This window comes from Heloderma suspectum, chromosome 6, assembly GCF_057233095.1.
Source record: "Heloderma suspectum isolate Gila_16-S chromosome 6, 16-S_ref, whole genome shotgun sequence".
Taxonomy (NCBI): domain Eukaryota; kingdom Metazoa; phylum Chordata; class Lepidosauria; order Squamata; family Helodermatidae; genus Heloderma; species Heloderma suspectum.
The window spans coordinates 6,525,630-6,669,192 of record NC_139463.1 but is presented as its reverse complement, the minus strand read 5'-3'; the positions used below and the strand labels follow the sequence as shown (position 1 = coordinate 6,669,192).

At 46.5% G+C, this 143,563-nt stretch overlaps 3 protein-coding genes across 3 annotated transcripts in view; 2 read left to right on the top strand and 1 right to left on the bottom strand.

Annotated features, from left to right (window-relative positions):
- The window catches only part of LOC146340423 (uncharacterized), a 25,818-nt gene extending 3,146 nt beyond the window's left edge, over positions 1 to 22,672 (top strand). Inside the window, exons 2-11 of the mRNA XM_084807209.1 lie at positions 131 to 252; positions 1,922 to 1,967; positions 3,186 to 3,223; positions 3,320 to 3,957; positions 11,380 to 11,485; positions 12,932 to 13,078; positions 14,837 to 14,897; positions 17,413 to 17,579; positions 18,973 to 19,074; positions 20,635 to 22,672. Coding sequence (XP_084663335.1) covers positions 131 to 252; positions 1,922 to 1,967; positions 3,186 to 3,223; positions 3,320 to 3,957; positions 11,380 to 11,485; positions 12,932 to 13,078; positions 14,837 to 14,897; positions 17,413 to 17,579; positions 18,973 to 19,074; positions 20,635 to 20,757 — 1,550 coding nt within the window. The 3' untranslated portion in view covers positions 20,758 to 22,672. The remainder of the gene's footprint in view (positions 1 to 130; positions 253 to 1,921; positions 1,968 to 3,185; positions 3,224 to 3,319; positions 3,958 to 11,379; positions 11,486 to 12,931; positions 13,079 to 14,836; positions 14,898 to 17,412; positions 17,580 to 18,972; positions 19,075 to 20,634) is intronic.
- Positions 22,673 to 34,527: 11,855 nt separating this feature from the next.
- LOC146340422 (uncharacterized) lies at positions 34,528 to 120,847 on the top strand. The gene is made up of 49 exons (XM_084807229.1): positions 34,528 to 34,596; positions 35,105 to 35,222; positions 37,266 to 37,354; positions 43,447 to 43,536; positions 45,319 to 45,520; positions 45,637 to 45,784; positions 46,299 to 46,371; positions 48,114 to 48,289; positions 52,015 to 52,141; positions 53,150 to 53,332; positions 56,147 to 56,267; positions 57,013 to 57,188; positions 58,254 to 58,329; positions 58,670 to 58,838; positions 60,503 to 60,671; positions 62,092 to 62,280; positions 62,399 to 62,549; positions 64,356 to 64,483; positions 67,577 to 67,714; positions 72,804 to 73,024; positions 73,654 to 73,811; positions 74,912 to 75,139; positions 76,231 to 76,563; positions 78,033 to 78,431; positions 81,251 to 81,421; positions 83,781 to 83,938; positions 84,049 to 84,189; positions 84,733 to 84,871; positions 85,868 to 86,058; positions 88,579 to 88,704; positions 89,115 to 89,316; positions 94,418 to 94,577; positions 95,282 to 95,396; positions 96,896 to 97,165; positions 99,449 to 99,589; positions 99,898 to 100,163; positions 100,559 to 100,787; positions 101,724 to 101,891; positions 103,914 to 104,048; positions 104,867 to 105,046; positions 105,725 to 105,941; positions 107,108 to 107,191; positions 107,389 to 107,511; positions 109,786 to 109,934; positions 112,502 to 112,588; positions 113,612 to 113,758; positions 116,003 to 116,194; positions 119,324 to 119,448; positions 120,601 to 120,847. The coding sequence occupies exons 1-49, from the start codon at positions 34,528 to 34,530 to the stop codon at positions 120,845 to 120,847; spliced, it is 8,094 nt and encodes a 2,697-aa protein (XP_084663355.1).
- A 5,603-nt stretch (positions 120,848 to 126,450) lies between these two features.
- Positions 126,451 to 132,372, bottom strand: BTG4 (BTG anti-proliferation factor 4). The gene is made up of 4 exons (XM_084807208.1): positions 132,200 to 132,372; positions 130,612 to 130,749; positions 128,275 to 128,476; positions 126,451 to 126,636 (listed from the first exon to the last, which is right to left on the bottom strand). The coding sequence occupies exons 1-4, from the start codon at positions 132,370 to 132,372 to the stop codon at positions 126,451 to 126,453; spliced, it is 699 nt and encodes a 232-aa protein (XP_084663334.1).
- Between the last annotated feature and the right edge of the window lie 11,191 nt (positions 132,373 to 143,563).

Here is a 143,563-nt window from a genome sequence, read left to right as displayed (position 1 = left end):
CTTAAGCTCTCTCGAAGCTTTGCCTCCACCAAAGCATGACAGGCTGTCGTTCCTACAACGTGCCACTTCATGTACAGCACGGAACTTGTAACTTTTGTCTTAAGAGTCATCATCTTTTGACTTTTCCCAGGTTTGGCATTGACCACCGGTGCCCTGCACAAGCAATATGTGGGCGTGAGGGTCAAAATGCCAGTGCGTGAACTGCTGAGGAAAATACGACTCTCCAAAGGGATAGATTCCAGCGACAACAAGGTCAGATGCGCTCCCTGTTCCTGAGAGTGGAGAGGGTGGAGGGTGGGCTGTTGCCAGTGTGGGATGCTCGCTGCCCCTTTTCTGGTTTGTTCACATAGGGCAGGGGGTTTGAATCTCTTTTAGCCTGAGAGCCACACTCTATTTCAGAGACGCTTTCAGGGGGCCGAATTCCACACAAAAGGGACGGGGCCAAAAAATACCAGTGTATTTCAGCTTAAAGCTCTTCCTGCCAGAGAGGCATTTCAATGTTTTAGAGTAAGGGGAGAAACCGCACAGAAGCCAGGAAACCACCAAACAACTGGTGGTTGAGGGAGAAAGGGGGTGGGGCCAGGGAAGGGGCATGGCCATCTGGAGAACCCAGGCAGGTTGGATTTGGTCCCCAAGCCTGATGTTCTGCACCCCCAACATAGGATGTGGGTCAACCCGATACATTGTGATGCTGAACTGGAAAATCCAAATGGCACAGCCACTACCTTCCATTAATTAATGGCATATTCTTCCCGTTTACTCCTGTCCCATTTCTGTCTCCTCCCTCTATTGGTTCCCCTGGATCAAATGTTAGATTCTAAGCCCTTTGTAAAGCACCACACACACTGAGAGCACTAAATAAATAAATAGCATGAGCGATCCATGGGAGCGTTCTCCTGTGCATGCTGTCATTGAAACTGGGTTGTGTTTCTCTTTGTTCAGATCTGTCTGTCTCCCACTTTGCCACCCTTTGGTTTAACAAATAATCAGCTATATTTTTCTCTAAAAGTGCCCCAGACACCATACATTAAAGGTGCAACCCTATGCATGTTTGGACAGAAAAAAGTCCTACAACTTTCAGCATGCCCCAGCCAGCCATGCTGGCTGGGGAATGCTGGGAGTTGTGGGACATTTTATGTTTAAACATGCATAGGGTTGTGCCCTTATTTAATGGGTTGCTATGATACTCTTCAAATTAAGAACCTTTAAGGGCACAATCCTATGCATGTTTAGACAGAAAAAGTCTTATTAGGGCATGCTGAGAGTTGTAGGATTATTTTCTGGCCAAATTTGCATAGGATTGCACCTTTATAGTGTGTGCGAGTGAGATTAGAATCCACTACTTGAAGTGTGAACCCCCAATACTGAGATATTATCCCAGTAGCACTTTTAAAAATGCTTTTATTCCTTTTGATAAATTACTGCTCTTTGTTCTTTAAAGTCTGAGGGCCGCTAGTTCATGTAACACACTTTTCCAGCACAGGGGAAAAAATGTATATTTTGTATGGAAATCTACCCCTCTACTGAGATTCCCAACCTAGAAATGTGGGTTTCTGGGCTTTTTCCTTGAAGGAGCAAAGCTGGCCACAACTGCTTTTTAGGAAGGCATTACCTTGAGAGTTCACAAATATTTCCCTGTTACTTGTCCAGCCACACTGACTTTTTAAAGTGATGTCTGTTTTGCACTGGTCAAGAGGGACACTGCAGTCCATGTTTAGACCCATGTCTGGATCCCAGTCTTTCCCAATCTGGCACCCTCCAGATGTGCTAGAATACAAATCTCATCATCACAATCACCCAAGCTGTCTGGGGATGGTGGGGGTTGTAGTCTAATCCATCTGGAGGGTGCCAGGTTGGGAAAGCCTGATCTATCTAATAGAAGATAATGTCCCAGATACACTGTTTTATTTCCTTTCCTTAGGAAACATCTGTAAATGCAGGTACCAAAATGGCTTCAGGAAGAACAGGTAAAGAACTACTGCTTGGAGTGCAAGCAACTTTGAGCAATGTATGATCTGGGAGTCATACCATAGTATCATCTGCAAGACTACAAGCATTCCTGGGCTGTGCCTCTTCTTTGGCACGCTTGTAGCTCAGTTGGTAGAGCCCCTGCTTTGCATGCAGAAGGTCTCATGTTTGATCCCTGGCATCTCCAGATAGGGCTGGAAAAATGCCTGTCTGAAGCCTTGGAGAGCCACTGCTGCTCCATCTCCCCACTGTTTACTCTGTACCCTGGGGCCATCATCTCTTAGCCAGGGAGCTCCTAGAAGAGTCATAGTCCTGCTGCCCAAGAAGATGCAGGAGAATGAGATTGAACCTGCAGTGAGGGAAGGGCTCTCGCTCAGTGGTAGAGCACCTGTTTCGTATGCAGAAGGTCCCTGGTTTGATCCCCGGCATCTCCAGGTAGGGCAAGGAAAGAATCCTGCCTGAAACCCTGGAGAGCCATTGCTGCCAGTCAGTGTCAACAATACTGGCCTAGATGGACCCATGGTCTGAGTCAGTGTAAGGCAGCTTCCTATGTTCCTAAAATATTGCTATCCTAAGCAAGTGCTTAATACAACTGCTACTAGCGCAGACACACATGGAAAAATGAAAACAGGCATCGCAACCTGGTGCCCTCCAGATGCGTTGGCTGGAAATGCTAGGAGTTATAGTCCAGCACATCTGGAGGGTACCAGGTTGGAGGTGGCTGGTGTCAAATGGATAAAGCACCCTTCCCCAACTTGGTGCTCTGCAGATGTTTTGAACCACAGTTCCCAGCATTCCTGATCATTGGCCATGCTGGCTCAGGCTGATGGGAGCTAAAGTCCAATATATCTAGAGGGGTGGTAATATGGATTTCCTAGGCGTGCTGTGCTAATTTAAAATCCTTAATAAGAATGAGAGAACCCTGGTGTTGATTAAGACCTAAACAAAGAATCAAACTTGCTGATAAATCCCAGTGCAGCAGTTTCACATGGGAGTCTCCCTTTGGAGTTCTGTTCTCAAAGAATGCTTTCTGTAAGCAGCCAGGTGCCCCGGGGAAATTGAAATGATTGTTACCGCGCGTCACTCCTTAAATGCTGTACAATGGCTCCTGCTTGGATCTCTCACATGTGCAGTCATGCTTATGCATCCTATATACAAATACTTGCGTTAATCACTTTGGTTACAGAATACTTTTTCTTTTCCTTCTTCCCATACAGAAAAAAAAAGAGCTTACTCAGAAAAGCGAAACAAACAAGTATGTGGGGCACTTTCTGTCTTCTGTAGCCAGCATTTCCCAAATCACATGGCAGACCTCACACATTCTTTTCTTTTCTTTCTTTCCTTTCTAAAGAGCAGGCATCATACTCAGGCTGCCTTAAAAAGTGTCGAGGACCTGGACATCCTGGTTGAAGTACTTGAAGAAGACCTGAATAAGAGCCGCTCCAAGCTAGGGTTGCCATTGTCTATACCATGCCATCAGGATGCATCTGCAGAATTTCAGCCTCCTTGCTGGGAAGCTGATAGTGGCCTACAACCAGAAAGCAGCTGGGAATCTGTCAGGGTTCAGCCACGTTCTCCATTCCCCAGTTCAGGCACATTAGCATATCCACATGCAGAAAATTTCAGCGGGTTCAACTGCAGAACGCTACAACAATGTTTGGATCCTAGCGACACATTCCAACATTTGTGTGAGGAAGAAAGATACCGGAACGGCGCTGTTGTGCATTCTATGGCAAGTTTCCAAGGCTTTCCCAGAGACATTATCAGGCCTCAGTGCCACAATCCATCAGGGCATGCCACACCAGAACCTTTGGAAGATGCCACGGCCACCATGTATGTTGGGGGACGGCCAAAGCCAACTGCCAGGTCTTTTGTGAGGCAGGACTCTTCTGCCACTTCTTTCTTCCAGTTCCAGCTCTGCTGCGAGGAGAGTTGGCTGAGGAGCATTTCGGTGGACAGGTTGCTTGCGCCAGATAAAAATGGGAACAGGTGTGTCTTCAGTGGTTCTCTTCTGTTCCTGATAATACTACGAAGGAAAAAATCTGCCCCCTTTGTAACTCTTCCCTGCTACTAAGGTCTTGGATCACCCAAGGGTTATATCACACCCTGATTACTGCAATCTGCTTTTCCCCGGCCTTTCTTTCACTCCATCATGATTCACATATATTGTTTAGTACCATCAGCATCCGTTGTGTTTTATAGAGTGGTGTGTGCAGTCAAATGCCAGTAGTTACAGAGAACATAGAAGGAGGGAGAGGAGAAGCAAGAGTAAGGAAATGAATGTGAGCAACTTCCAGAGCCATTGCTAGGTAAAATAAATGGTTGGAGGGCCAGGCCCATGGGACACAAATTGGCATAAAATTTGCATTGCCCCATCCAAGTCAGTCACTTGCTCCTCCCATCACATGGTAGCAGGAAGGGAAGAAAGAGGTCCCTTTCTTAAAAAAAAACTTTTTACAGACATCATTGAACCAAAGGTTCGGCACACTCAACAACCTCCATACAAAGTTTTTTGGGGAAGGGGAAAGTTGGGGGGGGAGTTCAGAAAAGGGAACCATTTGTTGATTTACAATATTTGTATACTGCTCCATATCTAAAACCATTTCAGAACAGTGAACACAAAAGATAAAACAGTAAAAGAACAAAAAGATTAAAACACATTAAAATTATGCTTTTTTTAAAAGAACATAATTTTTAAAAATTCTTCCATTCTTCCCCCTCCCCCAGCCCTTCTGCCCCCTCATCAGTAGTGGGAGCAGGTGCTGGTGGCTGTGGCTGTGGTGGTAAGGAACCTCCCAAATGACCCCAGCCAGACAGCAGTAGCGGCCAGGCAAGGCTTGGCACAAGTAAAGGAAGCATTTTATCGGCGTGCAGCTGCAGTGCGGACTGGCCATTTTAAATCGCAACATTTCCCCTTGTGTGAGTGATAGTGAGCTGAACCAATGAGATGCTGCTTTGGGGACATACAACCAATAGGAACCCAGGAGCACTGAGAAGACAGGCCTCCAACTGTTCCGGTGCCCTCACTGGCTGCTCACCCCACAAAGTTAGCGAGGTGATTGGTTCAGCTCGCTGCGTCTCATACTAGGGAACATACGGCGTTTTGGAATGGCATGCGGCTGCAGGCAGGACTGGCCAATGCAGTGCTTTCCTTGACTGCCGGCCCAGCCATGCCCAGCCACTATTGCAGCTGTCTGCCTCAGGGTCATTTGGCACCCTCGATTTCTTCGTGCCCCAGGCAACCACCCACTTTGCCTCTCCCTAGAAACGGCCCTGTAGCAATGCCCCTGGCAAGTACAGTGACATGTACACAGGCTTCGAAATACCAAGACTGGCAGTTGTGCCCTTCGTGCATGTGCTGATGCCTTCAGAGGCAGAGTTGGTGGTAACGCATCAGAGGGCTTTCTCAGTGGTGACACCCTGTATGTGGGATGCCCTGCCCCAAGATACTAGGTCAGGGGTAGGTGACTAGTTGTCGCCTACCCCTGGGTTAGGGCATCTTCCTCTTTATCTGAGTTCTGCTGTCAACTGAAGCCACTTCTCTTTAAACAAGCGTTTGACTCCCGGGTTGCTTACTTTCATTTATTGGTTCTTAGTCTTGGCTTTATGTGTGTGTCTCTTTGCTGCTGCTTTTACCTTGCCCTTAGATATATATTTACAACATTTCCACAGAACTAGGGACTGCTGATTCACAGGAATTAAAATGGAAGTGACAACCTTTTATGAGTCACTTCAGCAGAACAAGTTGTGTTTAAACAGCAAATATTTGTTCCTCAGATGTAAAATAACAGGAATCTCCTCTTTCAGAGATCAGCTGGAGTGAAAGTAAGGCCAGGACTGAAAAGGGAGCCTCTGACCAGGATTGCATGACATGAGAGTGGTTAATAAGCTGTGATAACTTGTTAACCACCCTTGGTCACGTGCCACCCAATTTACTTAATTACCCTCGCCGGGCATGACTTGTGACGTCTGAACCTGGCGAGGGTGGGTGGCTGGGGTGGTTAACAACCACCCAGAATGCATGGCTTGTTGTAGGATTGCTGGCTGGCTTGTTAACAATCCCAGCCACCTACCCTCACGACAAGCCACGCCTGGTTAGGGTAGGTAGGTAAACGGGGTGGTATATGACCCGCACACATGGGGTTGGTTAACAAGCCACTGTGGCTTATTAACCACCCTTGTGTCATGTGAAATGGAATTGCTTTGGTCCAGTGTTCTGCTGGGGGAGTGGCAGAGCTTGGGAAGGGGTACAGGGTTCCCCTCCCAGCCCTGTTCATTTCACTGGATGAAGCCAAGCCACATGCTCATTCCCTTGCACATATACAGAAGCTGTCTCCTTTGAACTGAACTGGAAGCCCACACAAGACGCAAGCCCTGGGGATGTGCTGGAGTGCATGCACAGCCCTGGGCTGAGGTGGTGGCGTGCGACCCAATCCTGTACATGTTCACTCAGAAGGAAGGCCCAGTGTCTTCACCAGTGGAGTAGTGGTAAATCTTGAAGTGCAGGTGTTTGTCATGAGAGTCCCCATAGTCACGGCCCCAGCGAGAGTCCAATCATGCAGGCAGCTGTACTGCTTCATATCAGCAAACCAGTTCTAGCCATTTTCATCTCCACCAGATAGAGATGGAAACCCTAGGCCTGTCATAAAGGGAGTGGGTCCTACCTGCCCATTCCACATCAAAGGTAAAAAAAGGTAAAGGTGTCCCCAACCAGTCGTGTCCGACTCTAGGGTGTGGTGCTCATCTCCATTTCTAAGCCGAAGAGCCAGCGCTGTCCGAAGACGCTTCCGTGGTCATGTGGCCGACTGAACACCGAGGTGCACGGAACGCTGTTACCTTTCCCGCCGAAGCGGTACCTATTTATCTACTTGCAATTTCTTGCTTTCAAACTGCTAGGTTGGCAGGAGCTGGGACTGAAGACAGGAGTTCACCCCGTCACGCGGCACTCGGGTCTCGAACTGCTGTCCTGCCGACCTTCCGGTCCGCAGTTCAACGTCAGGGAATAATATATTGCTGCTGGGAAAACTCATTCCTGCCTTGCCAGCTGCTGTGTGGATTGCAGCTATGCTTAGAGGGAGCAGGGAATTCGGGAGAGGGGGATTGTGGGGTGGCTGCTGAAGCACTTGGACAGCTCCTTCAGAGTTCTCGCTAAAACCTGGCACAGATTCACCACCCCAGTGACATTGGTGCCATCAGCTTCCACTGGTCTCTGATAATAAAAAAGTTGGCACCGCACCCGTGGGAGGCCTGGCTCCACTACACTACTGATCGTCACTAGTTAGTGAGTTTAGGGTTGCTGCCTAAGTCTTTTATCTACACGACAGATACCAAAGCTGTTTGAAACTGGTTTAATGGCCAAAGAATTCTGGGAGATGTAGTCTGGAACTGCTGGGAACGCTTCAACCCAGACCTGAATTAACTTCCCTGTTCAGTTTTTCCCCTTCTTTCCAATTGTCTCCAGTGATTTTCTATAAGAGCAGAACTGCTAGCTGAGACCAAGGGTCCACCTAGTCTAGTATTCTGTTCTCACAGTGGCCAACCAGCTGCCTATGGACATGAGGGCAATAGCCCCAGTGGGGCTGATGACTCCAATGTCAGTTGGCAGTAAATCCACTCCAGGTTTCAGTCAGAACCAGTTAGAACTCTAAAATTTAGAGGTTTTTAGGGTTCTGACTGAAACCCTGAGCAGATTCACCACCCTACTGACATTGGAGCCACCAGCCTCCATCGCACACCCTCTCGTGTTTCCTGGTGGGGTGTGTGCAACTGCTGTTCTGAGGTAGACTAGCTCTGAACATGGAGGTTTCATGTAGCCACTAAGTCTAGTAGTCAAACATTACAGTCTGGCCAACACAGCTGCCCATAAGAAAAAATCCAAAATCCTTACACTGTAATATCTTTAGTAGGCCAACTTAAAGATCACAAACAATGTGCCGGTTTTTGAAATCTCCAGATCTCTTCATCAGGGAAGATATTACAAATGGCAGGTTTGCGGGGAGGGAATAAGAGTGGGGTGCAGGAGACTGACTGGATGTTGTAGTCAGGATGGCTACATAGTCAGAACCTTAAGATGATTTGGAGGAGGAGGGTTTGCAGACCTTCAAATGGTCCTGTCGGCTGATGTGAGGGTTTCAGTGCCCCTAAGACCACTGAGAAGAAGAAAGTTGTGGACAATTGTAGATCCCTCCATTTTTGGAAATATAAAATCTAGCTGTTAACACAAAACTATCCTAGCTGTTTAGATAGGAGGGAATACAGGAGGGAAGTTATGACTGGGTAGGTGTAACTGAGACTTTGTGGGATGACTCTCATGACTGGAATACAGCAATTGAAGGATATAACTTGTTCAAAAAGAACAGAAGGAACAGAAAGGGAGGTGGGGTTGCACTGTATGTGAAAAATTCATATCTTTGCACAGAAATACAGGAGGTTGAGCTTGGTAGGCCCATTGAGAGCATCTGGGTTAAAATAAATGGAGCAAAAAATAAAAGGAACCTGGTGGTCAGAGTCTACTACCGGCCACCCAATCAAGGAGAAGATGAGGCTGAAACTTTTGAAAAGCAAATAACCAATGTTTCAAGGAAGCATGATGCAGTAGTAATGGGGGACTTCAATTTCCCCCATATTTGTTGGGAGACAAATTCTGCAAAACATGGTCCCCCCAGGAAATTCCTGACTTGTGTGGCGGATAACTTCCTCCTACAGAAAGTAGAGGAAGGAACTAGAGGATTGGCTATCCTTGACTTGATCCTAACCAACAGAGATGACTTAGTGGATAAAGTAGCAGTTACAGGAACTCTGGAGGAAAGAGACCATGCTATACTTGAGTTCTTGGTTCTAAAGGAAGCAAAAGCCGAGTGTAGCCAAACGCGTACCCTGGATTTTAGGAAAGCTGATTTTAATAAACTCAGAACAATGATCAGTAAGGTCCCATGGCAAGTGACGCTAATGAGAAAAGGAGTCCAAGATGGGTGGGAGTTTTAAAAAAGGAAATTCTCAAGGCACAATTACAAATAACTCCAACAAGAAAAAAAGGTGGAAGAAAACAGAGAAGCTTAGAGATGACCTGAAAACAAAAAAAGGCACACATATGGGAAGTGGAAGTAAGGCCAAGCAACAAAGGAAGAGTACAGGCAGGTAGCACAGAATTGCAGGGATGGCGTCAGGAAGGCTAAAGCTGAGAACGAGCTGAGGTTAGCGAGGGATGCTAAAAGCATCAAAAAGGCTTTCTTCAGCCTCGTGCATAGTAAAAGACAGAGGAAAGAAATGGTGGTTCAGCTATTAAATAAGGATGGCAAAATGATAACAGATGACAAAAAAAAGGCAGAGGTGCTGAATTCCTACTTTGGCTCAGTCTTCTCCCAAAAGAGGGTCCATGACCCCCATGGCAAAGGCAAAGTACAGGCTGAAGGGGCAGGATTGCAGCTTGAGATCGATAGACATATGGTCAAGGAACACCTCATTACTTCGAATGAGTTCAAATCTCCACGGCCAAAAGAACTGCATCCTAGCGTAATAAAGGAACTAGCAAAAGAACTCTCAGAACCACTGTCTATTCTGTTTGAGCAATCATGGAGGACGGGTGAAGTGCCAGATGACTGGAGGAGGGCTAATGTTGTCCCTATCTTCAAAAAGGGTAAAAAGGAGGAACCTGGGAACTACAGACCAGTCCGCCTGACATCAATCCCTGGGAAAATTCTGGAGCAGATGATAAAGCAATCCATCTGGAAGCACCTTGACAACAATGCAGTGATTACTCAAAGCCAACATGGATTTGTCAAGAACAAATCCTGCCAGACAAATCTTATCTCATTTTTTTTATCAAGTAACCTCCCTTGTGGACTGTGGGAATGCTGTGGACATCATATACCTCGACTTCAGCAAAGCTTTCAACAAAGTGCCCCATGATCTCCTGATGAGCAAACTAGCTCAAGGTGGGCTAGATGAAACAACAATCCAGTGGATCCACAGTTGGCTACATCGGACTCCAAGAGTGCTTATCAATGGGATCTTCTCCAACTGGGGAAAGGTAATGAGTGGGGTACCGCAGGGCTCAGTCCTGGGCCCAGTGCTCTTCAACATTTTTATTAATGACTTGGAGGAAGAGGTGTGGGGAATGCTGATCAGATTTGCAGATGACACAAAATTGGGCGGGATAGCTAATACTTTTGAAGACTGAAACAAAATTCAAAGTGATCTTGATAGTCTGGAGCACTGGGCAGAAAACAACAGAATGGAATTGAATAGGGATAAATGCCAAGTTCTGCACCTAGGAAAAAGAAACCAAATGCACAGTTACAAGATGGGGGATACATGGTTCACCAACACTACAAGCGAGAAGGATCTTGGAATTGTTGTCAATCACAAGCTGAATATAGCCAACAATGTGATGTGGGTGCAAAAAAGGCCAATGCTCTTTTGGGCTGCATTAATAGAAGCATAGCTTCCAAATCCCAGGAAGTACTAGTTCCCCCCCAGTCAGCACTGGTTAGGCCTCATTTGGAGTACTGTGTCCAGTTCTGGGCACCACACTTTAAGATGGATGCAGACAAGCTGGAGAGGGTTCAGAGGAGGGCAACAAAGATGATCAGTGGACTGGAAACAAAACCCTATGAAGAGACACTGAAAGAACTGGGCATGTTTAGCCTTGAGAAGACTGAGGGGAGACAGGATAGTGCTCTTCAAGTATGTGAAAGGTTGTCACAGAGAGGAAGGCCAGGATCTCTTCTTGATCATCCCGGAGTGCAGGACACGGAATAAAGGGCTCCAGTGACAGGAAGCCAGATTCCAGCTGAACATCAGGAGAAACATCCTGACTGTTACAGCAGTACGACAATGGAAGCACTTACCTAGGAAGGTAGTGGGCTCTCCCACACTGGAGGCATTCAAGGCGAGGCTGGACAGGCACCTGTCAGGGATGCTCTGACTTGGATTCCTGCATTGAGCAGGGGGTTGGACTCGATGGCCTTGTAGGCCCCTTCCAACCCTACTATTCTATTATTCTATAGAGGCCAGAGGCAGAGCTGTTCAGAGTAGATAGAGGCAGCATGTGTCTGTATACCAGCTGCTGGGGAATGTGAGCAGGAGGGGGCTATTGCCCTCATGTCCAGCTTGTGGGCTTCCCATTGGGGCATCTGGCTGGCCACTCTGGGAGGAAAACTCCACTTGATGGGCCTTTGGTCTGCTCCAGAGTACAGGGCTTTTTAGGTGCTTAACTTCTTCCATGGGGCCAATACATTGTATTGGTTGTGGTTAATGTAATGTAGTGATGAAACCATGCATGTATACAAGTGTTTTGCATTTGCTTAAAAGTGACCAAACCACACTTCTGATTTCACGCTGTTTTTGCTTCCTTGCTGTCTTAGAAGTATCCTTCCTCTTTATATTACCTCCTCTCCTTTTTTCTTCCAGGCTCCTGCATGAGGCCGTTATGCAAGGGAAAAGGGCATTGACTTATGCACTGGCATGGAGGTTTGCATATCGGAACAGAATTGATGAGGAAGATGCAGCAAAACAGGCATGAACACCCAGCAAGGTTGAATTCCAACCAGGGCGCACCAGGGCTGAGGCTCCAACCCCCCTTTTTTTAAAGTACTAAGCCTCATTAGTGTGTGTGTGCATGTGTGTGTGTGTGTACACACACACACATATATACACACACTTATATACACATACAGAGAGAGAGAGAGAAAGAGAGAGACTGAGTTTACCAAGCTCATACTTTCCTAAAATAAATTATAATGCTTGCATGCCTTGCTTGGATGTGATTATCGTTCTTGCTTATCCCCTGCCCCCTCCATTTGGTTCTTTTGTGAGTGGCTAATCCCACCTACATTCAGTTCTTTAATTTTTCACATCAGTTTCCTTGGGCAGCTCTCACTTTCATCCCTGAGGACTTTTAAAAATAGCTTCTCAGTGTGAACCAGGAAGTGATCTATCCAGACAATGAGATGGTTCTTTCTACCATACAATGTGTGTCTTTCTGTCTTCCTCTTCTAGCCACTCCATTCTATTCCCCACTCTTTGAGAGGTTTTTTCCTCTCAGGAGCTCAACATTCCATGATGCCACCGAGTTATTCTGGGGCGGGGGGGGGGTTGCAGGGTGAGGGGTGGGTTGCCTCCTCAGAAGTCTTTTTTCCTGCAGATTGTTTGGCACTCTGAAAGCCTGGGGCTTACCTGGACTCTGCCAATACGTCTCTCTTGTGCAGGGGTGGTGCGATTTTGGCTACATAAGCGTGAGCACGGGAAAACTCAAACTGGTATTAATATATATTATGACAGACCAGGTTTCAACAGAAAACAGTTTGGAGGACAGTTGACAACAGTATGAAAACACAAAAGCAATCCACATGAAATAGAAAAATGATGCCATTAAGCTAATAAAACCAAAACTTGAAAATACCGCAAGGATCTCTACTAATCCCCGAACTTCAGGTTGGATAAAGGTGTTTTCACTTGTCCGTGGAAGGAACAAAGGAATCTGCCTTATACTGAGTCAGACGCTTGCTCCCTCTACGCCAGTACTGGCAGCGCTGACTGGCAGCAGGAGTTTTTCCTGCCCTACCTGCAGATGCCGGGGATCAAACCTGGGGCCTTCTGCATGCAAAGCAGGGGCCTACCCCTGAGCCACGGGCCTTCCGTAGACTAGGGGAAAACATATTCAGACTTACCAGGGGAGAGTATTCTACAACCCCAAAGCCACCATAGAAAGGATCTGCTCTTTGGAGAGGACAGTTTGCTCTCCCTGGGGATGACAGGAGGTTTAGTCCAGCGATCGGGAGGACAACAGGCTGGGAAAGGCTAGCCCAGAGATAAACACTATTGCTGGCTATTATTGCTGCAGCTACTGTTATTAAAGGCACAGTTAAAAGGCCAGTCCCAGAGCTGGCAGCTTCATTCCAAGCTGTTCCTGTGTGAATAATTCCCACTTTTCTCCCTCTTTGTTTTTGTTGATCCTTCAAAGACTGCATTGCACTTAGCCTCTCAAAAGAATCATCATCTTATAGCCAGTGACCTGATCTCTCTGGGAGCCAACGTCAACGCAAAGGATGGCTTGGGGAGGACCCCCTTGCATCTCTGTGCCGAGAAGGGTTACCTGAGAGTCCTGGAAGTAAGTAGACCTTGAAACAGAGGCCTGGTTTGGTTATACACATCTGTTCATTTGAGAAGCTTTAAAGCAACAAAAATTACATGCCAAGGAAACCAACCCATATGCCAAGCTCAAAATCAAATGTACAAGTTAATAAAAGGCACATGGGTTTGCTTATTTTGTATGCACTGGGTTCAAGTGGAAGGCATGATTCTGAATCTGTCATTTTGAGAGGGGCTGTAACATATAAGTAATTAATTAGATTACTCAATTTAAAAGATTTAAATCAACTAAAAAGATGCTCCCAGTTAAACAGGCAGTTTGAGAAGTTTGAATGTGTGTGTGTGTGTGTGTTACATCCTAACCCCCCCCCCCCCAATTATTTGAGTGATGAGAACTCTAAGCATGCAAGTATTTTACCCAAGGTTTGGCTTCTTTTGAACGAGGACATTGGAGACATTATTTTTGCATTTATTTACAAGTACACAGGTTGAGCATAAACAAAGATTCACAACATTAGCACTCCAACAGACACTGGTGCCCCGTTAGAATTCCAGGAAGGCTCTTGCACCCAAAAATGCCTCCACAGCTCCAATTTAGCTTTCTAACTCCCAGCCTGATCTTCTCTCTCAGAGACTTCTTCACAGGCATCAACCTAGTGTGCAAAATCACTTATTTAAGCTGTGGTGCATGCCAGTGTGTGCTAGGCACTATTTGCCTAATTACCCACCCAGGCACGGCTTGTCATGTCATCTGAACCCAGGTGACATGGCTTCTTGTGTGGGGGAAACAATCCTCAAATTAACCAATGGCCTATTGTTGGGTTATTTTACGTTTTTTTTCCCCCTCAAACAAGCCATACTGCCTGGGTTCAGACGACATGACAAGCTGTGCCAGGGCTGGTGAATAGGGAAATGATGCTGTGTGCACGCCACCATGGCTTGTTTAAGCCGTGGTGATTGTGCAAACTGGGTTGTAGTTTGAATGACTCAATTTTCATGGGGCATTGTTCAATGCCAGGAGCTAAATCTTGATCCCCAAACTGCTCTCTTCTTCTAGAAGAGCACACCCATTGAGAGACATCTCCTTCAGAAAAGAAGGGCACTGGATCGCTTGGCCAAAGCCATCAAGATATCTCCATCAGTCCTACTGGTTGCATTAACCCTCTCCTGACTAACCCTCAGTATTACAGACAAGACAGACAAGTATCACAGGACTGCATGGGATTCCTCAGACAGCATCCAGACCTAACTTCATCTTCTAAAATGATGCCTGCAGTGGCACACCCACACATAATTTAGAAGCAAAGGAAGTGTGATTCTTGCTTCAGAACTATGTTTTTTGTACACGTGCAAATGTAATCAATAGATTATTTGACTTTCACTGCACCTTTACCTGGGAGTAAGCCACACTAAGCCCAGAAAGACTTGCTTCTGGATAAACATGTGTAGGATAGAATAAACAATCATTTGACTACGATTAACTGAGTGATAGTCCTGGTTTTGAATTTGGTACAGATGTTGGGATTGAATGGTACCTGGGGGGATTTGGTGGTCAGATGTAAATGAATGACAGGGAAGAAAGATCCTGTCTGCTCTTATTTACTTACTTATGTTGCAGTACTTTAAAAATATGCTAGGATTTCCAGCTCCTCAACGAGTAATGGGAGGTTTACCGTTAAATGGTCCAAATTAGAAATATGAATCTTTGCTCCTCTCTGGCCACAGACCCATGTCAGGATATGTATTGTAAGTGTCTCTCTCTCTTTCTTTATGATAGGTCTTGAAAAACTGTCAGGGCGGTGGCATCCATGTTGAAGTGGATGCAACTGACAATCGGGGTATGCTGACAAGGGGCTGTGAGGACAATTTTGCTTGCCATGTGGTTTATTTACCTACAAGAAGGAAGGCAGTTGTCAAGCATCAAACAGGCTGTGAGGGGGGGCAAGTGGTGGGGCAGTGGTAAATTCTGAAGTGCGGGTGCTCATCATGAGAGACCCCATAACCACGGCCCCAAGTGCAGTCCAAGAATTCAGGCAGCTGCCAGCTGCATTGACCGTATCAACAAATCAGTTCTAGCAATGTTCATCTCTACAAGGAGCAGGTTGCTTGCAAAGCTAATGGGTCTTGATTGCCCTTTCAAGACCAACCCGCCCCAAAATACTCTGTATTGCAGCAGGGAAGTGCATAGTATTGCTGGGAAAATTCATCCCCGGCCCCAGCTACTGTGAGGATTGCAGCTGAGCTCAAAGGGAACAGGGAAGTCTAACAGGAGTGGCAGATGACCTTGGTAATAAAAAAAGTGCCAGCGCTGCGTCCTTGCAAACCTTGGCTCCGCTAAAGCACTGGAGCTGAGAGCTGGATGCCACGATCCCTGTGCTCACAGGGAGCCCGTTCCGAGCCTGTGCTGCTCACAGGGAGCCCGTTCCGAGCCTGGTCCTTGCTGCGGTTCTTATAAAGTATCAAATATGTGCTAGGCACTGTACAAAAGTTGAGAATAAAACAGGCCCTTTCTGCAGGCTTACAGTCTAAAGGTAAAGATGAGACATGCTAGGGAGGAGAGGAGAGGAGAGGCAAAAAGGATGGAGGGTCAGTCCAGAACAACCAAGAAGAACAGATGTGAATTAGGGCTAAACTTAGACGTGACAGGTGTGCATTTACAGTGCAATCCTATGCATGTTTAGACAGAAAAAAGTCCAAGAACTCCCAGCATTCCCCAGCCATCACAGAGTTATCGGACTTTTTCTGTCTAAACGTGCATAGGATTGCGCCTTAAATGTATTGCCCTCTTCACATATGTAATCTGGGTGACAATCTAATTTTTTTAATGGAATGGAGCACATGGTAAAGGGGAACCAAACCCTCCCTCCACTGTACCTTGCTGCACTCCATTGCTTTAAGCAATCTTTTCCTACGCCAGCTCACTTCCCATATTGGAGCTGGGCTGGGAGACAATTAAGCCCAGGGGCATTGCTAGGCACTTAAAAAAAATCAGGTCCCAGGCCCATAGGGTGCAAATCTGTGTTAAATTTGCATATGCTGATTTATATCTACATATGCAAATTGGATGTCTTTAAAATTTCACAGAAGGCAAAGCTAGCCAATTGATTTCCCATCCAAATCGCACCAAATAAAATAAATTGTTTAATTAAGTTGCACCCCACCCCCCAATCAGCTGAAATCGGTAGTTTATCAGTAGTTTATCTGCAATTACAATGGATCTGCAGTGTCTGTGAACAGGTGTGAAAAAATGCATTAAAAGGGTGGCTGGTAAATTTTATCATGAGCCCTTTCACCCCATGCAATCAAATTTAGGAAAAAAGCTTCCATTAGCACCAGTGGATGGTTTTTTTCTTCTAAACTTCATTGCCATGTGGGGTGGTGGTGGTGGTGGTTGCAGCATATGAGATGGGAGGGATTATGCAGCTGTGATACTCCTTGAAAGTGCCCCTGCCTGGCAATTAAGCTGAAGGGGAAACTTTCCATTGGCACCAATGGACACTCAGGGTTCTGGGCAAAAGACCGAGGGGCCCTGGCAAATAGATTTGGGCTGGAGCCAGGCATATATGAGAATTTCGCTTTTGCTTGCAAAACATGTGTGCACGCCCTGTTCGAAGCACAGAGTCCGAGCAAGGGTCTGCCAAGAATGTTCTGAAATTGACAAACATGAGTACGTGTTCGACTTATTCCCAATTCCTGGTTCTATTTCAAAATCTGTGCAGATTGGGGGAGATTTGCGCAAATCTCCCATTTGATCACTGCTCAATTTGCACAGTCTTCCTGTTTGTGGAAAGCAAGCAGCGATCACAAAATGCAAAGGGGACCCAGGGATGAGACAAGCAGCAAGGCGATGTTTGGAGAATTCTGGGGATCTCAGACATTGCTCATTTGCCTGTCCCTTGCTGGAGCCCCATGGCCCCAGGCGTAGCGGACCCCATGCCATCCCTCGCTGGAGCCCCCTGGCCTAGCAGGAGCCCATCCCTCACTGGAGCCCCCTGGCCCCAGGCCTAGCGGAGCCCCATCCCATCCCTCGCTGGAGCCCCCTGGCCCCTGGCCTAGCAGGAGCCCCATCCCATCCCTTGCTGGAGCCCCCTGGCTTGCGGGAGCCCCATCCCATCCCTCGCTGGAGCCCCCTGGCCCTTGGCCTAGCGGGAGCCCCATCCTATCCCTCGCTGGAGCCCCCTGGCCCCTGGCCTAGCAGGAGCCCCATCCCATCCCTCGCTGGAGCCTCCTGGCCCCAGGCCTAGCAGCTCCCCTGATCAACATGTAACTGAAAGAAAGGATAACATTTCCCCATTTTGCAGTGCTCCACTCCCTTTCTTGGAGCCTAAAACTCTTTTGCACCTTCCTACACAGGCTTAACGGCATTACAGTGTGCCGCTTTTGCTCACTCCACCCTTTTGATGGACTTGAAATACCGCAATCTCTCCCCTGAGGCTCGGAAGGTTCAGGACCTGTGTAAGGATCAGATCTTGAGTGGCATCAACTGCTTGGTTCAAATGGGGGCAGACCCCTGGGTGCAAGTAAGTTTTCAATCTCAAATGGATATGTACATTAGTTTCATGGCCGATTAGGCTCTGCTAGGTGCCACATGCCACCTCAGAAGGGTGTTTCACTTTCTATTTGTGTTCCTATGAAAACACCTATTAAATTTTGTTATTTATTGTATCTATTTGCATTTATTTATATGCTACCCTATAACAAACATTCTCTGGGAGGATTGACAACATACAAATAATCACATTGCAATAAAAGCAGCCAATAGAAACACAATGATAACATAAAAGCAGTCAATTCAAACGGAGAGCAAGGAAACAAACCAGTAAGGTGGACATTTACACATATCTCAAAAAAAGAGGAAATGCATCACCAAAAACAGAGGACAAAAGAGGGAACCAAGTGCATAACATTTGGATTTATATTACAATTCTATGTAAAGGTGCAAATTTAGAAACAATATCTCTAATTTAAATAGAAATACAAGACATCTTACCACGGTGGAGAAAACTGACCAGGGGACCTGTGTTCCTACTCAGTCTGCAGCCCGGGTGTTGATGGGCAACTTTCAGACCTTTGCTGTTCTCCCTTCTTATGGTTTCAAGAACTTGCAAGGTTGTCACAGAGAGGAAGGCCAGGATCTCTTCTCTATCATCCCAGAGGGCAGGACACAGACTAATGGGCTCAAGTTACAGGAAGCCAGACTCCGGCTGAACATCAGGAAAAACTTCCTGACTGTTAGAGCAATACGACAATGGAACCAATTCCCAAGGGAGGTGGTGGGCTTTCCCACACTGGAGGCATTCAAGCGAGGCTGGACAGCCATCTGTCAGGAATGCTCTGACTTGGATTCCTGCATTGAGCAGGGGGTTGGACTCGATGGCCTTGTAGGCCCCTTCCAACCCTACTGTTCTATGATTCTATGATTCTTTGACTTTAAACCAGATTCGGACTAGAAAGCTCATCAAATAGAGGACACCTTCAAATAGAGGATTCTGCCAGCTCTTCAAAATAGAGGACTGTCCTCTGTAAAGTGGGACATCTGGCCACCCTAAAAACCACAGTTTGAAACAGAGGGATGAAAATCTACAGGGCCAAACAACATTAAAACCACAATCTAGTTTAAAAAGCCTAGGAACATTAAGTAGTCTTTGGTGTCAAAACAGCATTAGTGCAGAGGACTGATCCTGAAAAGACCCTTTCCCTTGTAGCTGCCTGCCACGCCGTATTGGGCAGGGGCACTCAGAGGAGGGCCTCGCATGATGTGCGGGTATGGTAGACAGTGAGATAGCTTCCATGTATTTATATTGTTTTTGTCATGTTTTGTTGTGATCCACTGTGACTGTAATCTATATGGCAAACCAGTTTACCAACAAAGTGACTACTACAGCTATGGCTATCCTCTCATTCTTTTCCAAGGGAGCAAAATCATCCAGTCAAGCTTCGAATTATTTTGCAAAAGTCCAGGAAGATAATGAACTGATGAGTTTTTTCCAGACTCATAGGCCGAAACGGCAAAAGGTAATTCTATTCAACTAATGAAATGTGTGGCAGGTACACTGCAGAATTTTTGGTTGCTTTGCCATTTTTTGTGCTCATTAAATTCTATGAATGAGAGAGAGAAGGAAAAAAGAGATCCAAGTATGCAACCCTAAGCACTGTTTTTTGGGGGGTAATATTCCTTTACAAAAATGCAAGAAGGCAAACTGCGCAAGCATTCCTAGCAGACTGCAGACTTGCCACCCCTGCATCAGATCCCCAGAGGGCGGTACCTGCACCCCATGGTGTCTTCAGATAAATCCTAAACACACTTACTAGGCAGTAAGCCCTATTGAACACAGTGAAGCTTACTTCAGAGTAAACAAGCATAGGACTGTGGTGCAATACAGAACTAACCTGCCTTCCGGTTATGACACACTCTCCCATGGTAATGTTATTAAGTAAAAGCCATTCAAGAGTAGTCGAAGCAATTTTTCTAATGGATTATGAGAAATTTGGATTTGAAAAATATATATATATACCTTGTATTGCACAGTCAATGGAAACACCGTATGAGCAATCTAATTCTTCTCCCTGGACTTTAGACATTAGACTTGATTCAGGATATGTACAAACATAATTAAAGGTACGTGCAGATCGGGCTTTTATTTTGCAGTTGCCCTGCCTCCTTCACTGAATTTTATGGAGGATCAATCGCCTTCTACTTGTAATCCTTCCATATTTCCCTACTGCTTCCTCTGACTTTTTCTTACCACAAAAACAAAATCATTTAAGGAGGAAAGGACCAAATAGCTGCATAATTCCATAATAAGACGGAATTATTTATATTTCGCAGGACACAAAGCCAGCCAATTCATTTCTCATCCCAATCATCTCAAATAAAATCAATTAATTTTTATCCTGTCCTAGATCATCCCAAACCAATACATTTTTGCTTTGCTTTTCTAAGCTTAATTGCCATTCAGGGGGAGATTTTTTTGGGTGGAGGTGTTACAGCATGTGGGGAGGGGAGAATTAACCCTTGCCTCCCCAGCTGTAATCCCCTTTGAGAATTGCATCCTGGATGGTGATTAAGTTTAGGAAAACTTTTTCCATTGGCACCAATGGACACTCGGAGTTCTGGTGAATAGATCCAGGGCCTTGGGAAATAAATTTGGGTCTAGGCCCTCATGGGTCCTGGCCTAGCAATGCCCCTGGCAATCTGTCTGGAAACACCATTAAAAAGGGCCCTGGTGGCCTCTTCCGCAAAGTGACCAGAGTGCATAAACATGCATGCATGCGTGCAAACACACACACAGAAAAACTAGAGCCATAGCCAGTGGGACTAAACCATACCAGCAAGCATCAAAAGAGAAACCATACTGTTTTGTTAGAGCCTCCTTAGGGGTACATTCAATACACCACAACCTTCAAGGGTAGAAACTTCCTTTGTTTGCTACATGAAAGCTCAGATCCTTAGGAAACGGACGTCCTTCAGCCCACTCTGCAGCTTTTCTGAGATTCTGTGGAACCCTAGCTTATGTACAGCCCTGCCCATGACAGCAAAATGCTTGACTGCTTCGAATACTTTGCTTTCTCCAGGATTCTGGCTCACTCCCTGGACCAGATGGAATGGCTCTTTTGTATTTACAAGGAGAAGATGCACAGCCACCGATGACTCCATTTCCAAGCTTCTTTGACCATTTCCCTGCAGGTGCGGTGTAAACAGGAGAATCCGTGCACACTGGGTAGTCATGGACTTCCTAGAACATTAGGTGCGTTGTGACAGGTGTGCTTTGCTAGGCTGGTATTGTATACTGGGTGAGCCAAAGCCCGTGGAAGGCGGCCATGGACTTCGAGAAGCTTGAAATCCCAGCCCTGCTAAGCTGTTGGTGAAAGAACAGCTTGGGACCAGAGAGTATATGTCTTTGAACTTGTCAAGGCTTGGGATCTGCTGGAAACACATCCACAGGGAGGTCACAGAGGAAGACCAATGCAGGTTCTAGAGGCTAGATTTTTTTTCAAGCCGTATGTATCAAACACCTGTGCAAAAAGGTGGAGAGGGGCATAGCTCAGTGGTAGAGCAACTACTTCACATGCAGAAGGTCCCAGATTCAGTCCCAGGCACCTCCTGTCTGAAACTCTTGAGAGCCGCTGATGGTCAGTAGACAGTGCTAAATTGGACCCATGCTCTGGCTTGGTACAAGGTAGCTTCCTTTGTTCTAAAAAATTCCATGGATCCTAAAAGATAACTTTGGATGGTCCTGATAATCAAGCTAGTTCTTGGCTGATGCTCAATTTGATCAGAGCGTTCACATGTAATGCTAAGCCATGGTGTGGTTTGTTGAAACCTGGCTTGTCATTGCGTCTGAACCCATCCCTTCAAACAAGCCATGCTTTGTTAATGAGCTACAAACCACAAATAGAACCCCTGGTGCATTGTTGGCTTACAAAGTCTGGCTTGTTTAAACCATGGCCTGTCATGATGTCTGAACCCAGAACCCTGGCTTATCCCTGGCTTGTTTGCACTGCTGAAACAGAGGAGACCAGCAAGAGCAGGTCAAAAATGAAAACGCTCTCAAGGCTGGCAAAATGGCCGGGAGAGAAACGAAACAGAAATAGAGGAAACAATCCACAGGCGGTTTGCTTGTCTGCAAGACAATTCATGGCTAAAGCCACAAACCATGGTGAACATAAACCATGGCTTACTGTTATGTGTGAACACAGCCCATCAGATAACTGTGTTTCATGGGTGGGAGACCTTGGGGTAGGTCTAGGGTCTCCACTGTGGCACCCACAGCTGCCACTGTGCCTGCAAGGCCAGGCTGAGGCACCCACCATGCTACTTTCCCCCTCTGTAAGGGAATAGAGTGATCCCTCCATTCATTTGAATAGGAAGGGGGGGATCCTCCCTACCAAAAAATGGTATGTGCATGTGCGTGTGAGTGTGCATGTGTGTGGGGTGGGGGGGTGGGGGGAACAAACAAAAACCAGAAGGGAGGCACCCAGGATGAGTGAAAAGGAGGAAGAGAATGAGTTCTCAGAGGTGCCAAAGTGAAACATGTTTATTTAACCCCAGTGCATTTTGGAGATTGAGGCTCCTTCGTCAGGAGCAATCTGGTTGTTGTTGTTCAGTCGTTCAGTCGTGTCCGACTCTTCGTGACCCCATGGACCATAGCATGCCAGGCCTTCCTGTCCTGCGCTCTCTCCCGGAGTGTGCTCAAGTCCATATTCATTGCATCAGTGATGCTATCTAGCCATCTCATCCTCTGCCATCCTCTTCTCCTTTTGCCTTCAATCTTTCCCAGCATCTGGAGGAGATAGCAATTATACAAAGTAAGTAACTTCACACATACATTTTAATGAATAAAATGTTGTAAATGCTATAAGAGAATAAAAGCATTTTTAAAAAGCAATATTTTGCAAAAGGGGTAAAAGTACAACAGGGCCCTGGAGTGTGTGTGTGTGTGGGGGGGGGCTTCTCTCCCCCTTCAGCAAGTTTCTTCTCACCCCATGCAGATGAATGGAGAAATTGCTCCATTCACTTGCATGGGGATGGGGGGAGAGAGAGAGAGAGAGAGAAGGCAGAGACAGAGACAGAGACAGAGAAACAGAGACAGAGAAAGGATCCAGAAGGAGGAAAACAAGAAAAAGACCAAAAAAAAGTGGAGCCAACCAGACACACACACACACACACACACACACACACAGAGAGAGAGAGAGAGAGAGAGAGAGGCCAGAGTGAGAAGCACAAGGTGCAAGTTCATGCATGCACGTACACACAAGGGAGGTGCTCACAGATTTTTGTGATTTGTCCCCCCACCCCCCTACAGCAGTCAATTTGTGGTGGTGCCCAGAGTACCTTTTCAAAACGCCAAATGTGCCCACAGACCCACAAAGTTTGACGGGGGCTGTTGGTTTTATTGTAAATTTAGTTTTTCATAGTTTTAATTGGTAATCACTCTTTTTACAAATTTTATTGAAACCTGTTTTTATGGACGTTTTTAAAAATTATATCCCCTATGTGTGGTTTTTACCTTTGTATGCCACCTTGAGAGGGTTCCACCCCTAAAGGTATATCAGTAATAATTTTAGATGGATTTTAGATAGAAAGGTTGGCACCTCCTGGAGTAGGTGATTTATGAGCACAGATAGCTGCTCATAAATCCGAAGTGATTCCCTGTAGGAGAGGCCCATAGCTCAGTGGTGAACATATGCTTTGCATGCAGCAGGCCCAGGTTCAATCCCTGCTGTCTCCAGTGGAAGGGTCTTAGGGAGGTAATACTGGGAAAGACTTCAGCCCGAGACCTTGGAGAGCCAGTGCCAATCAGAAAAGACAATACTGAGCTAGGTGGTCTGGCTCGACATAAGACCGTTTCCTTCATGAGTTCACATCCATATGCCATCGAGAGGGATTTTATAGTGGTGGTTCCCACAGGTACAGCAGTTGAGCATCATATGTCAAATGATAAACAGAGAAGACCGAAATACAAATAGGGATGTCCATCCATTTCTTTTTTTGACTTGATGGAGTTCCATAGTGTGTACGGCTTGATTTGTGTTTGCAAGCTGAACTGTGGGTTTTTCCACAAATCCCAGGAACCTTTTTTGAGTATTTTTTGTAGGTTCTGCAATTTGTGCAAATTTCTGAGTGATTTATGCAAATTATGGCAAAATTTACACAAATTGCTCAGAAATTTGCGCAAATTGTGAAATCTGTGGAAAAAATGCACAAAATGCCTGGAAAATCTGTGAACTGGCCTGATTCACTACAGAATGAGTTGGGCATCACAGTGGGAACCAAAACAAAGTCCGGGGGGCTGAACCTAGGAAAACATGTTGAACTTTATCCCCCAAATTCTCCAACATCTCTAAATACAAATAGTTTGGCATATCTAAATTAGAGGGACCAAATATATATATTTTAAAAACAAGTGTTATGTGCTTGTTAGATATCTTGGGGTCTTGGTACACACTGGTCAGAATGTTGGAAGATAGGAACAGTTCTTCCTAAGCACTTGACTGGAATTCTGTTTGCCGGTTTTCCCTAATTTCTATACAATAGAAAGGCGAGACTTTCATTCAAAAGAGAGCTAAAGATTCACGGAGCGGCCTAGAATATTCCTGTGGGGGGCAGGATCTGTGACCATGGCCCTGTTTACCCATTTACTACTCAAACAACAATCTAATTGTACGTGTGCCTCATTTTTTTAAGAAAGCCCTAGTGTGATCCTGTATCTAGCACAATTGAGGCTAATTTTGAACAGGTTAATTTGAAAACCCATATCTAAATATGACATAGGACTGGCCTACATTGTTCTGACTGTGAGGGACAGGTCACAAACATGTCTGGTGTGAACCTGGAGTAAACAAAGCAAAAAGGCACACGATGCGAGCATGTTGGTTATATCTGGATGTGCCTGATCTCGTCTGATCTCAGAAGCTAAGCAGGGTTAGCCCTTGTTAGTACTTGGGTGGGAGACCTCCTGGGAATCAGGCTTCCTGCATTGAGCAGGGGGTTGGACTCGATGGTCTCGTAGGCCCCTTCCAACCCTATGATTCTATGTGTTTCCAGCAAAGCCAAATGTCCTCATTATTGATACAATCAAAGTTTATAGAAGTTGTTCTGGTGTTTATAACAAATGGACTTGCAACTAGTCTGGAACTATGACATTGGAACTGTAAAAGTGACTCATCTGGACTGTATGAGGACTGTTTCCATGCAATGTTTGTGCATTGAACTTTGATGCACAGTAGTAATTTTCTTTCTTTCTTTCTTTCTTTCTTTCTTTCTTTCTTTCTTTCTTTTTTTCTTTCTTTCTCTAAGCAGTGAAACCTAAACAACATTTTCCAGAATCCAACCCAGAGTTTATTGAGGTTGGTGTTCATTGTCCTTACAGTGGACAGTCTGAGAGACATCCAACGATCATGGCCCTTTCCCACTGGCTCTGGGACCACACAGGACTCCCTGGAACAGTGGGACAAACGGAGGAACTGGAGGAGCAAGAATCATAGAATCATAGAATAGTAGGGTTGGAAGGGGCCTACAAGGCAGGAATCCAAGTCAGAGCATCCCTGATAGGGATGTACGAAAGGTACTTACCTTTCGTGGATTATGTTTATGGTTGGGGGGGAGGCATTCTGTCCCTCCCCCTGGAATCCTCGCCGGGGGGGGAGGCGCTCCGTTCCTCCCCCCCCCCCGGAATCCTGGCTGGCCAGCTGTGCTCCACAGGGATTCTGCGGAGCCGCCGGCCAGCTCCGCCAGCAGCCGGACATCCACTGTCGCCGCCGTTTGCATCCCTGCAGTCAGCCGTGATAGGCTACGTAAATGTTTACGTAGCCTATCACGGCTGACTTAAAAACAAAAAATGTGCCGCCGCCATTTGCGTTCCTTATTTTGGCACGTCTTAGTCTACGTAAACATTTACGTAGACTAAGACGGCAAAAATAAGGGGAACGCAAATAGTGTAGATTTGCGTATGCGCGTTGTTTTTTTGTTTTTTTAAAAAAGTCAGACATGATAGGCTACGTAAACATTTACGTAGCCTATCACAGTTTTTTTAAAAAAACCTAGCCGTGATAGGCTACATAAATCTTTATGTAGTAGCCTATCACGTTTTTTTTTTTAAACTGGAAATGGCGGCGGCGGCAGCCAGTCGGAAGACTGGCTGCCGCACCGCCGCTGAACCGCCACTGAACCGCCGCCAAACCGGAGCCGCCGCCGCCAGGAAGATCCACCCAAGGTAAGTCTCGTCCCGGGGGGGGGGGGTGGCGGGGGGGTGGCAGGCCATTCCGCCACCGATTTCGGGGGGCCAAATGCGCTGGCATTCGGCCTCCCCGAGATCCGTGGCGGAATTTTTGTACATCCCTAATCCCTGACCGATGGCTGTCCAGCCTCATCTTGAATGCTTCCAGTGTGGGAGAGCCCACTACCTCCCTAGCTAATTGGTTCCATTGTCGAGCAATGACAATCAGCAGGAGTTAACTTGCTCTGCTTTGGAACACTTCTTTGTTGCTGGGCACCAGAACCTAATTTCTCTGGATATTGATGCATTTGCAAATGCCTCTCCAGCTAAAGAAAGACAAGGGGGCTGGACTCAATGGTCTTGCAGGCCCCTTCCAACCCTACTGTTCTATGATAAGTCTCTAGGCTTCTATTATTATTAGTTTTCCCCACTGATAGTTGTCTTCTAGAAAGAAATAAGAAGTTTAGAATAAAACCTCATCCGATTTGTGTGGCAAGGTCACATCCCTGGCTAGCAGTGAGAATTCTGTGTTTGTTGTCAGCGAGCAATGAATTCTGTGGTCTGTTCTAGATCCATGTGCCAGGCCTACGAATGCAACATCTCCATCGTAAATGGAAGCCCCACTAGTTTCATTGGAAATACTCACTTCTGAAGGAAACGTGCTTGGGATTGCAGGGTCTGGGGACTGGGCTGTTTCAGGTGTTACCTCTCTCTTTTTCCCTATCTTCTTGGGCCCTACTCTACTAAGCATGATTTTTCATGCTCCAGTGATCATAGTGCTTTTGCGGGAGATGGGTGTGTTGACATCAATGTTGCCAGTTCCCCAAGCTGGTTACTGCTAGTCCAAACATACTAGTAGGATGCACAGTACCTGCTGTGCAAGTCCAGATACAATAGCTCCAGATCTTCACGATAGCTCTGGGTGGTATTTCCTGCTTTCCTTCTGTGTGTGCACCTCATTCACTTGGCAAGGCAGTATCAGGAAGCCCTGTTGGGCTAGAGAGAGGCAATAATTTTCAGAGACTTAGAAGTGATTTGAGAGAGGCCTCATTTCCCATGGAGCGCATTCATGCTTCTTTTGTCCCCCACTGGTCAAACAGGGTTTTGGGGGGTGGGGGGTGGGATAAAAACACCCAACAAACCTATTTTACTGGAGGTGAAAGTGAGATGGAAGACGCAACCATGGGAGTGATCCTTCTCAGGGCCAAACTTGACATGAGATTTAGGGTGCAATCCTATGCAAGTTTAGACAGAAAAAAGGCCTACAACTCCCTGCATGCCCCAGCCAACATAGCTAGGGCATGCTGGGAGTTGTAGGCCTTATTTCTGTCTAAATCTGCACAGGATTGCACCTTTAATGCATCATTACTGATGTGCACCATGAGAGTGAATCACCATCTGGTTCTTCTTTCGTGTTTTTCTCTTCATCTCTTGCTGCATATCCTTATTTCTTCCATGTTTTGTTTTGCCATTTGACTGAACCTCTCTCTCTCTCTCTCTCTGTCTCTGAAACACAACTCCATGTCCAGTTCCAGATTTAGCCCTTTTATGTAAACTTTGGTTGTTAAGCAGCTGGTTTCTGTGAAACTTCCTCAGTTGCTACGTAAGGAGCAATATGATACTGATAACTTTTTGTTCAATTAAAAAAGCCAATAGCTTATCCAGCAATCGATAAACAGAATTCCCACTGAAGTCAATGGGAAGGGTTTTTCCCCCAAAAACTGTTTATAATGAGAGGATGAGCCTTGTGATTGGTAAATAGCCATGGATGTCCTTTATTGTGGTATTAAGGAAAAGGGTTTGGTGCTTGTAGATCAGCCTTCCTCACAGATATGTTGGACTTGCAGCTCCGAGAAAAGACAGCTTTGTTTTGTTTTGTGGGAGGAAATAGCCACTTTCTTCAGCAATCATTCTGAGCACATTAGGGTGCAAACCTAAGCCTGTTTAGACCGAAAAAGCCCTACAACGCCCAGCATGCTGGCTGGGGAATGCTGGGAGTTGTAGGACTTTTTTCGGTCTAAACATGCATAGGGTTGCGCCCCTAAGGACTGTGTCACCAATCTTTTCTGTGACAGTGTAAGTGCTGTTCGTTTCCTCTTATCCCTCACCTTCAGTAAATATTGATAGTTTTCAGCATTTGGCACGTCCATTGTTTATCAGCAAGGGATGTGAAATAAAATGGATCAGCTTTGTCAAATGGCCCTAACCGCAACTTGCTGGTGTGCGAAACCTCTGCTCTTACTGCTCATATGGCTGCTTCCTCTTTCACTGGAGTCCTTTTGCACTGCTGAAGCGGTTCTTGCTGCAATTAGCTGGAAATGGAACTGAAATGGAGGTTCCACAAGCATTTAATACTTGCACTATATCAGCCTTCCCAAATCTGGTGCCATCCAACCTGGTGGACTACAGCTCCCATCAGCCCCAGCCAGGCTGGCTGGGGATGATGGGACCTTAGCCCAACACATCTGGAGCACAACAGATTGGGGAAAGCTGCACTATTTTTGTGAACCACCCAGAGAGCTTGTGCTATGGGGCGGTATAGAAATATAATAAATGAATGAATGAATGAATGAATGAATGATTTAAAGTAGCTGTGCCTTTCCTTGTGGCCAAAGTCCCGCTATAATATCCACTCACGAGTACATTCCATTCTAGAAAAAGAGGCTTTCTCATTCTAATTTAATGCCTCCACTTTGCAGATTCAGGTGGATTTATTGCTTCCCTGTTCTGTTAGCTACTACAGAAAGGGTGTGGAACCTTTTCTCAATCAGAACAGAAACATGGCAAGCATCTGGGGGAGGAACAGAGCGATTTGTTCCTCCGGCAGCAGGCCACTTGGCTTCTGTACTGGGCAGGGAGAACAAAACCTCTTTTCCCCCCACCCAGCCCAGGAGGCAAGCCCATTTCTGTCCCTGCTCCAGCAGCTCGCTTGAGTTCCAACAGGAAAGGCAAGGGAGAGGGGAGGAGGAGAGGCCGCAGGTTGGACAGAAACCCACCATGAGCTGGATCCAGCCTATAGACCAGCAGCTCTCTACCCCTGGGCAAGGGAATGAATGTTGAATTGCCCCTTAATTGCCCCCGTGTTTAATCAGCTTTGCCTTCCATGTGTTGTGTTTTAAATCACTCATTTCTTTCCATTATTATTTTTCACCTGTCTTTGCATTTGAGAGAAATAGTGCTATAATGGAAAGAAAAGGGGTGGGGTGAGGTATAATTTAAAAAAATGAAGTAGTTTAATACCACCACCACCCTTCCCTTGGAAGGGGCAAAAGCTGAATTAAGGGGCAATTCACCACTTCTCCCCCTTGCAGTGCCAAGCAGGGAAGTAATAAAACCAACTGCACCTACAAACAGGAAGCTTTCATTTTAAAGGAACAGTTACCCTGAAAAGCTTCAATAGCATCTTGTTTCTTCATACTGGTCAGGCTGGTGTCACAACTGCAATTTTTTGAGAAAACAAATTGCCATAAATCAGATCTTTGTGGGAACGGACACAGGAGGTCAACCCAGAAAATACTGGAATGCAGTGTTCTTTTAACAATGTGATCTGGATTCTCTGTGAAAAGTGAGTGAACAAAGGGTAGCAATTCCAGAGAATAGGGCTAGCATGGAAGCAACTTCTATCATAACCCTGCCATGCACTGACCGCTTATGCGTTACTGGAACTCCTTATTTTTGGTCTGATCTACAACACATGAAACAAAATGAGGAGATAAGATACTAAGGTGGTAGAACTGACTGTACCACTTCAGACTGCAAGTGGGTGGCCATATTTTATATGTTCCCCTATGTCAAAATCCCTTTGCAGACAGAAAATCAGCCCAGCAGGAAAAGAGATGTGGAACAAACTTTATTGTTGCTGCGCTCATTTCCTGTTTGCGGGAAGGTTGTTTTCACTTTACACAGAAGCATTCAAAACTGGACTCCTTTAATTGCTGGTGCAGTCTATTCTACCAATTCATTCATTCTCAACTCACTGAGAATGAGAATGAGGGCAGCACCAAATACAAAAGAGCAAAAAAGAAAAGAAAAAGAGGCAAGCCTGGAAATGGTACTACATTTTTCAGCACCATTTTGAGGCTTGCCTCTTTTTATTGCTCTCTTGTCAGCTTCACTGAAACAGTGCCTTGTATAAAGTCCAGCCTGCCACACTCAAAATGGGCTCCCCAGACTCTACACTCAATCTGAATAAGTCTGTCTTTGCTATTCTCCAAACCCTTAAATTCTGGCCCTCCCTCCCAGAACAGAAGGCTGTTCTGACTTTGCTTTGCATTTCACAAGCATGACAAAAGCCACTGGCAACACAGGATTTCTTGCAGTGATGGCGTTGGCAGATGGTGCCATGATCCCTGGAACTCTTCCTCTGGGTGTTTTTCGCAAAGGTGTTCTGCAAGAACTGTCAATTCCTCCTTCCTTTTGAGGAGCGGCAGCATTAACTCCCACTGTGGCATTTGGGCAGCAGCCTTTCAAGTCGAATTTGAAAGGGCCGCTCCCATAAATCCATGACGAGGAGTCAATATCAGGGAGTTGCATCAAAGATGGAGCTTTTTAAATAAAGCAAAAGCATATACTTTGACTTGCATATGCTTTGAATGGGATTTGTTGATGGTTGTTTCCTTGTTATAATTAGGGATGGAGGAGCTGTATTTTTAATGGTTAATATGCTGTATTTTTATGCTGTATTTTTAATGGTTTTTTAATCTTTGTTAACTGCCCAGAGAGCTTCGGCTATGGGGTGGTATAGAAATGTAAATAATAACAACAACAATAACAATAACAATAACAACAACAATAATAGGCAAAATGCATATAAAAATGCATGTATTTGGAGAAACGTGTACAAAAATGCTTATGCATGTTCATATGAACTTTTTAAAAAGTCTCAAGGTTCCTGACAAATGAGTAACTGAATGAAACCAAAACTGACAGATTTGTCCATTCCTAATTATAATACAGGAGTTGCAAACTCCACTTGGGAACAGCTGCATAACTGACCAGTGACCTCAACATTTACCCAATACAGCTGATTGGCAACAGGAGGTTCAAGACAGACAAAAGAAAGCACTTCAACACACAATATGTAATAAATTTATGGAACTTACCTCCAGAAGATGTGGGGAAACCCACTGGCTTATATTTATTTATCACATTTCCTCCAAGAAGCTGAAAGTCAACATCCTGGTTCTCCTGCTCACCGTTTTATCCTCACAACAACCCTGTGAGGTAGGTTAGGCTGAGAGAGGGGGATGGGCCCAAGGTCAATAGGTGAGCTTTGTGGCTGAGTGGGGATTTGAACCCAGGACTCCTCAGTCCTAGTCCAGCACTCTAGCTGCTACGCTACCTTGGTTTTCTTGGATGGCTTTTTTTTTAAAAAAAAAACCATTCAACAAATTAATGGAAGAAAGGACAATCAAGGGTCATAATATAAGCTGCGATAGATAAATCTAACCTGCATGTTATGGCTGTGTAGCTTCTGATGAAGAAATGCTGAGGATGCCCAACAAGGAAAGGCCATGTTTGATCAAGCAGGTCAGTTCTTAATTGCATTTGAAATAAACGTCAAGGTTGAGAAACAAAGACAAGCACTTTGACTGGTCTGGACATTTCAGAGACCTTTTAAGGTAGCCTTCTTCAACCTGGCACTGTCTAGATGTGTCCAACACATCTGGAGGGCACCAGCTGGGGAAGGATTTGGGATTGTTCATGGTTGGGGAGGAGGATTGTCAAATGATGAATTCTGTCCTGGAGACGTGCTAGGACTTGGTGAAGTGGACAGCAGCAATTGCATCCTCTGTTGTTTACCTGGAGGAGGAACAAGGATGTTCTGCCTCTGTTTGCATTTGGAGATTATCGGCTGGTCAGGGACTCTGTCAGCATTAACAGGCCACGGAAACTAAGGATGTGACCCGCAGCTTATTTCAAGAGAGGAAGGCTGACCTTTTTGCCTATCTTCCTAGCCATAGGAAGATGGTCCTTTCTTGGCATTGACAGTGTGTTCTGTTTCTCTCATTTCATAATGAGCATCTCAGCAGTGTTGGGTTCTTGAAGGAAAAAAGTGATGCAAGGTCCAGGGACAGCCCAGCCAGACTCATTTCTCTTTTGTAGTGTCATCGACTTACATATTACTTCGCAAAAGAAAATAACATGAGCTTAATACCAGGGCCAGCATCAAGGGTAGGCCTGGTTGGGCACCTGCTGAGGGCCCACACCCCAGCAGGGGCCCACTGACAAGAGCCCCCTTGCACCTCCTCCCTTGCAACCTGCTTGTTCACCTGCCTCTCACTCTGGTCCAGACAACAGCGATGGTGAGGAGGAGGAGGAGGAGGAGATATCCCAGCCTCCTTGCTCACTGGCTGTCTGCCTGTCAACCAAGTAAGTGGTAGCAGTGATGAGAAAGAGCAGGAGCAAGACAAGCAGCTGCTGACAATGGCAGTGAGAAGGGAGACTCACCGGGGGGGGGGGCACTGAAGGGATCTTATGAACATCAGAAGAGCCCTGCTGGATCAGACCAAGGGTCCATCCAGTCCAGCATTCTGTCCACACGGTGTCCAACTAGCTGTCGACCAGGAACCCACAAACAGGGCATGAGTGCAACAGCAGCCTCCCAGCCATGTTCCCCAGCGACTGGCGTTCATAGGCTCACTGCCTCTGGAGTGGAGGTAGCACATAGCCAGCAGGACTAGTCGCCGTTGATAGCCTTTTCCTCCAGGAATTTGTCTAACTCCCTTTTAAAGCCATCCAAGTTGGTGGCCATCACTACTTCCTATGGCAGCAAATTCCATAGTTTAACTATGTGCTGTGTGAAGAAGTCTTTCCTTTTATCTGGCCTGAATCTCCCACCAATCAGCTTCATGGGATGACCCCATTGGGCGCTAGTATTTTGAGAGAGGGAGAAAAATGTCTCCCTCTCCACATTCTCCACACCAGGCATAATTTTGTAGACCTCTATCATGTCTCCCCTGACCCTCCTTTTTTCCAAGCTTAGCAATCCCAGCTGTTGTAACCTCCTCTCATGCCCAAGGGCCTTCAAAAACCTGGAGCTGGCATGGTTAATACTAGAGCTGTGCACAAATGGCCTTTCAAAATTCTCCACCCTATGTGTGGGCAAAGTGATTGGGGGGGGGGATTTCACCAAATTTCTCCAGGGGGAGGAGAAATTCTCCAACAGTTTCTCACAGGTGAGGCTCAACATGGGCAGGGGTTGGAGCACAGTTTCCTTCTTTTCTTGTGACGGTTTGTGGTTTTTCTGTGCTGCCCTTGCAAGTGGCAACAGCATCAGCTGTGTTGGCAGAGTGGCCAATATTTTGCATTCCACACAATGCGGGTGTGAGGGGGGCAGTGTTGCATCCAGCTCCAGAGAAGAGGTGGATCTAATGCTGTGACAAAATTTGTCCTCCAATATTCTGAAAGTTTCTTCCGCCATGAACAAGGCTTCCATTTTACTGCTGCATTCTCAGGGTTGCTTTCATTTATTTTTGTGGTGGTTTTAAGCTTACCTAATCACTGCGAAGTGGCCAAGGGTGCTGTGTGTGTGTTTTCTTTCTATCACACATCACTCCATTGCTCTGCAGCCTGCCAGGCTGCCTGCACTTCCTGATCTGGAAAAGCCCTAGGCTAGGGGAGGAATTCTCCCATGATGTCTTCCCCTAGGCATTAACTGACATGTGAGAAGCCAAGGAGGCTACAGGCTGCTGGACAGATGGTTGTAGAGTGAAAGATGTGCTGCTCAGCCATCTCTTTAGTAAGGTAAGCACAAGCATTGCAAGCCCAACCCATAAGAATTTCTCTGAAATCTTCTTCACTGCTGAATTTCTTTTTGAAAGCTATTTCTTTTCTTTCAAATTGAATGACAATGGTAAAAAAGGGGGATAATTTGCAACACAGCATTAGTTAATGCCTTTTACAACTAAACATGGTCTTTGCCATCATCAGAGACTAGCTGGATCTAAAGTTATGGTAGAGGACCTAAGAAGAGCCCCGCTGGATCAGACCAAGGGTCCATCTAGTCCAAAATTCTGTTCACATGGTGGCCAACCAGCTGCCCATGGGAAGCCCACAAGCAGGACATGAGTGCAGGAGCGGCTTCCTGCCCATGTTCCCCAGCAATTGGCGTAGGGGAGAAGCAATAGAGGGCGATGCTGAGTGGGGAGAAACTATTATTTTGATCAACTATAATACTAGAACTGATGGTCAGCCCAGTGGAGGCTGGTGGCTCCAACATCAATGGGGCACTGAATCTGCTCCAGGTTGCAGTCAGAACCAGAGCCAAGGTGCTAGCTCCTTTAGGGTTCTGTCTGAAACCCGGAGTGGATTCACCACCCCACTGACATCAGAGCCACCAGACTCCACTGATTGGCATACAGAAAGGTCCCAGGTTCAGTTTCTTACTTTTTGTCTCCTGTTAAAAAATCTCAGGGTGACTGGGCTGGGAAAAACTTTGGGGAGCCACTGCAAATCACAGTAGGCTAGCTTTCCCCAACTTGATGGCCATTAAATGTTTGGGACTTCAACTCCCATCAGCCCCAGCCAGCATGGCCAGTGGTGGGGAATGCTGGGAATTGTAGTCTAAAGCATCTCAGGGCACCATGTTGGGGAACACTGGAGAAGGCCATCCGTGGCTGGACAGACCAGTGGTTTGACTCTGTCGAAGGCAACTCTCTATGTTCAGGTATCTGAACGTAGATTAATGTGAATGCAAAAGTCGTGTAGACTAAAAAAAAAGAGCTGCTGCCCCTGGCAATGAGTGTACATGCCCCGCATGTCAGGAGACATACCCAGCCAGTTCAACAGCACCCAGATGTGCACCTACATCAGCTGTGTGAGCAGCAGAAGCCAAGTGGGGCCATGTGTTTACTTTAGTTATTGATCTTATTTTGTTATATTTATACCTTGCCTTTTCCTTCAAGGAGCCCAAGGCGGCATACATAGTCCACCTCCTCTCCAGTTTATCCTGAAACCACCCCTGTGAGGTAGACTAGGCTGTGAGTCAGTGACTGGCCCAAAAGTACCCAGTGAGCTTCATGGCCAAGTTGGGACTTCAACCCGGGTCTCCCCAATTCCAGTCCGACAGTCTCACCACCATAGCGCCTACTCTTGTTGCAGGCTTCTCTAGTCCTTTCGTGCAGCCTCTTTCCACACACCCAAAGGTCACGTCACTAAGCCCTTAGGAATGCTTAAAAAGGGAGACTTGCTGCTTCAATGCCCTCCAGGTGTCTGTGCATTTGAGTTGTAGGCTAACATTATAACCTTTGCATTAGGATGACTCACCTGTACAAGCACTCATTTCTCTGAGGTAATATCAGATAAACGATTTCTCTGAAACCCAGAAATTCTTAGGAATGTGGATTAAGGCATGTTGCATCCTGAGCCTCATCACCACCCACATAGCTGGAGACCACGTGAGGCAGAACTGGCAGCACACGCCACTTAATGTCACGCACGCTCGTGAGCAGGCTTTCCCATTCTAGAGGCACGCAGCGTTCACGAACGCCAAGGAGGAGGCTTCTTTGTCTCTTGCAGGCACGGAACACCAAAATATCCTTTGTCACAGAAAGCCTGCGAAGTCGGCGGCACGACAAGCTCTTTGTATTGTAACAACAGCCCTGGGCGGATCACAAGGGGAATAGGTGGTATATACACTGCAGTCGGTTACAAAACATCCCCAGGTTGGAATTAAGAGCCTCTGACTAGGCCTCACTAGCATTGCTAACTATTGGGTATTTAATCAGGGCCAGCGTCAAAGGCAGGCATGATCGGGCACCTGCCAAGGGCCCACACCCCAGCAGGGCCCACTGACACGAGACCCCTGGAGTTGCTCCCCCTCTTCACCACTGCAGCCTGCTTGCTCAGCTACCTCTCGCTCTGGCCCAGACAACCACAGGGGTGAGGAGGAGGAGCAGGAGATGCCACGGCCTGCTTGCTCAGTGGCTCTTTGCCTGACCAGGAAGCAAGTCACAGCAATCATGAGAAAGAGGGGAGGCGCAATAGCAGCTGGTGACAATGGCAGAAGGTACACTCACTGAGGGAGGGGACAACTGAAAGCGTCAGGCCCAAGGGCTCGCAGAAACCTGGAGCCGTCACTGGGCATTTTACCTGTCCATTTAGTATCATTGCCTGTGTTTCCATATCAGATATGTTGATGGTGGTTTTGACCGTTATTTTTAAGCATGGGTGTGTGTATGTGTTAAAAAGTGTTTCTACTGGCACTGCAGTACCTGCCCTTCATTTAAGATCTGCCTCAGAGACCCTGCTTTATGTCCCGCCACCAAGAAAGGCAAGGTTGGTGGGAGCACAAGACAGGGCTTTTTCTGTGGTGGCACCCTAATTGTGGAATTCCCTTCCTAGGGACGTTAGGCTGGCTCCATCTTTGTTTAGTTTTAAGAAGGAAGGCTGTTTAAAACATCTTTTCTGTTCCACATGGCTTTTGAATAATTTAATTCCACTCCCTGCTTTTGAAAGATGGATTTCCTTATTTTAAATCTATTTATGACAGCGTTTTAAAGTTCTTAAACTGTAAGTCGCCGGGGCGGTGCGTGTGTGGAAAGGCAGCTCATAAACAACGTTAGAAATAAATAGATAAGTGAATGAAAGCAAGCCCTGTCCCCAGCCTGCCAAACCCCTCCAGACTCCATGCCCAGACCAGCCAAACCCCAGAAGACTCCACCCCTTGGACCAGTGGAGGCGGGTGGCTCCGATGTCAGTGGGGCAGCGAATCTGCTCTGGGTTTCAATCAGAACCATCAGAACTCTAAAGGAGATATCCAAGGTGCTGGATAGCTTCTTCAGAGTTCCACTGGTTCTGACTGAAACCCGGAGCGGATTCACCACCCCACTGACATCAGAGCCACCAGCTCCACTGCCTTGGACTAGCCTAAGCTTGCCTCTTGTCACACCCTCGAATCAGTCCCCTGGCTTCACGGAACGACCAGACATTTTTAGAATCACAGGCTGGCATCCCCCAGCCATGACATGCCTCTGAAATATCTTTGTTAGTGCTGTCAACACATCAAAGACTTGTCAGCAGTTGATTAAATTGGCCTTTCAACCGATTAATTAACAGGCTACATTTAAATAACCTGGCACCCCAACAGAGCTGCCTTTCTGAGTTAATGTAAACCACCGCCCGTCAACAGAAGAATAAAGGCAGGGCCAAAATAGCCTCTGAAACCAGACGTGCCTCTTCACTCACAACCTGGAGGCCCTTGCTGCATAATCCGCTAAAGCTTTCATGGATTTGTCTGCTGATTACAGTTTGCAGTCACCTTTTCGTTTCATTTTGTAACAGACATTTCTTGCCACCTTCAGTCCCTTCGTCCATCCACTTTGCCCAGCCTAGACTCCCAAGAGGGGGATGTCATCCATCCCAGCTCCAGGTTTTGGGGGTCCCTTGTGCCACGTGCTGTCAGTAAGTCCCCATCTCTATGGTCGTCCCCCTCCTCCTCTCCAAGGCACAGCTGCACACTTGCTTGCCCTCTCCTTCTGGACCCAGTTCACACAGCCATCCAGAGCAAGAGAACAAGGGAAGTGGAGAGGATGCTGCTTCATTTCCATACCACTGTCATCACTTCCAGGTCCAGAGTGGGCAGGTCAGCAGGCAGCAGCCATTGGGGGAGGAGCAGGAAGTGGCCATGGTTCCCCTGCAGGCGTGTTGGCCTTGGCAGCCCAGTTATGCCGCCCCCTGACACTGGCCCTGGGTGACATTTACACAAGGGTGGAGCAGCACAAAGGAATCCGCACTTTATAACAGATAAAGTGGTAGACGTGGATCAGGACGTTCTGAGTACAAATCCCCACTCACCCATGAAGCCCACTGGATGGCCTTGGGCTCTTTCAACCCAATTCATCTGATTCTGAAGGAAAGGCGGGTGCAAATAGGATACATAGAGTTACCCAGGGTCAGTGCAATGCCCCCTCTCCAAGCTGACCAGGCAGCCCAGCCAGCGCAGCTGAGCGACCTTATCATAATAGCGACAGCAACCAGGAACCAAAATGTTCTACAGGTTGTTGCATGGAGGGAAGGAGTTCTGCGGGGCAACAAGCAAGGAATAAAACAGCAGCCATTTTATCTCATCATTACAAGAGTTGCATTACAGTTCAATGAACGCTCCTTTCTTGTGCATTCCGATTTCCCGTTGGCAAAATGGGTAAAGGTTACAGAGGCAAATATGAGAAGACTAGGGTCTTCATTAGACTTGCTGCAGGACTTGAACTGTGTAGAGGAGGGATGCAGAACCATTTGGAGGTGGGGGGCTAAATTACCCCAGCTGGGTCTTTCATGGGTCCGATGATATCAGAGGAACCAGAGGAGATTCATCCAGAGGACAGGGCTAGAAGTCAAGCTCCATCCTCTGGAGGAAGCTAAGGAGGTTCTACAGGCTGGATGCATGACCTCTGCAGGCCAAAATAGGCCTGCGGACCAGAGCAGTGGAGGCTGGTGGCTCCAATGTCAGTGGGGCATAAATCTGCTCTGGGTTTCAGTCAGAACCACTGAGAACTCTAAAGGAGCTATCCAAGGCGCTGAGCGGAGCGGATTTATGCCCCGCTGACATCGGAGCCACCAGCCTCCACTGGACCAGAGGTTCTGCATCCCTGTTGTAGACACTGAAGACTGCAGGGCTTGAGGTAGAGAAAATAAAGCCTAACTGGTTTTCCTCCATGGCATGGGCAGTATGTTTGATCTCAACAGTATTTTCCAATGGGCCAGGATCCCAAGAAATCAGCTCTGTCCACCACAGGGGGAGAGGCAGAGAAAGAGGAGGCTTTGAATTTGTGTTTCTCAACCTGCAGAATCCCCAATTTATGTCACCTGGCAATCTGCTTTTAAAACAGAGGAGAGTTTAAAGCTGCTTTGCACCACGGTTTGTGGCTGGGGTTGGTGGGTGGCCGTCTGCAGTGCAAAGGCCAAGAAGTCCGAATCCACTGGGCTTTGGCTAAGCCTAAAGTAGCTGTTTGGATTGCATCCAAAGCACATAAACCAGAGAAGCAACAAATTACTCACTCTATTAAATATGATAGACATCAGGGGAAGAAGGGCACGTGCTCTTCTGATTAGCAAGCTAGTGAAGTGTGGTCTGGATGGATCCAAAGCTGGCTGGAGAACCATACTCAAAGAGTGCTCTTCAAAGGTTCCTCATCAAACTGGAGGGAGGTATTGAGGCACTCTACTCTTCAACATTTTTATTAATGGTTTGGAGGAAGAGCTGGAGGGAATGCTTATCAGATCTGCAGATGACACAAAATTGGGTGGGATAGCTAGAAGACAGCTAAGACAGACAGAAGATACCTTAGAAGACAGAAACAAAATTCAAAATGACCTTGATAGGTTAGAAAACTGGGCAGAGAATAAAAGAATGAAATTAAACAGAGACAATTGCAAAGTTCTTTATTCAGGAAAAAGAAATCAAATGCACACATATAAGATGGAGGATACCTGGCTTGGCAATAGTAAGTGTGAAAAGGATCTTGGAGTTGTAGTCGATTACAAGCTGAACATGAGTCAGCAGTGTGATGTGGCTGCAAAAAAGGCAAATGCAATGTTGGGTTGCATCAGTAGAAGTACAGTTTCAAGATCAGTGATAGTTCCACTCTACTCTGCCTTGGTCAGAGCTCACCTCAAATTCTGTGTCCAGTTTGGGACACCACACTGTTATGAAGGACTCAGGGAAATTGCAACAAGTTTAGAGAAAAGCAGCAACGCTGATCAGGGGACTGGAAACTAAGTCCTACAAGAGAACGATTGAAGGCACTGGGTATGTTTAGCTTTGAGAAGAGAAGACTGAGGGGGGATATGATAGCACTTTTCAAGTACAGAAGAGGGCCGCAACCTTTTCTCTGCCATCAAGACTGTAGGACACAAAATAATGGCCTTTTAGGCAGATTTTGGTTGAACATCAGGAAAGATGTCCTAATGATCACAGCAGTCAGACCATGGAACCAACTGCCGAAGGTGGTGGTCGGCTCCCCGTTGCTGGAGGTCTTCAAGCAAAGACTGGGCAGCCATCTGTCAGGGATGCTTGACACCAGATTCCGGCACTGAGCAGGGGGTTGGACTTGATGGCCTAAATGGCCTCTTTCAACAATATGATTCTATTATTCTACATCTTATGTTGTTTATTGCTGCGATTCCCAGGATGGCGTAGCTCTCCTTTGGCTTCAGCCATGAAAAGCAAACCGCCCACCAACTCCAAGGTGGATTTAAACTCCTTACTTCATGGAAACACATTTAAACCCATTGTTTAAAACCAGCTGAGAACAATTTCCCTGGAAAAAGGTACAACAGCATAATTGGAATTTTAGTGGCAATTGTCAACTTTCCATCGGAGTTTTTTTTTAATGAGCTGCTATATGTATTGCCAGGACAAGGACAAGATTTCCTTAGAAAAGCAATTATGCAAAGTTCAAAAAAGCAAGCAGCTGAAAGGCAGGTGTGTGCTTATGTTGAATTCATCCCCCCTTTAACTCTGTGCCCCCTCCCCTGGGCAGGGTTCCTGGACTTTCAACAGCTGCACAATAGATGGAAATTCAGCAAGCATAGTTTTCCCTCTCACTGTATCTCCATCCATGCTGGGAAAGGCATAATAACAGGACCTATCCATAAATAGGCAGGGATATAATAAGAGAAGTTTTTTTTTTTCTCTTTCTGACATAGTGATAGCAATGGGGAAAAGTTCACCAGTCAAATCTCTGCCTCTCATGCAGATATTTCTGACTCTGTTGAAGACACAAAGTCTGGGTCAGGAAAACAAGCCTACCTTAAGTGTGGAAATGCCTGGAGAGGGACTATTTTATTCACACACACACACACACACCCCCCAAATCTCTGATGCACATTGTGTTCAATGCTACACCAGCTAAGAGTGCAATCCTATGCATGTTTAGACAGGAAAAAAGTCCTGTGCTGGCTGAGGAATGCTGGGAGCTGTAGGACTTTTTTTCTGTCTGAACATACATAGGATTGTGCCCTAATTTGGAATATGGGCAGCTGCCCTATAGATGTGCCTTGAGTCTTCAGATGCAATTTCCCACACATTTCCAAGCTCCTTTTTGTGACCACAAGGACCAGAAACTTTTTTTTTTTAAAGCAAAGTTTCTGAAAATGACCAGTTCTTAGGGGGAAAACATGTTCTGCACAGAGTAATACAGCCTTGACCTCGGTCAACAGCTTCTGAAACAATGATTGATTTACGGTGGGTGTGATAGTTCTTAGGAAAAGAGACTGTTTGTTAGCAACAGCCAGCAGTAACTAACCTGTGAAATTGATTTTACAACAATAAAATCTTATATTTCTGGTCCAGCGCCAGTTGTCAAGAGCTGTTAGTGTGCACAACAAACACCTGAAAGAAATACAATTACAGAAGATTGTAATTAGAAAGAGGCAGTAACTGCACATCAGAATAGACAAAAGTACTTCACCACACCACACATAATTCCTGTATGGAATTTGCTCTCACAAGATGTGGTGATGACCGTACTAGCTTAGATGGCTTTAACAGAGGCTTAGATAAACACATTAAGAATATACATCTATCAGTGGCTCTTAGCTATGATACTTATGTGGAACTTCCAAGTTCAGAAGCAGTATACCAGTTTGTGGGATTCCTAGAGGGGGGTGTCTGTTTGGCTGCTGGTGGAAACAGGATGCTGGATTAGTCAGGAGTGGGCAGAAAGTAGATCTCCAGATGTTCTGGACTTCAACTCCCAACATTCCTAATGATTGGCCATGCTGGCAGGGGCTTCTGGGAGTTGAAGTCCAAAAATCTGGAGATCTACTTTCTGCCCACCCCTGGACTAGAGGGACTTTGGGGGCTGATCAAACTGGGTTCTTCCAGTTTGGGTTGGGTTCTTCCTTGGCTTGGTTTCCATAGGTGCAGAAGTAGATCTAGATATCCTTCTAAGCTCTAAAATGTGCAAGATTTTTCTTAGGAACCCTCCCCGCCCCCTTTACACTCAGGATTAGTTAATCTGAAATGAATGTTACCATAATCCTAAGTCATGAACCCCTTAAAAGAGCCTTTCCCAACCTTGTGCCCTCCAGATGTGTGGGACTACAGCTCCCATAATCCTGCACAGTGGTTTAGTGGAACCAGGGCCCAGACACTGCTACTGCACTCAGAATTCCTTGTGTCCTCTGAGTTTAGCTGCAGTTCTCAGAGTGCTGCGTGCGGGGGGGGGGGGGAATGGATTTGTCCAACAACAATATATCGTTCCCTATTGTAATGCAAAGTATTCTGGGATGGCTTGGTCTTGAATGAACAATTAAGACCCATTAGCTTTGCAAGCAACCTGCTCCTGGTGGAGATGAAAACTGCTAGGACTGGTCTGTTGATATGGACCAAGATGGCTGCCTGCCAGTTTGGACTGTCCTTGGGGGTGTGGCTGTGGGGACTGTTGTGATGAGCGCCTGAGCGTCAGAATTTGCCACTATGCCACTAATCCCTCAGCTGAGTGATTATGGGAATTACAGTTCAACACATCCAGAGGGCACCAAGTGGGAGATGGCTGCCTTAGAGGGAGGGACGGTATTGTACGAAGACCACACCCCAATCCATTACTCAGGAGCAGTGATGTGGCTCACTGGGCAGGCCAGAAACCAGGCATCTGCCTGACACGGTAAATACAAACCTGATGATTCAAGGTCTGACTGGTGAGATTAAGAAGCCCGCCGAGGGTCCTGTTTGGCCAGGCATTTGGCAGCTGCAGTGCAGAGGAGCCAGGAGCTCTTTGAATGGCTGCATATTAACTCTGTTCTCAGAGGCATTTTGTCCCTCAGTACCCATTGCTGGGGACCACGAGTGGGAGGAGGTTGCCCTGCTGTGGTAACAGAGTGCTGGACTCAGCAGGCCTTTGGTCTTATCCAGCCTGGCTCCTCTGACATAGCAACAGAGGAAGCTGCCTTATACTGAGTTGGACCACTTGCCCTGTCTAGGGTGGCCAGGTCTCCTACTTTACAGAGGACAGTCCTCTATTTGAAGAGCTGCCAGAGGACAGTCCTCTAGGGATGTTGGAGAAATCTGCAATGGAACCAAATGAATTTGGATTTTCACAAATCCAATCCGCAGATTCGGCAGTGGAGTGGCTTTTCCCCTGCTGGGTGGATTCCGTGGACTTGCAGACTGCTTTTCTACCTTTCCCAAATTTTGTGCAGAAAAACACACAAAATAAAAAAAACCTAGCCAAAAATGTGCATTTCCCCCGGAGGCTAAAGCGTGAAAATGCGCATTTGGGGGGAATTTGCAGATTTCTGCACGTGTGAATCAGTGCAAATTCCGAAATTCTTAAAATCCAATTCCGTCAATGGGCAGATGGCAGAATGGAAGGCGCCTGACAATTCATGAAACACAGATGGAACAGATTTGACACAATCTGTACTTCCCTACAGTCCTCTATTTGAAGACCTGCCCAGTCCAAATCTGGTTTAAAAATAAGGAACGATCAAAAGGAAGAGCAAAAGGAAGAGCCTTGAAGTTGCTGTCCATAACTCAGCACTACACAGCACACTGAACGAGCCAAACAGCAACAGGTCACCTCATCCGTTTCCCTCACTATGGTGAGATGCATTGTATTTCTACTTAAATCAGAATTGTTATTTCTACATTTGCATCTATACATGCAAATTAGCGGAAAAAAATGTAACGCAGATTGGTGTCTTCTTTTCTCCTCATTTTTGGCAGTGCGTAAGCATCTACCCCAAGTCCTGTATTGTCAGCAGCAACTGGCAGCAATGGCTCCAGCCCCACCTGGAGATGCCGCCACGGATGCCAGTGAGGCCGGATTCTAAAGAATGCACCCTCTATGCACCCCCGGAGTCTGTGGCGGAATGGAGCAATCCCCCCGCCACCCCGTGGAATCCCCCCGGGACAGAGCCTACCTTTGTCAGCCGTCCGCTGCCCCGCGAATGGCTGCCCTGGTCTGCGGCTGCCATTTCCATTCTACTTTAGCCATGATAGGCTATGTAAGTATTTATGTAGCCTATCACGGCTAACGCAGGGATGCCATTTGTGTCCCTGCAGTAGCTGTGATAGGCTACATATATATTTACATAGCCTATCACAGCAAAAGGCAGGGACGCAAATGGTGTAGCGGCCACCATTTGCATTCCTGCCTTTTGCCGTGATATGATAGGCTACGTATATATATATGTAGCCTATCACGGCTACTGCAGGGACACAAATGGCAGCCGCTACGGTGGCCACCATTTGCAGCCGCAGCCCAGCAGCGGACAGAAGTCCAGCTGCGGGCAGCCCCAGCCGGCGGCTCTGCGGGGTCCTCACAGAGCGAAGCTGGCCGGGGAGGATTCCAAGAGGGAGGGAGGGATCGCCTCCCCTGCCCCACAGGATGGCCCCAGCGGAACGGGGTAAGTAATCCGTACACCCCTAGCCCTGCATGCCAGGGTTGCCATACCAAACCAAACAGTATTTCACCCCTCTGAACTGATCTGTCAGGTAACCTAAAAGCCAATAAATGCCAGATTCTGTCTCAAGTGCCTTCCAGTTCTGCCCTGCTTCCACCTCTGGATTTCCAGGAAACAATCCCTTGACCCAACAGCCTTTGTCCTGGCTCTGGCTCTTTGGGCTGAGCCCCCTGGCCCGACCCAAAGGCCTGCGTCAGGATGCTGTTCAAAATGGCTGCAGCAATGGAAATGGAAACCCCACTGCATCCAGCTTGCTCTCATCAGGAGCAGGAGCAGACATCGTGCAAAAGGCCTTAAGTTGCCATGTTGTTATGCATCCAGAAACACTGTGCAGGCTGTGTGTGTCATGGCACAGGGAAAGGGGTTGTGCATCGTTATGTGGCGGCTTGTGAAGTGGCAAATGAGAGAGATGGGGCTGTGCACACGTACCAGCAGAGGACATCGCTTGGCAGCATCAGGGGCAGGTGACAGGATATCCACTTACACATTCTCAAAAAAGAGGAAACACATCATCCAAAGAGAGGACATGGATTTGCATAAAAATAGCTGATGCTAAATTTATGTACAGCTTCCAGTTTAGAAATAAGTACTGTCGCTGCTGGGAGTTGTATTCAAACACATCTGGAGGGCACCAGGTTGGGGAAGTGTCTGAAGTGTCTTCTCGTGTTTGCAGGCACCATGCAAGAAGGAGTGCTGCCACCTACTGGGCGGACACTGCACTTTCCGAACGCAACAGACAAATCGCGCAATTCACTTCCTAGTCAGACCATCGGAGCTGCTTGTACAGTGGAATTTCAATCTGCGATGCTTCTCCTGGCATCGTTTTCCTTTAGGGGAGGGAGGTGTAGGCCTTTATATGGAAACTGGCAATCTTACTCACACAACCAGGGCTTAATTTCTTTTTTAAAAAATAGAGTCGCCAGGCCGAGGACAATCACACCTGGTTAGATTCGTCCTTATGTGCAATACTTAAAGGTCTAGGAGTCTGAACATGCAAACCTCAGCAGGTAATGAAGCCTAAGAAGTGGGGCTGTGCATGGACCCCCCAATCCAACTCAGAGGCCATTTCTGGGCTTCCAAGGCGTGCCTGATTCGGCTCAGGCTGATTCAGAGGGGCCTCGACTCATTTCAGCCTACGAAGCCGAAGCGGGATTCAGCTTCCCAACACACCGCCCAGCCCCCAGCAACTTACCTAAGCCCTTGTTCTGTGGGGGTGGTGCCGGCATTGCCGGGGGAGCTGCTGCAGGGGGGAGCTGCCGCCACCGAGGTAGCTGCTGCTGCTGGCACTGCCAAAGGAGCCACTTCTGGCACTGCTGGGGGCGCCGATGCTGCTGGTGCCGCCAGGGGAGCTGCTGCTGGGGGAGCTGGCACTGCTGGGGCAGCCTCTGCTGCTGCCACCAGCTCCTAGGCCCTCTGGACGCACGCCAGCAGCTGTCTTGTTGTGCTGCAGAATGCAGGGAGCCATTTTTAAAACGGCGGCCTCCTGTAGTTCTGGAAATACAGGGTGTCACCATTTTAGAAATATCTCTCTCCCTCCGGAGCAACAAGACAGCTGCCGGCACACATCCACAGGATCCAGGCAAGGAGCTGGAGGCTTGGTGAGGGCAGCGTGGTGGCTGCGCTTCCTGATCATGCCAAAGTGCACTGAAGTGCTTTGGAGCAACCCAATTCACTTCAGGTTGCTTCATGCCCCCTCTACCTCACCTCAGCGGCAGCCCAAAGCGGCCCACTTCGACTCGGAGCTCAGGCTTTGGAACGAAGCAGTGCACAGCTCTACTAAGAAGCATTAGAGGGGTTGGTGTGAGCGTGTGTGTGAATTCCACAAATTGGTTTGACATGAACTAATCCACCAAATCTACAAGACTGCCCTTGATATTCTACTCCAACTCAACTTGTTATTTGAACCTTAGAGGAACACAAAGGGATCCGGTTCCATGTGGTTTAATTTCCACTCCCTAGCCATGAAATATTTAAAAACAGAAGCTTTTCGATTTCAGGGTGTCCGTCCGTGTTTAAAGGACTGAATGCTTTTCTACTCTGAATTTGAGAAAGATGTTTGGCCTTATCTTTATTTTCTCTGTTTTCATTTATTGCCGTACTGGAAATTCGCAGCTACAAGACGAAGGTTGTGAAAATGGGTTTAACTGCACAAGAAGACAACAAAACCTATCGACCTGTCCAGCAGGTACAAAGTAGCTGCAAAAAAAGTGATTTCCTGTTTATTTTGCTACATTTGCTAAATTTTGTTTGCTACATTTCTAACTTTTTCTTTAGACACATTTTTGATTGATTGAAATGCCTAATTTAAGAATGAAACCAAAACCTCACAGTGGCTATAATATCACTGTATTCTTACAACAGCGACTTCTCACTAACCATGTACATTAACAGTCACAATATTCTAACAGAAAACTGCAGATAAATTACATTGAGCATTGATGGTCTTAAGACTATAAAGAACATATATTTTTGTACAAGATAATCAAGATACTATTACGCAGATCCAGTGAGCAGTAATCTTTGTTTACATAATGTCAGACTAATGTACCCATTTTTATCTGTTTAATCTTAGAATGATGACTTTGCTCCAATAAGAATTGGTCTTATTCTGTATGAAAACTAATGACCGTGACACTTTATCATATGAAATAGAATTATTTTAGCTAGAAGAATTACACCGCACCTTCAGATTAAACTGTGTTCACTTACAATTGAAACTAAAATTGCTCCCAGAAATTTTCCTCTATGAATTTGTATGTCAAAAATTCTCCAGATGTTCCATCATTGTAGAAGTGTTTGCCAAGAAAATTTAGCTATATGATATCTGTATTTGATGTCCAATGATATTTGGCAGATGACATGCAATGGCATTTAGTACCTGGCAGCATTTGACAGTTGACAGCCTACAAGATTTCATATTTGATGCCTGCCAAAACAATCAAGTCTAAAGCACTTGCATTTTGATGTTTGAGGTAGCTGGAATCATATTTGCTAAAATTTGGAAAAGTAAACAAAAACTGATTAAACAGAATTAGTAAGAAACAAGTAGAATGGGTTCTGCAACAAATTATTGCAGAGTGGAGTGAGTGCATGCTCAGTCCTCATTGAGCTGTTTGGGGGTGGGGGGATTCCCCCCCCCCAGATTTTTCTCTAAATATTGTTTGTACTTCTCCAAACCTTCACTTTAGCCTGCTGATACATCCCTCTTCTGTGTGGATGGTGCTGTTTTGGCAACATAAAGATCCCACTTGAAGAATGAGAACTATTTGTATATATAATATATGGGAACAATTAAAAATGGTTCAGTTGACTCTACCACAAAGAAACCTACAAAAGTATAAGACAATCTTAAATGGTTGGAATACTGTGAAATACAACATAGTAGCAGTACATTAGGAATTAGAGGCTCAGGGTTTGAATCCAGACTACGTTAGTTCTCTTTGAAATCAATGGGGCTTTAGTTAACTCATGCGCAGCTCATCTCATTACTTTCAATGGGACCGAAATTCAACTAACCGAGGCTGCAATCCTATGCACATTTACCTGGGAGTAAGTGGCATTGAAGTGAATGGGGATTGCATCAGAGCAGACAGGTGTAAGGTTTACAGATCCAGCCCACAGAAGACATACTTAGGATGCTATGAAATTTAAAGATGAATATATAATTAGTGCATGTGGTATAAGTGTGTTTTAAGTCAATATTTGTGTATGTTATGCATAAAATATAAACTTGTTTAAAAATGAAATTTCACTTTCAAAATCTGGTGAAATTACACATTTTGTGAATACTTATTTCCACCCTCCTGTTCATTTTCAACTAACAATCATATGCTTGACATCCCTATATTCAAACTGATTTCTGTCCATGCTTTTCGGTTCAAGGCTTTTTCTGCCCGGATGCCAATTTGCCCCCTGTTCCGTGCCCAGAAGGCACCTTTCGCTCTGTCGGAAGTTCTCCTTCGCACCAATGTGTGGCCTGCCCCGTTGACTTCTTCAATGCTCAGCCTGGCCAAGCAGCTTGCTTCCCATGTGGCTCAGAGGCTGTGCAGCCCAAGGAAGGCCAACAAACTTGCATCTGCCTTCGGGAAGGCCGAGTGTTTCAGGTACGGAGCTCCCGCCTTTCTGAGTCACATCCCATTTGGACGCGCCAGCCATTGCTCCATGCCGCAGCCATCAAGCGACAGGAAAGTATCTGCAAATCGGCCCCTGGGTTTTGTGACAATACTGCCGATTACATCACTCAGACAAGCTCAGGCTGTGACATTAAGCAAAGGAAGATTTGAAAAAGCAGTACTGGATGGAGGCCACTAATAAGAACATCAGAAGATGTTCTTATTAGTGGCTTTAACAGGGATGATTTAGTGGATAAAGTAGCAGTTACAGGACCTCTGGGGGAAAGCAACCATGATATACTTCAGTTCTTGGTTCTAAAGGAAGCAAAAGCCGAGTGTAGCCAAACGCGTACCCCGGATTTTAGGAAAGCTGATTTTAATAAACGCAGAACAATGATCAGTAAGATCCCATGGCAAGCGACTCTAATGAGAAAAGGAGTCCAAGATGGGTGGGAGCTTTTAAAAAAGGAAATTCTCAAGGCACAATTACAAATAATTCCAACAAGAAGAAAAAGTGGAAGACAACAGAAGAAGCCAATGTGGCTTCACAAAAAGCTGAGAGATGACCTGAAAACAAAAAAGGACACATATAGGAAGTGGAAGGAAGGCCAAGCAACAAAGGAAGAGTACAGGCAGGTAGCACAGAATTGCAGGGATGGCGTCAGGAAGGCTAAAGCTGAGAACGAGCTGAGGTTAGCGAGGGATGCTAAAAGCAACAAAAAAGCTTTCTTCAGCAATGTGCATAGTAAAAGGCAGAGGAAAGAAATGGTGGTTCAACTATTAAATAAAGTTGGCGACATAATAACAGATGACAAAAAAAAGGCAGAAGTGCTCAATTCCTACTTTGGCTCAGTCTTCTCCCAAAAGAGGATCTATGACCCCCCTGGCAAAGGCAAAGTACAGGCTGAAGGGGCAGGGTTGCAGCTTGAGATCGATAGGCATATGGTCAAGGAACACCTAATTACTTTGAATGAGTTCAAATCTCTAGAGCCAGATGAACTGCACCCTAGAATAATAAAGGAACTAGCAGAAGAACTCTCAAAACCACTATCTATTATCTCTGAGCAATCATGGAGGATGGGTGAAGTGCCAGATGACTGGAGGAGGGCTAATGTTGTCCCTATCTTCAAAAAGGATAAAAAGGAGGAACCTGGGAACTACAGACCAGTCAGTCTGACATCAGTCCCTGGGAACATTCTGGAGCAGATGATAAAGAAATCCATCTGTAAGCACCTTGAAAACAATGCATTGATTACTCAAAGCCATCATGGATTTGTCAAGAACAAATCCTGCCAGACAAATCTTATCTCATTTTTTGATCAAGTAACCTCCCTTGTGGACTGTGGGAATGCTGCCTGTAGACATCATATACCTCAACTTCAGCAAAGCTTTCGACAAGGTGCCCCGTGATATCCTGATGAGCAAACTAGCTCAAAGTGGGCTAAATGAAACAATAATCCAGTGGATCCACAGTTGGCTACAGAATCGGACTCAAAGAGTGCTTATCAATGGGGTCTTCTCCAACTGGGGAAAGGTAACGAGCAGGGTACCCCAGGGCTCAGTCCTGGGCCCAGTGCTCTTCAACATTTTTATTAATGACTTGGAGGAGGAGGTGCAGAGAATGCTAATCAAATTTGTAGATGACACAGAATTGGGCAGGATAGCTAATACTTGGAAGACAGAAACAAAATTCAAAGTGATCTGGATAGACTGGAGTGCTGGGCAGAAAACAATAGAATGGAATTTAATAGGGATAAATGCCAAGTTCTGCACCTAGGAAAAAGAAATGAAATGCACAGATACAAGATGGGGGATACGTGGCTCACCAACACTATAAGCAAGAAGGATCTTAGAATCGTTGTAGATCATAAGCTGAAGATGAGCCAACAATGTGATGTGGCTGCAAAACAGGCAAATGCTCTTTTGGGCTGCATTAATAAAAGCATAGCTTCCAAATCCCGGGAAGTACTAGTTCCCCTCTACTCAGCACTGGTTAGGCCTCATCCGGAGTACTGTGTCCAGTTCTGGGCACCACACTTTAAGAAGGATTCAGACAAGCTGGAGAGGGTTCAGAGGAGGGCAACAAAGATGATCAGGGGACTGGAAACAAAGCGCTATGAAGAGAGACTGAACGAACTGGGCATGTTTAGCCTTGAGAAGAGAAGACTGAGGGGAGATATGATAGCACATTTCAAATATGTGAAAGGTTGTCACAGAGAGGAAGGCCAGGATCTCTTCTCGATCATCCCAGAATGCAGGACACAGAATAAAGGGCTCCCGTGACAGGAAGCCAGATTTCGGCTGGACATCAGGAAAAACTTCCTGACTGTTACAGCAGGATGACAATGGAACCAATTCCCTAGGGAGGTAGTGGGCTCTCCCACACTGGAGGCATTTAAGATGAGGCTGCACAGCCATCTGTCAGGGATGCTCTGACTTGGATTCCTGCACTGAGCAGGGGTTTGGACTCGATCGCCTTGTAGGCCCCTTCCAACCCTGCTATTCTATGGTTCTATGATTCTATGAAGAGTCCTGTTGGATCATTGGCCATATAATGCAAAAATCTGCTTCTCATTGTGACTAACCAGATGTTCTGGTTCTGCTAGAAGCAGAGGTTCTGAGCTCACTCCTGTCACTCTCCAGCTATTGGTATTCAGGGTCATACTCCATGAAATGGTCTAATCTCCTTTTAAAGTCATCTTAGTTGGTGGCCATTCCCAAATCTCATGGCAGCCAGTTCCATAAATTAATGATGTGTGATGTGAAGTAGTTCTTCTTGTCTGTCTGGGGTCTCCTGACAAATAGTTCAATTGTATGTCCCCAAATTCTAATACCATGACAAAGGGGAAGACATTTCTCTCTAGCCATTTGCTCCACCCCATGCCTAATTTCATAAACTTCAAACTTGTCCCCACCACCACCACCAATACTCACTTTTTTTTCTAAATTAGAAAGCCTCAATCATTGTAACCTTCCCACTGCCTTGTATTCATTTTGGTTGCCCCTTTAAAAAAAAAAAAATCCTAGAGGAATACAACCCTGTTTCCAGCAGTGCAAAGACAAGGCAGCTAGGAATTAGCAAGGGTCAGTAGTACCAAAGGCAAGGTCTGAAGGCAATCCAAGGTCCAAATACAGGGGGATCCAGAGAAGAGCCAGATAACACAGGTCCAAACACAGGAGAAGCACAAGACAGGAATCTGGAAGCTGATACACAAAACTGTTCCAGCACTCTGTGCGTAACACTGAAGGCTTTTAATCCTGAGCCTTCAGAGCACAGCTGTATGCCACCAGTGTCACCTGAGGAATGGGCTACTCATGAGGAGAGTCTTACTTATTATCCCTTTACTCATGAGGAGTCCTTATTCCTCAGCTGGGCATTCCTGTGTCTGGCAGCTGACTGAGCCTGCACCTTTAGACCGCTGTGCTTTCTAGGGTTAGGTGGCTGCTTGGTGCCCACCTCCAATTCTGAGAGGGGCCATTCTCCCCTGAGGGGAAGAGTCGACTGCCATCTCTCCCGAGGGCCTGGGATACCCCTGATCTGCCTCAAGGTTTCTCAACACAGGCTGCTGCTCTGCAATGTTTGGCTCATGGGGTGGGGGACTCCAGGTCGTCCTCTGAAGGGGATTCTTCTGGTGGCAGGGGGCATGACAGACACATACATTTTTTTCATTACAGCCAAGTGATGCTCATTGCCCGTGTGCTCCTGGGTATAAAAGCTCTATGGAAGACAGGAGGCGGGAGTGTGTCAAGCAAGTCTATGATATCTGCAGAGATGCTGCAGTCCGGAACCAAGAGGGACAGTGCTTAACCAAGGAAGAATGGACACACTACTGTGCAGACAAGGTGCTGTAGATTGATGTATCAGCCCAGGCCAGCTAACTCCCACCTTGTGGCTGGGCATGACATTTGATTTTATGCTCCCATTTTGGTAACTGATCTTCCAGCTTTGCTCAGTTCTGGTCCATTTCCCTTTATTTGAAGTTCCCTAAACAAGTGTACCTTCAATTACCCTTAAGGGAAGTTTCTCAAGAGCTACCTGCAAAAAAAAAGTGTGTGTGTGGGGGGACATAATTCAGCTCCATGGTAAGTTCTGCAAGTGCTGCAGCTTGTTGGCATGTTAGTTGCATCATTACAAAATCTGAACTGCTGGACAGCTCAGCTCTAAGGTCTCACAAGGCTTTCAAATGGACATAGTTAGCTGCTCAGTTTCAGCGAAGTTTCTCAACTCCAATTAGCTCCTTTGATAGCGAGCTAAACAGGAGATTCCTGGATCAGAGTTGCAAACAGGGAAGAACAATGTTTCCATGTCTCACCCTAATGTGGGCCAGCTGAATTCAAAGCCCAAGCAACTTCCCACCGGTCTAGCTCTTGTGATCCTCTGCTCTGAGAATTTCCACCAAAGTAGCAGATGCCTGGTGTGAAGCAGTCCTAGATAAGGGGCAGCCAGATGACAAAACTTGGGGAAGTTTCTTTATAGCAGGGGTGTTGAACTTCTTTCAGCCCAAGGGCAGAATTCAGTTACGGAGAAACTCTCAGGGGCTGCATTCCAGTGGTGGGTGAGGCTGAAGGGCAAAGGCCAGAGGCAGAAAGGGTGGAGCCAAGAATACCAGGATATTTTAGCTTCATGCTCTTTCTGCCAGTAAGTAAGTTTTATGGGGAGGCATTTCGACCTTTTAGAATAGGGATAACCTGCACAAAAACTGGGGGCATGGCCTGTGGAAAGGGGTGTGGCCATGTGGGGAACTCTGGAAGGCTGGATTTGGCTCCCTGGGCTGAGTTTCTGTACCCCTTCATTATAGAAGTGGTTGCTGGATAAGTGTTGATTTCTTTTCATCTCGCTTTCTCTGCTAGGTGTGTGCTCTCCCCAAAGACCATCAGGGTTACGACAAAGTTCTTGGCCTCTGCCTTTGTCAAGCAGACACTCTGGACAGTGTGTGCAACCCCCAGTGCAGGAGACGGCAAAGAAAGATTTTGCAACTGGTCTGTGACCAAGAACAAGCCCGGCTTTCCTTGACTTACAGAAATGGAAGACAGGTAAAAAAAAAAAAAGGAAGAAAAGGCAAATGGCCAGCCACTAGCTTTGCCACAAGCTGCTTTGCCAAGGCAGCGATGGGTTAATGGGCCACACAGTCTGACACCACCCTCCCAAGGAGCTTTTCGCTGAGTCTCACTGCCCCAGATGCTGCTCAACCATATCCCCACCTTTCATCTGGGTTTGACAATGGGGCACCAAATGGCACCAAAATGGCACCAATGACAATGGCACCAAACAGTGGCTGGATTTGGCACTGGGGACATTAGTGGCTGACCCCTAGCACATAGTTTGACTTCTTCAGCTGGGATACTTCCACAATCTTCACCAATAAGCTTGGACTACATTCCTTCCTTGCCTGCCCCTAATGCAATGGCTTTTACAGTGCTGCAAGAAAATCCACTCATAGATGAAATCAGGTTGAATATTGGCATCATTCTCACAAATGGCAAGTAAGGTGGTGAAGCTGCCTTTGGACTGTACCAGCTCATACTGCACGTAGGTAGTTCATGTGATTGAACTTCCCCCCTGTTAAAACACACACACACACACACACAACACACACCCTTAGTACATAGTATACTAACACCAGGGAGAAGGGATTATAGATGAGCCACCTCCTTGATATTTATTTATTTATTTATTACATTTATATCCTGCCTTTCTTCCAAGGAGCTCAAGGCAGTGTATATGATGCTTCTCCTCTCCATTTTATCCTCACAGCAACCCTGTGAGGTCAGTTAGGCTGAGAGTCAGGGAGTAGCCCAAATTCACCCAGTGAGCTTCATGGTTGGGTGAAGACTAGAACCTAGGTCTCCTGAGTCCTAGTCCAGCACTCTAACCACTATGCCATGCTGGCTGTCAGCTCCCAGAGAAGACCAGGTTGCAGCAGTGGGACTGCACAGCAAAGTCATGCCCAGTAAGGGCGTAAGGTAAGATTAGACAATGCAAGTTCCCAACAAGCAGGGCCAGGCCAGGCCTGTCAGGATCTTGGACAGATCATTGCTGGGGCAAAAAATCCCAGCTCCAAGTATAACCTGATGAGATCTGAGGTAGTAGTGACCTACCAAGAAAGAGATCTTGGGGTTCTGGTGGACAGCTCAGCGAAAATGTGTGGCTGCTGGGAAAAAGGCAAATTCCATGTTAGGTAGGCATAATTAGGAAAGGAATTGAGAATAAAACTGCCGAGATCATACTGCCCTTATACAAATCTATGGTGCAACTACACTTGGAATACTGTGTCCACTTCTGGACACCACACCTAAAAAAAGATATTGTAGAGTTGGAAAAAGTGCAGGAAAGGGCAACTAAAATGATTAAAGGGCTGGAGCATCTCCCTTATGAAGGAGGCTACAACAGCTGGGATTGCTTAGCTTGGAGAAAAGGCGAGTGAGGGGAGACATGATAGAGGTGTACAAAACTATGCATGGTGTGGAGAATGTGGATAGGGAGACATTTTTCTCACTCTCTCATAGTACTAGAACCCGGGGTCATCCCATGAAGCTGATGGGTGGGAGGTTCAGGACAGATAAAAGGAAGGGCTTCTTCACACAGCACAGAGTTCAACTATGGAATTCGCTACCACAAGACGTAGTGATGGCCACCAATTTGGATGGCTTTAAAAGGGGGTAGAACAAATTTAAGGAGGATAAGGCTATCAATGGTTGCTAGTTCTTTTGGTTATATGCTACCTCCAGTATCAGAGGTACATCAGTTGCTGGGGAAAATGGGTGGCAGGGTACTGTTGCACTCATGTCCTCCTTGTGGCTTTGCTGTGGGCAACTGGCTGGCCACTGTGTGAACAGAATGCTGGACTAGATGGACCCTTGGTCTGATCCAGCAGGGCTCTTCTTATGTTCTTACTGTTTGAAACCCATCCGCTAAGAGCAAGTTGTCTGAGCAACATGTAGAGGCCTTCTGAAGCCTTCTGAAGGCTGGCAGTCTAGATCTGTATCAACTCCTTCCCCTCTGAGGAGCTGTTGACTTCTTAAAGGGCCATTGTCCAATTCTGCAGCCACTGTCTCCTACAGCCTGAAGGTGGTGAGGAATGCATCAGAAGGATGTCCTCTGAGTCTGAGGAGTCAGGCAAAACCACATCCTTTGGCCTGAGTAGCAGGGCTCCAGAGTAGCAGGCGACAGGTTCGTGGGTGAAGCCTCCGCCTCCTCTGAGCCCTGCTCTGAGCCAGAGAGGGGATTGCGGCCAGAGAACATGGCAAATATGCACTTTTTTTGTGTATAGGAATGTCTTGCCATGGAGGAGCATTTCATCCTGTGAGCAACTCTACTTGTAGACTAAGCTGGTACAGGCCAGGCACAGGCTTACAGTCTCCTCCACTCTTTGTGAGAACTATAGCATCCTTCTGGGATCCCTTAATACTGTTACAGCGAATTGGTAGAATCTGCAATACCTTTGCCAATCATCCCGCATATATCCAGCCTCTTTTTTATCAGTCCAAATGTAGCCAATAAGCAGTGGTACAGTTAGGTCATTTAAGGCTGTAGACTTAACAGTCTTGGCGGGGTGGGGGGGACTCTTTAGATAAGAATGTGTATTACCGGCAAAGCACCTTGGAGAGCTCCTTCAGAGTTCTGACTGAAACCCAGAGCAGGTTCACCGCCCCACTGACATCGGAGCCACCAGCCTCCACTGACCCAATTCAAAATGTGGCGAGCCACCCCTGCTGTGTGTGCGGGCTCCTCCTGTTTGTCCTACTGAGTGGAGCCCTGGACTTCAGCCCCTAAGTCGTGTTCTGGTGGCACCACTGCCAATGTGTGAGACTTGAGTTCTCTGGACTTTTCCTTTAATTTCTTTATAGGCTGACATTTTATTGGAAGAAATAGCAGCTTCCCTGCAAGTGTTAGATCTCCATACTCAAAATTATTGCACCTCAGAGGAGAACAAAGAATCCCGTCCTGTATACATGGTAAAAACAAATGGTAAGGAATAAGTTCCATCTTTTTCTTCTACCTTTCCCCTCCTAACCCCACCTCATTAATATCCCTTTAAATACAAAGACTACGTATAAATACCTTTCATCACCTTTTTATTGTTCCCTCTGACTGAGTTTCCTGCCATAATAGGGAAGATTAACTGAATGCCATGATTTAGATAAATCTGTCATTGGCTGAAGGAACACCATTGTTGTTTTTGGACCATACAGGTAACTACTTTGGCTTCATGACTGATTTATTGAGACAGTGTACTAAACCAAAAGTGACTTGTTCCCCAGTTGGTCTTGATGCTTCAGAGATAGTGCCAGGGCAAATATCTGCCTGAAGTAAGGCAGAGAAAAGCAGGTTGAGCTATGCATGACCCATTGTTTTGGTATATCATTTCAGGAAGGGGATTCTTAGGAGTATACAGTCCTGAACCTGAGCTACTACACTATTTCCTTACCTCAGCTGGGATCTTATCAGCTTCCCAAAATGTACTGCGGACCACAGCCCCCTCAGGTATTTGATGTATCTACACACATATGTACATGTGTGGAGATGTATGTGTATGACATTTCTATCCCGCTTTTTGCTAGATGGCAGCTTGCAATGCAGCTTTCAATGTAAAACATAAAGAGAGCAACCCTATTGGCCCCTAGACAGCATCACATTCCTGGATCCGAGGTTGGAGCCAGTGCTCTGACCTCAGACACAGGAGTCTGAGCTCCCCGCCCCCTCTCCCTCGCAGCAGGAGTGGAGAGAACAACGCAGGCTGTCTCTCTGAGGTTGCAAAGGCAGCTTCGGAAATGCAGTGCGGAAGGCAACCTCAGAGGGAAGGGAAAGGGCACCGGCTGCCTCTTAGGAGGAATCCTCCAGCCTCCCCAGCCTCCTCCCCTCCATCTCCCTGATGCCTTAGCAAGACAGGCAAAAAAGCCCGTCTAGCTGAGTGGGAGGAGCGCGGAGGTGAAGAGCGCCTCTGCTGCTTATCCTGCTCTGCATTGGATGGCCGTCAGCCTCCGAGTTAAATAAAACATGAACAAAAAGCAGCAAATCAAAACAGCAGACAAAAGAACAGAGCCAGCAATTAAAGGCATGGAATTAAATGCCTTTAAAGGTGCCTAAAAGATGGCAAAGAAGGTGCCAGGCACATATATCTGATGAGGGAATTCCATAATTTGAGTGCCACCACCAAGGAGGCCCTCTCTCCAGGAGCCACCTGCCTGACTTCCAAAGTGGGGGCACCCAGAAAACAGCCTCTGAAGATCTTAACTGATGGGAGGGTTTATATGGGCAAAGACAGTCCTTCAGAAAAAGGAACGAGGCCCGCAAGCTAAAATGAATGTGATTTTTACCCTATTTTCTATTCATATATATTATTTATTTATTATTATTTAATTTAAAATATTTCTAGGCTATATTTCAGGGCAGGAGCCCTCCCAAGGTGCCTTAAAACAATAAAATCCCATATAGTAAAAACTGATAGTGATAAAATGGCAAAAATTCATAAAAACAACAGACACCGGCTATAAAATATCTGGCCTTGACAATATTAAAGTCTATGATGCAATTGCAGCTACAAAACAGAACTGTCCAATAAAACATAATTGTATTTTATTTATTTAATAGATATATATGTCGCTGTCCATATTTAAAAATATAAGCAGTTAGAGGGGAAGGCCAGAGAAAATAAGTATTCAAGGTCTTCCTAAAAGCCTGCAGTGATGGAACCTGACAGACAATCATTAGATTCATCAGGGCCCATCACTGCAAACTAGCATAGCACAGGAGATCTGTTCTGTGCTATGCTAGCTGGTACATTGTTGCTCTCATCAGCCTATAGACTGAAAGCACAACAATTGTTATAGAACAAGGAAGGAAACTTCTGGCCCACGGTCCTCATCTGTCTTATGCTGGGGCCCAGTCTGGCCTGTAGAGGGTTGAGCACTGTCTGTAGGCCCCTGCCCACCCCAAGCCCCACCCCCTGGGCAGAGAGGAATCCCCAGGTTATCTCCAATTGGAGATAACAAAGGGATTCCCCTTTGCATCGCTCACCTTCCATCAGAGGGTGAGTGCTGCAAAGAGGAATCCCTTTGTTATCTCTGATCAGAGATTGGAGATAAGCTGGCAACTTCCCTATACCACTCATCCGGGGCTTGAAGGAGCTGGTTCCTGGAAAACCAGGCTGAGTCTCTTTCTCTGTGCAAAGGGAGGCACGGGGGTCCGCCTTAAAAAAAAAAAAAAAATTAAGTGGGCAGGTTGGATGATGTTATGGGAGGGAGGAACTTTGGGGTGGAGCCCTTTGGAGTTCTGACTAAGCGGATGCACTGCCCCACTGAAATAGGAGCCACCAGCCTCTGCTGTCCTGTGTGCAGATGCTACTTCACTGAGGTTTTATGTTCTCACAGGGACATCTGGCAAAGAAGACTCTAGATTTTACAGGTTACCGTTCCAGCAGCCTTCCAATGCTACATTAAAAATTACGTTTACTGGCATCTTTAACCCAACCACGTGCCTCAGAATTCACGACATCATCATGTTCATGGTTTCTAAAGAGCATTATCCAGTTTATGATGTGTAAGTACCAATTCTGAACCCAGGAGAGCTTGGCTGGACCACTGTTCTGTAGCCCACAGGAAGAATGAGCAATTCTTGTTAACATAAGAAGATGTGTTATAGTGGGGCTGTTCACAAAACATGTTGTCTGAACCCAAGACATTTTCTGCAAGGCGGCTTGTTAACTGAACAACCCAACAACAAACCACGGGTTCTCAAGGTGGCTTGTTTGAGAAAAAGAAGCCACACTGCATGGCTAACCAGCCACTCCACAGAAAATGTCCTGGGTTCAGACAATACACTAACCCACAGTTCAACAAACAACCCATGGTTTAACAACAACCCACACAGAGTGTTGTGCCAACCTAGTCACTGAGTCAGATCATTGGTGCACAAAGCTCAGTATTGTCAACACAGATTAACAGCAGCACTCTAAGGTTTCACAGAGGGGTCTTTCCCAGCCCTGCCCGGAGGTGCCAGGGACTGAGCTGGGACCTTCTGTAAGCAAAGAAGGTGATTTGCCAACAAACACCGTCCCCATAGTTCAAGAATGACATGCAGATCACATTCATCAGACACAGGTATGCTCTTGCACTATACATGTGAGATTGTTTGTAGATCACAACATTTCATATTCAAATGCATCTAGCTGATTATTTGACATATCTTAGTTACTAAGGGCAGATCAGCAACAGAGCAACTTTCCATCATTTGGGGCGGAAAGGCGCGATAATAAATATATAAACAAATAAACTGTCCAGGGAAGCCCCAGAATCTGCTTTCTGAGAGGATTTTGTGGAAAGACTGGGCAGGGATTGGTCAGGAGTGCTTTAAGCTGGGGTAGGCAACATGTGGCCCAGAGCATGTGCAACTTACCATGTGCTCCCTCTTGCCTCCACTGCCCCACTGGAAGCACTGCCCTAGAGTTTTGGGCTTCTACCAGTCTGCCAAACTGCTATTTGGAGGTCTGGCAGGAGCTCGGTATGTTTGTGTGTGTGTGTGTGTGTGTGTATGTGTGTGAGTGTGTGCACGTATGTACTCTTCTTGTATTCTTATGTTCCCTTTCAACACTACGCACTTTTCTCATAACTGCTACAGTTCTCATCTGGTTGGATGTTAGGATGCATGCCTTGTGGTAGACACCTTTACATTCCTTTGTGACACTTTCATGAGAATTTCATCACCAATTTGCTCTTCTCAAGCATCAACAGTGAGTAAATTTACTTACACTGTTGGCATTCACCCATGGAGAGTTTAAAAAGCAAATGTTTGTACAAGATGGCACTCGGATAGTGGGTGAACATAGGCAATTACATCACATATTTCCTGGGTGGTTAACAACAACATCCTACCACCTGATTGCCGTCTTGATCCATTTTCTCCCTGGATAGTAATAAATACATGCAGTAGAGTTACTGTCAACACAGAATACAGCCCTATTTCCTTGATCTGTGGCCAATTAATTGTGCGTTGGAGGGCAGCAACTTCCTTTGAAAAACGACGCCCAGCCCTCACATGTGAAACCATCTTGGGCTTCTAATTCTTGATATGTTTTGCTTAATTTTGCATTCACTGTCTTGTTCATCATACTAATGAGGGAAGTGGAAATAAAAATACAAGTTCCCTTTCTAGAATTTAAGACCGTACGGGCAGCCAACTGTTTCATCGTGTATCTCTGTTCGTAGAAACAACCTTTACAACACAAACCGTGAGTTTGACTGGGGAGGTTTCCGCAGCCTAGCCGAGGAAGCTACATTGGCCTCCAGCTTCTCCAGCTTTTTCCTCTTCTTTTACCAGTTCCATGATCCTGGAACTTACGTCCTGAGGCTAAGTAGCAACCAGCACAAAAGAATGGTTTGTTTCATGTCATGGCATGTTTGCTTACAAAGTCGGGTTTCCAATGCACTCTGATAATAGTGCTCTGCAATGGGGGGTGTATCATGTCTTATGACAGGGATGGGCACCTTGTTCAACCTTTTATTTATTCATTTCTTTCTTTACATAATCTCTAGACCTCTTGTCAGTATAAAACTCCTGGGGCAGAGTACAATCATTAAAAAAATCACAATAAAATGGCATAAAAACATGAAAATCAAAGCACAGAAACAGCAGCCATAAAAAAGCAATAAAATCTGGTAGGGCTGTGTCACAAAATTAAAATGAGTGATGAAGCATACTGAGATGCCTGGGCAAATTAAAAAAAAAGTGTTCGCCTGGCACCAAAAGAACAACACAATTGGTGCCAGGTGAGCTTCCCTGGAGAAGCCATGACCAAACAGGCCCTCTCTTCCCAGTCACCCATGTTCTTAACTTTGGGTGGAGAGCCCCTTTGCAAGGACTACCTGAAGGGTGGAGGGTTCAGGAAGGTTTGTCCCCTTTCCCTGGCCTCACTGACTTTTCCCCAACCACCAACAGTTTGGTGGTTTCCCAGCTTTTGTGAAGTTTTCCCCCCCATTCTATAAGGTTGAAATGCCTCTCCCAAGCTTGGGTTACTGGCAGTAAAAGCTTTAAGCTAAAAATAAGCCTTCAGCCCATCACTTTTCACTTTGGCCTGCTGAAATGGAGTTCAGCCCTTGGGCTGCAAGAGGTTCTGCAACCCAGGTCTATAGACAGCATTTTAGCCATCATGCTTTTCTCCTACCTGTCCTAGTCTAGGAGATGGTTCAAGGGAAAGAGCTTGCTTCCATTTGGCACTCAGCAAACACAATTAGGGAGGAACAGTGAGCTAGCCACTGGTCTAATCTTGGGTGGTCCCAGGCTCTCGTTGCTATTTGAATTAAATCAAACAGAGTTTGTTTGTTTGTTTGTTTGTTTAGCACCATCTGTTAGGGTGACCACGTGACCTACTTTACAGAGGGAAGTTCTCTGAGGACAGTCCTCTATTTTAAACTGGTTGCCCAATCCAAGTCCAATTCAAAGGTACAGGAGAGCAGAGGCCTTGGAGTTGCCCATCAGCAGTTAGCACCCCTGCAGGCATGGGGGAGGGGGGGATTTAACCCTTTCCTTGTCTGCTGCAGTCCTGATGATGCAATTGGTCTTGGAAGGAAAACTCCAGTTGGCACCAATGGAACATTTCTCCTGCCTTGATCCCATTAATTATCACCCCTTTGCTCAGTGGATGCAATTTGCATTTTAAAAGACCCTGCAAAGGTGCATTTAACTGGCACATCTAGTTTTGCCCTTTGAAATTGTATGAGTTTGCCTTTCTATCACTGCTGTTATTGGATGTGCCCCTGACCTGGGTTTTCTGTGTCTGTACGTTTGTTTTGTGAAGTACGTCAGAGTCATGCCATACGGTGGGCAATGCTATGAGGAGGGCCCTTTCTTCCCAACGACTCCTAGGCATGTTGTACAAGTGGGTATTGCAAGGATCCCGGACGTTGTTCTGAAACCCGATTGGCAAGCAATTCTAGGAATAGTAATAGGACTCATCTTTCTCCTCATAGTCTGCCTGCTACTGACTGTGAGTAAACAAAAAGAAAACAACAGCCTCAATTTTCTGCATGCGTGCATGCAAAGCTTTCCCTGGAAAAATGGAAATGTTCCCACACCTGTAAACCCTTTGGCCTTAAATTTTGCAGATTCTTTGTCGAGCCTTTGGCTGGTCCAGGAAAGGAAGTCCCCACCCTTCCTTCCGAAAGCTGCAGCTGAAATATGATCTAGATAAATATTCTTCCAGAGAAGCAAAGGTCATTACAATCAGAAAATATCACCCTGGGATGCAGAAAGCAGGTAGTCTGGAGAAGAATTCCAGCCATGTGGAGAAGAGAGAAGGTATAATCAAAAAAGAAATAAAAAAGGACATGATAAAGACATTGCATGTAGACAAGGAACGGAATCATATTTGATGGATGCTCCCACTGGAAAATGCTGCTTCACAAGATGCATCGTAAATTCTCTCCTTGTTGCCAACTCACATTTAAATTAATTTAGACCATAGGAGGTCTGTTGAGAAGGATCTCAATAGACCTTAACGGATCTTAAAGCCAGTGTGATCCAATGACTAATTTGCTGTTGTTGTTAACCAGGAAGACCCAGATTCCAAACCCATCCTAGCCAAATGTTCATTGGATATTGTAGAGTTGGAAAAAAATGCAGAAAAGGGCAAGTAAGGGCACAATCCTATGCATGTTTAGACAGGGAAAAGTCCTACAACTCTCAGCATTTCCCAGCCAGTTCTTCTATGGGGAAAGGTTACAATGTCTGGGAATGTTTAGCTTAGAAAAAGGGCAATGAAGGGGTATATGTTAGAAGTAGGGGTGTACGAAACCCACTAACCATTCTGTCCAGGCGTCCACGGGGGAGGGGAGGCGATCCGTCCCTCCCCCCGGAATCCTGCCTGGCTGGCTCCACTCCGTGGCAACTCCACGGAGCCGCCGGCTGCGGCCGCCCACAGCCAGACTTCCGTCCGCTGCCAGGCTGCAGCTGCAAATGGCGTCGAGCATAGGGGATGCCATTTGCGTCCCTGCCCTTGGCCATAATTGGCTACATAAATATTTATGTAGCCAATCATGGCCAAGGGCAGGGACGCAAATGGCGTCCGCTATTCCCAATGCCATTTTGTTCCGCAGCCCGGCAGCTGATGGCTGCAGAACAAAGACGGCGACCCTGACCAGCCGCCACCAGGTAGGTCCCATCCTGGGGGGATTTCGGGGGGTGGCGGGGGGGTTGTCTGTTCTGCCACAGACTACGGGGGGCTGGATTCCAAAGAATCCAGCCTCATTGGAGTCCATGGCAGATTTCTCCACCATTCTTGGTTAGAAGTGTACAAAATTATGCATTGTGTGGAGAAAGTGGATAGGGAGACATTTTTCTCACTCTCTCACAATAATAGAATGGGTCATTCCATGAAGCTAGTTAGTGGGAAATTCAGGACAGATAAAAGGAAGTACTTATTCACAAAGTGCATAGTTAAATGATGGAATTCACTACCACAAGGTGTAGAGATGGCCACCAGTTTGGAAGGCTTTAAAAGGGGGTTGGACAAATTCATGGAAGATAAAGCAATTAATGGCTACTAGTCCTGATGGCTATATGCTACCTTCAGTATCAGAGGCAGTATGCCTCTGTACACCAGTTGCTGGGGAACATGGGCAGGAGGATGCTGTTGCACTCATATTCTCCTTGTGAGATTCTCATCGATAGCTGGTTGGCCACTGTGTGAACAGAATGCTGCTGGACAAGATGGACTTTAGTCTGATCCAGCATCAGTCTTCTTATGTTCTTATGGATGGCTTTTTTTTTTATCCAAATCACTACAGCCTCTGTTTCCTGACTGTGGAATGGGGATAGTAATCTACTTTATAGCCAGGTTGAAACCATGTTTATCTGCTATTGGGACATGTCCAAGTAAACATATTAACAAGATTTAATTTATATTGTTAAATGTATGTATTCCATATGAAATGATGGTTGTTGTACCTTCTTCTTCCCCACACTGCCATGTTTCCCTATTACTATTCTTACTGTGTAGTCATTACTCCTATTCTGTGCCTATTTATACTAGTAATCAAGCATTCACTTTAGCTCTCTTCCTAGGTAAGTGTGAAATATGGGACTCCGAAGAACAGCTAGACCTGGACTCATTCAACACCAATGTCTTCTTTGAAATTCTGGTGACCCAGTCTATGGCAGTTACTGCCAAATTGAGCCAATTCAAGGAAGAGGTACCTAGGGATTATTTCCAACCTTATTTCCAATGAAGCTTATTTAGAATGGGTTGCCAGAGCTGGTACCCTGGAGGCAAGAGGATGGTTCAGCAACTACAGGCAACCAGGGACATGCGAGCAGCTCAACCTTTACCTGTGGCAGGAGCTTTGCAGAGCCAGATGGGATGGGATGCTGCTGGTTCCTTTGGTCACCTGAGCCTTGCAGAGCTGGGAGTTGCAGTACCAGTCTCTGGCCATCTGCAGTAATGGCACTACAGTGTAGTCCCAATCAGGACAGCTCCTGCTTGCAAACTGCCATGGCTGTTCAGGAAATAAGACATTTGGGCCTTCCTCTGGTATTCCTGGTTCATGACGTCTCAGAGCTGTAGGGTATATTTTAAGTCTCCTCGGATATTTTAAAGTAGGGGCAAGGAACCCTTTCAGCCCAAGGGCCATATTCCCTCTTGGCTAACCTTCTGGGGGCCACTCACCAGCAGCGGATGGTGGTAGGGATGTATGCATTTAGTTAAATCAATTCCATCTGTCTTTTGCAGATTTTGGGGCATCTTTCATTTCATCATCCACTCACTGACAGAATCGGATTTTTTAAAACCAGAATCTAGTTCTACTTGCACTAAGTTGCATTTGTGCTAATGTGCATTAGTTACTGTGAATTAGCACAAATCCCCCCAAAAGTGAAAAACTGGTCCGCAAGTCTGCGGAACCTGAGTGGCTCAGAAAAAGCTGCGAAATTCATAGGTCAGAGTCATAGAAATCCAAACTCATCTGAATCCATTGCAGATTTGTCTGACATCCCTGGGTGGCAGCAATGGAAAAACTGAGTGGGGTCATCCCACATTCTCTCTCATACATGCGATACACAGACACACCTATACATACACTTCTGTACAGAACACACCCATCTATTCTCACACGTAAAACACCCATTGATTCACACACACACACATATATTCTCTTTCACACCCTGCATGGTAATTAGGCATGAAAAAAGCCTCAAACCTAATTGCGGCGGGGGGGGGGGTGTGTTGGTGACTCCAGTTCCGAAGGGGCTGGGATTCCATTCAGAGTTTTAGTTACCACCAGCCAAAACGCTAATGGTGCTATCCAAGGCCCTGAAAGGTGCTATCCAAGGTGCTGAACTCTATCCTCAAACTGGGTTCAGCACCCTGCATAGCACCATTAGAGTTTTGGCTGGTGGTGAGTATCACAACAAACTGTGGCAAATTCTGAAAGAGATGGGAGTACCAGACCACCTTACCTGTCTCCTGAGAAACCTGTACGAGGGTCAAGAAGCAACAGTAAGAACCGGACATGGAACAACCGAGTGGTTCAAAATTGGGAAAGGAGTACAATAAGGCTGTATATTGTCACCCTGCTTATTTAATTTATATGCAGAGTACATCATGAGAAATGCCGGGTTGGATGAATCACAGATCAGAATTAAGATTGCCGGGAGAATTATCAACAACCTCAGATATGCAGACGATACCACCCCAATGGCAGAAAGCGAAGAGGATCTAAAGAGCCTCTTGTTGAGGGTGAAAGAGGAGAATGCAAAAGCTGGTTTGAAACTCAACATTCAAAAAACTAAGATCAATGCATCTGGCCTCATCACTTCCTGGCATATAGAAGGGGAAGAAATGGAAGCAGTGACAGATTTTATTTTCTTGGGCTCCAAGATCACCGCAGACGGTGACTGTAGCCATGAAATTAAAAGATGCTTGCTCCTTGGGAGGAAAGCTATGACAAACCTAGACAGCATAGTAAGAAGCAGAGACATCACCTTGCCGACAAAGGTCCGTCTAATCAAAGCTATGGTTTTCCCAGTAGCAACGTAGCTGTGAGAGCTGGACTATAAGGAAGGCTGAGCACCGAAGAATTGATGCTTTTGAACTGTGGTGCTGGAGAAGACACTTACGAGTCCCCGGGACTGCAAGGAGGTCCAATCAGTCCATCCTAAAGGAAATCAACCCTGACTGCTCATTGGAAGGACAGAGACTGAAGCTGAAGCTCAAATATTTTGGCCACCTAATGCAAAGAGAAAACTCCCTGGACAAGACCCTGATGCTGGGAAAGATTGAAGGCAAAAGGAGAAGGGGACAGCAGAGGATGAGATGGCTAGGTAGCATCACCGCTGCAATGAATATGGACTTGAGCACACTGCGGGAGAGAGCGGAGGACAGGGAGGCCTGGTGTGCTATGGTCCATGGGGTCACGAAGAGTCGGACACGACTGAACGACTGAACAACAACAACAAAAGTAAAACCCTGAATGGAATCACAGCCCTCCTGAAACTGAGTCATCAGTCATGGGGGGGGGGTGTCATGTTCAGGGGGTTGCAACACACATGAGGGGCAAGTTAACTTTTCCTTCCTTAGCTGCAAACACCTCCCAAAATTGCCCCCCAGGCAACATTTAGACTTTCAAAAAATCCTCTCATGGTGGGTAATGGGAGCCTTTTTTCAAAGCTAATTGTTGTGCAGGGAGTGATTTTCAGGGGGAGGTTGTTGTTCATGGGGAGGGTTAACCATTCCCTCCCCTGGCTTTAGAAAGAGCTTCTGTTGACACCAGTGGCAGCTAGTGCCCATTGGGGCTGGTGGGGCAGAGGACAGGGCAGATGCTTGACATCCTACTGGGATTGCCAGAGGAGTCCAGGAGAAGACCACATGTGGGACTTGCAAGCATTGAGGCAAATGTACCTGGTTGTGAGGGATCTCTCTGCCACAAGTGGGTTGGGAAAAGGCAGGGGGTCACTGCCCCATTTGCCCCAAATATAGAGCCCCCTCTGGTTGACACCAATGGAAGCTTTGTTAAACGAAGCCAAATTACTGTGCGGGGTGGGGTGTGTGGAGGGGAGGAAGCAGGGTGAGAAGGGGAGGGGTGTGGGCCACATGGTTCCCCACCCACCCCCTTTAAAGGATGCTGCCCCCTCTTCCTCTGTTCTGCCTGCCTTTTGACTGTCATCTAGCATGTAATTGTAAACATTATGTATGTATTATTGTCACATGCGCAGTGAACTTTAGCCATACAACTGATGCCGGACCAACAAACGCAACCTAGTCATTCTGTGCATTTTCATTTCCTTTGCAGCTAAAAATCTTGTACTGCAAACTTCTGGATGAAGCAGCCTCCCTCAGAGATCTTTGGGTAGCAAAGATGTGCATCCCTGACAGAGTGGAAACTTGCAACGATGCCCTCATGGAGAACTACACCAAAGCAAAACAGCAGGTAGAGGACTGGAAGAATCAGAGGCCCCATGCAGATGATCAGTTACTTCAAATTAAGGAAAGCCCTAGAACACCTTAACTCGGGGGTGGGCAACCTTTTTTCTGTCAAGGACTGCATTCCCTTGTGGGTAATTGGTCAGGTGGGGCGGGGGGCACATGTCAGTGGTGAATAGAGCCAAAGCCAATGGTGGGCACACTAGATCCAAAAGTGGGTGGGATCACTCCTTTTCTCTTTTTGCCCCACTTTCCTGTCTCTCCCTCTTCCTTCCCATGCAGCAGGCTGCCAGGGAAGGGGCAGATTGCTCTTACCAGAGTTCTGAGCTGATCGCATGCAGAGAGCCTTTGAAGTTAGGCTGAGGGCCGCATTAAGACCTCAGTCTACAGATGGCCACTCCTGGCTGAATGTCTTTATTGTTCACACTGAGTAAGAGCAGTGAAATGAGGATGGAGCTGAAACACAAAGTGGACTGTGCCTCCTCGCTATTTCTGAACTATTTACGTCAATGCTCCCAAGAAGCTAGGTCTTTAAACCTTCCTTCCGTATTTGGTTGGATACCAAGAGGCTGCCATTTGGTTGCTTCATCCCTGGAGGGCTAGAAGTTATAATGATTTCTGCTTTAATCCATTTCAAGCTTTAATCCATTTAATTGACAGATCAGTTCAGCTTAGGCAAACTGATTAATCAGTGGGGGTATGTGTTAATTGTTCTGCTGAGACTCAAGGGCAGATCTATTTATCTTTTGAAACCATTACGACTGTCAAAGAAATATATTAAAGATGGCCAAATGATGGATCATAGCTTTTGTTTATGAGCTCAACTCACAATTGCTTCAGTGTCCTCAAGAAGGTTCCTGTATTGAAGTTTCATTAACATGCGTGTAGTTTGTTACTGTTTCATTCATTAACAAGTTTCATTCATTAACAATGAAGAAAGTGTTAATTTGTGGATTGCCCTTGTTGCAATGATGTTGTTCAGTCGTTCAGTCGTGTCCGACTCTTCGTGACCCCATGGACCATAGCACGCCAGGCCTTCCTGTCCTGCGCTCTCTCCCGGAGCGTGCTCAAGTTCATATTCATTGCATCCGTGATGCTATCTAGCCATCTCATCCTCTGCCGTCCCCTTCTCCTTTTGCCTTCAGTCTTTCCCAGCATCAGGGTCTTTTCCAGGGAGTTTTCTCTTCGCATTAGGTGGCCAAAATATTTGAGCTTCAGCTTCATTATCTGTCCTTCCAATGAGCACTCAGGGCTGATTTCCTTTAGGATGGACTGATTTGACCTCCTTGCAGTCCAGGGGACTCGTAAGTGTCTTCTCCAGCACCACAGTTCGAAAGCATCAATTCTTCGGCGCTCAGCCTTCCTTATAGTCCAGCTCTCACAGCCATACATTACTACTGGGAAAACCATAGCTTTGATTAGACGGACCTTTGTCGGCAAGGTGATGTCTCTGCTTCTTACTATGCTGTCTAGGTTTGCCATAGCTTTCCTCCCAAGGAGCAAGCGTCTTTTAATTTCATGGCTACAGTCACCGTCTGCGGTGATCTTGGAGCCCAAGAAAATAAAATCTGTCACTGCTTCCATTTCTTCCCCTTCTATATGCCAGGAAGTGATAGGGCCAGATGACATGATCTTAGTTTTTTTAATGTTGAGTTTCAAACCAGCTTTTGCACTCTCCTCTTTCACCCTCAACAAGAGGCTCTTGAGATCCTCTTCGCTTTCTGCCATTAGGGTGGTATCGTCTGCATATCGGAGGTTGTTGATAATTCTCCCGGCAATCTTAATTCCGACCTCTGATTCATCCAACCCGGCATTTCTCATGATGTACTCTGCATATAAGTTAAATAAGCAGGGTGACAATATGCAGCCTTGTCGTACTTGTCAATGATGATGGACAAGCAAATGCAGCTCCTCTTCTCTATATATTTCTTTATTATTCAAGAATGCAAAGGCTGCCCATTTCTAGGTCTCATTAGCAATCCCAGGGCAGCTAATAACAAATAAAAGCACAGAATTTAACAAGAAAATCAAGCCAGGGGCATAAAAGAGAAAAATCAAATATAAACTCACAACAGCAGAATAAACATGTAAAAGGTCATCTAAAAACTAAACAGCCTGAGAGAATTAAAAATAAAAATGCCCTCTTAAAAGCAATGAGTATGCACCAAGCAAGTCTTCTTGGGGAGAGCATTCTGGGGGCGGGGTGCTGCTGCCATCAAAAAGGCCCTTTTCCCATGCTCCAGGTGAGGAACACAGTGAAGAGCCTCTGAGGATGCTTCTGACATAAGGGTAGGGAACTGTAGGACCTTTTTCTGTCTAAACATGCATAGGGTTGTGCCCTAATGGTGGATTACTTATGAGAGGTTGAGATGGCTGAGTGGGAGAATGGATTAAAGGGAACACAGATATTGGAGGGACCCTTAGAGAGCACATTTTGTCTTTGCATTGCTTCCTTCTTCTCTTCCTCAAACCTAACTCTTTCTAGGGGTTACACAAATTCCTGGGGGAGAAAGCTACAAATGGCGGCTAGTCCTGATGCCTGTATGCTACCTTCAATATCAGAGTATGTGCCTGTATACCAGCTGCTAGGGAACATGGGTGGGATGGCGCTGTTGCACTCATGTCTTACTTGTTGGCTTCCATTGAGGTAGCTCGTTGGCCACTGTGTGAACAGAATGTTGGCCTAGATGGACCCTTAGTCTGATCCAGCATGGATCCTTTTATGTTCTTATGTCAGGGTGGGGCTGAAACCAGTTTGAGCTTGCTGTTCCTGGAAACTGGCTAGTTTACATGGAACGAAAAGGCTTCATAGATTCATAGAATAGTAGGGTTGGAAGGGGCCCACAACACCACTGAGTCCAACCCCCTGCTCAGTGCAGGAATCCAAGTCAGAGCATCCCTAACAGATGGCTGTCCAGCCTCATCTTGAATGCCTCCAATGTGGGACAGCCCACTACCTCCCTAGGGCATTGGTTCCATTGTCGTATTGCTCTAACAGTCAGGAAGTTTCTCCTGATGTTCAGCCAGAATCTGGCTTGCTGTAACTTGAGCCCATTATTCCGTGTCCTGTACTCTGGGATGATGGAGAAGAGATCCTGGCCTTCCTCTCTGTGACAACCTTTCAAGTACTTGAAGAGCGCTATCATATGTCCCCTCAGTCTTCTCTTCTCAAGGCTAAACATGCCCAGTTCAGTCTCTCTTCATAGGGCTTTGTTTCCAGTCCCCTGATCATCTTTGTTGCCCTCCTCTGAACCCTCTCCAGCTTGTCTGCATCCTTCTTAAAGTGTGGTGCCCAGAACTGGACACAGGACTCCAGATGAAGCCTAACCAGTGCTGAGTAGAGGGGAACTAGTACTTCCTGGGATTTGGAAGCTATGCTTCTATTAATGCAGCCCAAAGTAGCATTGGCCTGTTTTGCAGCCACATCACATTGTTGGCTCATCTTCAGCTTGTGATTTACAACAGTTCCAAGATCCTTCTTGCTTGTAGTGTTGGTGAGCCACGTATGCCCATCTTGTAACTGTGCATTTGGTTTCTTTTTCCTAGGTGCAGAACTTGGCATTTATCCCTATTCAATTCCATTCTGTTGTTTTCTGCCCAGCGCTCCAGTCTATCAAGATCATGTTGAATTTTGTTTCTATCTTCCAAAGTATTAGCTATCTCACCCAATTTTGTGTCATCTGCAAATATGATCAGCATTCCCTGCACCTCCTCCTCCAAGTCATTAATAAAAATGTTGAGAAGCACTGGGCCCAGGACTGAGCCCTGCAGTACCCCACTTGTTACCTCTCCCCAGTTGGAGAAGATCCCATTGATAAGTACTCTTGGAGTCCAATTCTGTAGCCAACTGTGGATCCACCAGATCGTTGTTTCATCTAGCCCACTAGTTGAGCTAGTTTGCTCACCAGGAATTTATGGGGCACTTTGTTGAAAGCTTTGCTGAAGTCGAGGTATATGATGTCCACAGCATTCCCACAGTCCACAAGGGAGGTTACCTGATCAAAAAATGCAATCAGATTTGTCTAGCAGGATTTGTTTTTGACAAATCCATGTTGGCTTTGAGTAATCAATGCATTGTTTTCAAGGTGCTTTCAGATGGATTGCTTTATCATCTGCTCCAGAATGTTCCCAGGGATTGATGTCAGGCGGACTGGTCTGTAGTTCCCAGGTTCCTCCTTTTTACCATTTTTGAAGATAGGAACAACATTAGCCCTCCTCCAGTCATCTGGCACTTCACCCACCCTCCATGATTTCTCAAAGAGAATAGACAGTTGTTCTGAGAGTTCTTCTGCCAGTTCCTTTATTACTCTAGGGTGCAGTTCATCTGGCCCTGGAGATTTGAACTCATTCATAGTAATTAGGTGTTCCTTGACCATATGTCTATCGATCTCAAGCTGCAATCCTGCCCCTTCAGCCTGTACTTTGCCTTTGCCATGGGGGTCATAGACCCTCTTTTGGGAGAAGACTGAGCCAAAGTAAGAATTGAGCACCTTTCTTTGGCATCTGTTATCATTTTGCCATCCTTATTTAATAGCTGAACCACCATTTCTTTCCTCTGTCTTTTACTATGCACGTATCTGAAGAAAGCCTTTTTGTTGCTTTTAGCATCCCTCGCTAACCTCAGCTCGTTCTCAGCTTTAGCCTTCCTGACGCCATCCCTGCAATTCTGTGCTACCTGCCTGTACTCTTCCTTTGTTGCTTGGCCTTCCTTCTACTTCCTATATGTGTCCTTTTTTGTTTTCAGGTCATCTCTCAGCTTTTTGTGAAGCCACATTGGCTTCTTCTGTTGTCTTCCACCTTTTCTTCTTGTTGGAATTGTCTGTAATTGTGCCTTGAAAATTTCTTTTTTTTAAAGCTCCCACCCATCTTGGACTCCTTTTCTCATTAGCGTCGCTTGCCATGGGACCTTACTGATCATTGTTCTGAGTTTATTAAAATCAGCTTTTCTAAAATCCAGGGTACGCGTTTGGCTACACTCGGCTTTTGCTTCCTTTAGAACCAAGAACTGAAGTATAACATAGTCGCTTTCCCCTAGAGTTCCTCTAACTGCTACTTTACATGGTCCCAGGCCACATCTGTATTTAATCTGCAAACAGGCAGAGGGGGAGATCCTGCGCCGAAGGCACCTGGCAGCAGAATATGAAGAAAGTGTGAGCAGACAGCTCCACTTACTGAGTCAGGACCTGAGAAGCCAGGAAGAGCACTGGGTGGCATTTAATTCTGCTCTCCGGGAAGCGAAGAGGTTGACGGAGGCACTGGCAGATTTGCTTTCTTCTGGAGAAGACCTAGCCTCAGGCTCTAAACCAGACCATCACAGGTCAGAGCAATACTTCCTAACAAACCAGAGCTTGTCAGCATTATGGTCTTGCTGATTGTTACGCTGATCTTAATTTCACTGTAAACTGAACACGATCTAATAATGTAGCCCTGCAGGAGGAGTGAGAAAGTTCAGTCTGTACTGATAGCAGAACTCCCACCTATGGTTGCTCTATCCACTCCCATCCTTGAACTGGAACAATGAAAGAAAGGAAATTAAGAGTGCAATCCTATGCATGTTTAGCCAAAAATAGATCCTACAACTCCCAGCAGCCCCAGACAGCATGAGTGGCTGGGGGATGCTGGGAGTTGTAGGACTTATTTCTGTCGAAACATGCATAGGATTGGCCCTTAGCAACAAATATCAAATGTATATATCCTTAAGTAAATACAATATTTATATATGGATCTAACCCAAGTATTTAAGTGTCAGTAATGACCCTCAGTACTTTTAACAATCTGGGTATTATTGCTTTATACTATAGTAAAGTTTAGAGCAACAAAACCATGATAGTCACAGCTTTTTTGTGGAGAGTTTTTGTTATGTACACATAGAACCTTCCTATCTAGAGCGGTTGCCTTCAAACAGATTTATTATTGTATTTTTTCTCACTATCATCATGGTTTCAGGTTATTAAGCCTCCTAGATGCTGCAAGCAACCAGTTGTCCAGCACAGTCATAAAGGAGAGCCATAGGCTCATGCTCTGGGGTGTTCTAGGAGAAGGAACAGGGGCTCACCTTCTTAACAAAGAGAAGACCAGGTTGCTCACCAAGGGAGAACTTGTAGGTAAATGTAAACTCTTTAAAACAGTTTGCTTTCCAGTCTGTCTTCATGTTATCATCATTAGGAAGGGCACATCTGCCCGGCATAGATAGACAGACAGACAGACAAACAGACAGACAGACAGACAGATACTATACTCAGTTTGGAAGTAGTATAACAGTAATGTCCTTTAAAGGCAGCTACATTTATTTTGCTAACCCGAATTGCCAATTTCTACAACTTAGTATGCCCCTCTATTGCACATTGGTAAATCCACATAAGAATTATTTGAATAATGCACTAAGATGATTGGCTGTTCGAAGCTTGGCCTTAGTTTGGTTTTCTTTCCCTACTTGGCCTCCCCTTCTGCAAGCAGTACCATGTGATTCTAATCTGCCAATCAGATTGCAAGCACCAAATGGAGTGATGCAGCAGTGCTTATCTCCTGATGATGCTTAGAAAGAGATCAAAATAGATGTTGTTTTTTTAAAGGGGTAGATATTTGAGAAAATGAAACAGGTGTGGAATGGAGAGATGGCAAAAATGAATGCAAATTAGCTAGAGCAACTTCTGCTAAGGTCCTTTTTTCATACATGTGCACCCAAGCAAATCACTCCTCCAGACTATCAACTGAATGAAAGACTGGATTTTGAATCCAGTTAATACAGGACTTCTTCACATGGAGCTTTTAATCTTCCTATTGAGACTGGTTACTCATGGAAGTTTGCGGGGCCTTTAGATGACGTCATCAACCTCCAGGGTGTCTCCTGCATTAAATGACCTTTATTCCATTTTTTTAAAAGATCAGAGATACTGAGCTATCAAATTACAGTGCTTGAGTTCTGCTTGAGTTCCTCATGAAAGGAGGAAATCGCACAATAAGAGGAGCTAGACCACAGCCCCCTCTAGCGGCTGTATGATGAAAGATATCGAAGACTCAGATAAGGGGGAAAGGTGGGGGAGGACGCGTGTGTCAAGGGAGTCCATCATGATCCTGCATTTAAAACGGAAGCAGAAAGCTTCATTTTAAATGTGGGATTTTAGGCTGTTGTATAGATACAGACCTGAAATTTCAGAGGCATCACAGCTCTGTGTTTATTTCTTGTTTCTTTTTCTGTCCTCAGAGCCAGATGGCTCTGTGAAGGCACATGATGCTCTGCACCAGGATGCTACCACTGGACTGATAATGCCCAACAGTGATGTTGTCATGCTGTTGCCCAACCAATCCATGAAGCCTGTGCCCACAGATCACTTCCTCCATCCTGATACCGGAAAATTGCTCCCAGTAGCTGGGAATGTTGGCTTCGATGCCATCAACTCTAAGCTCATCCCTGTGGTTGATTTAGCATCTGGTAAGAGCCCTACTTCATGGTTCTGCCTATAACTGATTGGTGGGAGATTGCGGACAGCTAAAAGGAAGTACTTCTTAGTAATGTGCATAGTTAAACTATGGAACTCACTACCACAAGATGTAGCGATGGCTTCCAATTTGGATAGTGTTAAAAAGGGGATTAGACAAATTCATGGAGGATAAGGCTATTAATGGCTACTAGTCCTGACAGCTATAACCTACCTCCAGTATGAGCAGCAGTAGGCCTATGTACACCAGTTGTTGGGGAACATAGTCAGGAGGGTACTGTTACACTCATGACCTGCTTGTGGGTTTCCCATGGGCAGCTGGTTGGCCACTGTGTGAACAGAATGCTGGACTGGATGGACTCTTGGTCTGATCCAGCAGGCTCTTCTTCTTACATTCTTACCTGCATTGATCAGCCTTATTGGGTGGGTTGGTTCACTGATGTTCAACTATCACATGTGATCTGTACTCAGACTGGTTCTGTGCTGGTTCCATGTTGAGGCACAGGCGACCCAGTTTTCATATTACTGTTCACCAGACCTGCACAGCAGCCCACCAAGCCAAAGGCAACCCGCATAAGAAGCTGCCCTCTACTGGGTCACATCATTGGCCCATCTACTCTGATTGGTGCATTCTCGTAAGGCAATCTTCCCCAACCTAGTGCCCTCCAGATGTGTTGGACAACAACTCTCATAATCCCCAGCCAGCATGAGCAACATTCTACACATGCACCAGAGTGGTAGAGTGTCGAGTGGTAGAAAGCACAGTACCACTTCAACCTTTGGGTGGGTGATCACATTTTAAATGTTCCCCTCCTCACAAATAGAAAACCAGCACTTCTGGCAAAGAGCTGAGATAGAGTTTTACTCCCTGCTGCACCAGTTTTCTGTTTGCAGTGATTTCTAACTGGGACTGAAGTGGTACAGCCCATTATGCCACATCATTCCTGCCTCTTTCTCTTGCATGAGTAGACCAAGCCAGAACTATCACAAGGTGATTTCACCATGTCTATTTTGTTGGGAGTAACAGAATGTTTCATCTGAATGCGTTCTCATACCATCTAAGACCACCTTTGGTTCCTCTTAGGAGAGATCCATCACTCGGAGGTCCCCATCTTCTCCTATGTTCCATATCCTGTGTGTCCCAGCACTGGTCTACCAGTGAAGACTAACCTACCAGTTCTACAACCTGAGAAGCTATTTAAACTGGGAGGCCTGATGCAAGATCCAGCTACGGGGATAGAAGTGCCAATACTCGCCATTACCACTCACCCCCAAACTGGCCAAAAGCTGTCCTTGGGTGGGACATACCTGAATCCTCTAACAGGAACAGTGACTCCTCTTGAAATCGGGGGACCTATGAGAGCACCAGGAGGGAAAATTGTTCCAATCCTTGGAGTCAGTTTGGATAATAACTCAGGTAGGTGCAACAGTTCCCTGCTGTGTTCTGGTTCATCCAGTTTTACTTTTGCAAGAACGATAATGTGTGAGGGGGGAGAGTGTAGCTCAGTGATAGGGCACGTGCTTTTAGGGTGGCTTCTTATGCATCACCAGAGGAAATGCATCACCAACAAAGAAGGCACAGATCTGCATGAAATTTACATATGCTAATAAATATGTATAGCTGGAAATTTAGAAATGACTGGGCAACTTCACGGGTGCTGCTCTGCCTTTGTAGAGTTCTTTATCTTTAAACCAAGCTTGGATGCCTTCAAACAGAGGACTGTCCATTGAGCATTTTTCACCTGGGACCTGGCTAGTCAAAAGAGATGTGGGGGGGGGGAATAGTGAGGCTAGAGGTGGGAGGGAGGGGAAAACAGCAAGGCAAAGGGATAGAGGGGAGAGAAATAGTGAGGCTAAAAACTGGGAGTGGACAGAAACAGCAAGATAAAGAGGTGAATGGGAGAGAAAGAGCAAGGCTAGGGGCTAGGAAGGGAGAGCAAGAAGGCAGCTAGGGAAGGGAGAGAAATACCGAGGAAAGGGATTGAGCAGAGAGAAATACCAAGGCTAGAAGCTGGGAGTGGGGTGGGGGGAGAGAGAGAGAGAGCGCACAAGGGGGAAAAGTCTGTGTGGACAGAAGAAGATTGGGTGGGGCCAGGAAGCAACTCTTTCCTTCTCTTCCTACCCGCTAAACAGATGATCAGCAACACATTCAGGAACAGGAACAAGAACCTAGCACTGTAACATTTTTCTTTTCCCCCCCTAAAAATAAATTTTTCAAGGTGGGAGGGAGTGGAAAGCTTTGCAGCGCCATTGGAGGCCCCCCATGGGTGCCATGGTGCCTGCAGGTGCCACCCTGGGGACCATTGCACTGCATGCTTTGCATGCAGAAGGTCCTGAATTCAGTCTCTGATATCTCCAGTTAAAAAGGGATCCGGTAGGTGATTACGGGTACGATCTCTGTCTCGGCCAGAGACCCCGAAGGGCTGCCAGTCAGAATAGCATCGTATGTCACTATGCTATCTTCCTATCTGTCTATCTAACTATCTAAAATTATTTCTGGAACCCTCTCAAGGTGGCATACAGGATAAAAACCACACAAAGTGGATAAAATAAAATATCCAGCAGGTAGTCTGCAGGCAAGATCCAGCACCAAAGATCCCTAGCCAGCCTTGAGTGCAGGAGTAAGCAAACTTATGGGGCCTATGGATACATTGACATAGTAAAATCCCCACAGAAAGAGTGTATGAGGTCAATTTCACTTGATGGACATTTAAATGTAGACTCCTGTGGTAAATTTTGCTGCTTATCTCATGGGGGAATTGCACTGGAAACAAGTTGTGAGGTAAATATATCAGACCTTAAGATGAAAGGACCTGTTCAGGTAAAGCCTTGACATGGGAAAGTGAATATCCGGATTAACCCTTTCTTGCTTTTTTCTGAATGCAGGTGACGTAGTTCCAGTGGGGGGCTTACAGGGACCCTCAGAGAGTCTCCTGCTTGTTGGGGATTCCTTTATTGAACCACTGAGTGGGAAGGTGGCTCGCATGCAAGGCGTTTGCCTTCAGCAAGACAAGATGGCCCCCCATGCAGGGGGTTACCAGGCAGTCTTGGAAGCCAACTTACTTGTAACTCAAATCCATGTGGCTAAAGCACTAAGAGAGTATAAAGACACCCTTTGCGAGGATCTGTGCTGTGCTGGAGATGAGCAGAAATCCCTCAAAGCTGCAGAAAAAGACATGATAACAGCCCTTTCCTGGAAGCTGGATTATTTGATGTACTGGCTACGAAACCTAGAGAAACAACGAGATCGTGCTTTGAGTCTCAAGAGCACCGGTGCTAAGCTGGGTAGGTGTTTGCGTGAAAATGTACTCAGAGTTGGCATGTAACATAAGTAGCCCATATGCCCCAGGTGCTCTCATGTGCTCTCAGCTTGGCTTTCCAGTCTTGTGGCTGCTCTTTTTCCTGACTCTTGTCTTCCTCAGGCTCCCAGCCTCTCACGAAGACCCCTCCTGAGGACTCCCCTGACAGACCCCCTCAAGCACCTCTCCACAGCTCCTTATATTTGCTCCAGTCAGAACCCTCCAGCCAATCAGCTTTGGTATGGCCAATATTCCATCACCTCTGTTTCAGCTTAGGACCAATGGGCATCTTTAGAATGTTCAGTTATTCTCCAATCAGATGGTACCAATTTCGATCCGACTTTCCCATATACAAAGATAGAAACCTGGCTTCTTTTCCCTCTCAGTGGTAATAGTAACTGCCATTTTACCACCCCACCACATTTACAATATACCTTTCCTCAGGCACAAGACTGGAGTAAAAGGCATATATATTTCTTCTACTGTTAACCCATTCAGTCCTTTAGGGCACAATCCTATGGAGATAGGCAGCCGCCTCTGAACTTGAAGGCAACTGCCTAGCCAATGCAGGGCAGGAGAAGCATGGAGGGGATCATTCCCTCCGCTCTTCTCCTGCCCTGCATTTGCGGCTAAACAGCCAATTTCACCATCTTGCAAGCACGGACCATGGGGCCATTTGCGAAAGGGAGGAAAAATAGGTTCTCCAGGAACTGACCTTGGAGCACAGGCTCTGAAGTCAGTTCCTGGAAAACCACATGTCCTATGGCTGTCTAGCTGCTGACTAGCGGCCATAGGATTGCTCCCTTAGTCACTGAAACAAAACATAAAGGTTAACCTTTTACCTCAGTTTTACCTCAGTTGCTTCACAGATGGTATGGAACATAAGTGGCCATATGACCTAGGCAGCCTAGGTTATATGGCCCTAGGTGGAGGGAGAATTAATAACAGGTTTATACCCTGCCCTTCAACAGGTTCCCAGGGCAGTTTACAAAAGTTTAAATGACAATCAAGCAAACTAAAATAAACATATTAAAACAGGCATGTTAAAATGCCACACTCTAAAAGCAGCCAGCAAATGGCCAGCTATATCTTACACACAAATGTAATAATGCCCTAATTCTTTTGATGAATGAAAAGCAGCCCCAGAAGCCTGCAATTTTGTGTGGAGGGGTGGCAGCAGTGGGGAAATGCTTGACCACTGCCATGCTGGCCGTTTTTATGCTGTAAATCAAAACTGTGATTTCTCTCCCCCACCCAGCCCCCAAGGTTCCAGTTGCATGTGGAGAAGGGTAAATGGAACACCACAGGGGGAGAAGCAGTTTGGGATGGGTGTCCCACCCTGCTCTAGGGCGGTCATTGAGAAACAGAGCCAGGGGTGGGTTTAGGCCAGGGCTGTTGAACCTCTTTCAGCCCGAGTGGTGAATTTAATTTCAGAGATGTTCTCAGGGGCCACATTCCACTGATGGGTGGGGCCAAATGCAAAAGGGGTGGGGCTAAAAATAAAAAACACAGCATATTGCAGCTTAAAGCTCCTTTTGCCAGCAACTCAGCCTTAGGAGAGGCATTTCAACCTTTTAGAGTAGGGAAAACTGCACAAAAGCCACAGAACGATTGGCAGTTGGAGGAAAGAGATTGGGGCCATGTGCATGGCCTTCTGGGGAACCCCTTAGGGCTGGATTGGGATCCTGGGATGGCTGGATTTGGCACCCAGGCCTGAGCTTTTCCACCCCTTGTTTAAGCGGGGGGGGGGAGCTATGGAGTTGGGGCGGACTTGATTCTCAATGTTAGCAGTCACCAGAGGGAGAAAGTAAGTTTAGACCCTACCTCTATGGGGTGAGCAATCCTGCCCTTCTATTTTCTCCCATGTAAGTAAATAGTTGAGTTCATCCTCCATACGTATGTGCACGTGCTCATGTGCGCGCACACGCACACACACACACACTTGTTGTCATAGGTTGCTTCCAGTCTGAAGGCTTCTAGCACTATCAAACAAAAGACATTGTGCAGCTATTTCATCTTTCCCTCCTTAACATTTTTTTTTTTTGTGGTAACACAAAAGACAGAAGAAGGAAACACAAGAGGGTACCTCACAATGACATCTGGACCTCCTTCACATTCCTGTGAACAGAGCACGGTGATTGCACCTTAAAAGCCTCATCTGGAAGCACCCAGAGTGATGTCAGGGTGGAAACTGAGCCCATAGAGCCCCAGAGCAGTTCTGATTCTGAGGAGGAACAGCAATCCGTGGGAGAGGAGCTCGCTCATCTCTCACAAGCACAGCAGCTGGCAGAGATTCCTCCTGCCAGCATTCCTGGGATAGATAGTGACCCTGGCAGTGAGAGAGCACTGGAGGGGGGCTTGCTGGACGCTTGGCGCAGACGCAGGGAGCGACAACAGACGGAGGGTGCCGAAAGGAGGCGTACCGCTTGTTTGGCACTCAAACAACAGTCGCGTCCCAAGGACCCAAGGGAAAGAGAGTGTATCTCTCCATAGCCCATGAGTTCAGAGTCTTCCCGTGGTTCCCCTTCAAATGTGGACCAACTGCCTTACCTGGAGCTTAGGTTACTCTGCTATCTTTCCCCAGTGCTGTTCCTTGCTTAGTCACTAGTGATTAGTATCTGAAAGAGTCATAAAGGAATAAAGGAATAAAGCCTTGGAAAGAATCCTCGTCGTCTGTGACCTGAGTTGGCTATTGGAGGGGACTGCAAGAGGCAGCTAGGGCGCTCCTGACAAGTGATGGGCATTTGCTGCAGTTACAGTTCTGACTCTGTTGTTTTGTTGTTGTTGTTGTTAAACCAAAATTAGGGATGATCAAATTTCCCAGCACAGAACTTTGGATGCCTGCCGTGTTTGGGATGAAAATCCCGGATCCTGGTGGTTCTGACTTGATGGTACCCATCTTAGGTGTGGAATGTGACTGGAAAACAGGGCAGCCAATACCGCTAGCTGGGACGATAGAGGACGCTGATGGGAAAGGTAGGGTCCAGGATGGGCTGTGCACCTTCTGTTTCTAGTGGTCATGGTGAAAGTGAGCAGACCTACAGTCATTGGCATGAAGTTGAGCGCTGATATGGAGGACTATTGCCATATGAGAGGCCTATCGCTATACATTGGTTGTTTTTCCAGATGGCTGTTTCTGTGTTTTTACTGTGTTCTTAGAATGCTATGGGGTGGATGGTATGCTTAATGTTTAGAGGAGAGGGTACCAAGGCTACCAGGCCATTTCCCCTGGAAGGAAGCCCTGCCCCTTCATAGTAAGGGTCTAATGATATTGAAAGGAATATCTCGTCCTGCTTGGATCCTTAGGTCAGTGCCAGCTCAAGGTTTTAAGGTCCTCTGGATATCCTCAGTGGTTTTCCTGTCTCAGTGAGTCTATCTTCTCACCACCATTGTCACCAGCTGCTATTGCTTGCCATCATTGTTCCCACTTGTTTGCTTGAAAGGCAGAGACCCAGTGAGCAAGCAGGCCATGGCATCTCCTGCCCCTCCTTCTCACCACCACCGTTGCCTGGGCCAGAGCAAGAGACAGGGGAACAAGTAGGTTGCAATGGTGAAAAGGAGGAGCAACTCCAGGGGACTCTTGTCAGCAGGCCCCTGCTGGGGTGTGGGCCCTCAGCAGGTGCCCTGCCATACCTACTGTTGATGGTGACCCTACAGCCTTAGGTCATCTTCAGAGGCTCTCCTCTGGGTGCTCCTGCCAAAGGAAGTTAGGCAGGTGGCTACAAGGGAGAGGGCCTTCTCAGTGATGGCACCCCATTCATGGAGTGCCCTCCCCAAAGAGGCTCTCCTGGTGCCTACATTGTTATTTTTTGGGTGCCTGGCACAGACCTTTCTTTTCTCCCAAGCATTTTAGAAATTTTATGGCTATTCTTATATATCCTGTGCTGTTTGTCATTTCATATTGTATTGTATTGTATTGTATTGTATTGTATTGTATTATTTGAGCCATTTGTTATCCACCCAAAAAACATTCGTTATTGGACAGATTAAAAATACAATCAATTGATAACGATATGTGACAGGGACAAAGCCATGGCTTAGGAGGCTGAGCATGGGATGATACTACATCAGGGGTGGGGAACCTCTTTCAGCCCAAGAGCTGAATTCAGTTCCAGATAAACTCTTGGGGACCTCATTCCAGAGGTGGGTGGCCCTGCAGGCAAAGGGGGCAAGGCCAAAAACACAAAAACTACCAGCATTTGGTAGCTCAAAGCTCTTACTGACAGTAGCTAAAACTTAGAAGAGGCATTCTCCATCTTTTAGAAGGGGGGGGTGCACAGAAGCCAGGAAAGGAGCTAATGGAAGAGGTGTGGCCATTTGAGGAACCAAGGAGGGTTGGATTGGGACTCCCAGGAGGGCTGAATTTGGCCCCTGGGCCGGCAATTCCTCACCCCTGTACTATGTGGAGAAGGGAGGGCAGGGGAGCTAGACTCTCACCTTACCTTGTTTTCCCTCCTTAAACCTGTTCCCCCAACTACTTTTCTCCCAGCCAAGCTCTGAGGCTGGTTGTAAGCCCCTCAAAGAGAAAAGTGGCAGCGCAGGGGTGGAGGGCGGGCGACTGCGTGTGAGGAATGGCATGGGTGAGAGGGATTTTTCAGAATCTCCTGTCTGCTCAGAGCTTCTGCACTTTTAATCCCTCTGCCCGCCACCTCCCCAATCTTGCTTTATAACTGCTAGCCACAGCCCACATTCAAACACTCAGTTCACGCCACTGTCATGTCGGTTAGATCCTGAGCATGTTGGTACAGGCTACAGGTTGATCAGTGGTGAAGGAAAGGCACTTTGTGCATGTGCAGGGCACTTGACATTATCAAACAACATTATGTCGTATCATCTGGGGGGGGGGGTTAAAAGAAGGGGCATGGCCAAAGATGGGAGAGAATGGATGCTAAATGGGTGTGGCTACAGGGGATTTTTCCTACTGACATGACTGCCTGATAGGGGAGATGGTGAGTGTGGGAAAAGGATATAGGTGGTCTCAAGTTGGGACCCTTTGTGGTTCAAATGTCAGCCTGGAAGGAGGTCGGTGGAAACCAGGAACTTTAACAGGGGTGCTGTGATTAGTGCAGCCTTCCCCAACCCGCTGCCCTCTAGATGTGTTGGATAGCAACTCCGATAATTCCCAGCCAGCATGGCCAATGGCCATGCTGGCTGGCAATTATGGGAGTTAGTCCAAAATATCTGGAGGGCAGTGGGTTGGGGAAGGCTGGATTAGTGGGGTTCCTTTCTTCTCAAATAACCCCACACTTTTCACAGTGGTATGGGTTCTACCTTGGTACAGGGATATCTTGCCTTCAGTGAATAAAAACAAATGTTCTCCTTTGGCCACTTGTAGGTCTGGCACCGCTTGCGGTTGGCTTCAGAACCATTGATCCCATCACAGGAGAGATGGGTCCAGTCATTGGGGCTCAAATCAACCCTTGGACAAATGCTGCCATTCCCGTAGTCCAGTCCCTAGGGAGTTTACCAAGAGGAAATCCAGACCCAGATCTGGTAATACTTGTTAACCAGATTTTTTTTTAAAAGGAAGAAAAAGATTTTCCTTCTTTGTCAGACTCCTTTCTGATACTCTCAACCTGTTAAAGGAAAGCTTTGTTTTACAGCTGGCTGCCTTGGAGAAGGAGATAATAGCCAAGCGAGCATACTGGCGCTGCCAAAGGGAAAAAGAAGAAGAGCTCTTTAAAGAGTTGGATTTTTTATGTCTGGACATCCTGGATGCAGCCAATGAGGGCAAGATGAAAAAGGTGCTGCTTGCCTTTGTGCATCTTCTATGAAGGCTTAGGGCTTCTCCACATGGGGCTTGAGATTGCTCATTCGTGGATGTTTGCGGGTCCTTTAGGTGACATCATCAACCTCCAGGGAGTCTCCCGCACTAAATGACCTTTATTTTTACAAGATTGGAGATAATGAGCTATCAGATTACTGCACCTTGAGTTTCCTCGTGAAAAGAGGAGGTCACACAATAAGAGGAGCTAGTCCACAGCACCATCCAGTAGCTGTATAATTAAACACAGGAACATAGGAAGCTGCCTTATACTGAGTCGGACCATGGGTCCATCTAGCCCAGTATTGTCGACACTGGCTGGCAGCGGCTCTCGAGGGTTTCAGGCAGGATTCTTTTCTAGCCCTACCTGGAGATGCCAGGGACTGAATCTGGGACCTTCAGGATGCAAAGCAGCTGGTCTCCCGCTGAGTGAGGGCCCTTCCCCTCTTTCTTCCCACTAGTGCCCTGAAGCAGAGTGTAATTTTAGCTGGGTTCTCATCTTTTTCTCTCTCTCTCCATGCAGTTAAGGTACAGGGAGAAATTAAAACCTGCTGATGAAATCCGTCACTTCCTGGAAGAGTCTTCAGCCCGGGAAACTCACAGGAGAGCCAGTAGGGTCCTGACCATGCTGTGGGACTCTGAACAATCTCTTCAAACAAGAGGTAAGGAAATGTTGCTTCTGGCTGGGCATCAGGACAGGATGTAGCCATCCTGACCATTCTAGGCCATCATGCATGCATAGTTCCATCCTCCCCACCTTCCCTGGAAGGGTGGCAGCAAGATAAGGTGAAGCAGTGGAGGCTGGTGGCTCTGATGTCAGTGCGGCGGTGAATCTGCTCCAGGTTCCACTCAGAGCCAGTCAGGACTCTAAAGGACCTATCCAAGGTGCAGAGCACCTTGGATAGGTCCTTTAGAGTCCTGACTGGCTCTGAGTGGAACCCGGAGCAGATTCACTGCCCCACTCACATTGGAGCCACCAACCTCCACTGATGTGAAGTACACTGAACACTCTGAACAGCTCTATGAATTATTTTTATTTTTATTATTAATAATTAATTAAATGTAGGATGCAGGTATTAACTTCCCAGTGTATCAAGGGTTCAAAAGAACAACCACAGACTCTCACACAACCATTCCTGCATTACTCTGTACTCTCTTTTTTGTACGCTAATACAAAACAAACCATGGGACCGCGGTGGCTTAGTGGTTAAGATGCTGAACTGCAGATCGGAAGGTCGGCAGGATGGCAGTTCAAGACCCGAGTGCCACGTGACGGAGTGAGCTCCCGTCTTCAGTCCCAGCTCCTGCCAACCTAGCAGTTCGAAAGCAAGAAATTGCAAGTAGATAAATAGGTACCGCTTCGGTGGGAAAGGTAACAGCATTCCGTGCACCTCGGTGTTCAGTCATGCCGGCCACATGACCACGGAAGCGTCTTCGGACAGCGCTGGCTCTTCGGCTTAGAAATGGAGATGAGCACCACACCCTAGAGTCGGACACGACTGGTTGGGGACACCTTTACCTTTACCTTTTTACAAAACAAACCACATGAGGACAGGCTATTAAGCAGACAGTTCTCCGTGGAGCTCGCCAGTCATTAATCAGCCTTCTGAGTTTCTAACACTGCTCTTCATTGAGAGGCTTGCGTTTGGTGCCTACAGTGGACAAGGACGAGAGAGACCAAGAAGCCAGAGTTCGGCTTTTGCTCAGGAAGACTCTGGAAAGACTGGTGCAGTTTATCCGAAAGGTACAGCTGGAAGAAGGACGGATCCAGATACAATTGAAGGAGGCGGAGCGGCAATGGAGCAGAAGCCTCTGCACTGAGGAGGCCATCAAAGAGAAATCCAGAAAGGTGCAGTCAGCAGATCCCTGGCATGATCTATTGCGATCTGGCTCTGATGCACATTAAAAAACCCAATTCATGTATCTTCCTGTCCATAAATTGAAACTGCTTCTCCTTGGTGTTCAAGATCAAACTTGGTCATGGTGAACCTGCAGTGCAATCTGATACATGTCTACTCAGCAGTAAGTGTCATTGTTTTCAATTGAGCTTACTCCTGGGTAAGTGTATATGGGATTGCAGCTTTACATGCTTATTGTGAAGAATTTAGACTCTGCCATTTAATCGAATAATCCTCAAAGTGACTTTCAGCAAATAGTAGTAATACAAAATGGTCTGGCCTTTTCCTAATAAAAGGAAATGCATTACTCGAAACGAGGGCAAAAGCGTTCACTGATTTGCATAACATTTTTATCTGCTAATCTATATGTATAGATGCACATTTAGAAATTAAATCTAGAATTTAAATAGAAATACAATATATCTCCCCATAGTGGGGAAGGCTGTGACCAGGTGACCTCTATTTGAAAGGCTACCAGAGGACTGCCCTCTGTTTTTAAAGCATTCCCTGTTCAAAGAGCTGCCCAGTCAAAGACTGGTTTAAAGATGAAGAAGAACCATCAGAAGGGAGAGCAGAAGGGCCTTGAAGCTGCCCACCAAGAGCACCCGGGCAGCAGACTGGGCAAGGCACACGGGTCATCCGGTCACAGTCTTCCACACTCCATACTGTATTTCTATTTAATTATAATTGTTGTTCAGTCATTCAGTCGTGTCCGACTCTTCGTGACCCCATGGACCATAGCACGCCAGGTCTTCCTGTCCTGTGCTCTCTCCCAGAGAATGCTCAAGTCCATATTAATTGCATCAGTGATGCTATCTAGCCATCTCATCCTCTGCTGCCCCCTTCTCCTTTTGCCTTCGGTCTTTCCCAGCATCAGGGTCTTTTCCAGAGAGTTTTCTCTTCGCATTAGGTGGCTAAAATATTTGAGCTTCAGCTTCAGTATCTGTCCTTCCAATGAGCACCCAGGGTTGATTTCCTTTAGGATGGACTTATTTGTCCTCCTTGCAGTCCGGGGGACTCGTAAGAGTCTTCTCCTGCACCACAGTTCGAAAGCATCAATTCTTCGGCGCTCAGCCTTCCTTATAGTCCAGCTCTCACAGCCATACGTTGCTACTGGGAAAACCATAGCTTTGATTAGACGGACCTTTGTCGGCAAGGTGATGTCTCTGCTTCTTACTATGCTGTCTAGGTTTGCAATAGCTTTCCTCCCAAGGAGCAAGCGTCTTTTAATTTCATGGCTACAGTCACTGTCTGCGGTGATCTTGGAGCCCAAGAAAGTAAAATCTTTAGATCCTCTTCACTTTCTGCCATTAGGGTGGTATCATCTGCTGCGTATCTGAGGTTGCTGATAATTCTCCCAGCAATCTTAATTCCGACCTGTGATTCATCCAACCCGGCGTTTCTCATGATGTACTCTGCATTTGCATCTATACATATAAATTAGCATAAGCAAGCTTTCTGCAGATTTTTTCTTCTTTTTTGCTGATACATTTTCTCTTTTTAATTATGCATTTCCTCTGTCAAGGGATCCTTGGAGGACTCTCTCAGTCTAATCCAGTAGCCAAGTCCAGACACAGACAAAGGGATTCTTTTCAAAGCTTTATTCTTCTTTTACAACTTAATAACTCTACAGGTAGCACTTAGATCTGAGCAGCAGCATCCCTATGCCCTAAGTTGGAACAGTTGGTCCCCGTTTGAAAGGCAGTTACTGGCAGACCCCTGAATATAAGGACTAGGGAGAATCCCTCCCCTTTTCCCTTGGATCCCCTGGGCGCAACCGTTCTTTGAGCGCGAACCATTTGGCGCCGCTCTCTGCGTCTGCGCTGCGCATCCCCCCCAGTCTGCTATCTGTGCTGAGTCACTCCCTGGACTGCTTTCTAAACTAGGAATGTGGGTGGGAGGAATCTCCGTCAGCTGTTGGCCCTGGGAAAAAAGGAGCGCACTCCTCTCCCGAAGGAGCAACTGCTCTTCCTCAGCATCAGAACTACTCTGGGATTCTATGGGCTCAGTTTCCACCCTGACATCCTCTTTTCTGGTGCTTCATAAATGGCCGCCCTACTTCTCATAGAGCCTCAGTTCTCTGCTTTCCATGCCAGTCCAAACAGTTAATTAACATGGGATAAACATTCTCCCAGATATAACAAAGCTGTTTTCACCTAGCAGCTCTGAAGCTCTCACTGGGCCCAGAAGGAAGGTGGTCAAGAAGAAAGGAAGGAAGAGATCAAACCCAGCTTGACATGTCATATTTGTGGCTGCCAAGAGATGAATCCCAAGGAAGCCAAAATCCTGTGGGAAGTTTTCAGTGTGCACAGGAATAGCTTCATTTTAAAATTTGGCAAAATCAAAGCATTGAAACTCAAATTTCTCAAAGTTCCAGGGGCTGGAGGGTGTTGAGGATGGGGAGGAATCGAACCAGGAGTTAAGAACAAACGGCATACCCATTTGCAAGCATATTCTTACGTTCCTTTCAGACAATGCTGCATCTCGTGGCTGAATTCCAGGAACACATCACAAAGGAGCAGGCCAGCATGGAGAGTGCATACTGCAGGCTTGAATATCTCCGATACTTGTCAGATACGCTGGCCTTACAGGCAAAGGTACGGGGTTCCTCTGGGCATAGGTGCCAAATTGAAAGCAACCTTACTACCAGGTGTGTCTAAAACAGCCTTCCCCAAGCTGACTGGGAACGATGGGACTTGCAGTCCAACACATCCAGAGGGCACCAGCTTGGAGAAGGCTGGGAATGATGGGATTTGAAGTCCAACACATCCAGAGGGCACCAGCTTGGGGAAGGATGGTCTAAGAAGTTCATCTAGCAACCAACACCCATATGCTGTGAAAATAAACACCTCCCCAAGACAATAAACACCTCCCCAGGGCTCATTCACACATTTGAACCTCCACTTGAGAGATTACTTCCGTTAGCAGTTCCTGGAGCTGAGCACCATCCGGAAGCAAATGCAACAGGCAAATGTTTGCCGGAAGTTATTTCTTTTCTCTGTCTCAGGACCTTCTCTCTGGATCGCCCCAGTGTTTCTTGAACTACCCGGGAGCCAGGTTCTATGGTGTGGCTGACACCCCCCACGGAAGTTGGGAGGTCATCCATCGCAAACTGATCCCCTTGCTCAAGTCTGTGGTCCAGGCACTGGAGGAGAACAAAAGGGGGCCCTCGTCCCCCGAGATGCTTCTGGGTCTGGGATCTGGAGAAGGTGAGGCTTGCAATGTCATTCTGTTTGCAGCACTTTAAAAAACAACAACTGAGGCACAGTAGAAGCCATATTCTGAGCAGCAACATACCTGTGATTTAGGCCCCTGAAGGAGGGCTAAACTACACACTGCTTTAAGTGTGGAGTGTGTGGCTGACCCTAACTTTACTGTAAGCGCACAGGCCCCTGGTCTGGATCAGGACCACCACACATGGGTGGGAGGTTAAAACTTCCTATACAGCCACTTCCCCCTCTAAATTAGCACCCTGCTCCTGTGGGGACTAAAGAAAGGGGAGGACTCCATTGGCGTTCTTTTAACTGGACTAGGGGTTCCCCCACAACGGAATGAGATAAAGCAACATTGCCACCTGCTGTCAATTAAGGCAAAAAGCGAACAGGAAACACTGGTGCTGTCCAATTAACTCTAGCACAGTTTGAATGAAGTGAGTAACAGGAGTCAGCCTGATGTCAGATTAAAGATGCAGCAGGTATCAGAGAGGTTTTATAAATGGATATCAAAGAGGTGCTATTTGTTTTTTAATATTTATATACTGCCTTCTCACAAATGTCACCAAGGCAGCATACAACAATACAATAAAAAAAATATTCCATTTAGAAAACAACATTAAAACAAAATCAAAGCCACTTTGATGTTTCAGTGTTTTAGGCCTGGAGTTTAAAAAAAAAAAAAGCTGCTCCATTTGGACTGTGCTGTATGCCTCTGGGTTGTTTCCTCTGCACAGCCTGGCCTCCCTCCTACACCCGAAAATTTCAGTGAGGAGGTGCACAAGAGAAATGGCTGTTGGGCTGTGCCCTTGCATCATTCAAACTCTTTTGCTGCCGCCCCCGTTACAGGATTTTAACTTGTAAACACTACACCTAAACCACTTCCCTCTGCATTAATTCGCCTCTCACTTTATTCAGTCGTATAACCAGAGCCTGTTAGGGCAGAATTCCCACCCTCAGCTTTGCAGCCTGCGGCCAGAAAATCGATCGCAACTCTTTTACTCTCCCCTGCCCCTGGGCATCCAAGTTTATAAATGGTGATACAACCAGACTCAGTTGCATCATTGATCTTAGTGGGGGTTTGCTTTTAGACAATGGGAGGCTGGAGCTGGGGAAGTATAGACTGGGACTGGGAAGAGGAGTAGACAGGCAGCCAGGTTCTGCTGACATGGCCAAAAGCAGTCTAGCAGCTGCTTCAAACTGTTCTGCTGCCCTGGTGCGGTTCTGGCTCTCTGCACCCACCATGCCACTCAGCAAATGGGTGAATCACGTCCCAGAGGGAGCAGGAACAAAGCAGCAGTGCTTGGGCAAAGCCTCGGGGGCCATCTGGAACCATTTTTAGCAATCCTTTGTCATCAAGAACCCATCCTGGTTCTTAAGGGTTGGGGTTCACTGGAAAGACTCCTTGGAGAATATCGTCCCCCGTAACTGAAGCCTCGGAAAGCCAGTTCCTACTCTCTTCCCTCCCTGGGGCACCTTTGTGTAACCCCTCACCGCCACCCCTGGGATGTACTGAGGAACTATGTGGCCAGAGCCAGTGAAGCGGTTCCTCCTTTCCAGGTGCACGCTGTCCTTCCTCCTGGCCAGCCAACATTCACTTGGGGAAGAGCCCTGCCCTGCCTTGACCCCATGGCCCACATAGCTTCTCTGTACCCACATTCCCAGGAACATATGTGGGTGGGGATCGGTCCAGATTGGCTCAGCATGGGGCAGTTCCTTTGACCTAAAAGCCCTGAGTTTAAAGCAGAGGTGGGCAGACTTTTGGGGTTGGAAGCTACATGGGCCCCCATAGAACACTTTGGGGGCTGTGCAAATGGGCAGGGCACATTAGCACACGCTCACACCCCTTTCAGACACACACACACACACACACACATTCACACACGCATCTTCTCTCTCTCTCTCTCTCTCTCTCTCTCTCACACACACACACACACACACACACAGAGGGGGAGGGGGAGGGGGAGGGAGAGAGAGAGAGAGAGGGAGGGAGACTCTCACACATACACACACACACACCTTATTCACACACATGCAGCTGTTATCTGGGATCTGCCATGGGGATGAACACTCCCAGTTTCTCTCTACCTGGTCTGAACATAGGCCTGTGGCTCACCTCAAAGTGGGATGTCGCACACCTTCCACTGACCGTAAGGGAGCCACCACCTTTTCCCGTGATTTGGGAAATTTCAAAGAAGCCCCATGCGGGACAACTGTTGAACCAGGCCATTGACCTGTAGCAAGAGCCACAATTTGGACAAGACCCTGCTTCATAGAGGGCGGCACAGAGCCCAAGACTTCTGCATGGGAACACAGTGGCCCAGAACCTCCCTGCATAGTCCCAGGAGATTCTGGGATGCAATTTCAGTTCGGGCACGAAAACAGCCATCGTGGAAACAGAGAGAGAGCACCCAGGTTTACAGCATGCTGCGTCAGCATGGCCAGTGCCCCTGGAAGCAGACAACTGCCTTGTCTGTGTTGTGGCTGTGACAAGCAGACTCAAATCGTGTGCGTTCTGTTGTTGTTGCTATTTACTAGAATCCCTGTAGTGTGAGGATGTGATCTAAATGTACAAAGCAAGAGTGCATACACACGACCTCTTAACAATTAAGGTGTAACTAATGTGTGTTAAGTCATCTTGACTTGGACCACATTCTGTTCTTAGTTTCAAACAGAAGAAAGCGCTTGTTGGATCAGACCAAGGTCCACTTAGTAGAGCATTGTTTGCAAGAGACCCTAGGACCAGTAGGTACTATGTGGTCCACCAGAAATCAGCCAGTGGCCCACCAGTGAACCACAGTCTAACTTCAACCCAGCCCTGCTACAGGGCACTTGGAATCATGGTTAAGCTACCCTGCTGGATTGAGACCCTTCTTGAGCCAACCAGGTGCAGCGATCTCCAGATAGTCGTATTATTATTTATGTATCATTACATTTATATCCCCATTTTTTTCCTCTTGCAAGGAACCCAAGGTGGCTTACATGATCCTCCTCCATTTTACCCTCAAAACAACCCTATGAGGTAGGCTAGGCTGAGAGTCAGTGACTGGCCCAAAGTCACCCAGGGAGCTTCATGGACAAGTGGGGAATAGAACCCAGGTCTCCCAAGTCGCAATTCGACACTCTAACCACTGCACCACACTGGCTCTCCCTTTCCTTTCCTCCTGTCTCTTGTTAATTTCTTTGGAAAGAAAACTAGGGGATGGGGGAATACAATCCAAACTGGGAAGCATCCCAAAAACCTTTACAATTCATCAGCACTTTCAAAATAATTGGTGATTATTTAAATACCAAGAACAGCATTAAGGTAATTAATAACAGACAGATTAAAAAAATGTGTGCTGTTCCTCCTTGAGCTGCTATCGATTGCAGTTTCTACTGCAATGCTTCAAGTCACTTCACTATACTCCCGTACACATCAGAAGGAAGAAGGGATTGGCAGCCTGGACTGCAAAGCAAAGAAAGAAAATGAGAGATTGGCCTCCAAGTGCCTTTTGGTCATTTGAGTATATCAATTAGTTTGACACTGGTGGCACTGAAGTCCGAACAGGTACACACAGGCTGCCCAGAAGTCTGTTGCTCCCTTCTACAATTCCAGCTGTTTTCTTGTGTTGCCCCTGATGCCTGCAACTCCTTTCCGGAATACTTCCCCGGGGCTAACTCTCTTTCTGTCCAGAGAAATAATACTTACTAATTAATAATAATACTTAACATTTGCATTGTGCTTTCCAGTGTTCAAAGCACATCAAATGTATTATCTAGTTCAGTCTTCCCCAACCTGCTGCCCTTCAAATGTGTTGGACTATAACTTCCTTCATCCACAATCGTTGGGGATGATGAAAGTTGTAGTCCAACACATCTGGAGGGCTCCAGACTAGGGAAGGCACATCTAGTTGTCATTCTTACAACAAGCCTGTAAGGTTTTCGTTATTTATTTATTGCATTTCTTAGCCGCCTTTCAAGGCTGCAAGTCTTCCTAAGGCGACTTACAATATAAAACATACCGTTCTGTATCAGCGCGACAAGTCCATAGAATCGTAAATTACTTTTAAAACCAATTTTAAAATGAACCAGTAACTAAAGCAGCATCAATCATAATAATGGAAAAACCTTTCAATTAAGAGCCAAAGATGACAAATACGTTTTTAAACCGAGTGGAGGCCGGTGGCCCCGATGTCACTGGGATGGTGAATCCACTCTGGGTTTCAGTCAGAACCGGTCAGAACTCTACAGTCAGAGTTTTGCACCTTGGATAGCTCCTTTAGAGTTCTGACCGGTTCTGACTGAAACCCAGAGCAGATTTACCACCCACTGACATTGGAGCCACCAGCCTCCACTGTTTAAACCCCTCTGAAACACAACATCAGATGGAGCCAGGCATCTCTCTCTTTGGAGGGAATTCCACAGTCCACCACTGGGAAGACCCTCCAGAACCCACCAAGCCTTTAATGATCTTAACGGTGGGCCAGCGAGTAGGGCTTCCAGCAATTATCTTAACAGGTAAGTCAGTACTATTATGGGGGTGCAAAGCCCACAGACAATGTGCCCTCCACCAGTTGTTTGCAGGTGCCATGAGGTGAGTCACCCAATAGCCACCATGTATACTAAACATCATCTGTATCAGAGATGAGAAACCTCTTTCAGCCCAAGGACTGAATTCAATTTCAGTGTTTCGGGGGGCTGCATTCTAGTTAGGTGGGTGGGGCTGAAGCAAAGGGGTGGGGCCAAAAGCAAAAGGGGTGGGCCCAAATACAAAAAAACCCAAACCAACCCCAGCATATTATAGCTTAATAGTCTTACTTTCAGTAACAAAGCCTTAGGAGAAGCATTTCGACCTTTTAGAATGGGGGGGGGGGTGCACAAAAGCCAGGAAACCACTACATCATTAGAGGCTGGAGGAAAGGGGTGTGGCCAGGGGAAGGGGGCGTGGCCATCTGGGGAACCCCAGCAGGCCAGATCTGGTCTCCAGGCCTGAGGTTTCCCACCCCGGATCTATATCCATCCATGCACTCTTGTGCTGGCAAAAGCAGGCCCGGAAGAAACATGTGTTTATAATCCTTCAAAGGAGGCCTCTCAGTACTTCTCATTCCTTTTAAAGGCTACTCGTCCAGAAGCACTTTGAAGGTATTTGAAGCTCCCGGCGAAGCGCTCAGGACTGAAACAAGGCAGGATACGGCTCCCGCTGCAGCTCTCTCACCAAGGTCGCCTTCTTGGCTCACGCCGAACAGATCGCAACTCTTGCAAGAAGTCCACAGCAGGTGAGATCGTGTGGATGAAGGTTTTCCTCTGAGTTTGGCTTGTGTTCCAGGGGAGGAAAATAGTAGTAGGCTGACAGTTCTAAAGCAGCTTTCCTGCAACCTAGTGCCCTCCAGATGTTGGACTACAACCCCTAGCATCCCCCAGCCAGCCATACTACAGTGTCATCGATACACAAGGTATTTTGCAGAGTGACAGGCTAAGACCGCTCTCTTTTCCCAGGCATTTGGCAGCACATGATGGGTTTTAATTGGTCCTGGATGTGTCTTTAGTTACAACTGACTGTTCAAAGTTGTTTTTAATTATATGTTGTTTGTGTATATTGTCTGTGTGCTTTTATGTAAATGGCTTTTAAACTTTATTTATGTTATTTTAATGTTTTAACTTCTGTAAAGCGTCCAGAGATTTTCAGCTATGGGGTGGTATAGAAATGTAATGAAGAAGAAGCAGTAACAGCAGCAGCCCCACAGGGCCCTGCCCCATGGAGCTTGCAATCTGAATTTCAATGGCTGGGAGAGACAACAGAGGGAGAAAAGCTATGAGATTGGGAAAGGAATGGGAGAGTCACAGAATGAATATCAGAAATGCTCTATGCTTCCGCCTCCTTACACACCCCATTTTAGTCATGAGGATGTCCTCTTTCCCACAAAAGCAGTTGATAAATCCACCCGACCCTCCTGATGTAACTGTGCTCTGATTTGGGCAGGATTTTCTTGGAGAAGCATGCCAGCGAAGTGGTGCACCTTGAGCTGTCTTTGATGGCAGAGGAAATCAACATGCTGTCTTGCTTTTGTGAATCATCGAGACTGAAGAAGAACCTGGTGAGAAAGATGCCTATCTATCGAGAGCCAGCGTGGTGCAGTGGCTAGAGTGCTGGACTGGGAGTGCAGAGACCCACTTGACCCAAAGATCATTGAGTGACTTTGGGCCATTCACAGACTTTCAGCCTCACAGGATTTTTGTGAGGACGACATGGAGAGGAGGGTCATGTACATTGCTTTGGGCTCCTTGGAGGGAAGCCAGGATAGGAATGTAACAAATACATAACTTATTAATTAATTAAATTGAGGCAAAGAAGATTTTCTTTTGGGAGCTTCCTCTAATTTCTGGAAAACCGAGATACTTACATGTGGACAAAAGGGTCCTGCTTCCAGTGGAGGCTGGTGGCTCTAATGTCAATGCAGCAGTGAATCAAGTCAGTCAGAACTCTAAAGGAGCTATCCAAGCTACGGATAGCTCCTTTAGACTGGTTCTGACGGAAACCCGGAGCAGATTCATTGCCCCACTGACATTAGAGCCACCAGCCTCCACTGCCAGCATCCAGCTCTCAGTTTTTTGAAAATGTTATCCTCTCCAGTTTCAGAATCATGCAAAAACAAAAAAACTGTTGCTACAAAAATAACACTTTTGGCACCTTAAGGACAAGCAGATTCATGGTGACAGACGTTTCCATGGCTCAGAGCCAACTTCAGTAAATGCATGAAGTGTTAGTTAGCAAATTAACTATATCTACGTTAATCTATCTAAATATATACATACATGCACACACACATGAGTACAGTGAAAGAAACTGAAAATAGTGGAGGCAAACTTTCATGAAATGCAAGAGTTGCAGGGCCAAACTACATGGTACATTAAATGTGTGATTGGATTAAAACTGTCTGATTATTATTCGTTTGTTAAATAGCGATCGGGGGGCCCCATCAGGATCAGGACTGTGGTGTGGCGATAAGGGGTTAAAGGAAACCTGTTCATGTTACTGTTCTGGTTCTGATGGGGGTCCCTTGCAGCTGCACTTTAGCAAAAACAAACAACACCCACAACATTAAATGCAGTCACGCGTTTCACATATTGTGTCGTTTGTCGTGGTGACAGTCTGTGGCGTTCACTGGATCTCTGTCCGTTAATTCCTTTGAGTTGACTGACCCAGCGCCAGCTCCAGGTTTCAGAGGGCCCTTGGGCAAGACAGCAGGCCGCCTCAGCAGGCCGCCTCCTTCAGTGAGCCTCCCTTCTCACCGCCAGTGTCACCCGCGGCTCTTGCTCCTCCTCCTCTTCCTCAGCGTTGTTCCCACTTGCTGGCTTGCTGGCAGAGAGCCAGGGAGGAAGCACGCCATGGCATCTGCTGCTGCTCCTCCTCACCACCACCGTTGCCTGGGCCGGAGCGGGAGGCAAGTGAACAAGTGGGTTGCAATGGTGGAGAAGAGGAGCAGCTCCTGGGGCCTCTTGTCAGTGGGCCCCTGCTGCGTGTGGGCCCTTGGTACATGTCCAGCTATGCCTACCTTTGATGCCAGCCCAGCACTGACCTTTGTCATATTTCCAGGGAATGGCATGTAGCCAGAACTGGGAAGTAGCCAGTGAGTGGGAGAACCTCCTGAAAGAACTGGCTGAACATCACCGGCACGCTGAAGAAGACCTTGGCCAGCAGCAATGGGAAGAAATTAAATCCGTCGGACTCCGCCCTGATGAAGTGACCCTCAAAGGCGGTGTCCTATTCTCTCTGGAAGAAATCCTACAGAACCTTGCATCGCTCGGCGCCAATTTGCGAAAGGCAGACTCCCACTCCAGGGTCGGTGTTGCAAGACAGAACGGCGTGAGTTGAAGCGGGATAAGCGTCTGGAGCTCTCTGCTCTGCAGGCAACTTCCTTCCTTCTCTGTGTGTCTGGCATGTTGTGGGGAGGAGGATGTGGGTTCAGCGTTGGTGGGCTGGTGTGGATGCACTTGGCGGGTGGGTTGGATTCAGTCAATGCCCAGAGCATGGTGGGAAGGCAGGAGGCCTTCTATGAAATCCACACACCCCAACTCCCCCCGCCAAGCTTAGCCAAATTTTCATCCTTCTAAAAGCAGTAGCTAAGGGGGCCATCATAAAAGGAAAGGGGCCAACAGAGGAAACAATCCCTTCACATCATTGCCAGCTCCAGGTTTTTTAGAACCCTTGGGCAAGAGACCCTCAGTGTGCCCCCTCCCTCCGTGAGTCTCTCTTCTCACCGCCATGGTCACCAGCTGATCTTCCTCCTCCTCCTCTTCCTCATCGCTGCTCCCACTTGCTGGCTTGCCAGGCAGAGAGCCAGGGAGCAAGGCGGCCGCGGCATCTCCTGCTCCTCCTCGTCACCACCACCGTTGTCTGGGCCAGAGCGAGAGGCAGGCGAACAAGCAGGCTGCAGTGGTGAAGAGGAGGAGCAGCTCCAGGGGGCTCTTACCGGAGGGCCCCTGCTCAGGTGCAGGCCTTTGGCAGGTGCCTAACCATGCCTACCCTTGACGCCAGCCCTGTGTGGATGCATTTGACAGGTGTGCTGGATTCAATCAAATGCTCCGATTATGGAGGGCAGCGAGGGAAGGAAAGGTCAGGGGCCCTTGATAGAATCCGCATGCCCCAACTGCCCCCAGGCTTGGCCAAATCATTAACCCCTTTACACTCCGAAAACCAGTAGCTAAGGGGGCCATCATAAAAGGAAACGGGGTCACAGGAGAAACAATCCCTTCACATAGAAAAATACCAAAGATGGGAGAAGGCTGTTGCTCCCAAGGGTAGGACCCTAACCAGTGGGTTCAAATTACAAGAACGAGGACTTCAACTAAACTTTAAGTTTAGAACATCCTGATGGCGTGACCTATTTTGCAATGGAACAGACTACCATGGGAAGCGATGGGGTCTCCTTTGTTCGAGGTTTTTAAGCAGAGGCTGGGTGGCCATGTAACAGGGGTGCTGTAGGAGTGGATTTCCTACGTCAGCGGGGGGGTGGAATAGATGACCTTTTGAGAACCCTTCCACCTCTATGATTCTACAAACTGTTCCCCCAGATAAGGTAGCAGATGTGCAGACCTTTTTAATTGGGGTGGGCTGCATTCAAGCAAGCCACCCACCCCCACACCTCGACCTGCAACCAGAAGTGGTGGTACAGTCAGGGGCATTGCCAGGCCTGGGCCCATGGCAATATTCCCAAGTGCCCTAAATGTCAACCAGTGCCAATGTTTCTCAACTTAATTGACATGGAAGAGGCCATTTCAAAGGGGGATTGCAGTGGGGGAAGGAAGAGCCAACCCTCCCCACATGCTGCAATCCCTCCCGCCCCCCATCCCCTGCATGGCAATTAACATAGAAAAATCTTTCCATTTTTGGCAATGGGAAGGGTTTTTTTCCTAAGCTTAATTGCAATGCAAGGGGAGAAGATTATCAGGGAGATCAGAGTTGGGGAGTGCTGTGCCCTCCCCAAAATCCTCCTCCACATGGCAATTAAGCTTAGTGCAGGGGTGGGGGGACATCTGTTGGTGCCAATGAAAACTTTTGTCTAAACTTCATTGCATGGGGTGGGAGCAATTTTCCTCCAAGAAGGAGAGAGAGAGAGAGAGAGAGAGAGAAGTGACCTTTTCTCCTTCCTAAAATGCTAAACCAGGAATGATAAAATGATGTCATTTTATCCTAAAATGATAAACTTGAGTACCTTCTCCAGGTACTCCAGGTGTGTGTTAGACCTTGGTCTTGTGTGTGTGAGGTATGGCTCCTTTTGATCATTGTGTGTCTCCCTGCTTGGGGCAGGGTTAGGGTGGCCAGATGCAAAAGAGGACAGGGCTCCTGCACCTTTTAATAACTGTGCAGAAGAAGAATTTCAGCAGGTGTCACTTGCATGACAAGTGACACTGGCTGGACTTCCTTCTTCTGCACAGCTATTAAAACCCCTGTCTTCTATAGCTTATGACCACCTGCCCCTCCATACATGCTCTCTGCTTCCCACAATCCAGAGCTGAGCCCTGACATCAAAGGTTCCCCAAGCTGAAACCTTGATGAGCCAACCATGGCCTCTAAACTTCTCACCTCACACCCACATTTGTACAGCTTCCCCAGTCATAGTATTTTATGTTCTCTTTTACTTCACAGGAAACTCAATGTTTGGGGGCCAAATTTGACACAGGCTCAGTGGCTCAGAAAACACGAGCCACAGTGGTCAAGATGGTGAAGGAAGAAGCTGCAAAGCAAGTGTGGATGCACAAAGTTCTGGATCGTTACAACAGCCTCCAGGTATGTCCAGCGCCTTTCTTGATTTGCCTCATTCTTCCTTCTTTGAACAGGCAATTGTATCATGCATGTATGTTCTGCCTTCGTGCTGGTAGGATGCAATCCTATTCATGTTTAGACAGAAAAACATCTCACAGTTCTCAGCATGACCCAGCCAGCATGGCTGGCTGGGCATGATGGGAATTGTAGGACAATTTTCTGTCTAAACATGCGTAGGACTGTGCCCTTAATGAACTTTGGTCAGTAGCAAGTCATCCAGCAGAGATGCTCCCATTAACATTGATGTACTTTTCTCTGCCTTATGCCCCAAGAGACGGACTTGCCCCAAAGATGTATCACAGGCTCTGGACAGTTTATGTGACACTGTCACAGGGGAAACGGTGGCCCGGGAGGTGGCCCGGTCGGCGGAAGCGCATCAGGTGGAGAGAGCTGTGACTTTCCTCCAAAAGCACCTCCAAAATGAGGAGGGGGACCTGCTCATTTCCTTCGAAGGAAGGGATGAAACTGAGCTGAGGAAGCTGCAGGCATTGATCCGAATGGAGCTGCAAGCACAGATAGAGGATGAGGTACAAGACCTGTGCTGGATTTGCTGGGCTGTATCCAGGTGCTCCTTCCCGTGAAACAGGTCCATGTGCGGAATATGCAGCAGGCCCTGCAGCGTTTCCCAGATGGCCACGCTCCCCTCATCTGGCCCTGCCCCCTTTCCCCTGACCACCAATTGTTCAATGGTTTCCTGGCATTGGTGCAGTTTTTCCCGCATTCTAAAGGGTTGAAATGTCTCTTCGAAGGCTTCAGGACTGGCAGTAAGAGCTTTAAGCTAAAATATGCTGGTATTTTTGGCCCCACCCCTTTTGTCTTTGGCCCCGCCCACCACTGGAATGCAGCTCCCTAGGCTGAAAGTGGTTCAACACCCCACAGACCTGGAATACTCCAAGCTTTGGCTCTGGACATTGTTTAAAACAAAATTCGTAGACGGTTTCTCAATATTTCCTCTCTCCAGCTGGAAGCCAAAGAAATGGAAGCATTGCAGGAGGCTGCAAAGCAACCCCCAAGGCTCCCTGCTGAACACGCGACATATTTTCTGCTAACTCAGAGGCATCTACGGCAAGCAGTCCTAGTGCTGGCAGGTGGCCTTGCGCTCCAGAAAGCCGGTTTAAGAACTCCAAGTGGCGATAGCTCCACAGAAGACTTTGCTCTGGATGTAAGGACGGTTCTTTCTTCATACAAATTCACTGACTGCAGCCTGCACCAGCCTAGTGCTCTCCAGATGGGCTGGACTACAATATCCATCATTCCCAACCAGCATGGCCCGTGCTAACTGCGGTTGATAGGAATTGCAGTCCATCACACTTGGAGGGCACCAGACTGGGGAAGGCTGGCTTAGAGGGTCTCTAGATATTTTCGAGACTAGGTTATGGAGAATGCCAGCCACAGGTGTATCAGTGTGTAGATGCCACAGGTCAGATGTGCATCGCATTGGAGGACCGGGGGTTAGGGTACGACAGATGCAGAGTTGGCCTGTGCAGATTGGGTGACTATGGCTGTACCTTCTACATGACGCATGTGAACTGCTTTGACGGTCATTCCCTCTCCCCAGGAAAATCTGATAGCTACAGCTCTGAGGAACGGGGTAGAGAATCCCTAATGGAGAATTCTCAGCCCTGTCACCAAACTGCCAACAACGTGCTATCAAACATGTATAAATCTGTAGCATAAAAATACCTTTACAATCATCTGGACACCCTGTAAAATTCTTTGAATAAGGCAGGGTGATTGCACCATCAGTTTAATTTGATTGATTGATTGATTGATTGATTGCATTTCTATCCCACCCAATAGCCAAGGCTGTCTGGGTTTTTCACAAAAATGTAAAAGCCTTGTCTGAAAGCACCCAGAGTCTATTAACCCTCATAGGTACATGGGACCTCCATGTTCAGAGGCAGCATCTCTTCTGGCACTGGGGGCAAACGACAGGGCAAGGAAGCCTCTGCACCTCCCTTGTGGGCTTCCTAGTGGCACTTGCCCACCACTGTTGGATGCTAGGCTGGATGGACGTTTGGTGTGATCCGGCAGGGCTGCTGCTGTTTAATCCAGAGTGGTTGTGACTGTATTGAATCTGGGACATGCTGTTCTTCAGGGGCCACCAGTGGATGAAGATATGAGCGCCATCCTCCAGCTGGTGAAGGAGCAAGAGGGGTGCGAGGGCTCCCTGCTGGAGCTGCAACGAGCGGCACAGATGCTGCAGCTGAGAGAGCGGCAGTTTCAGGAGATGGTCCGGATGCTGAGGGCTCAGTCCTCGGACCAGGTGATGATGAAATGGCCGATCCTTGTTTCTGGCCCAGTCAAGGGTGAGGTGAGCCAGGCAAAGGCAGAGGGCTACCAAGGCCAAGGGAGTCTGCACTGCTGAGAGCAGGAGCAAATCTCTTCTTTGCTCAGCCCAGCCAGGACACGTGCTGGCCTGGAAGCGTTTACAGGGAACGAGGAGTATTGGCTGGCTCACTTTGGCCTGGGGTGCAAAGGAGTATCTTTGGCTGGCGTGGGCAGAGTGGCTACTTAGGAACTACCCCGAAAAGGGGACACTGGTCTGCATAAAATTGCACAGGGTAATTTATATATATGGATGCAAATTTAGAAAATATTATCAACATTTACATAGCCATACACTACACCTCACCATAGTGTGGAAGACTGTGTGACCAGGTGACCTGTGTGCCTTGCTCAGTCTACTCACCAGGTGCTGTGGACGGGCAACTTCAAGGCCCTTTTGCTCTTCCTTCTGATGGTTCTTTAAACCCGAATTGGACTGGACAGCCCGTCAGATACAGAATGCCTTCAAAACAGTCCTTTGTAGAAAAAGGAGACATGGCTGCCCTAGGAGGCACAAACTGGACCTGTCCTGCTTCAGGGGCCCTGCTGTCTCTCAGGTCACCAACTCAAGACCCCTGGTGGGCTTGATTCCTGACAGTGGGTCAGATCCAGATTTAAGCTGGATCAACTGCAGTGGCAGAAGTGTTCCTTCCCACGTCCTCCTTCCCTCCAGCCTCCTGAAAATGCTACACAGAGAGTTTGGGCTCACCCTGCTGAGTGGGGTGAACTGTGGTGTGTGAGGGGAGGGGATCCCCAAAAATCGGGCGGAGGGAGTGTCCAGGAGTGGAGCCTTTCCTCTTGCAGAAGGCAGATTCCAGATCCAACCCAATGAGTTGGACTTGCCTCTTAGGTGGACTTTTGGTCCCATTCTGGGGGCCTCGTGATGATGCTCCCCTCCCTTTCACCCAGTCTCAGTGGGTGTCCTGAGCCCTAGCTGTTGAACTCCAACTCTAGAGGAACATTTGGAAGCTGCCACAAGCCACTGGTGCAAAATGTGGCTCAGACTGACCACGGCTCGCCACTGGGAATATAGCAGCCATTTTCAGAGAACTTGACTGGTTGCCAGATAGCTCCTGGGTGCGATTCCAAGTGCTAGTTCTTACTTTTATAGACCCAAATGATCTGGAACCACATTTCCTTAAGGAGTACCTCCACCCTGGTGCACTTAAATCAAGGGAGGGGGAGACTTCAGGCTTGCGGGATCTACTTTGTTCTTTTACTAGAATCCCCCAAATCCAGAAACCAGAGTCAGGTGCAAAAGATATACACACAGAATTAAAGAATTCTGAGCCCAGGAATTTGTTCTGAGTACCAGAAATGAAAGGAGCTCACAGTCCTTCCATGCAAAAATCCACTCCTGGTAACCCCAAGCTTCCTTCATTTCAGCAGCCTAATTTGGCAGCGGCGGGGGGGATCATTTTCTTATTGCGATTGTTAAATGACTGGGAGTCAGAAATCCATGCTGATCTACCGGAAATCACCAAGAGATCCACCTCCTGCCCACCCCTAACTTAAATCATCTTATGAGTTTCTACTCCAAGTGCCACGGCCACTGGGAGCTAGGCTGGTGGATCATGAGGAGCGGGACTCCATCAGTTGTGGCCCCTGTCCATTGGCATTCCCTCCCCGGGGAGGCTCACCACCAGGCGTCTTTGCTGCTGGCATTTATGCACATGGTGAAAACTTATCTGTTCAGGGAAGACTTCATTTCCATTTTTAAGAGTTTTTAAGACATGGCTTTTTTGTTTTAGAATTGATTTTGATTTTAGTGTATCATGTCCTTATCGTAATTCACTTTGTGGATCTGCCACACCAAAGGCTGAGTACAGATCTAATAAATAATGCCTATTATTGCCAAATCCTCTGGTTTAGTGTATCCATGCTCTCTTTCTTTTCTTTCCTTTTTTCTCTTCCTCTTTTTTGTCTTACTTCTTCTTTCAATGTGGTCTTTATACCACAGCATCTGGAGGATGCTCACCAGATAGCCAGTGAACTGCAGGAATTCAGGCAGCAGAAAACCAAAGATCTGAAAGAGCAGCTGAGGAACTTCCTGGGTAGCCCCAAAACAACCTCCAGCAACCCCAGTCCACTCCAGGTAGGACTGCAAAAAGAAATTTTTTTCTGAATGATGAAGCTTCCTTGGGAATATGCCCACCCATTAATAGTCAGATTTATATCTTTGAAAAAGGGTATTTAAGATCACTTATGTTTAGCCTCCCCTTCATGGATCACTGCCTTGTTGTGGCCAAGGGGCTTGCATAACTCAGTGAAGCCATAAGCTATGCCATGCAGGGCCACCCAAGACGGACAGGTCATGGCGGAGAGTTCTGACAAAATGTGGTCCACCGGAGAAGGAAATGGCAACCCACTCCAGTATTCTTGCCAAGAAAACCCCATGGAACATATGACATGAACTTGAGCACACTCCAGGAGAGAGCGGAGGACAGGAAGGCCTGGCGTGCTATGGTCCATGGGGTCATGAAGAGTCGGACATGACTTAACAACTAAACAACAACAATGTTTAGCCTGCTTCTGAAAGATGACTAGACAGTGTTAATGTTCCTTACCCTTTTCCTGACTGGTAGATTTGCATCTTACCAGTATTTCAGAAGGTGGTTGACAGTGCAATCCTGTTCAAGTCTACTCAGAAGTAATTCCCATTGAATCCAAAAGAACTTACTCCCAAGTAAATGTGTATAGGATTGCAGCCTAAATATAAATCTGACCATGAGGAGGATTCTTTGGAAGAACACCCTGGAAGAACAACAGGGAGAAGTTACTGCACAGTGAACTTTTTTGCTTATGAATGATTCAGCAAACCAGGGTAGGGGAACCTTTTTTCCATCATGGGCTGCATTCCCTTGTGGGCAAAATGTCAGGGGTCTCATGCTGGTGTTTTTTTCTGCCCTCCAGAGTGAACATTCCCTGTTAGAAAAAGAAGAGAAAGAGAGAAAGGGGAAAGAAAAATGGAAGGGTTTCCAAGAAGTTCGGTTGGCAGAGCTAGAAGAATCTTATAGGGGGCAACTATCAGAGGAAAAAGCAAAATTGCAAGACCAGCTGGAAAGAGGAGAAATCAAGAAATGGTCCAAGGAGGTGAGAGTGGAGTGGCAAAATGCATTGCTTTCAATGAGATGAAGCAGGAAAGGGGTTCAACCATTTGAAAACTTTAAGTACATCATTAAAAGCCCAGTTAGAAAAGGATTTGGGGGCCCCAGTCCCTGTGTCACCAGGTCAGGTGATCAAAACAATGATCCAGATCCAGAGTTTGTTCCCACTGGTGGGAGCATTCCTTGACCAGAGTACTACTCAGGACACTCTAGCTGGCAGTAAGGAGGGTGGGTAGGTGATTTTTGCCAATTCCCTTTCTTCCCTGCAGTCACCTCCCATCACCCCCCATGCTGTTGGGTTGGGGACCCTCCCTTGCTGTCCCAGAGGGTCCCCCAACCCACTGAAACAATTTTTCAGGAGCTGCAGGCAAAACAAGAATCCACAAATATCCACCAATGGGAATGCTCTATTGGATCAAAATGATTATCTGGTGTTCTTATTTGTTTGTATTTTATGTTTTTAATATATTGCCCACCATCCAGAGAACTTGGGTTATTGGGTGGTTTAAAACTATAACAAAATAAATAAATAGAAGCCTTCTGTGGACAGATTCCTGGAAGACCCACCCAGATCTGAGGAGGCTGGGATCAGCAGCTAGGTCCTTGGAGGGAGCAGAGCTCAGCTGCACACGTCAACCCCATGTCTAATCCTTATTCTTGTTAGAAACTGATGAGAGAACATGAAGAGACAATGAGCTTCCTGGACAAGGTATTTCACCAAGATATGCACAAGCTTAGAAGAAGGATGGAGAAAGAGCAAAAGAGAAAATACTCCAGTCAACAAGATGGAAATCCCCCAACGTCTGAAGCTGCCTCTTTGCAGGGGCAGAACCAAACTGGCCTGGCTGAGGAGAACAGAGTTCAATCCCTCTTGGCAGAGAGTAGGTCTCATTGGTAGCAAGGGGAAAGTTAAGCTGGCCTTGTAATTTTTCTAGGAACATTCATCCATGGTCCCATGGGTGCTGTTGGTGCTCTCAACATAAAATCGGTACACTGTGATGGCAGTTGAGCCCTTGATAGCACAACTGGGGAGACCTTTCTTGGTTATCACAGAAGCTGCTGGTTTTTGAGTTGATCTCTCAAATCAGCAACCACACGTAGGGATGTACGAAAGTCACTTACCTTTTCACAGGGGTGATTCGCAGTGGGGGGGAGGTGCTCTGCACCTCCCCCCAAAATCCTAACCCTGCCGGCTCCGCTCTGCAGTAACTCCGCGGAGCCGCCGGCCAGGTGCATTCGCAGGCGTGTGGAGCCTGGGGATGCAAATGGCAACGGCTACGGCGGCCGCCATTTGCGTTCATATTTTTGGCCATGATAGCCAAAGTAGCCAATATATACATTATATATATATATATATATATATATATATATATATATATATATATAATGTATATATATATACATGATAGCCAATATTTACGTAGCCTATCATGGCAAAAGACAGGGGCGCAAATGGCGGCTGCTACGTCATTTGCGCCCCTGTTTTTTTACCGTGATAGACTACGTAAATATTTACGTAGCCTATCACGGCAAAAAAGGAACGCAAATGGCGGCGGCTATGGCAGCCGCTATTGGCATTCCCTTTTTTTGCCGTGATAGGCTACGTAAATACTTACGTAGCCTATCACAGCCTCTGCAGGGATGCAAGTATTTATGTCACCTATCACGGCCTAAATGGGGAAGCAAACGGCACCAGGTAAGTGCTCCATTTCGCGCACCTTTTGCGGGGTGGTGGGGCGGGGGGCTTCATTCCGCCATGGATTTTGGGGGGCCGAATGCACTGGTGTTTGGCCTCACTGAGATCCATGGCGGAATTCTCTGACATCCCTAACCTCATGTGGGATTTCTTTATTTGGTCAGAGGATCCCGTTTTGTCAGATCTGACCCAGGGGCTAAGTAGATCAGGTATACAGGCTGGGCTGTACCCAGACCTGCCACCTCTCACTCTGAGGTCACACCACAGACAGGAAGGGTGAAAGGAATACTAGTGTGTCCGCTATTCTTTGCTCTGGGCCACACTAATGAGATTAATGCTGCTCCTTCACAGATATCAAGATCCTGAAGCAAACGGAGCTGCTGGTGACCTTAAGGATCACTCTTCTGAGTCCTTGGTTTAGACCACTTCTGTCTGGTAAGGCTTCCAAGAGACTGTTGTCATGTCATCTGATCCTGTGTCTGACTTTCCTGATAGACTGGAGACTCATGTGCATGCTGGGGCTGACCCTAACGTAGCTACTCTTCTGACATGTCTTTTCCTTTTGTGAATATTTAAAGTGGGCCAATACATTTGCCAACAAATGATGTTGCCTTTTGTTCCAGTTTGTGCAGATGGAAAAGAAGCCGATGGTATAATGTCTTCCCAGCTCCTTGCTCTTCTGGAAGATGTGAATTGCCAGATCCAAAAATGTGCAGCAGCCATTGGACTGCTAGACATCCATCCTCCAGAACATGGTAACTCCTTTGCGATGCACTTCCTACTCTGCTTTCAATACGCAAAGACCTCAATTCAGCACCATGGACAGGTTCTTTCCCCCTTTTTTGGAGTGAGGGCAGCTACTGCATCAACAGTTGGCTTAGAACCTCAGGTTATTACCCTTGAAGACGTTGTTCTCATGATATAAACACTGACTATTATAAATGACACAGGGGCCCCCATCCTCATGCCAGTTCTGCAGTTGCAGCCTGAGCGAGGTGCAAAGTGCATAGGATCAGAGCGTGGGTGTGCTGTGGTGGTGAGAGTGTTAGACTTTGATAGGTGTTGGACTTTGAATCCCTGCTCATTCATGAAGCTCACTGGATGACCATGGGCTGGTCTCTCTCTCTCTCTCTCTCTCTCAGAAATGCAGCTGCATCAAAAAGTACTAAGATAACTAGAACACACAATTGGGCCTTATTGACTACTTGATATGGAGTTGTGTGTGTTCTAAACATGTCCAAAGGTTTCCTACACTAGCTGCCAAGGAATTCAGCATCCTGACAATCTCTGCTGTTATTTGATGTTTAAAGTGTCTAGTCCTCATGACTGCAAATAAAAATTTGGATGCATCTCCTAACAATATTTATTTTATTCATTTAAAACATGTCTTGGCCACCTTTCAGGGCAGAAGCCCTCCCAAAGTGGCTTACAGCAATAAAATACATTAAAAAGTTAAAATATTAAAAGGGATAAAAACAATAAAACAACAACATAAGCCAACAATAAAACCAGCAACAGCAACAATATAAGAAGTGCCTTACTAGATCAGACCAATCACCCCCCTAGCCCAGTCTTCTGTTTTCAGCAGTGGACAGGTAGATGTTATTGGAAAGCTTATGAGCAGGCCATTATGGTGCTGGTCTTTTGCTGTTGTTTGTCCCAAGTATCTGGTCTTGTCTGTAAATGGAGGTTCCATTCAGCACTCATAGCTATTGATAGACCTCTCCTCGAGGAGTTTAGTCCTAAAATGACAGAGCTGTCTAAGTCAGTGACCATCCACAGACATTGTGGCAAGTCACTCCACAGGTTAATCATGCATTGCAAGAAGAAATGCTTCTATTGATCTGCAGTGGGTTCAGGGCAAACACATTCCATTGGTTGACCACAAGTTCTAGTGTGATAGAAGAAGGCGCAATCCTATGCATGTTTAGACAGAAAAAAAATCCTACAACTCCCAGCATTCCGCAGCCAGCCATGCTGTGTGTGTGGAATCCAAGGTGGAGCTATGCTCTGCTGTCTTGACTCAGCCAGGGCAGGAAGATGCAGGGGGGTGGTTGGTTGGTTGGTTGGTTGGTTTTTTAATATTGTCTGTTTGTTTGCTTCTCTCCCATTGGCATCACCTTCATGTTTATTTCTGTGCTGCTTTTCCAAATTAGGCTCAAAGCAGCTCACGAGAAGGGTAAACAAATCATCAATAGGTAGGTACAAATCATCAATAGATAGGTACAAATCATCAATAGATAGGTACAACAAAAACACAGAATCATACATACATCTAACATATTTCACAATATAATCTAGGATCCACATTAGCAAGCTGATAAAGACATTACAGTTAAAATTACCCTAAAATATATGGAAACATATTTCATTCATAAATGGCTCCAACAAAAGGGAAATTGCACTGGCTCTGGAGCTGATGTACTTCTTGGCCTTTTAGGGGCATGTTGGGAGAACAAGAGGCTTTGGATCCTGTGGATCTAAGTCTGCCCTGGACAGGTCCATGGAATGCCCTCGTTTGGGCCCTGCCACTGATGGGAATACTGCTAGTGGTACATCTACTTCCATGGAGCTTCGTCTAGGTGTGTGAGGGACTCCCACAATATCCTACATCCCTTTGGAGGCCACCTGATGCCCTATAGGACAAATGCCATTATTATCTTTTTTTCCATGCTAAAAGCTCCAGTGTCTGAAGCTGCATCTTCGGGAAGATGATCTGGTTGCTGTGTTGATCTCCATGCCCTTCTTTCCTTCTCAGACCATTCCAACTTATTTGAAAACTTGACCCACAGAAGCAAATTAAATTATGCATGAACATGTCAGTTGTATCTGTTATTCTTCAAGCAGAATTATTTTTATTTTTGTTCTCAGTCTTTGTCAGTTTGTCTCTAGGGCGGGAGGGACTTTGAGGGTACGATGCACTCAGTCCTAGTTTAAATTGTCCAGACAATTACAAAGCAATGGAAGTTCCATCCTGCAAGTCAGGGCACAAATGAATGGACTAATGTTTCACTTTCTTGCAGAGACAGTAAGCTCTTTTCAGGATGTAATGGACATTCAGATGATTCCAACATCTGGGGAGCTTGAACCTCTGCTCTCCTCAAGTCTTTCTGCAAGGGAATTTGTAATATACCAATACGGCATCATTGTTCTGCAATTCCTCAGGCCTCATATTGGTGTAAGTGGTCAAAGAGTGGAGAAATCCCAGAGAAACAGCTCTACAGGGTGTGTGATATATCATTCTTGAGCAGAATCTGGAAAAATCACAACTTCTGGTTTTGTTTAATTTAAAAAAAAAGCAAGTTCCTAGTCCACATTTCCAGAGTAAAACCTGAATGTGTGTTGGCTGTTAGACCCCATTAGTTTTAATGGATCTGGATTGACACATGCAGCACAATGTTATTTATCCTCATGCTTCTGTTGTGTTTTTCCATCCGAAGGATGACAAAAGCTAAGAAAATAGAGACAATGGTGGCCATTTTCAGTGCTGAGAAACAGGATCTCTTCTCTTAACACTACTACCAACCACTCTGAGTTCACATCTTCCTCTCCTTACAGACTTTATTCCCTTCCATCTTTATTTATTTATTTATTTGTTTGTTTATTTAATTTATTAATCGCCCATCTGGCTCGTCACCCAGCCACTCTGGGCGATGTACAGCATATAATAAAACAGTTTAAAACAATAAAATTCTACAATAAAAACGTTTTCTAAAATATCCTAATCCACCCCAAATGCCTGCCTGAACAACCACGTTTTTAATGCACGGTGGAAGCTCATTTTTCCATGAGTTTCAGCCCTTCTTCTGCAAACTTTTATGAAGATAACTACTACTACTACTACTACTACTACACACACACTCCTCAAATCCAAATTATCCCTCCAAACCACTGAGAAAATTGGCTTAGCTGGGATTTCATATGCGCAATTAATGAACAGGCAGAATCACCGTGGGGGATGGGTGTTGTGTATTTGACTTATCGACATCATTCTTCCCCAACCTGGCGCCCTCCAGATGTGTTGGACTACAACTCCCATTACTGGCTGAGGGATTATGGGAGTTGTAGTCCAACACATCTGGAGGGTGCCAGGTTGGGGAAGAATAATGTATATTATTATTGCAGATTTCAATCAAGACGTCACTTGAGCTTTGGCTATGCAGAGTAGGGGTGCACGAAAGCCACTTACCTGGTCTCGCAGCTTGCTTCGCGGTGGGGGGGAGGCGCTTCGCTGCTCCCCCCGAAGTTCAGGCCGGGGGGGGAGGCTTCCCGCCTCGCCCGGCCGAAATTCAGGCCAGGGAGGAGGCGCCTCACCTTGCCCGGCCGCAAAATAAAAAGTTTTAAAAAAACAAAAAACGCCCCCATGATAGGCTACGTGACGATTTACGTAGCCTATCACGGCTAGATCTGCAAAGTCAGCCGTGATAGGCTACGTTAATCGTCACGTAGCCTATCACGGGTGACTTTAAAAAAAAAAAAGCGCGTACGCAAATGGCGGCCCCCATAGGAAGCCGCCATTCGCGTTCCTTATTTGGTCGCTGTAGTCTACGTAAATCTTTACGTAGACTACGGCAAAAATAAGGGCAACGCAAATAGCGTTGCCCTTATTTTCGCCGTAGTCTACGTAATCTTTACGTAGACTACAGCGACCAAATAAGGAACGCGAATGGCAGCTCCCTATGGGGGCCGCCATTAGCCGTACGCGCTTTTTTTTTTTTTAAGTCACCCGTGATAGGCTACGTGACAATTTACGTAGCCTATCACGGCTGACTTTGCAAATCTAGCCGTGATAGGCTACGTTAATCGTCACGTAGCCTATCACAGGGGCGTTTTTTTTTTTTACTTTTATTGGAATGGCGGTGGCGGCAGCCGGTCGAAAGACCAGCTGCCGCCCCCGCCCCTGACGAAGACCTGCCGAACCGCCGCCGGGACCCGCCACCGGGGGGACATTCGGGAAAGGTAAGTCCCATCCCCAGGGGGGGCGGGGGGGGCGGATAATTTCTCCCCGAAACTACTTCGGGGGGCCGAATACGTTGGCACTCGTCCCCCCGAAGTTTTGGGGAGAAATTCTCCCCCATCCCTAAAGCCCCCAGAAGGCAAAGCAATTCCCAAGATAATTTCGATCCGTTTGACCTTCTAAAACTGAGGTGAATCATGCTTTCAAGGTTCCCCTTATGTCCTGGATCCACTAAGCAATTCCTTAAGGATCTCCTGCCCCCTTAAGAGTCCCACCTTCCTTCTTTTAGACTTCCCCTTCCCAGTAACATGGGGTTTCAGCTGTAGACGTGGGGTGACTGACACTCTAGACACGGGGTTTAGCCACAACATTTTACTATTAGATTTAGAGCAAACAAATTACAATTAAAGGTATTTACATAATAGAGCTGAGTAATACCAAAGGCATTAAAATAAAAGTTACAAAATGCCAGTTCCTTTACCCTAGCTGTCCTTAGATTTTTCTAGGCTGCTTCTTCCTGCTCACTCTTCAGACTCTGCTCTCACTTCAGGCTCTGGCTGTCTCTGCTCTTACTGGCTCTCTCACTCTGTTTATGTACCCTCCTCCTGCAAAACCGAAAGTACTGCTTCAAACCTGAAGAAATGAAACTTATCCAGATAAATGAAACTACTCCTCTCAGGGTTACCCCTCCCAACAGAAAATTCCAGCCCTCTAAGCCTGACCTTTTTTCCCTTTGCCTCTGTAGGCCTCAAACCTTTACACATGCCAATGTTCTCCCTCCATTTTAGGGCCCAGAGATTGATTTGTGCATTGCCTCCAGCATTCCTTCCAGCAACACATCAGGGAATGCCTTCCGAAACACTTTCTATTATCAGGTATGTCATCTTGGGTGGAACCTCCAACATACAGGGGGACAATGGTCTCTATGAAGGAATAGAAATGTATGAGCCTTCCTTAGAGCCAGACTGCTCATCCACCCAGCCTCGTATTATCTACTCCGACTGGTGTCACCTCTCAGGCCAGTTCTTTTCTCAGCCCTAATGCCTGAGGACTTTTTGACTGGAGATGCTGTGGATTGAGCCTCACTGCCCAACACCCAGGCAAGTGAGAAAGCCTGGTCCAGGAAATCATGCCATAATTACATGGTAGGAGGCACAGGGATGGGAGACGGTGAAGGAGTGGAAGGTGTCAAGGAAAAAGGGGGAGAAAAGTTAGTCAGGCATGCAAGGATGTAGAGCTTCATCAACCTTAAAACAGGGGTGGGCAACTTGGGCAACCAGACATTGTCAGACTGAAACTCCCATCATTCATCACCATTGGCCATGCTGGCTAGGGCTGATGGGAGCTGCAGCCCAGCAACGTCGAGTGGCCACGTGTGCTACTTTACAGAGGACAGTCCTCTATTTGAAGTTTGCCAAAAGACAGGCTTTTGTTGAAGGGCTCACTGGACCAAGCCCAGTGTAAAGATAAGGAACCCTAAGACAGGAGAGCAGCTGGCGCCTTGACTTGCCCATCCACAGGTAGCACCTGGAAAGCAGACTGAGGGGGCACACAGCTCACCTGGTCACAGTCTTCCCTGCTATGGGTACTGTCTTTCTATTCAAATTCTAGGAATTTCTATACTGGCATCTCTTTATATAAATTAGCCTATGCAAAATGTATAAAAACCTTAATTTTATGTAAATTAGCCTATGCAATGTGTGTCCTCCATTGTCCTTCTTCTGGGTGACATGGTTCCTCTTTTTGGGCAATGGGTAAGTGGCCACTCGAGGGCCACCAGTTGCCCACCCTGCCATAGAAGCTTGAGGATGGAGGACTTGAAGAGAAAAGCCTCAGTCCTGTATCAGCCCTCAGTCTTCCCCATCTGGCCATTCATCATGCTGCTGTTCCCTCCTCAGAAGCCTGGCCACAAACTCTTCATTGTAAGAGGGTGCCTGAGCTGCGTGGGCAGCTTCATTCTGCTTCTCGTCCACTGCCTGGCCCACATCACTGCTGATGACCTCAGCCAAGACTCCAACCCAGCATTTCGGAGGCTCTTTTACCAGGTACAGAATCCCCCCCAGCTGTGGATCCGTGCATTCCGTGAGCACTTCAGTGGTGCTTCTGAGGACAGGCGATGAAAGACTGTGCCATCCTGGGTGTGATACAGGGCAGTGAGTAGAATGCGCAGGAACGAGGCACTGAAATGGTACCCATCCAGTCGTTTCTGTCAGGAAGAAGCAGATAAGGGTGTTCCCTAGACTCACACAAAAGAAAGACGGGTAGAGCCTCACAAATGCTAGGCTAGTAAACCGATGTTTTAACTCATCACAGCAATTCTTGCTTTCTTAAGAGATGGGTCTATAGCATTACCTCTCAACGGGTACTTTAGATATTTACCTGGACTAGAATTCTATATAGAGCACAGGTGTGGAACCTCTCTCAGCCCAAGGGCTGAATTCCATTTCAGAGAAGCTCTCAGGGGCCACATTCCAGTGGTGGGCGGGGCCAAGGGCAAAAGGGTCAGGGCCAAAATAGCAAAAATATGACCATATTTTGGCATATTGCTTTTACTGGCAGTAAGCCTGGAAACCACCCAGTGATCAGCAGTTGGGGGAAGGGGTGGATTGGGAAAGGAGACAAGGCCATCTAGGGACCTGGGTGGCTGCATGGGATTGGTTCTGTGAGCCTGAGGCTCTGCACCTGTGGGCAAGAGTTTCCAGCAAACTCCCACATGCCTGAATTGTTTTAACCAGCTTTACAGGGTCTGCTCCCATTTCCCAGTGGACTCCAAATCCTAAGCCTCTCCAGGCCCTGGCACAACTCGATGGCATCCTGGCTGACATGGCCTGGGGGACCTCAGTCCTTACTGAGGCCTTCTTGCTGCAAATATTATCCTTCCACCTGTTCCCCACATCTGCTAAGGCGAGCAGCAGGAATGGCTTGAATTGTGGCAGTGTTCTTTGGTCTCCAAGAGAGTGTTGCCAACCAAGCAGGAAAAAAGTCTGGATTATTTTTGTTTGTTTTTAATGCATATGCCAGTTGTCAGAAATTTTGTGTAAGAAAAAAACCACAACAACCCAGAATGTTGGGCTGGTTGCTGGAATGTTTTGAATAAAGCTGTTGCTTTAGTAAAAGTCTGCAGCAGCCATTTTGCTGAGGGCACATCCTTGCACTGTGCATCATGTCCTAAGGTGCTGAGCTGTTCAGCTTCGTCCCAGAGGCACATCATTTCCACTTCCTGCTAGATACGGAACTGTGTGTGTGCTTCCTCCATAGCCACCCCCAACCCCACCCCCAGTGCATGGGCAAGCAAGCTTTTTGGACCTGTGGGCACATTTGGTAATTTGATAAAATGTTGTGGGCACCACCACAAAATGGCTCCCATAGGAGGCGGGGCTAGTCACAAAGTACAAGGAACTTGCCCAAAAGACTAAGAACAAGGCAGAAATGCAGTCTGAGTCCCAATACACGAAATCACTCCTTTAAAACCACACTTTTCGGCGCCAAGAGAAACTTGTTTGTTTATTTTTTTTAAGTGGGAGGCGTGGGCACCAAGAAAGGTGTCTGGGGCACACTGGTGCCCACAGACTCCACATTGCCTATCCCTGCCCTAGAGAATTTGTCAAGGCAAGAAGTGGGGTAGCAGAGAAGCCTGGTGACATAACGGTAGCATTTCTAGGGGCTGCTTTTACATGCACTGCTATGCACAGTTCTCCAGCCTGTGCGCCAACCTACAGTTTCTGCCAGCAACAGCCACCAGAGTATTAAAAAAACCCCTTCTGCTATTTGTTCTTCTTCTGCCAGAATTCACCAGCCAAAGTCCCCTGACCTGTCACAGGATCCCCCCTCTGGACCATCCCAGGGACCAGAACTTTTGACATCAAAATTGACCCCATAGCCCAGTGCATGTTGATGAAGCCATTGCTTCATCAGGGTTTAAAGGTCCCAACCTGGACTCACTGAATTATCTGGATTAATTTTTCAGCCATCCAGAAGGACATCCAGGAATGAATCACTTTCCTTTGGATTATTTCCAGATCGGTGTGTGTGTGTACCATCTCCTATTGGTGATTTATTTACCTGCAGCATAAACCATTCCATTGACACCAGCAGTTTCACTGTACCATGAACTCAGCTGAAAAGATATCTTGCTCATTTTTACATCCTTCTCTCTACCCCTCCTTTGCACTTATCACTTCTCTTAATTATTGCTTTCCTGAAATAATTTCTGCATTAAGCATATTTAGGTGTGTGTGTGTGCGTATATGTGTGCATTTTTAACCATATAATTTATCTTTGCTTTGGAGGCACTCAAGGCCTGCCTGGGTGAAATGTTCTCCCTCAGGCTCCAGACGTCAGCAATTCTGGAGGACAGTAAATCTGCTGCAAAGATGATTAATGAGGCTTTCCTGAAGAGAGAGGTGATCACAGATGAGAAAATCGATCTCCCGTCAGGGCTTTCTGATGTCACGGTGAAGCCTTCCACAGACTTAGAGAAGGTCATTCTTCAGACACACACACAAAGGCACAACTGCCTGCTCTCTGCTCATTCCCAGTTTGCCCTGAGCTAACATAGACAGAAAAACTGGTCTTTCTAGAAAGAAGGGCGGTGGAGAACTCTGGGATATTCTCACCAAACACTTCTGTACTGTTAATGTGCGTGCACCCCACTTCTGAGTGGTAAGATGTTTCAGAGGTTCCAACACATACCCTGGGTTCAAGTTTCTGTTGAAGCAGGACCCTAGACAGACTTAAGGTGCGATCCTATGCATGTTTAGAAAGAAAGAAAGTCCTATAAGTCCATGCTGGCTGGGGAATGCTGGAAGTTGTAGGACTTTTTTTTGTCCAAACATGCCTAGGATTGCACCCTTAGGGTGTTTCTGTGATATAAAGTCTATTTACACATATATACAGGCTGAGCATAAGATCCGGAGCTCATAATATTAAACATTCCAACAGACTCCTGTTCCCCATCAGACTTCTAGGGGAACCCACAGGATTTCCTGCAGAGAGCAAAGTAAGCTCAGACCCAGTTCCAGCACAGGCTGACCTCCTGCTACGCAAAACAAACCGCCCCTTGTCTAAGAGTGGGGGGAAAGATGAGCTATCTCTGCCCATCACCTGTCCCTTTTTGGGCCATCCTAGCTCCCATTAAAACACATCGCCAGATTCTTACCAGCTTTCCACTGTCCAATGTCACGTCTTAAGAGGTATTGCCTCAAGGCAGCCACATTGATAGCTCTACTTACAGAAATCTCGGAGTCAAGGATTACAGAGTCAAATGGGATCCCAAATCTCTTTGCAGCCATAGGCACTGGGATGTACGGTGCAAAAGTGGGAGAGTATCCAAAATAGATCCACAAATGGAAGACAAATATCTCAGGGTGCTTATACAAAGATTTTATTTGTAAAAAAAGCCCAACACAAGACAACACATTTCTAAAATAGCATCACATTTTAGCATTGAAGAACAAAACATTTAAATCATTGCACACTGCAGTTAGGCCTGTGCATACTTACTCATGTCTGCAGGAATTCCTGTAATAATTTATCCCACTAAAATTCACTGGCGACTCAGAAAAGTGTTCAGAAGGCTGTTGTTTTTATTCTATCTGTTAGAGACGTTTTTTCATGTGTTTCCAAGATACATCCGTTAGCTCAAGGGCTCTCATATCTGGACAGGCCTATCTGCAGTGTGCAATGATTAAAATGTTTTGTTCTTCTGTGCCAAAATTCTATGCTATTTTAGCCATGTGTTGCCTTGTATTGTAAAATACAAGACAACACATTGTATGGTACTGTATTACTTTACAGCCCCTTCAAGAAGAAGGCCTGAAAATAAGAACAGGCCAAAACTCATTGGCCCTTTTTCCAAATAAAATCTTTGTTCGAGCAACCTGGATGTAAGGGACTCTTGAAAAGTCAGTCAGATGAACCCGAAGCCCATAACAGTATTTACAAGTGAGACCTGCAACAAAACCTTGCAGTGCAGAGTGCTCCTGTCCTGGATTCCAGCCAGCCTGCTGGGCCCCCTTCCAGAACACTCCATTCCATTCCATCCCCTTCTTCTGTCTTCCCCCACCTAACTTCAGATGGCACTGCGATCCAAGGGAGGGCATCCAGTGAAGAACAAAAGGTCTGTGCAGGCTCCAGTGGGAGAAGATGGCCCTTCAAGCAGCCAGACCCTAAGCCATTCAGACCTCTACAGGCCAGGACAGGCACTTTGACTTGTGCCCAGTAAGACTGGGGGCAACCAGTGAAGCTGTTTAGGCACAGGCAAGATGTGTTCCCCTTAACTCAGGGGTGCTGCAACTCAGGACCTCAAACCAAATCTGGCCCTCTGGGGTTCCCCAAAAGGCCACGCCCCCCTGCCCCTGGCGCCCAGCCATCAATCGTTTGGCAATTTCCCAGCTTTTGTGAAGTTTTTCCCCCATTCTAAAAGGTTGAAATGCCTCTCCTACGGTTTAGTCACTGGCAGTGGAGGCTGGTGGCTCTGATATCAGCATCTGTTCTGGGTTTCAATCAGTGCATCTGTTCTGGGTTTCAATCACAACCAACCAGAACTCTAGAGGAGCTATCCAAAGTGCTGAACCCTAACCCCCAAATAGCTTTAGCACCTTGGAAAGCTCCTTTAGAGTTCTGGCTGGTTCTGACTGAAACTCAGAATGGATTCAAAGCCCCACTAAAATCAGAGCCACCAGTCTCCACTGGGCACTGACGGGAAGAGCTTTAAGCTACAATAAGCTGGTATGGTTTGTAATTTTGGCTCCACCCCTGTTGCCTTTGGCTCCACCCACCACTGGAATGTGGCCCCTGAGAGCTTCTCTGAAATTGAATTTGGCCCTTGGGCTGCAAAAGGTTCAGCCCCCCCGTTTTAACTGACCCCAGTTAGTAAACTAGCAGCTGTGTTTTGTACAGTTTCTGAAAATCTTCATTGGCAGCCCCTCCTTTGGAGTGTAAAGTTGAGCGAGGGACTGCTCTCCATATAACACATTAGTGGTAGTAGTAGTATTAAGTATCATTAATATGATTAATATTGTTAATAAATAAATATGAAATTAAATATTAAATATTAAATTATTAATATTAATAGTATCAGTAATTAATATTATCAATAATATATTAATACTATTATTAATACTTGATAATTGATAATAATTATTAATTATTATTAATAAAGTTGAGCAAGGGGCTCCTCTCCATATAGCACATTAGTATTATTATTATTATTAACATATCTATATCGCCCCATAGCCAAAGCTCTCTGGGTGGTTTACAAAAGTTAAAATATTAAAATACAATACACAAAGTTTGAAAACCATTTACATAAAAAGATGTGGACAATATATACAAACAACATATAACTAAAACAACTTTGAACTATTATTTTTTTTAAAAAATCCAACAACAACGCAGCTTAAAACAGTATACAGAAGTCAGCAAAAGGAACAAGAACAGCAAGAGTACATGTAAACAGAGTAGATGTAAGTACCCACCTTCCTATATAACCCCAGCAGAAATATCCCGTATATCATCTGCCTTTGTCCATGTGAATGTGGCACTAGAGAACCAAACTCATTCAGCCTCATCTTGCCTTCCTTTGCATGCGTAACTCCTGGCACCCGAAGCAGCATAAGGGCCTCTTGCTCAACGCAGAGTTCGAGGACTTACTCAAAAGCAAACTGTCCCAAAAGAAAAGGGCATGTTGCTCCCGGATCTTCCCTAATGCTCAGGAGACCGTCCCAGCAATGAGGTGAGAACAGGGAGACTTGCAAGTGAGGGGAACGGTGCCGTGTTAATAGAAGTGCATTTCATGCAGCCCCTCCCCCTTCCACCTCCTCCCCTCGCATCCCCAGTCTTGCATGAGAGGCCAAAGGGTGAGCGAAACTGAGCTGAGCAGCTTCGAGCTTCTTCACATGGGACTTATATCGTGTGATCAAGATTGGTTGCTCATGGAGGTTGGGTCCTTCACATGACGTCGTCAGCCTTCAGTTTACGGCCTTTATCCCGCTTTCAGGGATGTTAATCTGATCTATCGGCTGTGTGTAAAGACAGTGTTGCCTTATAATCAAAGCACCATCTAGTGACTGTAAAATGACTGTAAAATGAAACACACAGAAACATTTAGAACTCGCCAAGAAAGGAAGTCCTCGATTCAAAGCACGTGTCTACCCGTGTAAAGGAGCTAATCTTAATCCTGCAAAGAATCCAGAAGCAGAAAGCCCCAGGGCAAGACATGGGCCAGGCAAAACCGCTTTGCTGGACTGGAGGCTTCTTCAGTGGGAGAAACCCCATGCACAGAGAGAGAGAGAGAGAGAGAACGAACTGGCCCATGGTCACCCAGTGAGCTTCATGGCTGAGCAGGGATTTCCCCCCATCCAAGTCCAACACTCTCACCAGCACAGCACAACCATGCTCTGATCCTGTGCTTCCCACCTTGCTCAGGCTGCAACTGCAGAACCGGCATGAGGCTGGGGGAGCCCTGTGTCATGTATAGTATTCCCTGTTTATATAACGTTTTCCTTAAATGCTCCACCTACATTATCTCAGTCATCTGTACAAATAACCCTCTAAGGTAGGCCAGTGTCACTGTCCCCGTATGGCAGATCATGGGGGCTGGAAGATAACAGCTCAGCTAAAGCCATCTATCACAGCCTTCCCCAACCTGGTGCCCTCCAGATGTGTTGGACTACAACTCCCAGAATCTCCCAGCCACAATGGGAGTTGTAGTCCAACACATCTGGAGGGCACCAGGTTGGAGAAGGCTGTGCTAGCAGGTCCACGGCTGAGGCAAGAGGCGAGTTTGAGAGTGCTCAGCTCTAAGGTCTGTCTGTTTACTGCTACACAGTCTGCAGACTGCAATGCAGCCCCTGAAGCCTGACTCTGTGTGCTTCCCTTTCACCAGCTCCCCAGCTCAAAGCTGCCCTCCCACCACCCCTGAAGCAGCAGCAGCAGCAGTGGAAGACCAGCCGGCTGTGCTAACTGAGAAGTTGGTGGAAGTCCTGGAGGAGGAACAGCGTGTCTTCTGGAGTTCCGCTGGTGGAGGCTCACCACTTGATCAGGATGAGGCCATCACCTTGGAGAAGGACTCTTTGCTGAGGGAAATAGAAATGCTGGAGGGGAAGGGGGAAAGGGCAAGGAGGCCTGAATGAGTCTCAGATGTCCTTATAGGAGCAACCAGGGGTGAAGGGAAGAAAACAGAAGCGAGTTGTTTTTTCAGTTGTTTCTCTGAGTGCACCAGCAATTGATTGATTGACTGATTGATTGATTGATTGTCTGTCCTGCCCTTCCTCACAAGGAGTCCAGGAATAGTAAAGCCCTTCGCAAGTTAAAAAAACATTACATGGTTAGTAAGACTCTGCAATTAAAAGAGAAGGTGCCCACCACTTCTCTATGGGCAAGTTGAGAGAGCGGAGGACAGGAAAGCCTGGCGTACTACGGTCCATGGGGTCACCAAGAGTCAGACACGACTGAATGACTGAACAACAACAAGCCAAAGGGTCTCTCCTCTAAAATGAGGGAACTGATGAAAAGGAAGTTAAAAGGGGGGGGGGTCGAGAGGATAAAATCCCTTCAGAGTGCTTGGGGATTACTCAAAACCACAATAATAGAAGCCCAGCTAAAATGTATACCACAGGTTAGGAAAGGTAGCACCAAGTCCAAGTGGTTGCTGGCATGGTTAATGACCAGTGTTAAGGGAGCTCTTAGAGAAAAGAGGGCTTCCTTCAGAAAGTGGAAGTCTTGCCCAAGTGAGGAAAACAAAAGGGAGCACAAGCTTGCACAAAGGTGATGCAAGTAGACAATAAGAGTTGCAAAAAAACACTTTGAAGAGCATATCACTAACATCAAGGCCAACAATAAAGAATTCTTTAAATATATTAGAAACAGAAAACCAGCTAGGGAGGCAGTTGGACCATTGGAGGTCAATGGAGTTAAAGGAGTACTGAAGGAGGACAAGGAGATTGCAGAGAAGCTGAATTATTTTCATCTGTCTTCACTGCAGGAGACATAGGACAGATACCTGTGCCTGGACTGATGTTTTCAGGAAGGGAGTCTGAGGAACTGAGGCAAATAGTGGCAACAAAAGATGAAGTTCTCAACTTTATTGATAAGTGGAAAGCAAATAAATCACATGGCCCAGGTGGTATCCATCCTAGAGTTCTCAAATATGAAATCGCTGATCTTCTAACCAAAATATTCAACGTGTCCCTAAGATCGGCCTCTATAGCAGAGAACTGGAAGATAGCCAATGTAACATCAATTTTCAAAAAGGGATGGGGGGGTCTGGGAAATTACAGGCTTGTTAGCTTAACATCTGTTCTGGGTAAATTGGTTGAAGGCATTATTAAAGATAAAATGAGTAAGTGTATAGAAGGACAAGCCCTGCTGAAAAAGAATCAACATGACTTCCGTAAAGGTTAGTCCTTTCTCACTAACCTTTTAGAGTTCTTTGAGTGTCAATAAACATGTAGACAGGGGTGATCTGGTAGACATTGTTTACTTGGACTTCCAAAAGGGTTTTTACAAAGTCCGTCACCAAAGACTCCTGAGCAAACTTAGCAGTCATGGAATAAGAGGAGAGGTCCTCTTATGGATCAGTGACTGGTTAAAGAACAGAAAGCAGAGAGTAAGAATAAATGGTAAATTCTCCCAATGGAGGGAAGTAAATAGTGGAGTCCCACAGGGATCTGTATTGGGACCAATGCTTTTCAACCTGTTCATAAATGATCTGGAATTAGGAGTGAGCAGTGAAGTGGCCAAGTTTGCAGATGACACCAAATTATTTAGGGTGGTTAAAACAAAAAGGGATTGTGAAGAGCTCCAAAAGGATCTCTCCAAACTGGGAGAATGGGCATCTAAATGGCAAATGCGGTTCAATGTAAGCAAGTGTAAAGTGATGCACGTTGGGACAAAAAATCCCAACTTCAAGTATAGCCTGATGGGATCTGAGCTAGAGGTGACCGATGAGGAAAGGGATCTTGGGGTTGTGGCGGACAGCTCAATAAATATGTTAACCCAGTGCGCAGCAGCTGCAAAAAAGGCAAACTCCATGTTAGACATAATTAGAAAAGAAATTGAGAATAAAACTGCCAAGACCATACTACTCCTGTACAAACCTATGGTGCGGCCACACTTGGAATACTGTGTCCAGTTCTGGTCACCACACCTAAATATATATATATATTGCTGAGCTGGAAAAAGTGCAGAAAAGTGCAACTAAAATGTTCAAGGGGCTGGAGCATCTCCCTATGAAAGAAGGTTACAACAGTTGGGATTGTTTAGCTTGGAAAAAAGGAGGATAAGGGGAGACATGATGGAGGTGTACAGAATTATGCATGGTGTGGAGAATGTGGATAGGGAGACATTTTCCCCCCTCTCTCAAAATACTAGAACCTGAGGTCGTCCTATAAAGCTGATGGGTGGGAGATTCAGGACAGAGAAAAGGAAGGGCTTCTTCACACAACGCAGAGTTAAACTATGGAATTCGCTACCATACAATGTAGTGACAGCCACCAATTTGGATGGCTTTAAAAGGGGGTTGGACAAATTCCTGGAGGAAAAGGCTATCAACAGCTACTAGTCCTGATGGCTATGTGCTACCTCCAGAACCAGAGGCAGTGAGCCTATGAACGCCAGTTGCTGGGGAACATGGGTGGGAGGGTGTTGCTGCTCTCATGCCCTGCTTGTGGGTTCCCGGCCAACAGCTGGTTGGCCACTATGTGAACAGAATGCTGGATGAGATGGGCCCTTGGGCTGATGCAGCAGGGCTCTTCTATGTTCTTATAGGTCAAACCAGTTCCTTCCTGACCACATCTTGCTATTTGCACTTGAAAATACAGTCAGCATTAGAATACAAGGAAGTACAATAAAAGATTTTATTTAAGAAAGCAGCTGACTTCATTTAAGATTGCTTTCACATATCACCTTGGCAACGTGGTTGTTGCATTTTAGAACAAGGAAGTGGGGGGGGGAAGTCTTGCGGGAGGGGGGGCAGGTATCATCTGTTGTCCCTGTCTGCTGCAGACAAGGCACATGAAGCCAAAATTCCCGATTAGACTATTGCAATGCACTTTACATGGGGCTGCCCTTGAAGACGACTCGGAAGTTGCAGCTAGTGCAAAATGCAGCAGCTGGACTGCTGACCGGAACACCTCATAAAAACCATATAACACCAGTTTTGAATCGCACTGGCTGCCAATACACTTCCGATCAGAATCCAAGGTTCTGGTGATGACGTTTAAAGCCCTAAGCAGCTTGGGACCTCGATATTTGAGGGAGTACCTCTCCCTATATATGCCTGCCCAAGAACTGAGATCTGTTGGAGGGCCCCTCCTCTGTGTCCCACCAGTAGGAGACATACACTATGGTGGGACGTGGGACAGGGCCTTCTCTGCTGTGGCACCCCGGTTGTGGAATGCCTTCTCATTCATGTTGAGATCTCATTCAACAAACTCATGTTGGTTTAATACCCAAACACAAGTCTGGTTGCCTGTCTGCTTAACTTGAGTATTTGTAAACATGTTACAAAGGTAGCAGAGCTCATTCCTCAAAAAGAAATAGTCTGTAAGACATGAAGTACAAGACAAATAAGAAATGCAGCAACATCCATTTTATTTATTTGATTGGATTTGTACCCCCACCTTCCTACCAAGAAAAAGGGCACTCAAGGCAGCTTATAATCATAAATAGAACATGATTAAAATAAAACAAATGCATTAAAACACAATTAAAAACACAACAATAACAGAAAACAGCATCCAACCCAACAGACCCGCTTACATGCCGAAGTCTTACTTGAATAAATAGGTCTTTGCCTGCCAGCGGGCAGACAGCAAAGAAGTATCAAACCTAGCCTCCCTCAGCAGGGAGTTCCACAGCCTGGGAGCAGCCACCAAAAAGGCCCTCTCTTGCATCACCACCAAACGTGCCTCTGCAGGTGGTGGCATCAAAAGTATTACTTCTCCCAAATATCTTAAGTCCCAAGTAGGCTCATATGAGAGAAGGTGGTGTTTCAGGCAGCCTGGTCCCAAACTGGATAGATCATAACCAGCACTTTGAATTCTGCCCAGAAACAGACCAGTAGCCCATGAAGCTGTCATAACAAGGGAGCTATATGCTCCGTGTAACTGGCCCTGGACAACAGCCTGGTCACAGCATTCTGGACCAGCTGAAGTTTCTGAACAGCTTTCAAAGGCAGCCCCATATGGAGCACATTACAGTAGTCCAAACAGGATTTAACTAAGGTATGTGAGACCATGACCAGATCAGACATCTCTAGGAATGGGCATATTTGTCACACTAGCTTCAGCTGTGCAAACACACTCCTGGCCACTGCCAAGACCTGGGCATCCTGAGTAACCCAAACTATGAGCCTGAGTCTTCAGGGGGAGTATAAGCCCATCCAGCACAGGCTGGACCCCTATTCCCAGATCTGCCTTTCAAGTGACCCAAAGAACCTCTGTCTTATCTGGATTAAGCTTCCATTTGTTTGTCCTCATCCAGTCCACTACTAACATCAGACACCGGTTTAGAACTAAAATAGCTTCCTTGGATGTAGATGGAAACGAGAGAGAGAGAGAGAGAGAGAGTTGGGTGTCGTCAGCATACTGGTGGCACTGAACTCCAAAACTATGGACAAACTCTCTCAGTGGTTTCATGTATATGTTAAACAGCATGGGGAATAAGATGGAACCCTGAGGGACACCACAGGCCAATGGCCATAGCGTCAAACAGGAATCCCCCAGCACCATCTTCTGAGAATGACCCTCCAAGATGGACTGTAGCCATTGTATAACAGTGCTTCCCAATCCCATCTCAGACAGACACCCCAGAAGGATACCATGATCAATGGTACTGAAAGCCACTGAGAGGTCCAGCAGAACCAATAGGGACACCCTCCCCCTGCCCCGTTCCAGTTGTAGATCATCCACCAAGGTGACCAAAGCAGTCTCTGTCCCATAACCAGGCCTGAAGCCAGACTGAAATTCAGTTTTTGGAATCCAATTTGCCCATGTGGTCTTGAACAGTTCAAAGACAAGGGATGCTTCCAGGCAAGGTTTTAAGGGTTCAGTTGCAAGCCTCATTCACAGAATTTTATGGGAGGTCCACATGTAGATTTCCATGTATAGCCCTCCTGTGTTCTCCCACAGTTTCTGCTGTCTTTTTTCTTACCAGAAAAAAATCTGTTAAGGGAGAAAAAAAAAAGACGGAATAGCTGCACAATGCTTTTTAAGCGCTGTCACTATGAGCTGGCCATTTGGATGTACCAAGATCTGATGAACACCTCCAGGTTCCTGGCCTACAGGGAAGAGGGTGCATGCGTCGTCTCATTACACACACACCCTTAATAAATTCCTTTCAGAAAGCCATGCCATGTTCATCTTCAGTGTTTCTACCCTCCCGATCAAGGAGCAAGGACAGATTTTTTTAAAAACACACATTTCATTTTATTAGTAACTGAATTTCCTTTTTAAGTTTTCCAGAAGTGCAATTCTGCATTTCAGTTTTCAATCTTGCCATAAAAATACATTAACATCATTTTAAAAAAAAAGTATTTCGCATCGAGTGCTTATTAAAAAAGTTACAAACACAAAAGGAATTTCTAAAAAGAGAGCTGGGGACAGGAAGAGAGAAGAGTTGCAATAAGTGACTGAAGAGGTTGTTCTCCTGGTGAAGCTCTCAACTTCCTTCCAGGCTACAAAGATTTCTTCTTCCCCAGTGCTCAGCATTCGGTGGGGAAGACAGTGTACCTGTATTATCGGTTGGCGTTGACCCAGTGGTATCTGTCTATACGAGGACCAGTGAACATGGCTGATGGGCGGCAAGCCTTATAGCCCTTGTACTGAAGGTAGTAAGCACTGGCAGGATTCGGGTGGCCTCCATCAGGGGTGTGTGCCTTCCTGCGAGAGTACTGAGCCCAGAGCTGGAATGGCTCGCCACACTGGGACCAGACAGAGAAGTTGAAGAGATGGAAAAGTAGGTTTGTTTTGTGCCATTCCAGAGTGTACGCAAGAACTCAATCCAACCCTGCTTTGAACTTCAGCATGGTCAGGGGCTTCAGGCAGCCTTGGCTTACTGGACACCCCTAAGTTATTTGGGGTGGGGGATGAGTTGCAGCCAGAATTTCTCCTCTCAGTATTGATGTTCATGCTGACTATCATCCAGGTGTTGATACTCAATTGATGTTCATGTTTTACATCCAATATAGTATTAAATACTAAATATCATTGCATAGTGACAATTTATGAAGTTTCATATTTGATGCCCAATGTTGGTGTGATCAGTAAATGCCAGCTCAGAGAACGTTGGAGATACAGATTGTACCTTCAGCATTTCAGAGTTTAGCAATTGTGCATATGAACTTCAAAGACTGGAAAGGGTCAAATGTTCCCTTTAGCTCCAGTTTCTGAAACCTCCAGAGGGAAGCAGGAGACAGATGTTCTCAAAAGTCAGCCTGGTGACAGATGCACATGCAGGGCCATATTAATTCAGCCTGCCCCAGCACTTTCAGCATTGGCTCCGAGATGCTAAACACTCCCTTTTAAGGCTCTCAGTGCCATCCTGAGCCCTATCTGCTCTCCTGCCCCTCTCTCTTTTCCTCTGTATGTAAGCCTTTCAGCAACTTGTGCAGCCTTATAAACAAGACCACAGAAGCTACCACCCTGCACTTTCTTCCTGGCTGAAGAGGAGGGGGCTTCCCCTCTTCCATGACCAGTATGGAAATAGGTTACTAGCATCTTAGCAAGCTAGTTTAAGAGACTGGCAGAGGAAATGATCTTTTGCTTTTTCTGTCCATCTCTTTCCTCTTGCCAGCTTGTTTGCTCGCCTGCATGACATTTCGAATCACCTATGGAGTCCAGGCGAATTGTAAAATACAAGGCTGTTCTTTTCCCACTCCTGCAGCTGCCTGTAGCTCTGTACACCTAGCACAATTTCTTCCCCATCAACTCCCTCTTGGTTTGCCACTACAAAACCTTTCCCAGACTACTAGATGAGAAGCAGAGCACGCTCCCATCAGCTCTACCGAAAGACCAGCTGCATTTGGCTCCTCTTCTCACTGAACTCTTTTTTCCATGCAAGCTGATCACTATGAGAACTGTGCAGCTTTAACAACTGGTGCCTCATTTTGCTCATTTTCCTCCTCCCTCCCCATCCCTTTTTCCTTTCATCGTGTATCTTTTACACAGACACAGTCCCTGTCCCCACAGGGACTGTCTTGTCTGTTACTGAACTTATGCAAGGCACTCAGGGAGGCTTTTTGGCAGTGGAGCAGAGTAAAATGCTTAAAAATAAGGTATCCAGCTAGACTTTCCCTCCTGTGGCCCCTCAGTATTCATTTAACAGGGTGCTTTGTATTTAGCATACATTTCTTCTAACTGTAAGCAGAGCAGTTAGAGCAGAGACATCAGTACACCTGGCCTGGCCTGCCCATCCCCAGCCATTACAGTGTTCTGTCTAGGTCAGTCCTAGCAACAGCAAAACACGGAGAGAAAAGAACCAGTCCCAGCTAAGCTTCCAGAGCAAGCCAGGCACACAAACCCAGATCTACTCGCTCACCCACAGCATGCAGCCCTCTCACCTGGTAGACACTGTTCGGGTTGCTAACGGTAGGGATGCTTTTGGGCTGTGCGGCGGAGGTCTCCTCATCGGAGGAGGGGCTGGACTGGCAGTCAGCTGTCAAGGCCTTATCCACAGCCTGGCGAATGCACTGAGAGATGTCATAGTCCTCCTCGTTGCCTTCAAAGTGAGCCACTGTGAAAGGCGGGTTCTTCTCGCCATATCTAGACAGAGGGATGCATTGGGCAAGGCATCAGACGGCTCCGGGTACGAAGACCAACGCCACTGACAAGGAGCTAATAAGCTTCCTTATGGAATACAGCCAGTCTCTCCTCTGCAACAAGCTACACAAAGCCATTTGTGCAGAAAGCAGCCTTGATTTACAAAGATTTGCTTAACACAAATCCCTGGCATTTTTTTTTAGCTAGCCAGGGTGTTCAGGACACTTCACAGAACATAATCTAGAAGGAATTCTTCTGACAGCCCTGTAAGATTGGCCCAGAACTATAGAGCAGAGCAGCGGTCCCCAACCTTTTTGGCACCAGGGACCGGTTTCGTGGAACACCATTTTTCCACAGACCGAGGGGGTCCATTTGCGTCCGTGTTCTTTGTGGTAATAGGCTATGTAAAGATTTACATAGCCTATTACTTGAACAGGGACGCAAATGGCTATATGCGGCTATGTGGATGCCATCCGTGTCCCAGTGGCCAGAAGTCCGCCAGCGGCCAGAGCCAGCCGGCAGCTCCTCAGTGCAGAGTGGACCCAGCCAGGGCTGGTGAGGATTCTTGGGGGGGGGGGGAGGGACGGATCACCTCCCCCCCCCCCGTGCACCCAAGGTAAGGGGGTTTCGCACACCCCTACGCTCACCTCCTGCTGTACGGCCCAGTTCCTAACAGGCCACGGACCAGGACCGGTCCGTGGCCCATGGGTTGGGGACCCCTGGCGTAGAGGACCAAGGCTTGGAGAGAGAAGCAGGAGGGGACTGACTAAAGCAAGCCAGTAAGTTCACTGCACAGGAGAATTTCAAACCAGGTACTACTTGATTCATAGCTCAGCCTCTTAGAGCATTTCTACACAAGGCTCTTATTGCACACTCATGAATGGTCACTCATGGAAGTGTGTGGATCCTTTACATGTCATCAAACTCCAGGCTTCTCCCATGCTTTCTGACCATTATCCCGGTTTTTAAAAGATCAGGGATAATGCAGCAATACATGTTAATCCCTTTAATGGCCATGTGAAATTGCACAGTTCTGCTATACCACAGCACCATCTAGTGGCTGTATAATGAAACATGTATATCTTGCAGACAAAAGAAGTCCCAGAAAAAAAGCACATGTCACCGGTGTAAGGAGCCAATCAGAATCCTGCAAAGAATCTGGAAGCAGAAGCCATGGTAAGTTGCAGGATAAAAAGCCTGGTGTGGAGAAGCCCTTAGTCATTTCACTACACCAGCTTTCCCCAATCTGGTGTCGTTTGGGTGTACCAGACTACAATTCCCAGTATGCCTATGCTGGCTGGGGGATTCTGGGAGTTGCAGCTGAACACATCTGAAGAGCACAAAGTTGGGGAAAGATGCTTGTGGTGCAAGTAGGTAATTTTAGATCCTGGACATCATGGTCCTATACAGGCCCCCCTTTAGATAGCCATCTGTACTACTTCCACTAACATTCCTCTCCACCCTCTCTAATTTCCATTCTGTGCTTTAAAATGGCTCCTACGTTCCGGATGTTAGAACAAGAAAACTGCTTGCCAACTCTGATGTAAACAAACAAAATGGTTGAGCATGTGCAGTTTTGCATTTTGAACCCACATCATAGGACCACTGTAAGTGCAGGAATAAAATGGAGTTTGCCTTTGTCCCTGCTGCTCTCTGGGGGGTTATATGGGCTCCCGCTGGAGCTGCAAAGTGCCGGACTCGGGTGCCAAGCTCCAGCCCCAGATGAATCACTGAAGGCTGCACTGGACCAACCTTCAGAACTCAGTATGAGAATCTCCCTTCCCCAAGGCAAGAAGTGGAGTTTGGCATATGGAGGAAAAAGCTATGCAGAGCTGCAGATGCAAAGGAGGCCAGGGCAAGCAAGGGTGAAAAATAAGAGGCTACACCAGCCTTCCGCAACATGGTTGTGGAAGGCTCCCCCCCCAATGTACACTGTGAACGGGGCTCCATCCTGCCACTTATTCTGCGCTGAATGCCCTATAGTCCTGCACACAAGGCTTAGCCATTGAATCCCCTGGAGCACAAAACGACAGAATTATCCACAGGGGGCTGTATAATAAAGCCCTTCTCCAAAGTCAGCCAAAGCCCACTCCATCCACTCTAAGGAAAAGTGTGTTAAATCCCATCAAACAGCTCACCTGCAGCAGACATCAAATGGATCAACCCAGACAGTCAACTCCTTTGGTAAGCCAAGGCTGTTGAAGTCCACGTTGCTCTCTGCACACGCCTGCTCCAGCAGAGGATCTCTGGCATGGAATCGGTTTATCCTTATGCACCTGGACAAACAGAAGTGGTACATGGCTGGGCCAGGCCTGTCGTTTTTATTATTATTTATTGCATTTATATCCCACCTTTTTTTGTCTTACAAGGATCCCTAGGTGGTTTACATAGTCCTCCCCCTCCTCTCCATTTTATCCTCACAATAACAAAAACCCTGTGAGGCAAGTTAGGTTGAGAGTCAATGACTAGACTAAAGGCACCCAGCAAGCATCATGGTCAAGTGGGGACTTGAACCTGGGTCACCCAAGTCCCAGTCCAACACTCTAACCACTACACCTTCATCTGACAGCTTACAATATTCTCTTAGCATCAAGAACAGCAGTGCCATGCAGTCCACATTGGGCCAACATTAACCCCACCTGGAGGGAGGTGGAGGGAGGAAACACCTGCCAAAGTCTCCAACTTGTGCTGGCAACAGGGTTCAAGTAAGATGTTTTGGCTGTGCACCTATCCCCATTTGACTGCTGTGCACAGTTTACATGGGACAGAGATGATGCAAGCCTCTGGGTTTTTTTTGCCAAGGATAGCAGTGACCTAATGCCACAACTTAGATGCTCCCAGTTCTTATACAAGACAGCCCCAAGGTGCATCATTTCAGTACATACGATTGCACCATGGCAGAACTAAAAGAATTTAATCACATATTCTTTGTTGAGAGTTCCACTGCAAAATATTCAACAGATCCCTAAATATCCAGATACTTAACATCAGATGGTTGATGTCATTATTTTATGGCTTTATCCGACAGCCCCACATGCCGGCATATTTCGTATTTTACATAAGATAAGGTTTCATCTCTCTAGACACATGGCAGGTATCAGATATCAACCACACGAACACACATGTTTGGAGGCAGGACTTCACATCTGAGATGTGGAATGCAAGACTCAGGATTTGAAGGGTGACATTTGGGGATTTTTAAAGTATTTGTTTAAGCTGTTCACCATCAACTTAAGACCACAAAACAGAGGACAAAAACCATGCCTCCGAAACAATACTGAAGCCAGGGCTGGCATCAAAGGTCTGCACGGCTGGGCACCTGACGAGGGCCCACACCCCAGGAGGGGCCCATTGACAAGAGTCCCTTGGGGTTGCTCCTCCTCTTCACCAATGCAACCTGCTTGTTCACCTGCCCAGACAACAGTGATGGTGAGGAAGAGGAGCAGCAGATGCCACAGCCTCCTTGCTCCCTGACTCTCTGCCTGCCAAGCGAGCAGAGCAAGTCGGAGCCATGATGAGAAACAGGAAGAGGAGCAAGCACAGCTGGTGACCATGGTGAGGAGGGAGACTCGTTGAGGGAGGGGGTCCACGGAGGGCGTCTCACCGAAGGGCATTCTAAAACCTGGAGCCGGCACTAACTGGAATAATGGACTTCCAGAGGCATGCACGTCCCCATTCTGCAGAAGAACTGGGCAAATGGGTGAGGGGTGCACCTGTGCCACTTACCTGAAGGCTTGCCCTTTCGAGGGGTTGTCAAGGTACCAGTGGTTTTTGTACCTCTCAAACAGAGTCGTCATCAGCTTAGATGCAAACCTCTCCATGTGGTGCTTGCTCAACTTGCCATGCTTCTTCACCAGGCGCGTGATGAAGAACACCGCAGCGGCTATTTCGTCTTTCATGCCCTCTTTTGAATCGCAGGCACAAGACAAGACTCTGCTTTGGTAGCGCAACTGGGAGATGACAAAATGGGGGAGAAAAGAAGGCCAACCAAACATTAAGAGCCTTGACCTTCACTACTTCCCTTGGCTTCTGCAGCTGAGCACATTGCCTACCATGCAAAGCGTCCACATTTTTTAGAGAGGCCCTTTAATTAATCCATGACTGATTTTCCACACTGAGGATTATGGCCACATAAAATAGGAACTGGGATGAGTTACGCATTTCTAATAGTAGCCATCCATGCATGGAAGAACCTTGACTGCATATCCATGTACCAAACTGCACAATCATACAACATATAATTGACATGCTGGAGAAGTCAGAGTTACCTAGCACTGTGTTTTCAGCATTTGCTGACAACGCATCAGGAATAGAAGCTGGTAGACCACCCCTTCATGGATTTTTTCAATATATGTATATTTTTTTAAGGACTTACTCCCAGGTAAGTGTGCCTAGGACTACAGACATTCTCTCTGGTCTAGAATGCAGAACCCTAGACACCCTAGGTCACATTTCCCCACTCTGGTGCCCTCTAGATGTGTTTAACTACAGCTCCCATTATTGCATTGGCTGCCATGTTGGTTGGGGATGATAGGAGTTAAAGTTCAACACATCTGGAGGGCACCAGGTTGTAGAAGACTGCTCAAGGCTTTTCTTCCAGGGAAAAACACTCCAACCATTTATTTATTTATTTATTGCATTTCTATCCCACCTTTTTTCCTCCAAGGAACTCAAGGTGGCATACATAATCCTCCTCCTCATCTCCATTTTATCCTCGCAACAACAACCCTGTGAGGTAGGTTGGGCTGAGAGTCTGCGACTAGTCTAAAGTTAGTTACCCAGTGAGCTTCCTGGCCAAGTGGGGCCTAGAACCTGGATCTCCCGACTCTCAGTTCAACAGTCTAGCCACTACACCACACTGGCTCTTGTTTTAATACCAGTTCCTAGCTCTATAAAGAGTTGGTTTTTGAGATAGCTGACCAGCTCAAAACACAGCACTTTTAAGTCTACCCTACAAGTTGATACCATCCTGATACTTTTCCACTTTGCTTGTGATCCCTTCCCTAACATTGAATTTCTCTTTTCCACTGCCACAGCTCATTGGGTTGACACTTTTTAGGAACCAAGTGTTCTTTCCTAGTAGTCACAGCTAATGCATAGCTCACCAATATAATTAATTACGTATAGTAACCATACATCAGTCTTAGAGAGAAGCCAGGAAATATTACCTTCAGTAACAGATGCTCTCAGAAACAAACTACCCCAATCCTAGCTACATTAACAAAACCCAAACACACACCAGCTACGCTCAAAGAGTTAAGAGAGCCCAAAGAGAGAGAGAGAAAGGGGAAATCTGAAATGTTCAAAACTATTTAGATAGCTTGCATGTTATTTCTTTACTCCTGCAGTCCTCACTCTATCTAACCAACTATAGCTAATTTGATAGCTAAACAGCTGTGACTGTTTTGCCTTCTGGTTTATATAAGTCTGAGTGAAATGGCTCAGGAGGTCAAGGCAGGTGTGTGCCATAGAGCTGAGTGCATATAAAGCAAGAAGGCGAGGAAATTAGAGAGATTTTAATTTTATTACAGTGCCATTTCTTTCCTTCTGTTCTTCATCTGTTTCTAAACAGATCATCATCTCAGTCTCAAAAGTACTCTCTTCAAATATCAGAGGGAGAGTTATTTTGCCACATAAAGCCCAATCATATGTGCATTTACTTGGAAGTAAGCCCTGCTAAATAGAATATGACTTTCACCCAAGTAAGTGTGGACTGAATTGCAGTCTTAAGATTTCCCTGTTTTTCTACCGGTCCCAATCCTGTGACTTTAACAGCAGGCTGACATGCAGAAATTAAGTGGGTGAAGTTCTCCCTGTCAGTGGTGGGCGGTGCTTTTGGCCAGAGAGTCTACAAGGCTGCTGCCACCATATATCTAAAAAGATGCCTTGGGCCATGCAGTTTGCAGGGGCATGTAAGGGGGAGTGTGTCCCTGTTGGTTCTGCTGGACCTCTTAGTGGTTTTTGATACTGTCGACCATGGTATCTTTCTGGGCTGCCTTGCTGGGATGGGACTTGGAGGCACTGTTTTACAGTGGCTCCATTCCTTCATGTAAGGTTACTCCCTCTTCTCCTGGCAGAGTTACTGTTCTGTTAGCAGCTGCAGGAAACACAGATATAGGGACTCTCCTTGGTGAGGAGAGCTGTAGAGCTCCATGGTAGAGCCCTTGCAGCCAAAAGGTCTCGGATTCAATCCCCAACATCTTATGTGAGGCTGGGAAAAAGACTCCTCTCTGAAACTCTGGAGAGCCACTACCTGTCAGAGTAGACAATAAGCAAGATAGGCTAGTGATCTGATGGTATAAGGCAGCTCCCTGTTTTCCCTGGAAACTATGGACTGTTGGAGCATATGATCCCAATTATTATTATTTTTTGTACTTTTGCTGTTTAAGAGGAGGAGATAAATGAAGGCAGGGCAAGCCTGAAGCTGTAAAGAAGGCAAGGAAGTGTTAAACAGTGTTCTCTCTGGACATGTGTGTATGGATACGTATGAGCCAAGATACATGTGCGTAAGGGATCTTTTCATGTTGGCAAGAACCCACCTCAGGAGATTTGTCCCAATGATGCACACGTGTGCACATGCACACACACACTTCTGCTCCCAAAGGGGTGTGTGGCTTATTTAGCACACAAGAACCAAGAAATGTATGCAGGGATTACATGGGGAATACGTAATTGGTAACAGGAACTATATGAACCCCAAGAGGGAATTAATCAGTTTATATACAACAGTCTTAGGCATACTGAACTTATGAGGCAGAACACCAAATGAACACTATAGATGTCCATGCACAGGAGGACTCAAAGGTGAGGAAATTAGGGGTCAGGTACACTCAGCTTCTAAACCAAGGACTGCTGTGCATAGATGATCACACCATGTATATGACTGGCCAGCTTCAGCAGAAGCAGGGACCTAGGCAGCCAGAACCAGGTATTATGGGAAGAAGGGCTGACGATGCTCTCGGACAGAAGCCTGGGTTCTGAGACTTAAGAGCGATTGCACCAAAAGGGGGTGAAAACAGCCAGGAACATGAAGCTTGCCACACACCAGGGACATGTGGGGCCAGGAATGTGAGGTGCCCAGGCTTTGAGGGAGGCCAGGAGCAACAGGCATTCCAGCCAGTGCTGGCTCCAGGTGTTGGAGGGCCCATGGGCAAGACACCCTCCATGCCCCCGCCCACCTGCTCTTGGTGAGTCTCCCTTCTCACTGCCCTTGCTCCTCCGCCTCTCTCTCTTCATTGCCGCCACTTGCTGGCTTGTCAGGCAGACAGCCAGTGAGCAAGGAGGCCGTGGCATCTCCTGCTCTGCCTTCTCACCACCACCATTGCCAGAGTGAGAGACAGGTGAACAAGCGGATTGTGATGATGAAGAGGAGCAGCAACTCCAGGCTCTTGTCAGTGGGCCCCTGCTGGGGTGTGGGCCCTTGGCAGGTGCCTGACCGTGCCTACCTTTGATGCTGGCCCTGACTGGAGCCCTGGGGTTTTACAGTATTTAAAGGCAACATATCCCTGGATGAAATGAAGACTGAAAGAATACCACTTTTGACCCATCAGAGGTCTCTTGTCCAAATCTAAATCAGGCCAGGTTTTCTCCAGTATTGATACGTAATTGTTTCCATTGCTAAACCTCTGACAACCCACAATCCATGCCTCAGTTGTGAAGAGAGGTGCAAAACCAGAGGGCTTGATCCAAGAAACAGAAAGGCATTTTATAGCATGGTCCTATGTATGTTTACTTGGAAGTAAATCCCATTTTGTTCAATAGGATTGACTCTCATGTAAGTGCACGTAGGACTGCAGCCTTAACTGGAGACAAGATAAGGGTGTATTGCAACTTTCTGGACTCAATACGCCCTCCCTGCAATAGTTTATTAAACATGTACTATGCAGGGTTGTTTCCTGTAGTTGCTAACCAGATGTTCCACCGCATTGCAGCATCTTCTCTTTGGCTCAGATCTTTTAATTTCACCTGCTTCTTTTGCAAATGAAGAGAAGTCCAGCAAAGGTGCTAGCTGCAGACACAGCAGTCCCAACCACTGAAAGATGTGGTGTGGTTTAGGTAGAAACCTGATCTGCACTCATCTGGGAATAATTGTCATTGAAACCAAGAGGATGTACTTCTGAGTAGACAGGCATAGGATTGCCCTGTTGAACACCCAGCATCCCTGGGGTGGGAATACCTTTATGGGAATATATTATTTGAAAATAGAGTGAGGATGATTTCTCAGAGTCTTTTTTTCCCTGGCCCTACGCCTTTAACAGTGCTGTGAGAGACAGAAATTCAAGAGGTGCAACTTTTTCAGCAAAGGGGCAGGAGAAGCGCCACCTGTTGAATTTCTGCCTATCAGTGCTGGCAAACTCTGTAATGAAGCCACCTCTCCTCTCCAGAACTAATTTTGGGGCAGAATGGGGTGAGAAAACTCCTCCTCCTGAGGATTATAGGTGCTCTGTCTTTACTTGTTCTGTTCCTTCTATTTCCCCATGGGGAAGAGAGGGGAAGCAGTTAGGTTTGAGGCCAGTGTCACTCTTCAGCTGCAAGGAGCTTTGTTTCCTAGCCATGGAGGCTGGTGGCTCCGAGGTGTGCACCTTGAATAGCTCCTTTACAGTTCTGACTGAAACCCAGAGCAGATTCACAGCCCTGCTGACATCGGAGCCACCAGCCTCCGCTGTTTCCTAGCTGTGCCTTAGTCCAACTTGTCCAAGCAGGCCTGACAGTTATTGCGAGAAGCTCAGCCAAATAAGCAGGTGTTTGTGTCCCACAGAAGGGCAACCTCGCCGCCAGCTCCACCTCCACCTCCTCCAGCTCAGGCCTTTGGCAAATTGCCCTGGTCCAGAAAGTCAAGCTGTAAATAAATTCTTATTATTTGAGAGTAACCCTGGTGAGTAAGGGTGCACAGCACAGGAGACTCTCACGGAGCAGCAGGAAGGAACTGCAGAACTGTAACTAATAACTTTTAGAGGAACGGGTGACCAGACCTGTGTGAGGAGAACAGAGCAGCCTCGTACCATGCAATGATTCTGGGGTTGCTTCCACACTAGCTCCTTTCTCTGGAACTGCCATCTGTTGATTCGCTTTTTTAATGGAGCATCCATATGATGTGTCATCCACCTGATGCTGTCAGATTGTTGCATTTCAGTATTTTCTGTGCGGTCTTCCTGTTTTTCTTCTTTTATTGTTATTCCCCCTGAATAACCAAGATCTAATTTGGGGGCCATTTAAGAAAAACAACAACAACACAATGGCAGCACCACCTTCTTGAGAGTCGATAGGCAAGGTGCCATTATGGCTCTCCAGGAGTCCTGTGCCTTTCAGCTGAACACTTCTTTCCAGGCCAACCTGTTTTTTTGAACTTTTTCACACAAGGCTGTGAATCCGCTGTATCTACTTTTTGGTTTTGTGGCAGAATTGAGGTCTGAGCACTACACGCAGTGCATTTCCTTTCCTACTTTTCTGTTACATAACCTCTAGGTGGCACTGTGGTATAGTGGAATAGCACAAATGCACAAGTGAAAAAGTGGTTTCTTTTGCTTTCAATTAGATACCGTATTTTCCCTGCTCTAAAAAAGCTCGCCGAAAGTACTCTTTAGACACATAAGCTAAACTGGAGGGTCACAACATCATCTAAAGAACCTATAAACAACCATGAGTAGGGAATGATGAGTGGATGATATATGTCGCATGTAGAAAAGCCCATCATTTCCTGTTGATCCTGGCTGTGGGATTAATGATGGATACCCTGTTCATTTCCCTATAAACAACCTCTCTGAATTGCCCCATGTCAGGTTTCTTTCCCATGGAGGAGCTTTAATTACTAATTTCCTATTATTATTGTTGTTGTTGTTGTTGAGAAAAATAGTGTCATAATCTTACTTACCTTCCTTACTTAATCTTACAACATTTTTGTTGTTCTGGTTGTCTTTTAATATCTTTACAATTTTAATATTGATGATTTAATTATATTTTTAACTTTTATAGAGTTGTATTTATATCTCTATTTATAGGTTTTAATTGTAGCAGTTTTAACGTTGTAAGGCCACCTTGAGTCCCAGTATTGGGGAAAAGGTGGGTTATAAATAAATAATAATAATAATACCCTTTGTTTAACGAGAGCTGAAGTTCTCACAGAGCTGAAATCCTGCTCCACTTGGTGCCTGCACAGATACATTGTATGTCTCCGCGGTGGCTAACCGTTTTGGCGAGAGCATCTGTCAAATCCAGAACACCACTCTAGTGTTTTGATGTTTTTGCTTCTAGTCTCCTGAGCTAGGAAGTAAGTATCTGCAAAGTGTAGACCAGGGATCCAAACCATTGATTTTAGGGCAGTGGGCATATTTGGAATTTTGAGTGAGTGCTGTAAGTGCCCTAACAAAATACCTGCCATAGAGGTGCAGGGACTTGCCCATTCATAAAACAGCTACCATTTGCCCAATCACAAAACACTCATTTCCCAGAAGGCAATCTGGTGAGACTAAAAGAAAAGTAAACCTGGCCAAGAACCCAGGGAAAAGGCACAGGTGGGTTCTGAGCTTCAAAACATAAAACCACTCTTCTGTACCCAAATGAAGATGGCGCTGAAGGACAGCACTTTACAATGCAGCTTAACAGCCACCCAGTTAAAAACTAATTTTAAAAAATCTTAAGAAATAAAAATCAGGAGGGGCAGGGAGCCTGGTGGGCATGAAGTGTGGGGTCTCCAGGGTGCATTGTTGCCCACAGGCACCACATTGGAGACCCCAGGTGTAGGCACTGTGGTGCAGCCTCCCCCAACTTGGTGTCCTCCAGATGTTTTGGGGTTTGACTTTCCTTGGCCCTAGCCAACATGGCCAATGGTCAGAAATGCTGAAAGTTGTCCAAAACATCTGGAGGGCACCAGGTTGGGGGAGGCTTCTGTAGAGAGAGGCAGGTATGTTTATGCCAGGGGTGGGCAAATTGTGGCCCTCCAGATGTTTGGGCCTACAATTCCCATCAGCCTTAGCCAGCATAGCCAATAATGAGGGATGGTGGGAGTTGTAAGCCAAAACATCTGGAGATGCCGCCCACAAGCTGCCCACCCCTGGTTTATGCTAAAGCCTGGCCCATGCTTCCACCCAGGTATGTCACAACCAGTTACCCTGGATATTACAAGCCATGCTTATTATTTTTGAGGGGTGTTCCTTCTAAACATCAGTGGCCACTACAGGCCTTATGCCAAGCTTGACACCATCAGAGGGAAGATCTCCCTCCTTATCAAACGTGTTTGGATGGGGCCCCTACCTCAGCCCAAGCATTCCTTGTTAGATTAAATTATGGGTCTCCCTGATCTCTGGGCAAGCCCAGACATGACTGAGAGAAAAGCCATCCATCAGTTCTCTAGCAACTGCAGGCCTAGCCCAAAGCAAACATTATTCTCCTGGACACAGTATGATGGTGGCTGGTAATTCTGCCAGGGCTTTCTTGTAACAAAAGTGTACAGAGCTGAGCTGGACACAGTGTAGAAGTGCTCTTTTCTAAGAACCTTCTTTCTGCCTGGCCTGAATTCTCCAGACATGGAAAGAAAGATTGCTTTTGCACAGAAGAGAACTTTTCATCTGTGTAGACCAAGATGCAAAGGGCAGAGCATGCCATGTTGATCTGTCCTTGCAGGTAAGATGGGTGGCTGGGTGGGTGGCAGGACAAGGAGTCAAGTAAGAAGCACTGTTCCCTAGGGGACTTGCTAGTGTCACCTGGTTGAAACTTCCAAAATGCGGGGACCAGTGGGATTTTACCGCGTTTTTGTTTTGAACTAAGTGGCACTCCTCACCTTCTGTGAGTCATGGCGATCCAAAATAAGGGAAACTCTTTAAAAAATAAGCATTATCTTTCTGATAGAACCATGCAGAATAACCATGTTCAATTACAATCTTGGAGCTTAGCATTTTACCCAGTGATAGAGCTTATATGACTATCAAGAAAGCATTTTAAACATTTTTATTAGCCTGGATTTTAACCAATCCATTCATTTTATTTATTTATTACATTTCTATCCCACCCAGCAGTCAAAGCTCTCTGGGCGGTTCACAAAAATTAAAATAATAAAATACAACATAAGATACAATATAAACGTTTAAACGTTTAAAACCACGGTATAAAATAAACAATATTCATATAATTGAAATGCATTTACATACAGGAAAACTGCAGTGAACAGTGGAGCCAGAAGAAAAGCAACAATTTTCTTAAGTGTGAGATGGGCTTATAATTTAATACACAAAAAGCTAGCATCCAAGGCGGGAAGCCAATTTTTAATCTTTTCTTTCTTGTCAGATTTGGAAATACAGAATACAGGATGTTTCGTATTACTGTTGAATCCTGAAAAGGAAATACATTTCGGGGTTAGTTTTCTTGGGGTGCTGAATAAGTGAACTAGAATTGTCTGCTACTTTTAAGGTAGCTAGAAAATACTGGGGCAAAAGCACCTTCACCTGCCCTATATGTTCTTGCTCCCAGGTGGACTTCTTAAAATGCCAGGCAGTCTCGGGGGCGGGGGGGGGGCAATGTCCACCTGGCAATCCAAGACAGAACCCTGGTGCTATAGCCTTGGGGTGGGCAGAAGGTAGATCTCCAGATGTTTTGGACTTCAGCTCCCAGTATTCCTGACCATTGGCCATGCTGGTAGAGGCTTCTGGGAGTTGAAGCCCAAAACATTTGGAGTTCTACCTTCTGCCCACCCTGCTCTAGCCCCCAAATAGCAACAGCCACCATGTGCTGGTGTCCATCCAGGATACGTCCATCTACCGAAGATGCAGGTGGAAGTCCTCCGACAAGTTACTCATGGAACAAGTACAGTAACTTTCCCACCCTGGTGGATGTTTTGGGCTACATCTCCCATAATCCCCAGCCATTGGCCATACTTGCTGGGGCTGGTGGGAGTCGTAGTCCAAGAATCTGGCAGGCCCCATGTTGGGCAAAGCTGTGAGTACAGTATATAATCCTGAAGCAGCATGGCCTATCTCAGACATCACTGCAGCAGGAAGTGCTTTTGTGGACGGAAGGCTATTCCACCCCCCACATAACACTCAAGACCATTTCAGATGTGATGAGGCAGAAGCTGACCATGGCGGAGATAACTGTGGTCTGGAATGGCCCACTAGAAAACAATATAGGAAGGAGCAAACTAGAGGATACGTGGGGATAACGACGAAGCACTGAGCGACAGTCTCAAACATATAATAGAACTGCACAAAGGTTCGCCTACAAATCAATACTATTATCTAATGGCCATGTATAAATGTTTTGTTGCACCAGTTGATTCTCATGCCTGAAGCAGGTTACTGGACTAGCCTCTCCTTAAGTAGCTACTGGGGACATATATAAAATATAACATATTTTATATATGTTAGAGGATAGAGCTGTGTGGGCCCTGCATTCCCTAAGCTAGCCTGCTGCCCTCAGATGTGGTGAAGGATCAATGGCTACTAGTCATGATGGCTATATATTTCCACCAGTACTTGAGGCACTCTCAGAGAGCCATTGTGGCATAGTGGTTAGAGCACTGAATTGGGACTTGGGAGATCTGGATTCTAGTCCTCACTCAGTCAGGAAGCTCACTGAGTGACTTTGGGCCAGTAACTGGCTCTCAGACTAATCTACCTCACAGGGTTGTTGTGAGGACAACATGGAAAGGAGGAGGATCATGTAAGCCTCCTTGGATTACATGCAGGAAAAAGGCAGGATATAAATATAATAAATAAATATAAATATATAACATTTGGGTTTTAGTAATGCCACAATCCCAAATACACTTACTAGGGAGTACACCCCATTGATCACTGTGGGATTTACTTCTGAGTAAACATGCACAAGACTACAGTCTAAAGCTCTAATATACTTGGATATTCAGTAAAATTGCAGAGGATCATCAGTGAAACGTCTTCCAGTTCTATCATGTGGTATTTCGGTGTACTGGTCGTCATTTTGTCTTTGCCTTGCACAACGTGCAAAAGAACATGTGATGCGAAGAAGATTCTTGGATTCATTGTACACCTTGTCGCGCCCAGGTAGGGTGGCCATGTGTCGACTTTACAGGGGACGGTCCTCTGTTTGAAGGGCTGTCTGGTGTAAGTTAAAGAGCAAGAACCCTCAGAAGGGAGAACAGGATCTTGAACTTGCCCATCAGCAGCTAGCACTGGGACAGCAGACTGAGCTGGCTGGCACACAAGAGGTCACCGTCTCGTACACTTCGGTGAGATGTAGCTATTTAAATTATACTCATTATTTCTAAATGTGCATCTATACATATACATGTGCATATGACTTTTTAAAGCAAATCCGTGTCATCTTTTGGCCTCTCTTGTTGGTGATGGTGCAAGAGGGTGCCTGACGCCCAGGCCCTCTTGAAAGAGCTGAGGCCTCCCTACCTTGCCACTGCTTTCAGCATTTGAAGTGGGCTTGGAGGCCACCTCACTTCTTTTCAGTGGGCTATTCCACATCCTTTGGTCTCCCATCCCAAGTACTGACCACATGTCTTATGCCAGCACCATTTGCCCTCAGCGGGAGTGTACCTGTTTGTCAATCTCGATGTGGATCCCTCCCTGTGTATGGCCCCAGAACAACAACAAAAACACCCCGCAAAAAAGGGCCTGATTGTGCGCTACAGCTCTGCAGGGCAAAACCTATATTTTAAAGCCAGGACCAGCCCAAGAGATTTTGCTGCCTGAGGGGAAGGACAAAATGCCCCCCACCTCACCTCATTCCATCCACAAAACCAACTGGACAGTAAGTTGAATCTTACTTCAACACTGGGAATGAGACAGTGTCCTCATAAGAACATACAAAGAGCCATGCTGGATAAGGCTAAGGATCCATCTAGTCCAGCATTCTGTTCACACAGTGGCCAACCAGCTGCCCAAGAGAAACCCATAACCAGGACACGAGTGCAACAGCACCCTCCTGCCCATGTTCCCCAGCATCTGGTGTACATGGGCATACTGCCCCTGATACTGGAGGTAATGTATAGCCATCATGACTAGTAACCATTGATTCTCTACCACATCTGAGGGCAGCAGGCTAGCTTAGGGGACGCTGGGTGGGGCACACAGTCCACAGTGTTATCCTCTAACATCTCACCGCCACTCC

Bases quoted from the DNA above. Each gene is read 5' to 3' on its own strand.
- LOC146340422 (XM_084807229.1), top strand. From the start codon at position 34,528: ATGCCCCGCATGTCAGGAGACATACCCAGCCAGTTCAACAGCACCCAG. The intron at 37,355-43,446 runs GTGGGCAGGTCA...CATTTTTGGCAG, and splicing joins TCATCACTTCCAGGTCCAGA to TGCGTAAGCATCTACCCCAA. The intron at 101,892-103,913 runs GTGATGATGAAA...TTTATACCACAG, and splicing joins GGGCTCAGTCCTCGGACCAG to CATCTGGAGGATGCTCACCA.
- BTG4 (XM_084807208.1), bottom strand. From the start codon at position 132,372: ATGAAAGACGAAATAGCCGCTGCGGTGTTCTTCATCACGCGCCTGGTG. The intron at 128,477-130,611 runs GTGAGCTGTTTG...CCCTCTGTCTAG, and splicing joins CCATTTGATGTCTGCTGCAG to ATATGGCGAGAAGAACCCGC. The intron at 126,637-128,274 runs GTGAGAGGGCTG...GTCTGGTCCCAG, and splicing joins ACCCGAACAGTGTCTACCAG to TGTGGCGAGCCATTCCAGCT.